This window comes from Saccoglossus kowalevskii, chromosome 20 (genome assembly GCF_978046115.1).
Source record: "Saccoglossus kowalevskii chromosome 20, keSacKowa6.1, whole genome shotgun sequence".
NCBI lineage: Eukaryota > Metazoa > Hemichordata > Enteropneusta > Harrimaniidae > Saccoglossus > Saccoglossus kowalevskii.
In genome coordinates this window covers 30075258-30219436 of record NC_140660.1, presented here as the reverse complement: position 1 = coordinate 30219436, position 144179 = coordinate 30075258, and the positions used below count along the sequence as shown (strand labels likewise).

At 36.5% G+C, this 144179-nt stretch overlaps 2 long non-coding RNA genes across 2 annotated transcripts; both read left to right on the top strand.

Moving 5' to 3' along the window:
* The first annotated feature begins 12227 nt into the window (after nucleotides 1-12227).
* On the top strand, nucleotides 12228-42344 carry LOC146730205 (uncharacterized). Its single transcript, XR_014927910.1, has 3 exons — nucleotides 12228-12403; nucleotides 13219-13314; nucleotides 42318-42344. It is a non-coding gene; the product is annotated as an uncharacterized LOC146730205 (long non-coding RNA).
* Nucleotides 42345-58683: 16339 nt separating this feature from the next.
* Nucleotides 58684-121457, top strand: LOC146730204 (uncharacterized). Its single transcript, XR_014927929.1, has 3 exons — nucleotides 58684-58803; nucleotides 116349-116516; nucleotides 121332-121457. It is a non-coding gene; the product is annotated as an uncharacterized LOC146730204 (long non-coding RNA).
* Nucleotides 121458-144179: the final 22722 nt, after the last annotated feature.

Below are 144179 nucleotides of genomic sequence, written 5' to 3'. Positions count from 1 at the left end.
AGTTTATAGAATAGACTCTGTGTTTTAGTTTATGTTTGGGGATTTCATGGTGTTTTACCCACTGTATTGTTCTGATTCACAGTTTATAGAATAGACGCTGTGTTTTAGTTTATGTTTGGGGATTTCATGGTGTTTTACCCACTGTATTGTTCTGATTCACAGTTTATAGAATAGACGCTGTGTTTTAGTTTATGTTTGGGGATTTCATGGTGTTTTACCCACTGTATTGTTCTGATTCACAGTTTATAGAATAGACTCTGTGTTTTAGTTTATGTTTGGGGATTTCATGGTGTTTTACCCACTGTATTGTTCTGAATCACAGTTTATAGAATAGACTCTGTGTTTTAGTTTATGTTTGGGGATTTCATGGTGTTTTACCCACTGTATTGTTCTGATTCACAGTTTATAGAATAGACTCTGTGTTTTAGTTTATGTTTGGGGATTTCATGGTGTTTTACCCACTGTATTGTTCTGAATCACAGTTTATAGAATAGACTCTGTGTTTTAGTTTATGTTTGGGGATTTCATGGTGTTTTTTTTGACAGAAATAACAATGTTTGTATACTGTGTTATGTCATTTTATCTATTTCTAGTTTTAAAAAGTCAACAAAATGTTTTATACTGTTAATCCAATGAAGAGTTTAATATACATTACTATGTAAGCAAATACAATGCAAATACAATGTTGTAACACATTATTTTATATTTCAGTCAATTTAACATGTCAACCACATTACATCAACCAAGATTAAATGTTACCTTGTATTTAACTTTAGTGTCAAGTCTTATTTTAAATTACAAAGTATGAAAGTCTCCATTCATATTATTATACATCTGTCACCGTAACGCCATAAGTTACAGCATGCCATAATTTTGCATTTTCCTACCATATTACGAAATGGGAATTCCAAATACAGCAGAATGATTACGCTCATAAGCGTCCTCCAATAATAAAAACAAATATGGCTGCCACCAGGGATTGATCACACTCCACACAAAGAAGTTCGCTGATTCTGTTCTAAACTGTTTTTATTTTGGCATCGATTTTGATGTATCCTTGGAAGGAAAGATGTATAATAATAATGTAATTATGAGGATACCTCAAAGTATGCACTCAGACAGTACTGTAAAAGCATTTATTTTCACTGGGTTTTAATTTCACAAACTTGGTAGAAAAACAATGAGTTTATTGTTATTCTACATTTTTAAGTAGATTTAATTTAGAAAATTTCACTTAACAGCAGAAATAGCAAAATTAAAAACCAGTGAAAAATGAATTCATTCACAGTAACTTATGCTTAAAGTCAAAAATGTCTTTTAAAAATGTTTGAAACCCATTCGTTCATACAGATAAGACCCCTATGGAGTTACCAGACTACCACCAAATAAGACCCCCTATCTGGTAACCAGACTACAACCAAATGAGACCCCCTATCTGGCACCCAGACTACAATCAAATAAGACCCCCTATCTGGTAACCAGAACACAACCAAATAAGACCCCATATCTGGTAACCAGACTACAACCAAAATACGACCCCCTATCTGACAACCAAATAAGACCCCCTATCTGACAACCAGCCTTCAACCAAATAAGAACCTCTAGCTGGTAACCAGACTACAACTAAATGAGACCCCCTATTTGACAACCAAATAAGACCCCCTATCTGACAACCAGACTACCATCAAATAAGACCCCTTATCTGGCAACCAGACTACAACCAAATATGACCCCCTATCTGACAATCTGGCTACATCCAAATGAGACCCCCCCTATCTGACATTCTGGCTACAACCAAAATAGACCCACTGTCTGACAACCAGACTACAACCAAAGAAGATCCCTTATATAACAACCAGACTACAACCAAATAAGACCCTTTAGCTGGTAACCAGACTACGACCAAATAAGACCCTTTAGCTGGTAACCAGACTACGACCAAATAAGACCCCCTATCTGACATTCTGGCTACAACCAAAATAGACCCACTGTCTGACAACCAGACTACAACCAAAGAAGATCCCTTATATAACAACCGGACTACAACCAAATAAGACCCCTTCTATGACAACCAGACAACAACCAAATAAGACCCAGTATCTGGCAACCAAACTACAATCAAATAAGACCCCCTATCTGGCAACCAGACTACAATCAAATAAGACCCTACATCTGACAACCAGACTACAACCAAATAAGACCCTCTATCTGGCAACCAGACTGCAACCAAATAAGAACCTATATCTGGCAACCAGACTACAACCAAATAAGATCCCATATCTGGCAAGCAGACTGCAACCAAATAAGACCCTCTATCTGGCAACCAGACTGCAACCAAATAAGACCCCTTGTCTGGCAACCAGACTACAAGACCCCCTATCTGACAACCAGACTACAACCAAGTAAGACCCCCTATCTGGCAGCCAGGCTGCAACCAAATAAGAGCTCGTATCTGGCAACCAAACTGCAACCAAATGAGACCCCATATCTGGCAACCAGACTGCAACCAAATAAGACCCCCTATCTGGCAACCAGACTACAACCAAATAAGACCCCTATTCGGCAACCAGACTACAACCAAATAAGACCCCCTATCTGGCAACCAGTCTACAACCAAATAAGACCCCTTGTCTGACAACCGGACTACAACCAAATAAGACCCCCTATCTGGCAACCAGACTACAACCAAATAAGACCCCCTATTCGGCAACCAGACTACAACCAAATAAGACCCCCTATCTGGCAACCAGTCTACAACCAAATGAGACCCCGTATCTTGCAACCAGAATGCAATGAATTAACACCCGCTTTCTGGTAATTAAGACAATAATCTAAATAGACCTCCTGGTAATCAAACTGAAACGAAATAAGACTCCAATTGCAGTGGGTCTATGTACCATGTAACTTAAAACATTATTTTAAAGTTATCAATGTTTTTACGATTTTATGATGTATTTAACTTTGTCCTAATTTACGATGTTGTGTTGGTTGTAAATTGGCAGCATTTCTGTTCTACCCCAACCACCCTGGTATGGGGGACAATGTGCTATTTTTATAACGTGATAACAACACTGTAGATAAGAAATGTATTCATGGATGTCAATCATTAACCAAATAACAATGTTATCAGTTAAACGTAAATCAGAATATTCTGTGCATGTAGTCATTCCGTTGATTCGGTTACACTGAGCAACACCCATCGTCACACAATCGTCGTTCATTTGTACACAGCTGATCTGATCACATCTAGGTATTCATCGTAACTCGGTAAGTTAAAATATAATATTTTGTTGTATAATTTGTACACAGCTGATCTGATCACATCTAGGTATTCATCGTAACTTGGTAAGTTAAAATATAATATTTTGTTGTATACTTTGTACACAGCTGATCTGATCACATCTAGGTATTCATCGTAACTCGGTAAGTTAAAATATAATATTTTGTTGTATACTTTGTACACAGCTGATCTGATCACATCTAGGTATTCATCGTAACTCGGTAAGTTAAAATATAATATTTTGTTGTATACTTTGTACACAGCTGATCTGATCACATCTAGGTATTCATCGTAACTCGGTAAGTTAAAATATAATATTTTGTTGTATAATTTGTACACAGCTGATCTGATCACATCTAGGTATTCATCGTAACTCGGTAAGTTAAAATTGTATTGTTGTATAATTTGTAATATAAAGCAGGACTCAAATCGGAGCTTGTTTTAACATCGTATAAACGTTTTTACGGTCGGTATTTGGTGACATTGTTGATTTCAGAGGTTATGTGATTGACGTGAAATATTCGTGTTACCAGTATTTCACAGCGTAGTTACCATAGTTACAGTATATTAGTTTTTGTTGTTGACACGATAAATTTGTCACGTGATATATTAGTATAAACAAAATACACGAATTGTAAAAAATACGGAAGTGTTCTTTTGTTCAGACAACCCAATAGTCAGACAAAACGTTGTTTTAGATAGGTAATAATATATCATTTGATTTAAAGAGGCAAGGGGGATATCGTTTAAACACTCGTTTGTTTACTATGTTCTACATTTATCGTGACATTTGCACGTATTTCAATGGCAAACACAACTGAAACCATTCAAGTCATTTCTGCCGTATATGTGAACCTGAGAGAAGATGCTTTCAACCTTGATACAATGTCAAGTATACAAACTGTTGACCAATGATCGCTTAGTGCGAGTTATTTTGTCAAGTACACGTGAATCTTACTAATTGTTATCACGTTGCTTGCTATTAATTTGCCATTCCAGTCTGTGTTTCGTTGTTACAATACGTCATTGCTATACTCAACCGAGTTTTACTATTTTGTTTAGTCTGACACGACATACCCTCTGTCATCATCCCAATATTCCAAACCTCTCTACACTTTTCCCACATCAGTGGTAGAGTTATTGTTATTGCAAAAAGTGATCTTGAGTTATTCAAAGGTAGACGTATGACCACCCGTTCCTAGCTCGTGAGAGCACCAAACAAGATTGGAACAGCCATCGGGAAATTCAGCGCTGCAAGAAGTCAAAAAATAGAAGCATACGACGCAATTCACGCAATGTTACCGATCACCGAAAACCGCCTGAAAGAGTTGACTATCATCGACGATAACATTGCCAAATTTATCTCGAAGACACCGACATTACTGAAATGAGTGATTACGAATTCAGTGGCTCCGTCCGAGTTCCGAAAGCCTCCAATTTCTACGTTAAAACAGCCCCGAGTACAAGCGTAAACTAGCTAGGGAAGACATACAAACAAGTAATGTTATCCTGTCGCCGCCGCGACGACTCCGACTGCACGGTTCAAATCCATGCAGTTATCAAAGCTCGAAATACTGACTGTCCACGGCAACACGCTGAAATGGTCACAGTTCAACGACAACTTCACTGCTGTTTGTCAAATGTACAAAAATTGACATATTTAGGAAGTTTCCTTGAAGACAAAGTCAGTCGCGTTATAGATGGACTATTACACTATCTGCCCAAACTACGACTTGCTCACCCTGTTTCCTACGATGATTCGTTGAATATTGACATTCTAATCGGAGCGGATCGGTACTGGGATTTCATTGATAACATTAATTTAAAGGGATCAGACCCGTTGCCGTGAACTCTCCATTAGGATATTTGCTGTCTGAACCTCTACACCGTAATAAACAACGCACGAACACACCGCGGACTTGTCTGTTACTACCGACGCCATTAGCGACGCCATGCTTGACAACCATGTTATTTCATGCTGGGATCTCGAATATATAAGGGATAAAAGACGAGATAAACCAGACCCGCTAAAAGGCTACGCCTAACGAACAACTAAAGCAATACACTCAAACTTGTTTGAAAAAAAGAAGATGAAAGATTTACTGCCAAATTGCCTTGGAAAGGCAACAATGAACCGCTTCAAACGAACTTGAACGCAATCCTAAACCGCACTCGACACATGGTTAGTCGCCTGCCACGTGGCATTGTTGATATGTACAACTTTATTGACATTATTCATTTTGAATAGAACATAGTCCAATCTATAACTAAATAACAATTTATTCCGGACAGAAACTCGATCTGTGGAGACTTTTTTTTTGTAAATTTATTTGTTGAATAATAAAAAAAAAAAGAGAAAAAAAAAGTCGGTGTGGCCTTATCTGCGAACAATTGCGTAGCGGTTATTTTGAGCGAGTCATCGATGACAACAACTCCGAGGGACACTACTTGCCTCACCACGCTGTTAAACGAGTAAACAGCACTACTCCAATTCGCGTGGTTTATGACTGCAGTGCGAAAGATAACTCTGGTCAGCCCAGTCTGAAAGACTATCTCGATACTGGACCACCACTACTATATTGCTTAGATTTCGTGCCAACCCCATCGCCTCCCAGTCAACCAGTGACATTGAGAGGGTATTTTTACAAATACGCCTGGACCATACCGATCACAATTTACTAAGTTTCTCTGGTTATCCGATATTAACGACCCGGAAAACGATTTCATCACATATTTTATTCGGTGTTACGTCGAGTCTATTCATACTCAACGCCGCTGTAAAACATTGAAGCCAATGAGGATATAACCGCTGTACGCAATCTCCATAGAAATGTTTATGTCAATGATGTTGTATCTGACTGTACCAATACTGAGAAAGCCATAGAATACTATAAAGATTCCATCAAACTCATGTCAACACGAGATTTTAACCTAAGCCCTCGGAAATTTAACGATAACATGTAAAGCCCCTTTTACAATTGGTGCCAAACAGACTATTATTATTAATAATAATCCTAATATTACACTGGACATATGATATGCATCCATGCGATTTAATAATTGTGTCCGATGTTACAGCGGCCGTCACCGCAATAATTGGACTGGGTATCACACAGGACAACCATATGTTAGCATTTGTTTCACTAAATGATCCGAAGTGATCTGAGTCATCGTATTTATAGGCCAACACCTCGCGCGACAGGTGGTGCGGTGTGTCGCACAATGGGTCGTAGCCTTGTACGATCGGTTGTAGTAGTCGTACAACGGGTCGCTAGGTCGCGCGACATATGGCGCTACAAAACGCATATGTCGTGCGACTTGGTCGCATCATCGTTCAACCGTTGTACGACTGTTGCACCCGGAAACATGAAAATAATCGCACGATTACGTCTCACGACTGTTGTATCCCGGTGCAGTGGTCGTTCACCTCTCGTACGATTTTATATATTGCTTGCGACTCAAAGACAACACTTCTACAACAGGACGAAAACATATTTTCGAAAAAAAAAATTATCGCACGAGTGAGGCGCCAATTGTGAAAGGCGCTTAAGGTAGCAGGATAGTTTTTTTGCAAAAAAAATGTAAACACCTATAATCGGAATAAATTTTACAAGAAACCATACAATCTATATATGTTTAGAAAGCTCTTGACTTGTATTTTCCTACTATTAATATTTTGTGAACATTGTGTTTGTTTTAGCGTCACGTGATTCTGAAAATCAGCGGGGCTGATAATTTAACTAACGTGAATAAAATTTTAATTGTCATCTCTACAGTCTCATTCATGCGATCAAAAACTTTACACTGTTTTGAAGCAAAGGTCATGAAGTTTAAATCCGTATTTCTATTTTTTGCATTAAGTTTTTTTTTTTTTATTTCCGAAAATCACAAATTTCAAGCACGTTTTTTGATGTTAAAGTTAGAGTATACCGGTGGTTTGCACGAGGTTTGTGAAAAAACGCAATAGAATTTTGCAAATATGCAAATACGGATATGAAGCCAACATATCCAAGAGTAAGAAAAGTTAAACGGCGACATCGTAGCGCTATTCACTGAAACGCCATTTAAAATTAGGTCAACGGTAATTGCCAAAAACCGAACACCGAGAAATAGGCACTTTTATGATTTCAAACTTCAATCAACGTTAACTCAAAATTTACATGGGCTAATTGTAAATGAAATGCTTTGAAAGTTGTTTTGGGGGAAAATCATGAACCGACATTTATATCTGTGAAAAACTTTGTTTTTTGGCCGTTTTCTTTCACGCTATGGAGTTTTTTGACGGTCTGTGCTGATAACGAACGGTGACGTCATTCATTAAAGCTTGGATTATGCAAAGTGGGCGGTTCTGTTTGCGAGTAACAAACAATACAGACACTACACTTGGCAGTTGAAGTGTTTGCAAATACAGTGTATTTATTTTTGGGCCGTTGTGTTTGTAAACTTATTAGTTCAAGCATGATGCCACGAGTTTCGAAGTCTCCTGGAGGCAGCTCGTACATACTGGCGAAAGGGTGTACCCGTTACTGGTTGAGGTAACCCCTAATAGCTTGACAGTTTCACCAGAGCGCGCCGCCGACGGTCCCTTTCCAGTCGCTCGCATTCCAATGGCAGCCTTTCTATTTATTTCGAAAACTGCCCCCTTCTTTCGGGATGACGGGAAGCTAGGCTGGCTCAGTTGCGATCGAATACAATCTCCTTGCGTGCAAAGAAATTCAAACTGACTGCCTAGACCGTGACGCCTGCGCTCCACTATTGAGATATTGCCTACTTTGCAAAATTGGCAAATCTCTTTTTCTAGGGCGCCATTCAACAGTGACATGTCAACGAGTCGAATCTCGCCGTCTTCAAACGATCGGCCGTGACATTCACACTCACTTTCTTCTTCTACGTCGGAAGGTATCAATATTTTCCTGCGAGATACAGACATCTCTCGAACGTTTTGAACAGGAGTATCACCCACTATATCGAAGTTTGATTCATCGGACTCTCAGTGTCACGGTAAAACTTTCTTCGCCCACTTCATGGCTGACACTGGTTTCGACGGGGAAATCCGTTCTGTACGAACCCAGCATCGTCTCTTTCAACATCTTTTTTGACAGGAGTGATCATTCTTTTGACGTTTTTCTTCTTTCTTCCTCGCTTTCTTTTTCTTGGAAATTTTCGCGTGCTTACTATCTCGTCCATAATTAGTGAATGACAACTAAACTAAAGAATTACTGACAACCCTCTCCTTCTTTGCATATTTTGCACATTAATGAAGGAAGCTGCCCTGTTTTTTAATTGGTGTGAATAGAATAATTGTAAAATGTGACCCAGTGATGTATGCCGGCATGTAGCATTTCCTGTGCTATTAAAAATCAAATCCCGCAAAACAGGGTTTTACCGTCGCAGTAACCTCCGGTCTTATACTTGTAGATGAATCTCTTCAAAATTTAATTGTAACCGGACTCACTGTTATCATCTATAAAAACTACCTAGATTTTAGATGATACTTTTATTTTTTACCGAAGTCGTACGAAAAAGTCAACCCTTGCCTTGCGTGAAACACTGGCCCACTATCCGATGTCAAGACGTCGGCCGGGGGGTGGGGGGTGGGGTGGGGGTGGCACGCTACTATTTCGTTGCCGTGCATTTTGTTCGCATGAGCACATTAGATAAAACAACCAAGTATTTATCAGACAGATTTATTACATGTAACATAATTTACGAATTTAGAAAAACCTAAGCATGCAAGTATGCCTACTTGGTGAAAACTCCTGTAACAGACTCATATTTTAAACTGTTGAGGGTAGTGGTGATACAATCAGGATATTTATTCGTAAAGACATCAGATACAGTGATAATACAGTGAAGTGTAAACTTGGTTTCCAGGCGATGGCTTTACAGCCACGCCTAGAGACAGACCTCCCGTATAACCTCCGCTCCCGTATAACCTCCGCTCCCTCTTTCTCATCAGTCCCCCTATTTATAAGTGAAACCACGTGATATCGTGACGTCACTACGACGCCTAGCACAAGTCAACGTGATTGGTTAGAACTTACTAACATGCCAAATAAGGAGTGCTAGACAGTCATGGTGACGTTTGACACGGCGTGTATAAAAGTGTTAATATGGTTTAGGCTTTAAACAATACATTAGATATTACATATAGGTGTAGGAATGTGAACATTAAAGTAATAAGCATGGGAAAGTTAACACGTATTGACATAGACAATTGAATGCAATTGTCATGTCATACGTGTATGCGGGTACCACATCAGATTGGTGACACTGTCCCTTCCAACGAAAAATGAAAATGTCTCCATTTTCGTAATATCAAATCATACGCTAGGAAAAAAAATAACAGAAATATTGATAGAAAAATATTTACAAATACAAATAAACAAATCGAACCTTATTCAAATACAATGTAGAAACGAAGAAGCCATGGCAGTATACGCACAACAATAGAACAATCAAATCATGGTCAGTACAATAGAAGGTGTCTTTCTTTCTAATTCTTATTTTGCTAATTCCCTTTGTTCAGGTAGATTAATTCTTACATCGTTAATCATGTCTTAACTATATTTCTTTCTGCTCCGTATGCTTAGTTTGTGTTATCTTAGAGAAAATTAAAAAACATGCCTCAGTGGTACAATAAAAAAAAGAAAAAAAAGCGAGTTAGGTTATCCAGGTAACCGAATGTGACTCACTTCCGTAGCAAACAAACAGTAGTTACAAATCTCTGAGATATGCCTCTGAGCAGCGATGGCCTAGTCTGAATTCGACGTGGCATTTGTATTATTCAGTGTTTGTTGCCATAAAATAAAATTTAAAATAACGATATTTCTCAAATTTTAAACAAATTTAGCCTAGGATTTAAAATTCACTTCATTCGGTTCGTGTTTTCTATTGGTTGTAAAATACCATGGCAACTGGTTTTTGCATGTTCAAAACAAGAATCCTTAAAGTACATATGTGGCTAACAATTACGTAAAGAAAAAAATCACAAATAAAATAGTAAAGTAATATAAAAACATAAAAACTCGACTTATTGACAATAAAATAACCAGAAAATGGATGTGTCGGTGCCAAACATAAATACACACACAATGAACATCATATAATGTGCTCAACGTGTTATTCCTCTCCGAAAAAAACAACAAGACGGAGCATGTCAAATTAAGTGTGTCACAATTGTGGGCATAATACGTGGACTAACGAGATCAAACTTGTGCTCAGTATAATATTGCGTGAATCGAAATCCTGAATAAGTTGGTGCCAACATTATTTAAACACACAATGAACACAATGAAATGTGCTCAACGAGATGTTCACCGCAAAACAAAACGGAGCATGTCAAATTAAATTTTGTTACAATCGGGTGCATAATTATACAGAAATCACTGTGCTCAACAAGAACAATTCGCAAAATCTTGGAGCATTCACAATAATTAATGTTTTATGGCTGACCTATATAGCAGAATGAGTCAGTGATATAAAAGACAGTGAATGCGAGTAGAAGACAAAAATAGATACCCAAAACCATACCTTGTGCAAATGATCTGAAAAGTGTAGTTGTGCTAGAATAGGAAAGTTGCGTCTAAAAAGAGTTTATATACAAAAGTTCATATGAGTCATTGAATGCGTTGTCAAAGTCTTCAGTTGAACTCACATCTGCGCGTTTCTGTACTTCTCAGTGGTTGAGCTTTTCTTGTGACATCGGCAGGATCGTTGTCATCAAGTTGTTTGGTTGGTTGGTTGCCTCCCGTGCAGTCACATATGGTTAGCTTTGGTTGCAGTATTTTACGGGTTGGCTTCGCTGAAGTTGTGTCGCTCTGGTCGTGGGTAGTTCGATGATGTCTGTTTTCCTGTCTTGTCGTTCCACCTCAAGTTTAGCGATGTCATTTATGTCGTTGCTTCGCTGTTACCGTCTTTGATCACGCGAAGTACAAAGTAGCTTTCCACCAACTGCATTGCGCGTCTTGTCTTGTAGGGAATAACTCGCTAGCTTCTGTGAAGGCACCGTCAGCCGCACCGATTTCAGCTGATTTCGGACCGTTTGATTCCATATAGCTGTGGCTGCAGACCTGCTACGAGACAGCGGGTCCACGAGAGAGAGGTCCACCACAGCGCGATCAGTCAATCTTGCACGCATAGTTGTCTGATTGGTTGTTTGATATACAACGACGCGCCCACATATCCTCGCGTCATAAGTATTTGCCGTATGATGGCGTCGTAATGCAGCTGTCTGACATGGCGTTACCAAAGGAAGTGAATCACGCTGGAAATGTGCGCGGTGAGTATATGAAAACTGAAACTGTTTCAATTCGTGTATTAGCTATTACACAACATTTTTATAATATGCACAGGGACTAGAAACTTGTAAAACGTAGCTCTCGCTTCTGATATTTACCGTGACCTCCATTGCACGTTGTCTGAGTTAGCGCCAATGAATAGACTGGACTTTTAGCAAGTTAAATTAATTTAATAACTTCTTTCCATAAATGTAGATGCCAGTGTACCAAGTGTTGTCACAAGCCTGGATGATCTACTGACAAAATTACATCGATGCAATGATGATGAACATTGCTCATGTAAAAAATGGCACTGTGTGGTCATAAAACTGAAAAAACATTTGAACAGTGTGTACTGTTCAAGACTCGAGTTTCAAGGCAAGTGTAACTTTTATTCGCTTCAGACTAATAATTAGTTATGCTACTTCAGTAAGGGGTTGCATATGGTGCAAATTGCTATGTATTTTCTTAGTTTAAGAGATCTTTTTAAATCGTTTGTAAATTGACTTTGTTGCTTCTCGTGTGTGGGATATTTATAGAAAAAAAATTCATTAATTGAAGGAGTATCTTGAAAGTTTGAATTTAATCTGGCGTCTGCACCCATGTTTGAAAATAAATTATCTTAGTTGTGTTAATTCTGTAGGTATTGCTTGTGTTTTGTGCATTGCAAAAATGAAGACTCCTCGTCATTGGCATTGTCCATTGTGCTGACAAACATTTTCATAATGTTCCAAGTTGAGTGTACATCTTGATGGTTGTAGTTGTGGTGATTTAAATGTACAGAGCAGTGAAATTGAAAGATTTCAAATTGGAAAGAAAGTGAGAACATCAGATGATGCTGACGGTAATTAAAATGATCTTCTATTTCTTCACCAGTGGTATGCCTTGACTATGCAATAGGAGATTGTCTGGCACTTTCAAGAATGAATTTGTGCTTATCCATTTTGTTGATTTTTATATTTTACTTCACTCAATTAATAATTAACAATAGTTACAGAAATTTAAATTGGCATGCCACTACACACATGAAATACACATTTTTACTGATGTTAAAATTAGTGTGTACACATAAATTATCTGTTGTCTAAATAGTACTATTTTGTATAAAGTTAATACATCTATTTAAACAGCAATGGAATGAGTCATTGTTGCAAAGACCTTGTAGGTAGGCCATCTGTTCTGGCACCCCACTGTGTCCACAGATATGTGATGCTCATAAAGTAGAATTTGTATGTGACATGGGTAATTCTATGTCATCCTTGATTCTTAATCCTTTATGTTGTAATTAAATCTCTGAATATTTTTAGCCGTATTGAGTGTAGAATATTATATTCACTTTTAAAATCTAGAGTTGTCAATTTTGATCTATTTTATAAAAATTCTTAATTATTGACAAAATCATAGAGATCATATTCATAACTTCAATGATAACAAATGTAAAGAAGGTTAACATGATAGCTATTATTTACAGAATGTTTAGGATATTTGAAAACTACAGTATTCTGACAAATGTAAATGTTGCTGCAAATAATTTTGTAATGGTGAGGCAGGGTCGGGATGTTCCTATTATTGAATGTTCGGTATGTCTGTCACGTAATTTGTATTATTTATTAAATTAAACAAAATAAACTCTGAGGCAACCTTATTCTTTTTTTGCAGGTTCTATTAGAAACTCGAAAAAGAAAGTTGCCCATTGCAAAAAAAATAAAGTATCAAAGATGTTGTCACCTCCACAGACTGAATGTCCCACTTAAGGTATGGTAATATTGAGAAAGAACTTGAACACAAACATTACCAGGAAACATTCCAAAGACAACATGTTAGCTCTTCCAACCTTTACTGTCTTCACAGTTGATAAAGCTAAAGGTGTTTTTAGCCTTTTGAGTGGGCCACATTACTTTGTAGACATGTAGTGGTGATAGGCCTTCATTATAATGGCAATAGTGGTACCATTACTATGTCTGCAGACTAGGTCCAGAAGAGCGTGATTATTGTCTGCGAACACACTATACTAGTGGTTATGAAATTATTACAGGTCTATCACATCCAGGTAGGTGTAGTAATTACTTTGTAGACATGTAGTGATGATAGGCCTTCATTATAATGGCAATAATAGTACCATTACTATGTCTGCAGACTAGGTCCACGAGAGCGTGATTATTGTCTGCGAACACATTATACTAGTGGTTATGAAATTATTACAGGTCTATCATATGCAGGTAGGTGTAGTAATTATTTTGTGGACATGTAGTGGTGGTAGGCCTTCATTGTAATAGGAATAGTGGTACAATACTAAGTCTGCAGACTAGGTCCACGAGAGCGTGATTATTGTCTGCGAACACATTATACTAGTGGTTATGAAATTATTACAGGTCTATCACATCCAGGTAGGTGTAGTAATTACTTTGTAGACATGTAGTGGTGGTAAGCCTTCATTATAATGGCAATAGTAGTGCCATTACTATGTCTGCAGACTAGGTCCACGAGAGCGTGATTATTGTCTGCAAACACATTATACCAGTGATAATGAAATTATTACAGGTCTATCACATCCAGGTAGGTGTAGTAATTACTTTGTAGACATGTAGTGATGATAGGCCTTCATTATAATGGCATTAGTAGTACCATTACTATGTCTGCAGACTAGGTCCACGAGAGCGTGATTATTGTCTGCGAACACATTATACTAGTGGTTATGAAATTATTACAGGTCTATCATATGCAGGTAGGTGTAGTAATTATTTTGTAGACATGTAGTGGTGGTAGGCCGTCATTATAATAGGAATAGTGGTACAATACTATGTCTGTAGACTAGGTCCACGAGAGCGTGATTATTGTCTGCGAACACATTATACTAGTGGTTATGAAATTATTACAGGTCTATCATATGCAGGTAGGTGTAGTAATTATTTTGTAGACATGTAGTGGTGGTAGGCCTTCATTGTAATAGGAATAGTGGTACAATACTAAGTCTGCAGACTAGGTCCACGAGAGCGTGATTATTGTCTGCGAACACATTATACTAGTGGTTATGAAATTATTACAGGTCTATCACATCCAGGTAGGTGTAGTAATTACTTTGTAGACATGTAGTGGTGGTAAGCCTTCATTATAATGGCAATAGTAGTGCCATTACTATGTCTGCAGACTAGGTCCACGAGAGCGTGATTATTGTCTGCAAACACATTATACCAGTGATAATGAAATTATTACAGGTCTATCACATCCAGGTAGGTGTAGTAATTACTTTGTAGACATGTAGTGATGATAGGCCTTCATTATAATGGCATTAGTAGTACCATTACTATGTCTGCAGACTAGGTCCACGAGAGCGTGATTATTGTCTGCGAACACATTATACTAGTGGTTATGAAATTATTACAGGTCTATCATATGCAGGTAGGTGTAGTAATTATTTTGTAGGCATGTAGTGATGATAGGCCTTCATTATAATGGGAATAGTGGTACCATTACTATGTCTGCAGACTAAGTCCACGAGAGCGTGATTATTGTCTGCGAACACATTATACTAGTGGTTATGAAATTATTACAGGTCTATCACATCCAGGTAGGTGTAGTAATTACTTTGTAGACATGTAGTGATGATAGGCCTTCATTATAATGGGAATAGTGGTACCATTACTATGTCTGCAGACTAGGTCCACGAGAGCATGATTATTGTCTGCGAACACATTATACCAGTGATAATGAAATTATTACTGTAACAGGTCTATCATATGCAGGTAGGTGCAGTAATTATTTTGTAGACATGTAGTGGTGGTAGGCCTTCATTATAATAGGAATAGTGGTACAATACTATGTCTGTAGACTAGGTCCACGAGAGCGTGATTATTGTCTGCGAACACATTATACTAGTGGTTATGAAATTATTACAGGTCTATCACATCCAGGTAGGTGTAGTAATTATTTTGTAGACATGTAGTGGTGGTAAGCTTTCATTATAATAGGAATAGTGGTACAATACTATGTCTGCAGACTGGTCCACGAGAGCGTGATTATTGTCTGCGAACACATTATACTAGTGGTTATGAAATTATTACAGGTCTATCATATGCAGGTAGGTGTAGTAATTACTTTGTAGACATTTAGTGGTGGTAGGCCTTCATTATAATGGCAATAGTAGTGCCATTACTATGTCTGCAGACTAGGTCCACGAGAGCGTGATTATTGTCTGCGAACACATTATACCAGTGATAATGAAATTATTACAGGTCTATCACATCCAGGTAGGTGTAGTAATTACTTTGTAGACATGTAGTGATGATAGGCCTTCATTATAATGGCATTAGTAGTACCATTACTATGTCTGCAGACTAGGTCCACAAGAGCGTGATTATTGTCTGCGAACACATTATACTAGTGGTTATGAAATTATTACAGGTCTATCACATCCAGGTAGGTGTAGTAATTACTTTGTAGACATGTAGTGATGATAGGCCTTCATTATAATGGGAATAGTGGTACCATTACTATGTCTGCAGACTAGGTCCACGAGAGCGTGATTATTGTCTGCGAACACATTATACTAGTGGTTATGAAATTATTACAGGTCTATCACATCCAGGTAGGTGTAGTAATTATTTTGTAGACATGTAGTGGTGATAGGCCTTCATTATAATGGCATTAGTAGTACCATTACTATGTCTGCAGACTAGGTCCACGAGAGCGTGATTATTGTCTGCGAACACATTATACTAGTGGTTATGAAATTATTACAGGTCTATCACATCCAGGTAGGTGTAGTAATTATTTTGTAGACATGTAGTGGTGATAGGCCTTCATTATAATGGCATTAGTAGTACCATTACTATGTCTGCAGACTAGGTCCACGAGAGCGTGATTATTGTCTGCGAACACATTATACTAGTGGTTATGAAATTATTACAGGTCTATCATATGCAGGTAGGTGTAGTAATTACTTTGTAGACATGTAGTGATGATAGGCCTTCATTATAATGGGAATAGTGGTACCATTACTATGTCTGCAGACTAGGTCCACGAGAGCGTGATTATTGTCTGCGAACACATTATACTAGTGGTTATGAAATTATTACAGGTCTATCACATCCAAGTAGGTGTAGTAATTACTTTGTAGACATGTAGTGATGATAGGCCTTCATTATAATGGGAATAGTGGTACCATTACTATGTCTGCAGACTAGGTCCACGAGAGCGTGATTATTGTCTGCGAACACATTATACCAGTGATAATGAAATTATTACAGGTCTATCACATCCAGGTAGGTGTAGTAATTATTTTGTAGACATGTAGTGATGATAGACCTTCATTATAATGGGAATAGTGGTACCATTACTATGTCTGCAGACTAGGTCCACGAGAGCGTGATTATTGTCTGCGAACACATTATACTAGTGGTTATGAAATTATTACAGGTCTATCACATCCAGGTAGGTGTAGTAATTACTTTGTAGACATGTAGTGATGATAGGCCTTCATTATAATGGGAATAGTGGTACCATTACTATGTCTGCAGACTAGGTCCACGAGAGCGTGATTATTGTCTGCGAACACATTATACTAGTGATAATGAAATTATTACAGGTCTATCACATCCAAGTAGGTGTAGTAATTATTTTGTAGACATGTAGTGGTGGTAGGCCTTCATTATAATAGGAATAGTGGTACAATACTATGTCTGTAGACTAGGTCCACGAGAGCGTGATTATTGTCTGCGAACACATTATACTAGTGGTTATGAAATTATTACAGGTCTATCACATCCAGGTAGGTGTAGTAATTATTTTGTAGACATGTAGTGGTGGTAAGCTTTCATTATAATAGGAATAGTGGTACAATACTATGTCTGCAGACTGGTCCACGAGAGTGTGATTATTGTCTGCGAACACATTATACTAGTGGTTATGAAATTATTACAGGTCTATCATATGCAGGTAGGTGTAGTAATTACTTTGTAGACATGTAGTGGTGGTAGGCCTTCATTATAATGGCAATAGTAGTGCCATTACTATGTCTGCAGACTAGGTCCACGAGAGCGAGATTATTGTCTGCGAACACATTATACCAGTGATAATGAAATTATTACAGGTCTATCACATCCAGGTAGGTGTAGTAATTACTTTGTAGACATGTAGTGATGATAGGCCTTCATTATAATGGCATTAGTAGTACCATTACTATGTCTGCAGACTAGGTCCACGAGAGCGTGATTATTGTCTGCGAACACATTATACCAGTGATAATGAAATTATTACTGTAACAGGTCTATCATATGCAGGTAGGTGTAGTAATTATTTTGTAGACATGTAGTGGTGATAGGCCTTCATTATAATGGCATTAGTAGTACCATTACTATGTCTGGAGACTAGGTCCACGAGAGCGTGATTATTGTCTGCGAACACATTATACTAGTGGTTATGAAATTATTACAGGTCTATCACATCCAGGTAGGTGTAGTAATTATTTTGTAGACATGTAGTGATGATAGGCCTTCATTATAATGGCATTAGTAGTACCATTACTATGTCTGCAGACTAGGTCCACGAGAGCATGATTATTGTCTGCGAACACATTATACTAGTGGTTATGAAATTATTACAGGTCTATCACATCCAGGTAGGTGTAGTAATTATTTTGTAGACATGTAGTGGTGGTAAGCTTTCATTATAATAGGAATAGTGGTACAATACTATGTCTGCAGACTAGGTCCACAAGAGCATGATTATTGTCTGCGAACACATTATACTAGTGGTTATGAAATTATTACAGGTCTATCACATCCAGGTAGGTGTAGTAATTACTTTGTAGACATGTAGTGGTGATAGGCCTTCATTATAATGGCATTAGTAGTACCATTACTATGTCTGGAGACTAGGTCCACGAGAGCGTGATTATTGTCTGCGAACACATTATACTAGTGGTTATGAAATTATTACAGGTCTATCACATCCAGGTAGGTGTAGTAATTATTTTGTAGACATGTAGTGGTGATAGGCCTTCATTATAATGGCATTAGTAGTACCATTACTATGTCTGCAGACTAGGTCCACGAGAGCGTGATTATTGTCTGCGAACACATTATACTAGTGGTTATGAAATTATTACAGGTCTATCATATGCAGGTAGGTGTAGTAATTACTTTGTAGACATGTAGTGATGATAGGCCTTCATTATAATGGGAATAGTGGTACCATTACTATGTCTGCAGACTAGGTCCACGAGAGCGTGATTATTGTCTGCGAACACATTATACTAGTGGTTATGAAATTATTACAGGTCTATCACATCCAAGTAGGTGTAGTAATTACTTTGTAGACATGTAGTGATGATAGGCCTTCATTATAATGGGAATAGTGGTACCATTACTATGTCTGCAGACTAGGTCCACGAGAGCGTGATTATTGTCTGCGAACACATTATACCAGTGATAATGAAATTATTACAGGTCTATCACATCCAGGTAGGTGTAGTAATTATTTTGTAGACATGTAGTGATGATAGACCTTCATTATAATGGGAATAGTGGTACCATTACTATGTCTGCAGACTAGGTCCACGAGAGCGTGATTATTGTCTGCGAACACATTATACTAGTGGTTATGAAATTATTACAGGTCTATCACATCCAGGTAGGTGTAGTAATTACTTTGTAGACATGTAGTGATGATAGGCCTTCATTATAATGGGAATAGTGGTACCATTACTATGTCTGCAGACTAAGTCCACGAGAGCGTGATTATTGTCTGCGAACACATTATACTAGTGGTTATGAAATTATTACAGGTCTATCATATGCAGGTAGGTGTAGTAATTATTTTGTAGACATGTAGTGGTGGTAGGCCTTCATTATAATAGGAATAGTGGTACAATACTATGTCTGTAGACTAGGTCCACGAGAGCGTGATTATTGTCTGCGAACACATTATACTAGTGGTTATGAAATTATTACAGGTCTATCACATCCAGGTAGGTGTAGTAATTATTTTGTAGACATGTAGTGGTGGTAAGCTTTCATTATAATAGGAATAGTGGTACAATACTATGTCTGCAGACTGGTCCACGAGAGCGTGATTATTGTCTGCGAACACATTATACTAGTGGTTATGAAATTATTACAGGTCTATCATATGCAGGTAGGTGTAGTAATTACTTTGTAGACATGTAGTGGTGGTAGGCCTTCATTATAATGGCAATAGTAGTGCCATTACTATGTCTGCAGACTAGGTCCACGAGAGCGTGATTATTGTCTGCGAACACATTATACCAGTGATAATGAAATTATTACAGGTCTATCACATCCAGGTAGGTGTAGTAATTACTTTGTAGACATGTAGTGATGATAGGCCTTCATTATAATGGCATTAGTAGTACCATTACTATGTCTGGAGACTAGGTCCACGAGAGCGTGATTATTGTCTGCAAACACATTATACCAATGATAATGAAATTATTACTGTAACAGGTCTATCATATGCAGGTAGGTGTAGTAATTATTTTGTAGACATGTAGTGGTGATAGGCCTTCATTATAATGGCATTAGTAGTACCATTACTATGTCTGGAGACTAGGTCCACGAGAGCGTGATTATTGTCTGCGAACACATTATACTAGTGGTTATGAAATTATTACAGGTCTATCACATCCAGGTAGGTGTAGTAATTATTTTGTAGACATGTAGTGATGATAGGCCTTCATTATAATGGCATTAGTAGTACCATTACTATGTCTGCAGACTAGGTCCACGAGAGCATGATTATTGTCTGCGAACACATTATACTAGTGGTTATGAAATTATTACAGGTCTATCACATCCAGGTAGGTGTAGTAATTATTTTGTAGACATGTAGTGGTGGTAAGCTTTCATTATAATAGGAATAGTGGTACAATACTATGTCTGCAGACTAGGTCCACGAGAGCATGATTATTGTCTGCGAACACATTATACTAGTGGTTATGAAATTATTACAGGTCTATCACATCCAGGTAGGTGTAGTAATTACTTTGTAGACATGTTGTGGTGATAGGCCTTCATTATAATGGCATTAGTAGTACCATTACTATGTCTGGAGACTAGGTCCACGAGAGCGTGATTATTGTCTGCGAACACATTATACTAGTGGTTATGAAATTATTACAGGTCTATCACATCCAGGTAGGTGTAGTAATTATTTTGTAGACATGTAGTGATGATAGGCCTTCATTATAATGGCATTAGTAGTACCATTACTATGTCTGCAGACTAGGTCCACGAGAGCATGATTATTGTCTGCGAACACATTATACTAGTGGTTATGAAATTATTACAGGTCTATCACATCCAGGTAGGTGTAGTAATTATTTTGTAGACATGTAGTGGTGGTAGGCCTTCTTTATAATAGGAATAGTGGTACAATACTATGTCTGTAGACTAGGTCCACGAGAGCGTGATTATTGTCTGCGAACACATTATACCAGTGATAATGAAATTATTACTGTAACAGGTCTATCATATGCAGGTAGGTGTAGTAATTATTTTGTAGACATGTAGTGGTGGTAGGCCTTCATTATAATAGGAATAGTGGTACAATACTATGTCTGCAGACTGGTCCACGAGAGCGTGATTATTGTCTGCGAACACATTATACTAGTGGTTATGAAATTATTACAGGTCTATCATATGCAGGTAGGTGTAGTAATTACTTTGTAGACATTTAGTGGTGGTAGGCCTTCATTATAATGGCAATAGTAGTGCCATTACTATGTCTGCAGACTAGGTCCACGAGAGCGTAATTATTGTCTGCGAACACATTATACCAGTGATAATAAAATTATTACAGGTCTATCACATCCAGGTAGGTGTAGTAATTACTTTGTAGACATGTAGTGATGATAGGCCTTCATTATAATGGCATTAGTAGTACCATTACTATGTCTGCAGACTAGGTCCACGAGAGCGTGATTATTGTCTGCGAACACATTATACTAGTGGTTATGAAATTCTTACAGGTCTATCACATCCAGGTAGGTGTAGTAATTACTTTGTAGACATGTAGTGATGATAGGCCTTCATTATAATGGGAATAGTGGTACCATTACTATGTCTGCAGACTAGGTCCACGAGAGCGTGATTATTGTCTGCGAACACATTATACCAGTGATAATGAAATTATTACAGGTCTATCACATCCAGGTAGGTGTAGTAATTATTTTGTAGACATGTAGTGATGATAGGCCTTCATTATAATGGGAATAGTGGTACCATTACTATGTCTGCAGACTAGGTCCACGAGAGCGTGATTATTGTCTGCGAACACATTATACTAGTGGTTATGAAATTATTACAGGTCTATCACATCCAGGTAGGTGTAGTAATTACTTTGTAGACATGTAGTGATGATAGGCCTTCATTATAATGGGAATAGTGGTACCATTACTATGTCTGCAGACTAGGTCCACGAGAGCGTGATTATTGTCTGCGAACACATTATACTAGTGGTTATGAAATTATTACAGGTATATCATATGCAGGTAGGTGTAGTAATTATTTTGTAGACATGTAGTGGTGGTAGGCCGTCATTATAATAGGAATAGTGGTACAATACTATGTCTGTAGACTAGGTCCACGAGAGCGTGATTATTGTCTGCGAACACATTATACTAGTGGTTATGAAATTATTACAGGTCTATCATATGCAGGTAGGTGTAGTAATTACTTTGTAGACATGTAGTGGTGGTAGGCCTTCATTATAATGGCAATAGTAGTGCCATTACTATGTCTGCAGACTAGGTCCACGAGAGCGTGATTATTGTCTGCGAACACATTATACCAGTGATAATGAAATTATTACAGGTCTATCACATCCAGGTAGGTGTAGTAATTACTTTGTAGACATGTAGTGATGATAGGCCTTCATTATAATGGCATTAGTAGTACCATTACTATGTCTGGAGACTAGGTCCACGAGAGCGTGATTATTGTCTGCAAACACATTATACCAATGATAATGAAATTATTACTGTAACAGGTCTATCATATGCAGGTAGGTGTAGTAATTATTTTGTAGACATGTAGTGGTGATAGGCCTTCATTATAATGGCATTAGTAGTACCATTACTATGTCTGGAGACTAGGTCCACGAGAGCGTGATTATTGTCTGCGAACACATTATACTAGTGGTTATGAAATTATTACAGGTCTATCACATCCAGGTAGGTGTAGTAATTATTTTGTAGACATGTAGTGATGATAGGCCTTCATTATAATGGCATTAGTAGTACCATTACTATGTCTGCAGACTAGGTCCACGAGAGCATGATTATTGTCTGCGAACACATTATACTAGTGGTTATGAAATTATTACAGGTCTATCACATCCAGGTAGGTGTAGTAATTATTTTGTAGACATGTAGTGGTGGTAAGCTTTCATTATAATAGGAATAGTGGTACAATACTATGTCTGCAGACTAGGTCCACGAGAGCATGATTATTGTCTGCGAACACATTATACTAGTGGTTATGAAATTATTACAGGTCTATCACATCCAGGTAGGTGTAGTAATTACTTTGTAGACATGTTGTGGTGATAGGCCTTCATTATAATGGCATTAGTAGTACCATTACTATGTCTGGAGACTAGGTCCACGAGAGCGTGATTATTGTCTGCGAACACATTATACTAGTGGTTATGAAATTATTACAGGTCTATCACATCCAGGTAGGTGTAGTAATTATTTTGTAGACATGTAGTGATGATAGGCCTTCATTATAATGGCATTAGTAGTACCATTACTATGTCTGCAGACTAGGTCCACGAGAGCATGATTATTGTCTGCGAACACATTATACTAGTGGTTATGAAATTATTACAGGTCTATCACATCCAGGTAGGTGTAGTAATTATTTTGTAGACATGTAGTGGTGGTAGGCCTTCTTTATAATAGGAATAGTGGTACAATACTATGTCTGTAGACTAGGTCCACGAGAGCGTGATTATTGTCTGCGAACACATTATACCAGTGATAATGAAATTATTACTGTAACAGGTCTATCATATGCAGGTAGGTGTAGTAATTATTTTGTAGACATGTAGTGGTGGTAGGCCTTCATTATAATAGGAATAGTGGTACAATACTATGTCTGCAGACTGGTCCACGAGAGCGTGATTATTGTCTGCGAACACATTATACTAGTGGTTATGAAATTATTACAGGTCTATCATATGCAGGTAGGTGTAGTAATTACTTTGTAGACATTTAGTGGTGGTAGGCCTTCATTATAATGGCAATAGTAGTGCCATTACTATGTCTGCAGACTAGGTCCACGAGAGCGTAATTATTGTCTGCGAACACATTATACCAGTGATAATAAAATTATTACAGGTCTATCACATCCAGGTAGGTGTAGTAATTACTTTGTAGACATGTAGTGATGATAGGCCTTCATTATAATGGCATTAGTAGTACCATTACTATGTCTGCAGACTAGGTCCACGAGAGCGTGATTATTGTCTGCGAACACATTATACTAGTGGTTATGAAATTATTACAGGTCTATCACATCCAGGTAGGTGTAGTAATTACTTTGTAGACATGTAGTGATGATAGGCCTTCATTATAATGGGAATAGTGGTACCATTACTATGTCTGCAGACTAGGTCCACGAGAGCGTGATTATTGTCTGCGAACACATTATACCAGTGATAATGAAATTATTACAGGTCTATCACATCCAGGTAGGTGTAGTAATTATTTTGTAGACATGTAGTGATGATAGGCCTTCATTATAATGGGAATAGTGGTACCATTACTATGTCTGCAGACTAGGTCCACGAGAGCGTGATTATTGTCTGCGAACACATTATACTAGTGGTTATGAAATTATTACAGGTCTATCACATCCAGGTAGGTGTAGTAATTACTTTGTAGACATGTAGTGATGATAGGCCTTCATTATAATGGGAATAGTGGTACCATTACTATGTCTGCAGACTAGGTCCACGAGAGCCTGATTATTGTCTGCGAACACATTATACTAGTGGTTATGAAATTATTACAGGTATATCATATGCAGGTAGGTGTAGTAATTATTTTGTAGACATGTAGTGGTGGTAGGCCGTCATTATAATAGGAATAGTGGTACAATACTATGTCTGTAGACTAGGTCCACGAGAGCGTGATTATTGTCTGCGAACACATTATACTAGTGGTTATGAAATTATTACAGGTCTATCACATCCAGGTAGGTGTAGTAATTATTTTGTAGACATGTAGTGGTGATAGGCCTTCATTATAATGGCATTAGTAGTACCATTACTATGTCTGCAGACTAGGTCCACGAGAGCGTGATTATTGTCTGCGAACACATTATACTAGTGGTTATGAAATTATTACAGGTCTATCACATCCAGGTAGGTGTAGTAATTATTTTGTAGACATGTAGTGATGATAGGCCTTCATTATAATAGGAATAGTGGTACAATACTATGTCTGCAGACTAGGTCCACGAGAGCATGATTATTGTCTGCGAACACATTATACTAGTGGTTATGAAATTATTACAGGTCTATCACATCCAGGTAGGTGTAGTAATTATTTTGTAGACATGTAGTGGTGGTAAGCTTTCATTATAATAGGAATAGTGGTACAATACTATGTCTGCAGACTAGGTCCACGAGAGCATGATTATTGTCTGCGAACACATTATACTAGTGGTTATGAAATTATTACAGGTCTATCACATCCAGGTAGGTGTAGTAATTACTTTGTAGACATGTTGTGGTGATAGGCCTTCATTATAATGGCATTAGTAGTACCATTACTATGTCTGGAGACTAGGTCCACGAGAGCGTGATTATTGTCTGCGAACACATTATACTAGTGGTTATGAAATTATTACAGGTCTATCACATCCAGGTAGGTGTAGTAATTATTTTGTAGACATGTAGTGATGATAGGCCTTCATTATAATGGCATTAGTAGTACCATTACTATGTCTGCAGACTAGGTCCACGAGAGCATGATTATTGTCTGCGAACACATTATACTAGTGGTTATGAAATTATTACAGGTCTATCACATCCAGGTAGGTGTAGTAATTATTTTGTAGACATGTAGTGGTGGTAGGCCTTCTTTATAATAGGAATAGTGGTACAATACTATGTCTGTAGACTAGGTCCACGAGAGCGTGATTATTGTCTGCGAACACATTATACCAGTGATAATGAAATTATTACTGTAACAGGTCTATCATATGCAGGTAGGTGTAGTAATTATTTTGTAGACATGTAGTGGTGGTAGGCCTTCATTATAATAGGAATAGTGGTACAATACTATGTCTGCAGACTGGTCCACGAGAGCGTGATTATTGTCTGCGAACACATTATACTAGTGGTTATGAAATTATTACAGGTCTATCATATGCAGGTAGGTGTAGTAATTACTTTGTAGACATTTAGTGGTGGTAGGCCTTCATTATAATGGCAATAGTAGTGCCATTACTATGTCTGCAGACTAGGTCCACGAGAGCGTAATTATTGTCTGCGAACACATTATACCAGTGATAATAAAATTATTACAGGTCTATCACATCCAGGTAGGTGTAGTAATTACTTTGTAGACATGTAGTGATGATAGGCCTTCATTATAATGGCATTAGTAGTACCATTACTATGTCTGCAGACTAGGTCCACGAGAGCGTGATTATTGTCTGCGAACACATTATACTAGTGGTTATGAAATTATTACAGGTCTATCACATCCAGGTAGGTGTAGTAATTACTTTGTAGACATGTAGTGATGATAGGCCTTCATTATAATGGGAATAGTGGTACCATTACTATGTCTGCAGACTAGGTCCACGAGAGCGTGATTATTGTCTGCGAACACATTATACCAGTGATAATGAAATTATTACAGGTCTATCACATCCAGGTAGGTGTAGTAATTATTTTGTAGACATGTAGTGATGATAGGCCTTCATTATAATGGGAATAGTGGTACCATTACTATGTCTGCAGACTAGGTCCACGAGAGCGTGATTATTGTCTGCGAACACATTATACTAGTGGTTATGAAATTATTACAGGTCTATCACATCCAGGTAGGTGTAGTAATTACTTTGTAGACATGTAGTGATGATAGGCCTTCATTATAATGGGAATAGTGGTACCATTACTATGTCTGCAGACTAGGTCCACGAGAGCCTGATTATTGTCTGCGAACACATTATACTAGTGGTTATGAAATTATTACAGGTATATCATATGCAGGTAGGTGTAGTAATTATTTTGTAGACATGTAGTGGTGGTAGGCCGTCATTATAATAGGAATAGTGGTACAATACTATGTCTGTAGACTAGGTCCACGAGAGCGTGATTATTGTCTGCGAACACATTATACTAGTGGTTATGAAATTATTACAGGTCTATCACATCCAGGTAGGTGTAGTAATTATTTTGTAGACATGTAGTGGTGATAGGCCTTCATTATAATGGCATTAGTAGTACCATTACTATGTCTGCAGACTAGGTCCACGAGAGCGTGATTATTGTCTGCGAACACATTATACTAGTGGTTATGAAATTATTACAGGTCTATCACATCCAGGTAGGTGTAGTAATTATTTTGTAGACATGTAGTGGTGGTAAGCTTTCATTATAATAGGAATAGTGGTACAATACTATGTCTGCAGACTGGTCCACGAGAGCGTGATTATTGTCTGCGAACACATTATACTAGTCGTTATGAAATTATTACAGGTCTATCATATGCAGGTAGGTGTAGTAATTACTTTGTAGACATGTAGTGGTGGTAGGCCTTCATTATAATGGCAATAGTAGTGCCATTACTATGTCTGCAGACTAGGTCCACGAGAGCGTGATTATTGTCTGCGAACACATTATACCAGTGATAATGAAATTATTACAGGTCTATCACATCCAGGTAGGTGTAGTAATTACTTTGTAGACATGTAGTGGTGATAGGCCTTCATTATAATGGCATTAGTAGTACCATTACTATGTCTGGAGACTAGGTCCACGAGAGCGTGATTATTGTCTGCGAACACATTATACTAGTGGTTATGAAATTATTACTGTAACAGGTCTATCATATGCAGGTAGGTGTAGTAATTATTTTGTAGACATGTAGTGGTGATAGGCCTTCATTATAATGGCATTAGTAGTACCATTACTATGTCTGCAGACTAGGTCCACGAGAGCATGATTATTGTCTGCGAACACATTATACTAGTGGTTATGAAATTATTACAGGTCTATCACATCCAGGTAGGTGTAGTAATTATTTTGTAGACATGTAGTGGTGGTAGGCCTTCTTTATAATAGGAATAGTGGTACAATACTATGTCTGTAGACTAGGTCCACGAGAGCGTGATTATTGTCTGCGAACACATTATACCAGTGATAATGAAATTATTACTGTAACAGGTCTATCATATGCAGGTAGGTGTAGTAATTATTTTGTAGACATGTAGTGGTGGTAGGCCTTCATTATAATAGGAATAGTGGTACAATACTATGTCTGTAGACTAGGTCCACGAGAGCGTGATTATTGTCTGCGAACACATTATACTAGTGGTTATGAAATTATTACAGGTCTATCACATCCAGGTAGGTGTAGTAATTATTTTGTAGACATGTAGTGGTGGTAAGCTTTCATTATAATAGGAATAGTGGTACAATACTATGTCTGCAGACTGGTCCATGAGAGCGTGATTATTGTCTGCGAACACATTATACTAGTGGTTATGAAATTATTACAGGTCTATCATATGCAGGTAGGTGTAGTAATTACTTTGTAGACATTTAGTGGTGGTAGGCCTTCATTATAATGGCAATAGTAGTGCCATTACTATGTCTGCAGACTAGGTCCACGAGAGCGTGATTATTGTCTGCGAACACATTATACCAGTGATAATGAAATTATTACAGGTCTATCACATCCAGGTAGGTGTAGTAATTACTTTGTAGACATGTAGTGATGATAGGCCTTCATTATAATGGCATTAGTAGTACCATTACTATGTCTGCAGACTAGGTCCACGAGAGCGTGATTATTGTCTGCGAACACATTATACTAGTGGTTATGAAATTATTACAGGTCTATCACATCCAGGTAGGTGTAGTAATTACTTTGTAGACATGTAGCGATGATAGGCCTTCATTATAATGGGAATAGTGGTACCATTACTATGTCTGCAGACTAGGTCCACGAGAGCATGATTATTGTCTGCGAACACATTATACCAGTGATAATGAAATTATTACAGGTCTATCACATCCAGGTAGGTGTAGTAATTATTTTGTAGACATGTAGTGATGATAGGCCTTCATTATAATGGGAATAGTGGTACCATTACTATGTCTGCAGACTAGGTCCACGAGAGCGTGATTATTGTCTGCGAACACATTATACTAGTGGTTATGAAATTATTACAGGTCTATCACATCCAGGTAGGTGTAGTAATTACTTTGTAGACATGTAGTGATGATAGGCCTTCATTATAATGGGAATAGTGGTACAATACTATGTCTGTAGACTAGGTCCACGAGAGCGTGATTATTGTCTGCGAACACATTATACTAGTGGTTATGAAATTATTACAGGTCTATCATATGCAGGTAGGTGTAGTAATTATTTTGTAGACATGTAGTGGTGGTAGGCCTTCATTATAATAGGAATAGTGGTACAATACTATGTCTGTAGACTAGGTCCACGAGAGCGTGATTATTGTCTGCGAACACATTATACTAGTGGTTATGAAATTATTACAGGTCTATCACATCCAGGTAGGTGTAGTAATTATTTTGTAGACATGTAGTGGTGATAGGCCTTCATTATAATGGCATTAGTAGTACCATTACTATGTCTGCAGACTAGGTCCACGAGAGCGTGATTATTGTCTGCGAACACATTATACTAGTGGTTATGAAATTATTACAGGTCTATCACATCCAGGTAGGTGTAGTAATTATTTTGTAGACATGTAGTGGTGATAGGCCTTCATTATAATGGCATTAGTAGTACCATTACTATGTCTGCAGACTAGGTCCACAAGAGCATGATTATTGTCTGCGAACACATTATACTAGTGGTTATGAAATTATTACAGGTCTATCACATCCAGGTAGGTGTAGTAATTATTTTGTAGACATGTAGTGGTGATAGGCCTTCATTATAATGGCATTAGTAGTACCATTACTATGTCTGCAGACTAGGTCCACAAGAGCATGATTATTGTCTGCGAACACATTATACCAGTGATAATGAAATTATTACAGGTCTATCACATCCAGGTAGGTGTAGTAATTATTTTGTAGACATGTAGTGATGATAGGCCTTCATTATAATGGGAATAGTGGTACCATTACTATGTCTGCAGACTAGGTCCACGAGAGCGTGATTATTGTCTGCGAACACATTATACCAGTGATAATGAAATTATTACAGGTCTATCACATCCAGGTAGGTGTAGTAATTACTTTGTAGACATGTAGTGGTGATAGGCCTTCATTATAATGGCATTAGTAGTACCATTACTATGTCTGCAGACTAGGTCCACGAGAGCGTGATTATTGTCTGCGAACACATTATACTAGTGGTTATGAAATTATTACAGGTCTATCATATGCAGGTAGGTGTAGTAATTACTTTGTAGACATGTAGTGATGATAGGCCTTCATTATAATGGGAATAGTGGTACCATTACTATGTCTGCAGACTAGGTCCACGAGAGCGTGATTATTGTCTGCGAACACATTATACTAGTGGTTATGAAATTATTACAGGTCTATCATATGCAGGTAGGTGTAGTAATTACTTTGTAGACATGTAGTGATGATAGGCCTTCATTATAATGGGAATAGTGGTACCATTACTATGTCTGCAGACTAGGTCCACGAGAGCGTGATTATTGTCTGCGAACACATTATACTAGTGGTTATGAAATTATTACAGGTCTATCATATGCAGGTAGGTGTAGTAATTACTTTGTAGACATGTAGTGATGATAGGCCTTCATTATAATGGGAATAGTGGTACCATTACTATGTCTGCAGACTAGGTCCACGAGAGCGTGATTATTGTCTGCGAACACATTATACTAGTGGTTATGAAATTATTACAGGTCTATCACATCCAGGTAGGTGTAGTAATTATTTTGTAGACATGTAGTGGTGATAGGCCTTCATTATAAATGCATTAGTAGTACCATTACTATGTCTGCAGACTAGGTTCACGAGAGCGTGATTATTGTCTGCGAACACATTATACTAGTGGTTATGAAATTATTACAGGTCTATCATATGCAGGTAGGTGTAGTAATTACTTTGTAGACATGTAGTGATGATAGGCCTTCATTATAATGGGAATAGTGGTACCATTACTATGTCTGCAGACTAGGTCCACGAGAGCGTGATTATTGTCTGCGAACACATTATACTAGTGGTTATGAAATTATTACAGGTCTATCATATGCAGGTAGGTGTAGTAATTACTTTGTAGACATGTAGTGATGATAGGCCTTCATTATAATGGGAATAGTGGTACCATTACTATGTCTGCAGACTAGGTCCACGAGAGCGTGATTATTGTCTGCGAACACATTATACTAGTGGTTATGAAATTATTACAGGTCTATCATATGCAGGTAGGTGTAGTAATTACTTTGTAGACATGTAGTGATGATAGGCCTTCATTATAATGGGAATAGTGGTACCATTACTATGTCTGCAGACTAGGTCCACGAGAGCGTGATTATTGTCTGCGAACACATTATACTAGTGGTTATGAAATTATTACAGGTCTATCACATCCAGGTAGGTGTAGTAATTACTTTGTAGACATGTAGTGATGATAGGCCTTCATTATAATGGGAATAGTGGTACCATTACTATGTCTGCAGACTAGGTCCACGAGAGCGTGATTATTGTCTGCGAACATATTATACTAGTGGTTATGAAATTATTACGGGTCTATCATATGCAGGTAGGTGTAGTAATTATTTTGTAGACATGTAGTGGTGGTAGGCCTTCATTATAATAGGAATAGTGGTACAATACTATGTCTGTAGACTAGGTCCACGAGAGCGTGATTATTGTCTGCGAACACATTATACTAGTGATAATGAAATTATTACAGGTCTATCATATGCAGGTAGGTGTAGTAATTATTTTGTAGACATGTAGTGGTGGTAGGCCTTCGTTATAATAGGAATAGTGGTACAATACTATGTCTGTAGACTAGGTCCACGAGAGCGTGATTATTGTCTGCGAACACATTATACCAGTGATAATGAAATTATTACAGGTCTATTACATTCAGGTAGGTGTAGTAATTACTTTGTAGACATGTAGTGATGATAGGCCTTCATTATAATGGCATTAGTAGTACCATTACTATGTCTGCAGACTAGGTCCACGAGAGCGTGATTATTGTCTGCGAACACATTATACTAGTGGTTATGAAATTATTACAGGTCTATCACATCCAGGTAGGTGTAGTAATTATTTTGTAGACATGTAGTGGTGATAGGCCTTCATTATAATGGCATTAGTAGTACCATTACTATGTCTGCAGACTAGGTCCACGAGAGCGTGATTATTGTCTGCGAACACATTATACTAGTGGTTATGAAATTATTACAGGTCTATCATATGCAGGTAGGTGTAGTAATTACTTTGTAGACATGTAGTGATGATAGGCCTTCATTATAATGGGAATAGTGGTACCATTACTATGTCTGCAGACTAGGTCCACGAGAGCGTGATTATTGTCTGCGAACACATTATACTAGTGGTTATGAAATTATTACAGGTCTATCATATGCAGGTAGGTGTAGTAATTACTTTGTAGACATGTAGTGATGATAGGCCTTCATTATAATGGGAATAGTGGTACCATTACTATGTCTGCAGACTAGGTCCACGAGAGCGTGATTATTGTCTGCGAACACATTATACTAGTGGTTATGAAATTATTACAGGTCTATCATATGCAGGTAGGTGTAGTAATTACTTTGTAGACATGTAGTGATGATAGGCCTTCATTATAATGGGAATAGTGGTACCATTACTATGTCTGCAGACTAGGTCCACGAGAGCGTGATTATTGTCTGCGAACACATTATACTAGTGGTTATGAAATTATTACAGGTCTATCACATCCAGGTAGGTGTAGTAATTACTTTGTAGACATGTAGTGATGATAGGCCTTCATTATAATGGGAATAGTGGTACCATTACTATGTCTGCAGACTAGGTCCACGAGAGCGTGATTATTGTCTGCGAACATATTATACTAGTGGTTATGAAATTATTACGGGTCTATCATATGCAGGTAGGTGTAGTAATTATTTTGTAGACATGTAGTGGTGGTAGGCCTTCATTATAATAGGAATAGTGGTACAATACTATGTCTGTAGACTAGGTCCACGAGAGCGTGATTATTGTCTGCGAACACATTATACTAGTGATAATGAAATTATTACTGGTCTATCATATGCAGGTAGGTGTAGTAATTATTTTGTAGACATGTAGTGGTGGTAGGCCTTCATTATAATAGGAATAGTGGTACAATACTATGTCTGTAGACTAGGTCCACGAGAGCGTGATTATTGTCTGCGAACACATTATACCAGTGATAATGAAATTATTACTGTAACAGGTCTATCATATGCAGGTAGGTGTAGTAATTATTTTGTAGACATGTAGTGGTGATAGGCCTTTATTATAATGGCATTAGTAGTACCATTACTATGTCTGGAGACTAGGTCCACGAGAGCGTGATTATTGTCTGCGAACACATTATACTAGTGGTTATGTAATTATTACAGGTCTATCACATCCAGGTAGGTGTAGTAATTATTTTGTAGACATGTAGTGATGATAGGCCTTCATTATAATGGCATTAGTAGTACCATTACTATGTCTGCAGACTAGGTCCACGAGAGCATGATTATTGTCTGCGAACACATTATACTAGTGGTTATGAAATTATTACAGGTCTATCACATCCAGGTAGGTGTAGTAATTATTTTGTAGACATGTAGTGGTGATAGGCCTTCATTATAATGGCATTAGTAGTACCATTACTATGTCTGCAGACTAGGTCCACGAGAGCATGATTATTGTCTGCGAACACATTATACTAGTGGTTATGAAATTATTACAGGTCTATCACATCCAGGTAGGTGTAGTAATTATTTTGTAGACATGTAGTGGTGATAGGCCTTCATTATAATGGCATTAGTAGTACCATTACTATGTCTGGAGACTAGGTCCACGAGAGCGTGATTATTGTCTGCGAACACATTATACTAGTGGTTATGAAATTATTACAGGTCTATCATATGCAGGTAGGTGTAGTAATTACTTTGTAGACATGTAGTGATGATAGGCCTTCATTATAATGGGAATAGTGGTACCATTACTATGTCTGCAGACTAGGTCCACGAGAGCGTGATTATTGTCTGCGAACACATTATACTAGTGGTTATGAAATTATTACAGGTGTATCACATCCAAGTAGGTGTAGTAATTACTTTGTAGACATGTAGTGATGATAGGCCTTCATTATAATGGGAATAGTGGTACCATTACTATGTCTGCAGACTAGGTCCACGAGAGTGTGATTATTGTCTGCGAACACATTATACCAGTGATAATGAAATTATTACAGGTCTATCACATCCAGGTAGGTGTAGTAATTATTTTGTAGACATGTAGTAATGATAGGCCTTCATTATAATGGGAATAGTGGTACCATTACTATGTCTGCAGACTAGGTCCACGAGAGCGTGATTATTGTCTGCGAACACATTATACTAGTGGTTATGAAATTATTACAGGTCTATCACATCCAGGTAGGTGTATTAATTACTTTGTAGACATGTAGTGATGATAGGCCTTCATTATAATGGGAATAGTGGTACCATTACTATGTCTGCAGACTAGGTCCACGAGAGCGTGATTATTGTCTGCGAACACATTATACTAGTGGTTATGAAATTATTACAGGTCTATCATATGCAGGTAGGTGTAGTAATTATTTTGTAGACATGTAGTGGTGGTAGGCCTTCATTATAATAGGAATAGTGGTACAATACTATGACTGTAGACTAGGTCCACGAGAGCGTGATTATTGTCTGCGAACACATTATACTAGTGGTTATGAAATTATTACAGGTCTATCACATCCAGGTAGGTGTAGTAATTACTTTGTAGACATGTAGTGATGATAGGCCTTTATTATAATGGCATTAGTAGTACCATTACTATGTTTGCAGACTAGGTCCACGAGAGCGTGATTATTGTGTGCGAACACATTATACTAGTGGTTATGAAATTATTACAGGTCTATCACATCCAGGTAGGTGTAGTTATTACTTTGTAGACATGTAGTGATGATAGGCCTTCATTATAATGGGAATAGTGGTACCATTACTATGTCTGCAGACTAGGTCCACGAGAGCGTGATTATTGTCTGCGAACACATTATACTAGTGGTTATGAAATTATTACAGGTCTATCACATCCAGGTAGGTGTAGTAATTACTTTGTAGACATGTAGTGATGATAGGCCTTCATTATAATGGGAATAGTGGTACCATTACTATGTCTGCAGACTAGGTCCACGAGAGCGTGATTATTGTCTGCGAACACATTATACCAGTGATAATGAAATTATTACAGGTCTATCACATCCAGGTAGGTGTAGTAATTACTTTGTAGACATGTAGTGATGATAGGCCTTCATTATAATGGGAATAGTGGTACCATTACTATGTCTGCAGACTAGGTCCACGAGAGCGTGATTATTGTCTGCGAACACATTATACTAGTGGTTATGAAATTATTACAGGTCTATCATATGCAGGTAGGTGTAGTAATTATTTTGTAGACATGTAGTGGTGGTAGGCCTTCATTATAATAGGAATAGTGGTACAATACTATGTCTGTAGACTAGGTCCACGAGAGCGTGATTATTGTCTGCGAACACATTATACTAGTGATAATGAAATTATTACAGGTCTATCATATGCAGGTAGGTGTAGTAATTATTTTGTAGACATGTAGTGGTGGTAGGCCTTCATTATAATAGGAATAGTGGTACAATACTATGTCTGTAGACTAGGTCCACGAGAGCGTGATTATTGTCTGCGAACACATTATACCAGTGATAATGAAATTATTACTGTAACAGGTCTATCATATGCAGGTAGGTGTAGTAATTACTTTGTAGACATGTAGTGATGATAGGCCTTCATTATAATGGCATTAGTAGTACCATTACTATGTCTGCAGACTAGGTCCACGAGAGCATGATTATTGTCTGCGAACACATTATACTAGTGGTTATGAAATTGTTACAGGTCTATCACATCCAGGTAGGTGTAGTAATTATTTTGTAGACATGTGGTGATAGGCCTTCATTATAATGGCATTAGTAGTACCATTACTATGTCTGCAGACTAGGTCCACGAGAGCATGATTATTGTCTGCGAACACATTATACTAGTGGTTATGAAATTATTACAGGTCTATCACATCCAGGTAGGTGTAGTAATTACTTTGTAGACATGTAGTGGTGATAGGCCTTCATTATAATGGCATTAGTAGTACCATTACTATGTCTGCAGACTAGGTCCACGAGAGCGTGATTATTGTCTGCGAACACATTATACTAGTGGTTATGAAATTATTACAGGTCTATCATATGCAGGTAGGTGTAGTAATTATTTTGTAGACATGTAGTGGTGGTAGGCCTTCATTATAATAGGAATAGTGGTACAATACTATGTCTGTAGACTAGGTCCACGAGAGCGTGATTATTGTCTGCGAACACATTATACCAGTGATAATGAAATTATTACAGGTCTATCACATCCAGGTAGGTGTAGTAATTATTTTGTAGACATGTAGTGATGATAGGCCTTCATTATAATGGGAATAGTGGTACCATTACTATGTCTGCAGACTAGGTCCACGAGAGCGTGATTATTGTCTGCGAACACATTATACTAGTGGTTATGAAATTATTACAGGTCTATCACATCCAGGTAGGTGTAGTAATTACTTTGTAGACATGTAGTGATGATAGGCCTTCATTATAATGGGAATAGTGGTACCATTACTATGTCTGCAGACTAGGTCCAGGAGAGCGTGATTATTGTCTGCGAACACATTATACTAGTGGTTATGAAATTATTACAGGTCTATCATATGCAGGTAGGTGTAGTAATTATTTTGTAGACATGTAGTGGTGGTAGGCCTTCATTATAATAGGAATAGTGGTACAATACTATGTCTGTAGACTAGGTCCACGAGAGCGTGATTATTGTCTGCGAACACATTATACTAGTGGTTATGAAATTATTACAGGTCTATCACATCCAGGTAGGTGTAGTAATTTGTAGACATGTAGTGATGATAGGCCTTCATTATAATGGCATTAGTAGTACCATTACTATGTCTGCAGACTAGGTCCACGAGAGCGTGATTATTGTCTGCGAACACATTATACTAGTGGTTATGAAATTATTACAGGTCTATCACATCCAGGTAGGTGTAGTAATTACTTTGTAGACATGTAGTGGTGATAGGCCTTCATTATAATGGCATTAGTAGTACCATTACTATGTCTGTAGACTAGGTCCACGAGAGCGTGATTATTGTCTGCGAACACATTATACCAGTGATAATGAAATTATTACAGGTCTATCACATCCAGGTAGGTGTAGTAATTATTTTGTAGACATGTAGTGGTGATAGGCCTTCATTATAATGGCATTAGTAGTACCATTACTATGTCTGCAGACTAGGTCCACAAGAGCGTGATTATTGTCTGCGAACACATTATACTAGTGGTTATGAAATTATTACAGGTCTATCATATGCAGGTAGGTGTAGTAATTACTTTGTAGACATGTAGTGATGATAGGCCTTCATTATAATGGGAATAGTGGTACCATTACTATGTCTGCAGACTAGGTCCACGAGAGCGTGATTATTGTCTGCGAACACAATATACTAGTGATAATGAAATTATTACAGGTCTATCACATCCAAGTAGGTGTAGTAATTACTTTGTAGACATGTAGTGGTGGTAAGCTTTCATTATAATAGGAATAGTGGTACAATACTATGTCTGCATACTAGGTCCACGAGAGCGTGATTATTGTCTGCGAACACATTATACCAATGATAATGAAATTATTACAGGTCTATCACATCCAGGTAGGTGTAGTAATTATTTTGTAGACATGTAGTGATGATAGGCCTTCATTATAATGGCATTAGTAGTACCATTACTATGTCTGCAGACTAGGTCCACGAGAGCGTGATTATTGTCTGCGAACACATTATACTAGTGGTTATGAAATTATTACAGGTCTATCACATCCAGGTAGGTGTAGTAATTACTTTGTAGACATGTAGTGATGATAGGCCTTCATTATAATGGGAATAGTGGTACCATTACTATGTCTGCAGACTAGGTCCACGAGAGCGTGATTATTGTCTGCGAACACATTATACTAGTGGTTATGAAATTATTACAGGTCTATCATATGCAGGTAGGTGTAGTAATTATTTTGTAGACATGTAATGGTGGTAGGCCTTCATTATAATAGGAATAGTGGTACAATACTATGTCTGTAGACTAGGTCCACGAGAGCGTGATTATTGTCTGCGAACACATTATACTAGTGGTTATGAAATTATTACAGGTCTATCACATCCAGGTAGGTGTAGTAATTACTTTGTAGACATGTAGTGATGATAGGCCTTCATTATAATGGCATTAGTAGTACCATTACTATGTCTGCAGACTAGGTCCACGAGAGCGTGATTATTGTCTGCGAACACATTATACTAGTGGTTATGAAATTATTACAGGTCTATCACATCCAGGTAGGTGTAGTAATTACTTTGTAGACATGTAGTGGTGATAGGCCTTCATTATAATGGCATTAGTAGTACCATTACTATGTCTGTAGACTAGGTCCACGAGAGCGTGATTATTGTCTGCGAACACATTATACCAGTGATAATGAAATTATTACAGGTCTATCACATCCAGGTAGGTGTAGTAATTATTTTGTAGACATGTAGTGGTGATATGCCTTCATTATAATGGCATTAGTAGTACCATTACTATGTCTGCAGACTAGGTCCACGAGAGCGTGATTATTGTCTGCGAACACATTATACTAGTGGTTATGAAATTATTACAGGTCTATCATATGCAGGTAGGTGTAGTAATTACTTTGTAGACATGTAGTGATGATAGTCCTTCATTATAATGGGAATAGTGGTACCATTACTATGTCTGCAGACTAGGTCCATGAGTGCGTGATTATTGTCTGCGAACACACTATACTAGTGATAATGAAATTATTACAGGTCTATCACATCCAAGTAGGTGTAGTAATTACTTTGTAGACATGTAGTGGTGGTAAGCTTTCATTATAATAGGAATAGTGGTACAATACTATGTCTGCAGACTAGGTCCACGAGAGTGTGATTATTGTCTGTGAACACATTATACTAGTTATAATGAAATTATTACAGGTCTATCACATCCAGGTAGGTGTAGTAATTACTTTGTAGACATGTAGTGGTGGTAGGACTTCATTATAATGGCAATAGTAGTGGCATTACTATGTCTGCAGACTAGGTCCACGAGAGCGTGATTATTGTCTGCGAAGACATTATACCAGTGATAATGAAATTATTACAGGTCTATCACATCCAAGTAGGTGTAGTAATTACTTTGTAGACATGTAGTGATGATAGGCCTTTATTATAATGGGAATAGTGGTACCATTACTATGTCTGCAGACTAGGTCCACGAGAGCGTGATTAATGTCTGCGAACACATTTTACTAGTGGTTATGAAATTATTACAGGTCTATCATATGCAGGTAGGTGTAGTAATTATTTTGTAGACATGTAGTGGTGGTAGGCCTTCATTATAATGGCAATAGTAGTGCCATTACTATGTCTGCAGACTAGGTCCTCGAGAGCGTGATTATTGTCTGCGAACACATTATACTAGTGGTTATGAAATTATTACAGGTCTATCATATGCAGGTAGGTGTAGTAATTACTTTGTAGACATGTAGTGATGATAGGCCTTCATTATAATGGGAATAGTGGTACAATACTATGTCTGTAGACTAGGTCCACGAGAGCGTGATTATTGTCTGCGAACACATTATACTAGTGGTTATGAAATTATTACAGGTCTATCATATGCAGGTAGGTGTAGTAATTATTTTGTAGACATGTAGTGGTGGTAGGCCTTCATTATAATAGGAATAGTGGTACAATACTATGTCTGTAGACTAGGTCCACGAGAGCGTGATTATTGTCTGCGAACACATTATACTAGTGGTTATGAAATTATTACAGGTCTATCAGGTAGGTGTAGTACCGGTAATTACTTTGTAGACATGTAGTGGTGATACATGTAGGCCTTCATTATAATGGCAATAATAGTATCATTACTATGTCTGCAGACTAGGTCCACGAGAGCGTGATTATTGTCTGCGAACACATTATACATGTACTAGTGATAATGAAATTATTACAGGTCTATCACATCCAGGTGGGTGTAGTAATTACTTTGTAGATGTGTAGTGGTGGTACATGTAGGCCTTCATTATAATGGGAATAGTGGTACACACGCTCTTAAGCCGAAGCTTGTATAGGATGTATATCGAGTGTACAAAATGGCCAACTGGAAGCCATTTTTTAGCTCCACTGTTGACTTTCTCGAGCGGAGCTTATCATATGAGTGATTGTCCGTCTCCGTCCTCCGTGTCAATGTTTTACTTTTTCGACTTCTTCTTGAAAAGTATAAGCCTGAATGCTTTTATACTTGGTGTATATCTACCCTGGGTAGACCTCTCTTAGATTTAAAAGTCCAATTGCTTTGATATTACATATATAGGTACTGCATGTGGATCTCTCTCAGATTTGTTCATTTCGTGATGATATATTTAATTCTCTAATTTTGATAAATATTTTTGTCATTTTTGGTAAAAAGTGATATTTTCAACTTCTTGTTGAAAACCACAAGTCTGGTTGCTTTGATATTTTATATATACATAGGTACTACATGCGGACCGCTCTCAGATTTGTTCATTTCGTGATGATATATTTAATTCTCTAATTTTGATAAATATTTTTGTCATTTTTTGTAAAGTGATATTTTCGACTTGTTGAAAACTTCTCGATTGCTTTGATACTATACATATTGTTCATTTTCTAATGATATATTCAGTTCATTAATTGAAATGTCATTGCTAACAGCGGAGCTATCTCAGCCGACAGGCTGCTTGTTCATTGACCTGATAATAGAACTATAGCATGCACTGTTTTATTGACTCCCGTGTGCGAAACACAAAAGGGAGTCTTTGCAGTTACCCTGTCTGTATGTCTGTATGTATGTATGTCACTTTTTTTGTTCCACCGTTATCTCAAGAACCACTAATCAAATTTTTGTGAAACTTGGTACATAGATGCTCTGAAATGATGCGCAGAGTTGATTAGGTTTTGGTAAAAATCTATGAATATTAATTACCTAATTTGCATGATAATTAGCTGATTTTTAGCTGTTCCAAGACTGTTCCACTGATATCTGAAGAACCACTCATTGGATTTTGATGAAACTTGGCACATGGATGCTCTGAACTAATGCGCAGATTTGATTATTTTTGGGTAAAAATCTGTTATTTACATAATGATTAATCAATTTTCGGCTTTTCCACTGATATCTCAAGTACTAATCATAACATGTCAATAAAACTTGGTACATATATGTCATATGACACTGCACAGACCTGATAGTTTTTAGGGTAATATCAGTACATATTAATTACCTAATTTGCATAATTAATTAATTTTCAGCATTTGATATTTCAAGTAGTAATGATCATGTTTCAATGAAACTTGGTACATAGTTACTTGAGGACTGTGCAGAGACCTAATTAGTTTTTGGGTAAATATTTGTGCATATTAATCACCTTACTAGCATAATTAGTTAATTTTCAGCTTTTCACCTGATATCTCAAGTACTAATCATCACATTTCAATGAGACTTGCGACATAGATATTCTAGGACTGCAGAGGCCTGATTAATTTTGGGATAAATAATTGTGCCTATTAATTACCTAATTTGCATAATTAGTTAATTTTTTGCTGTTTTATGGCTGTTGCACTGATGTCTAAAAGCCACTCATTGGATTTCAATGAAACTTTTAAAGAGTACCCATCACATTTCAATGAACCTATGACTATACACCATATTAGTTTTTGGTAAATATTTATGCTTCTTAATCGCCTAATTAATATAATTAGTTAATACTGATATCTCAAGTATTGATCATCACATTTGAATAAAACTTGGTACATAAGTGCTCTAGGACAATAGACAGCCTGATTAATTTTGGGTTAAAATCTGTTCATATTAATTCTCTAATTAGCATAATAATTAATATTATTTTGGTTCTAATCACATTTCAATGAAACTTGGTACATTGTGCAGACCTTATTAGTTTTACACTTAAATCTGTTCATATTAGTTACCTAATTTGCATAATTAGTTTTCTGTGTTTCCATCAACATCTCAAGTTCAAGTAATTTTGAATTAATTTTTAATGTGTCTCCAATACTCTCAGCACACGGGAGTTCTTTCTAAGCTTTCTTTGATTTTCTATATTATTAAGTCACTTACACGATTTCTTCCAACTTAATTTCAGGTTTGCGACAAGATTTGTCATGGATGTATTATTGAAAGAGTCAATAGCTTTACTGGTATCTCTGAAGAAAAATATAACCATCAAAGAGGCGGATCTAATGTGTGCCAAAAGTGAAGTCAAATTGACATCTATGGTGTTACAGTAGTAATTTTCAATGAAACTTGCTACTACTACATTGAATGAAATCTATGGTGATTCAAGTTACTGTAGAGGAAGTATTCACTGGGTTTTAATTTCAGCATATTTGATGTTGCAAGGATATTCACTAGGTTTTGAATTCACTGGATTGTGAAAGTTTACTGAGTTTTAATTTAGCACATTTAGCTGGGAAAATAAAACCCACCAAATAATTAAGCCCTATGCAGTAATAACTAATCATGTATGCAAATTGTGCCCATTGGAGGCCATTTTGTCTGTCTCTCAGCACAGTTTTTGCATGAGCATGTTGTGTACTGAATGATTTTTACTCTTACGAATATTATTATGTGCATTCCAATTAGTATAAAAAATTATATAATTAACGATGATAATATCTTTTTTTATATTTGTTGTGCAAAAACGTCTTTGTTCATGGGATTCATACCAAGATTCCCCCTTACCAATAAATTCAGATGAAATTTTGTGTTATGATTCTCAGACCTGATTAGTTTGGCGTTAAAATCAGTGTATATGAATTTGCCAAATATGCACAAATTTCTGAGTTCATATATACCACTTAACAGATTTAAATAAAACTTGGGTCATATGTGATCTGGGTTATTTAAATGACAACATGTAATATAATCAGATAAAGGTGGCCAACCAAGCCTTGTTGTAGACAAAATATCATGAAGGGACCCGACACGGAGCCAATGTCACATAAAATGGAATGCGAATACTAAGGGTCGAGTAGTCACAATTTTTATTCCCCGTTCGATTGAAGTCTGAAAACAGGGACTTATAATTCGTCTGGAGTCTGGAGTCGTATTTCAGAATCCTTTGGACAGATTTCGCTTATTCTCTGCATATGTCTAGTGCTTTATATGGGACATGTGCACATACAGTGGTTTAGCGATTTGATTCAAAATGGCTGACTGGCATCCATCTTGTTTTTTTGAAAATTTGGACATGCTTTGTCAGTTGTCATTCAAACTTGGTACATAGATTTTACATGTTAGGATACATGTCCAAGACAATTTCTTTCACAATTGGATCAAAGATGGTCGACTGGCAGGCATCTTGTTTGTTTTTTAAAATGTATCTTGGACATGCTTTGTCAGTTTTCAAATTTGGCACATACTTTATAAATGTTAGGATACATGTTCATGACAATTTGTTTAAAAATTGGATCAAGGATGGCCTTACTACTATATTTCCAAGATTTATGTACCATTTTCATTCCTATTTGGCACATACATCATGCATGTCAGTTTGTTTCATAATCAGATCAAAGATGGCTGAATAGCAGTCGTTTTTATTTTTGGCTATATTACTTTCACTTGTGATCTATGTTTTCTTTGCTATGTCTTAAACCGGAGGGGTTGTCACGCAACAGCTGTTCGAATTTGATGTAAATATACAATCTGTTGTATTTGCCACTTGGGACTCAAGTTTCGAGGACGCATTCACGACAACCCCTCTGCTTTAATATGACGAGCACAAAGAGAACTTTGAAAAATTTTATGAGGACTGTCATTTTCAATGACTTGTGTTGAACTGAAACACGTAACTGGAACTGTGGGAAAATTATGGCACATGTGGCAAACTACTGTGCAAAATGTACAATGTCGGAATACTGTTTATTGGCTGTGCTTTCAGTGTTCACATTTTGGCTGTTGAGGTTGACCACACCTGTGCTCGTCCATCATGTGTCATACTTAGTTCGTCAACTTTTTTCCTTCAAACGACTTCTTCTCCAAAACTGTCAGCTTTGCTATTCATACCAATTCTACCTGGAATGCTTCTCTGTCAGAATTGTTCATTTCATGACATCACACGTAAACCTCTAGTTTTAGTCCCCGTTCGGATGAAGTCTGAAAACGAGGTCTGTTAATTTGGGTTCGTTCTGTACGTACGTACGTACGTCCGTCCGAAGCTATATTTTGGACAGCCATTGACGGATTTCATTCAAACTCAACATGAAGACAATACATAATGTCTTACATATACGCGTCAAGTTACTTTATGATTGCAGAAAAAATGGCCGACTGGCAGCCATTTTGGATGTAAGATTTGCTATTTCTGATACCTAAACATGTCCACAGCAAATATGGTCGACTAGCGATCATCTAGTTTTTCATGTTACCCATGCTACTTTTTCTTGAATGCTATGAATGTTTGTTTAAATTTTGTACAAAGATAGTATACCAAGAGATACAACTACACCATCATTATTTTTGTGATTTGATTCAATATGGCTGACTGACACCCAAATTTCGTGTAAAAGTGCTAAATCGTCATTTTTACATTTCCAGAGCTGTTTCCAAGAGATGACTAGGCCGATTTGGATCAAAGTTGGTATGGTGATCATACATATTGGGTTATAGGTGCACGTCATATTTTTTCCATGATTCAAACAAATATGGCATGTTTGTCTGTTATGGGCGGGGCAAACAGAGCCACCCTGCTTCGAATATCACCATTTCGCGGTGGATTGTTGATACGGTCGTGGAAGTGTATAGGTTAACTGCTTCTTCATCGGTCCATTTGGAACGCCACCAGGTGAAGGTGCGCAGGGTAGCTAACTCATTGGCTTTGATGTCTGGGGCCTCGCTCGAGCAGGTGCTTCGAGCAGGGTTCTGAAGATCTCAGAATGTCTTCATTAACTATTACCTGAGAGACCTCCAAGCACTGCAGGAGGGCCTCTACAGATTGGTTGTGACATGTCAGACTGTGTTCGCTGACCCAGCCCGCACCACCAAGGGGCCCTATGCGCGAAAGCATTAGTGCGATAGTGCCTTCAGTCGAAACCAGCCTCCTTTGCTTGACGCTACCGTTTTTCGTTCAGCGCTATTGAACCCGAGCAATATACTGTTTCAATGCATTAAAATTGTTGGGGGCCCTATTTATTGTTCAGTGGACCGGCTTTAGTAGCCTCCCTGAATTGGGTGGGGGGTCTACCTTTGGGCACCTGGTCCCTGAAAAGTCACCTAATTAGTTTTATTCTGGGACTAGACTCCTTGTCTGTGAGTAGCTTTAGATTTCTCAGGGTTTTTTTGGACCTTCCTTTTTGGGGTCGAAAAAAATACATTTCAGCCGCCGGAGCTTCCCCACCTCCGGTGAGCGTGCTACTCTGCCTACGAGTAATAAATGGAATTTATTATTTCCACAGACTTTCTGGTAGGTGATGTAGTAAACTATTAGGGTTGTACAAACCTGTTTGTTTACCTAATCATACCTACCAGAAAGTCTGTGGAACCCGCCCACCTCTCCACAAGCTTACGGGGGCCCGTTGTGGCAGCGGAAACGTTTGTAGGAATATCGGATCACACCTCGTATGCATGACCACCCCGCGCGCGGCATGGTCCCTTAGAAGAGGTCTTTTTTTCTATAGGGAGTGCTACCCTAAGGTGTTCTTTGTGGGTATATTCCCTAATAGTTTCCGATTGGGGCTGTAATCTGTACTTAAGCCTACGAGTAATAAATGGAATTTATTATTTCCACTGACTTTCTGGTAGGTATGATTAGGTAAACAAACGGGTTTGTACAACCCTAATATTTTGTCATTTTTGGTAAAAAGTAATATTTGATATTACATATATAGGTACTACATTGTACATGTGGACCTCTTTCAGATTTGTTCATTTTGTGATGATATCTTCAATTATCTAATTTTGATAATTAATTTTGTCATTTTTGGTGAAAAGTGATATTTTTGAATTCTTGTTGAAAACAGCAAGTCCTGTTGCTTTGATACTATACATATTGTTCATGTTCTAATGATATCTTCTGTTATGTGCATTGCTAACAGCGGAGCTATCGCCTCGACCGACAGGCTGCTTGTTTTGTTATTAATTTTGTTTTCTCACTTTCCTCGTACATTATATTGGCTATATATAATGCATGGACTCCAGTAGACAACTGTATCAGTTGGAAGCTGAGCTTTCTTAATACATATTGGCCCATCCAGTTAATTTTCCAAGACTATGTTTTCCAGAAATGTTCAGGTCAAGGTCTTTTCAAGGTTTACGTGTTTGCTGCTTTTATATGGGTGATACTGAATGGTGAGGGTGGGAGGGACTAAAACATCTTCCCAAAAGGCCAGGTCAGGGTCATCACAAGGCCTCTGGTCAGGATCATCTCAAAGTTCACATGTTGATTGCATGTGTGTTGAGTGTCAGGAGGTCACCTCTCTTTCCAGATCTTTCAAAGAAAGTTCAAGGTCATCTCAAGATGACATGCGACTTTGTCATATTGTCTAACTTTGTCATTCTCAATTCAGTCACATGTATATATTCTGGTAATTGTGACAACTCATGTTTCAGCTTCAATTTCCTGTACACCCACATCAATTATACATATCCATGCACTATATACACAAATACAAACATGGGACAATTGCCACAACTACTAAACTGTCATAGATTCCTATCTACCTAGTAAATGCCACTGCCCTTCAGCATGTGTCAATTACAGCAAAGCTCTACTAACCACAGGATCGCTTGTATTAAATATATTATATATAACACTGTCGCCTCGTTATAACAAACTCTTTGGGGGACATACAATTAGTTTGTTATAGTGAAATCTTCACTATAATGAAGCACATTGGGTTTGTTGTGAGCGGGAGACCTGCTACGTGTTCATTATATCAGGAAGTTCATTATAACGGTGTTCATTATATTGAGGTTACAGTATGTCTGTCTCATCATTTCCATTCTTCTGTTTCTTTGGTTAAAAATAAGAATTTTCAACTGATTGTTTTCAAAAAAATGGATGCTGTATTAGTGATTCTAAAATCTTAATTGATATTAGTGAAAATGCTTATTGTAGTTAAAATAACTCAAACCATTTTGGAAATCTTTATCACTGAAATAAGTCAACAAAGTTGAATTCTGTTTTGAAAATGAAGTGAGTTTACAAATTTATTACAATTTGGCCAAATGAACTTGTTGGACACAGCAATACGTGTACAGAATGAAGAAGTTTATACTGCTGATGTTAGTTAAAGGCACTCAAAAGATATTTTAATTAAGATAGTGTTAACCATTGTTTTAATTGTGTAGTATGAATCATTTTTTGACAGCAAAATGTAAAAGTAGTGTACTTTTCTTGACAGAACATTTGCTACTATTTTTAGCTCCAGTATACTGTTATTTAATAATTACTGTTTATTTATTGTGTTATTCTATTGTATTAGGAACGTTGAGATTGATAATATACATGTAGCATTAATTGAGAATTGTGCATTTTTTTTTAATTTTATTAATACATTTTTCATGTAATATAATTTTTGGTCATTGTTTACTCTTTAATTTTATCAAATATTTTCCCTGCAAAATTGTATTTGGCTGTATTTGAGGACTGTTTATTTGCCATTCAAAGAAAATCATACAAGGCCACGAGTTGCATGGTCATTTGCATCTTGCCTAAATTTGTATTCATTATATATTACATGTAACTATGTTGTAGATTTTAGATATCTAACTTGATATGTTTATTTTAACACCTTTATTACATTTTATAAACCAAAATAGATATGTAATTCATTCTATCGGGTTGTAATAAAGAAATATCTTATCATATATAGTCTCATCGGCTTTACTCATCAGGTATCAAAACTTCTTGCATTTGTGGTCTTGGCTAATCCACAGTCATAATTTCTTCAGAATTAATTCCATGCATAGTAACCGTCCTACATTTGTTGATAAACTGCACAGTATCTGTTGGTATTGTGCATCTGAAAAGAAGGCTTTATAATTTTCTAAACTTTGTAATTGGGTAAAACAATTTAAAAACAAAATCACTTGTAAACACTTGCATTGACTGTAGCCCTTTACTTTCACAATAAAACATTGAATGTATATTCCTTAGAGTCCAAATAGAGTAAATGGCTCTTTTTGTTTGTTTTGTGGATCCAAATCAAAGTTTAGAAAATGAATGTGGTAGAATTATTTATTTATTGTTAAATAACGATCATGTATCTTGTAACGTTTCATCATTAATAAAAAAAAAAAAAAAAATTGGAGGCCTTTATCATTACTAGCTCCCGGTTGTAGTTTCAAGCAATTGCACGCCCTGGTCTAGACTGGCGCAGTCGGGGCGATTACTTTGTTTTTGTAATTTGAATAAAATAAAATAAATCGCGAAATGAAAATAAAAAAAATCGCGAAATGAAGGTGTTAGCGCGAAATCGCAGTTACAGGGGAACACCTCCATTTCGCGATTTTTTTTATTTTAGTTAAACTACAAAAACAAATCAATCGCCTCGACTGTGCCAGTCTAGCTCTGGTCGTACTACTAGCTCGACTGCTCGCGTTGGTCCTGCTGTGTCGATTTTTCAGTAAAGAACGACCCGTAATTCAGTTTTTAAAACGTAGTTACAAACGCAGTGTATAAGTATTTTCCCAACAAAAACACGAGTAGAACCTTGAATTCAACACTACAGCAACGTCATGTTAAGTCAGGTGAAAACCACGTGATGATCACGCCATCAATCGCTCTCTCGTGGACCGCGCTGTCGTGGACCCTTTCTCTCGTGGCCTGTCTGCAGCCACACCTCCCTCTTTGATTCTGACACCATGTAACCACGTGATATCGTGACGTCACTACGACGCCCAGCACAAGTCAACGTGATTGGTTAGAACTTACTAACATGCCAAATAAGGAGTGCTAGACAGTCATGGTGACGTTTGACACGGCGTGTATAAAAGTGTTAATATGGTTTAGGCTTTAAACAATACATTATATATTACATATAGGTATAGGAATGTGAACATTAAAGTAATAAGCATGGGAAAGTTAACACGTATTGACATAGACAATTGAATGCAATTGTCATGTCATACGTGTATGCGGGTACCACATCAGATTGGTGACAGATGTCAAGACGTCGGCCCGGGGGGGGGGACGCTACTATTTCGTTGCCGTACGTTTTGTTCGCATGAGCACATTAGATAAAACAACCAAGTATTTGTCAGACAGATTTATTACATGTAACATAATTTACGAATTTAAAAAAACCTAAGCATGCAAGTATGCCTACTTGGTGAAAACTCCTCTGAAAAATGGATTATATCACGGTTACTAAAAAATAAACCAGGTCCAAGCATATTCTTATCATTGATCAACCTTTACATGTAGTTTGTGGCCTGTTACCAGAATTTTCATGCAATGCATAGCCACCACAGATGACCGTATTTTATTGTTTGCAACCATATTTTGTAAAAGGGAGCCCCCTGCCAATGTAACTGCATTACTTCTGGACTAGGAAAGTAACCCCGTGGTCAGACACCTTTCAATGACAAAGCCAAGAAAAAATATTACAGAAATTTATTGTAAGTTTTTATTCTGTTAACATATAATTACATTGAAGTGGTACATTCATGTACTTTTTTGTTTATTCAAAATTTGTCGTTCAAAAGCGATTGTTTTGTCTTTGCTGCACTTCCTGTCTAGAAAGGCAGCAGTGCACACATCTTATCAGCTGTGTGTAAACTACAAACAGATATCTTATCAGTTGTTTGTAAATAGCAAATAAAGAAAGTGGCTCAACTTAAAACTATTTACCCTCAGTTCAGTTATGTTTGTAAACCATGCATATTAATGAGATGCACTAGTTTGGTGTACACTGGATAAACAAAAACTTGGCCATTTGTTTGCACACAAGAAAAAAAATCAGTTTACTTGTACAAAATATATTTTTTTTTTCAATAAAATAAAAACACCAATGTATGTAGCATGCCTTAGGGAGCTATTCGTGTGATTTTCAAAAAAAAAATGTGAAAAGTGCACAAAAAAACTATTCTGCTACCTTAAGGGAACTCGTCGTCAAAGATGACAAGTCTACCACTTCAAGCACAGTTGGGGTTCTCTCAATTCTGTGGGATTCTGAAAAAGACATTCTCGGTCACAAAGAACTTGACACCCCATCCGTCTATGCCTTGTCTACAAAACGAGACATTGTAAGTTACTCATCTGTTCTCTACGATCCCCTTGGATTATTGTCACCCGTACAAGTTCGTGCTAAAACACTGATCCAATCACCGTGGAAACTAAATTATCATTGGTACGACCCCATTTCTCACGAACTGCAAAATTCATGGATTAATATTGCAGCGGACTTAAATTAATCTATCGGTATAGTTGTCAATCGTCAGTACTTTCCCGGCAACAATACGAACATTGAAATCCACGCATTCACCAACGCCTTGGAAAAGGCATATAGAAGCGCTGTGTACATTAAATCTGGAAATCAGACTTCACTTGTGATAGCAAAAACTAGTGTCACTCCAGTTAGTAAACAAACTTTGACTCTACACCGAACGGCTGTCGTAATAGCAACGCGTATTTCTAAATTCACTGACAACGCGCTACGCTCCAACTATAATATTGCTTGACAGGTGCTTTGGTCTGATTCGCAAATTGCTCTTCATTGGATACATTTACGCGGCAAACCAGACGTGTTTACCACTAACCGTGTTCAAGAAATTAACAACAAACATGTAAATATGAACCCACGGATTATAATCCTGCTGACCTACTTACTTGTAGAATTACACACCGAGAATTGAAAGAATTTACACTTCGATGGGAAGGACCCACCTGGCTCAAATCACAGAATTCGTGGCAAGACGTACAACACACCGATTATGCCGACGTGTTAACGTCACTCAAACACAACAAACATAAACTGGGTCAACTGTGCAAATAACTTTATTTATCGATGATCGTGACCTAATACGTGCTGGAGGTAGACTTCTATTCGCCGTGTCGTGAACTCTGTCTTATATAAATGTGTTAAGTGCAAGAAATTCGATGGTCGCGCTAATAAAAGACCTATAACCACCACACTTCCTGAATATCGGGTTAATATGATTCCTCACTTCTGTGTTACAAGCGTGTACTACTCCGGTACGTTGTTTGTTCAAAATAACCATACCGTCTCTAAAGCGTGCGTGTGTTCATTTTATTTACGTGCGCTGTGACACGTGCCAGACATTTGGAACTCGTGTCAGATTTAAACACAGCTTCTCATCTCTGCTTATAGAGTGAACTCAATGCGTTCATGTTTGACCCGGAAGTTCAGACCACGCTAGCCAAACTACGCACTACGTGAAAATTCATAGTCCTGAAGAAAATACTCGGACAATCTTGTGTTTTCTTTATTGAACTCAAGACTATCCCGGTGCTAATGAAATAATGTGATCCGTGGAAATCAAAACAAAGACTGGTAACACTAACCGACCAATCACCAAACTTTACCCTATTGAAGTCAATAATACGGCTACTCCACTGGAAACTACGCCAGTTGGATTAAATAATCAGTCCGATACATCCGAAAATATACAGGATATTGTACCGCCGAGATGCGAGCCCGAGATTATTGAGTCAAGACCCAACAGGAGAGCGTTTGTACATGCTTACCAAAGAATTGGAAACTGTATTCATTAACAACTTTTATTGACTTTGAGTTGTTCGCCTTAATGTAAAGTATTTTATACCTTATCTGACCTAGGCCAATGAACTCTTGCTATTATGAACAATATCGTTTTCAAGCAATGATTCTGATTCTAATTAAAGATTCAATTCTGTGTTTTCTATCAAAGTCACGGCTGATCTGCACTGGCTCGGAAGATGAATTCTGATTGGCTAAAAAAACAAAAAAACTTGTGGCATTGAATGCACGTTCATTGTCAGTATTGTTATGCAAATTCAAACTAGCTAATCAAGTCAAATAACTTTTCGACTCGATATTCTACTGATATTCCATGATAATGTTTCACTATTTTGTTTAGTCTGACACGACACCTTCTCATCCCAATATCCCGAACACCCCTCTACTCCCTGGGAGCATGGAAGTCTATTTTTACCTCCATGCTGGGAGTAAGTATATTGTAAGGGAATACCATTTAACTGGCTGCGGAAAACAGCGCGTTGTCATTAGCACATGTCACGAGGTAGGCCCTCATCCCACCGGGCGGATCCAGAAATTCGGTAAGGGGGCGCGTTCCTATTGACGTAGCCGAAGGCCACGTCCGCGCACCTCCGGTAGGCTGGGCTTCATTGTCTTTTTGCGGGCGCGCCTGGCGTGCATTCCCCTAAACCCGCGCGTGCATCCAAGAGGACGCCTTCGCCCCGTGTTGTGGGTTCTTTAACACCCTTCCGATTATAAAATCAAAATAAGCCAGCTGATTTGTTGGTTTTCCCATGCATAAATTATTAACGTACCAGACCAGCTTGCACACAATAAAATACACAGTAATGTCGTAAATGATGTTTTAATTGTACAACCGTTTTACGATATCAATAGTACACAGGAAAACACGAATTCATTGTACCATAGAAAAATTAACACACGTGTCAGAGCAGAATAACGTAGATAACGAAATAATTCAGAATGGACAAAGTCATCTTTACATATAGAACGACGTCACTACTAACTGCACGGACAGGCGAGCGAAACTTTGAAGCAGAAAACAGGCTGTTATGAAATACAATAAAACGAATGCTATTACAATTTCAGAGCTCCCGTAAATAGGAATACAATAATTTCGTCAATAAATTAAACAAATAATTACCAATAATAATATTCAAAACACATCCAATAAACCCTAGCCTAACGTGTGTGTAACGAGCGTGATAATTACCGGCTTCTGTCGGGCTATAGTAGAAACGTCGCTACACGTAGATTCAATTCGATACCCAGGCCTGGTTTCCCATAGAATAATTCGTATAACTTGTACCGAACACAGAATGTCCGTAGAATTGCACGTAGTAAACAAATCTTTCGTTGTCTCTACACAATGTCCGTCGACCAGGCAAGTAACCTGAACACCACGGGCTGCGTCTACCTTGACCTTTTATAACGTCCCCTGCCTGGCATCATTGTCATGACAACTAAGCATACTTGAATTCCGCTTGCAAAATTCACTCGGTCCCATCATTCCAACCGTACGATGCATAACACTTGACCATTAGTATCATTTCGTACAATGAATATCTGACACGTGTATGACACGTGTCTTTTGTGAATGGAGTAAAGTAAGTGTGTCAACATCTTACTTAATCGGTTGTGAAACAATCCTACAGAAACGGTGGCACGACATTAAGCATGAGGGGACGAGATCTGCTGACCATCCCCCGCGCGGCCTTACTATGGGTCAGGGGGCATGCTCCTCTTAACAATTTTGAAATCCAGACACTCTGAAACGCTATTTTCTGCACTTTGAGGGGCAATTTTTGCAAACACAAAAGGTTTCAAATTGAGTTGGGGGAGGGGGGGGGACAACGCCCCCAACATTTATCCGAGGGGGCGACTGCTCCCTCTGCCCCCCACGTGCCGCCGCCACTGTCCTACCCTTGGCTGTATTCTAATAGAGTACATTTTCCCCAAACACTAAAATTAACACGTCTATATTACGATGAATTTTGTGACAGCTTATGACCTTTCAACTTTTCAAAACAATAACATGGCTGCAATCGATACCGTTTCATTGCTCGACTCGAAGTGTATTCACAAGACGATCTACTGATTGTGATATACTGACAGTCTGAAAATAAAAATAGTAGCACTCCGAGAAGTTTAACGATTGGCGTAAACTAAGTTTCCAATCGTAACATCAAACTACAGTTATTGTATTGAACAGCTGTCCAGTGGTAATATAGCCGTGTACTCGGTACCGAGACTTGACGTCTGCCGGTCACCAAGTTTTAGTGATAAAATCATCAACAATAATAACGTGTTATTCTTGTATTAGTATATATTCACGTAATTGTTACGTATAGCCTCCCAATAAATTAAAAACCAAAGCAGTGTAACTTTTATGTTACGGGAAAATAAATGCAGACGTTGTTTTCACTCACACTGTAGCAGTCGTGTTTGACATTCAAACCGTGAGTATTTACGTGGACCGTACGCGTTGGCGCTGCTAAACCTCTGTACACACGCACATACAGAAATACACAGACATCGAACTTTAAGAGTAGATTTCTTATCTATCGATTTCTGGAGAGTTCACAAATAAACTACTGGATGTAGCAACATCAAGAATTATGTTCATGTTTTGATATGATTTTACTAGTAAGCACGACGGGTAAATGTTATCACCCTTATCGGGAGACAGCGGTAATTACAAGGAAGTACATGTACCAGATGACTGGCCAATATTCAGACATCGTGATTAGTAAAAATATTAGTTTATCGTTTGTTCGGATAAGCCAAGAGTCTGAATACACGATAATAGGCATCTTGTCTAAAACACGGGGCACCCCAATTCGTTTTTATTTCCGAAGAATACGTAAAAATAAATAATTATCGCAACATTCAGTCAACGACGGGCGTCGAGTGTCTAGTCCGAAAATAGAAGTGATATGATAAATTCCGAGGTAGATAAATCGTGTAACAAAGTCATTGTCATTGCCATAATTATATAAATTTTGAATAGGACCCGAATTATTTGATGTGTAAGTACAGTTTATGCTTTGAAGACACATCCCACAACGTAGTGGAAACTCACAATAATTTATGTTAGATTAGTCGCTGATAACATTTATGCTGGACCTATCGACATGTTAAAACGAATATTTAGAGATCAATATGTTTTGCGTACAAATCAGATGTACGCGGTTTGAACGAATCGGAATGCGCTGCGTCGTACCCCGTCTATTTATAGAATGTTGAATACACGCGACCAAAAGCGTGAACGCTCGCCGTGTTTTGGAACGTTCCACACAAAGCCGAGCGTGACACGTTTTACTACGAGTGGTATGATCTAACTGTGTAACAAAAGAAAACTCGCTGGTGGTGATATTCACTAAAAATTACACGATAATTACATTGCCAGTAATTAGTGGTGTGTACGACCCATTGTTGTGTATACTGTCTAAAAATTACAATAATTACCAAAGATTTGCGGCTCTAAATGTATTTATTTATTATTTCAATCATATACTGAATTGAATACTCTTATTCAACAGTTGTTGTCCACTACTCTTGATCAGTTTTATGGCTTTGCACCATAAATGTCGTATTTTTACCTCATACCGTAATTTTACCTCATACCCAGAATATTTGTCATTGTGTTGTCGCTATCATCCACACGTAATATCGAGACAGTCTGACGTATCGTATTTTCAGATAAATTTGAAAGCTGTGCAAAGCGACTCTGTTTGGATTTGCGACACAACACCTTACCATCACTACCCGGTTAGATAATAACACTGGTAACTACATGGACAGTGTGTACTTGTATAACAATGTTGTCTTAGTGACAGGGAATCTCCACGCAAACATTTCCGGCAATCTTCAAAGAACCGAAACACGTCAGTCCGTGCTAAGATGTGCGTGAATGTTCGGGCTTATTTGTGGTGACGTGATTTAAAATTTAAAATCCCGAAAATCAGCGCGTTCAGTCGATTTTTTGAGAGTGTGTCTTTCTGTGCGACCTGACCTCAAATACCGAAACCCCATGGCAACAAGACGCCATAAACCAAGAACGGGGTAACCTCACTATGACCAAATTATGATAATATTTGTGAATTACCTAAAATTATTTATACTACAAAGTTGATATGAAAAATAATCTGTTTATTAACAGCTTTTAATTTATCGTTTTATCTCTTCTCCACATTTACTGCACTTCCCATTGAAACTCCGGTTTGAAGCGTTTTTCACGACTTTGACTTTTGACGCGGACTGATTCAGGTCACATCAAAACCAATTCGCTGGAAACCAACCAGACCGGTCAGTGAGTTTATTTAGGGGCTGGTTTAGGTCGCATCAACCTGACCAGTCAGGTCGCCCACCGATCACAGTATTGAACATCGATCTTAGGTACCAGGAATGCTAGATTTCCACCTTTCTGTATTTCTCTCAACTATGAGTGTTTTATCATAAATAAATTACTGACGGACCAGTGATAGTTCAGTTAAAAATAAATTCTCGTGTGCCAAATATGCCGCCAATTTAAGAGAGTCAGACTATGACCGCCATGGAGCGATTTTGAAGACTTGTACTATGTTCGTTTTATTTCTCCACACGGAAATCTTGGATATCCCTGTCGACATTTTAATGATAACTTTAATAATTTTTCAAGGAATTATTTTAAGGAATATCACAATTAATTTGTAAACCGTTTTAAAACGTAAACAATAGTTGTAATTCGTGGTTTCATGTCGTCCTCTGAGTAGAAACAGAGTTATGTTTACAATATGGCCATTTCCGTTGTTGCAGTGTTCTCTGTAAGCATACTTATTTCAAATTACAATACCTAGACTGATCCAGTCGTGACAATTTTATTGTTTTATATGACAATTCTTCGAAGACTGAGTTTGTAGAATCCCCTGCGTTCACGCGAAATTTCCATCAGACCAAGATTGAAGAAAGATAAAATTATCATGGCTCAGCGAATCTGTTAAAATTATATAAATACCAAAACATGAACACATTCAGATAAAAACAGGTTGAATTCAGTTTTCTATTTAATGTATACAATATAAAATAAGATACAAATTTGTGTGGAAAGTCAAAAACAGTTGAATAATAAAATTAATTTCTCAAAAAATTACCATTCAGTTGTTTCAGAAATTGCTCAGATTTATGTAAAAAAAATACATCACACACCAACAAAATTCAATGACTTGATCCCTGCATATGTGAAAAATTATTGAAAATTATTTTCAGTGACTGAAAAATGTAACAACCATAGAAAATAAAATTAAATCTCAGCTCATTGATTTGTCCGTACAACTTGATAAAAATCAGTAAATTTGGACTTTACATCTCGACTGTAGAATCTGTATTCTCTGTGAAAAAAATATTACACAAAATGATTAATTTATAGTTGAAAATAAACTTAATAATTTAAATAACACGACCAAAAATACAAGAATAAAAAGAAATGTGCGCCAAAATATACTGAGCATATTTAACACATATCGGAAACATGAAGACTAGAGGTCACGGCAATATAAACAGCAAAATACAAAACAGATTCAGTAAAAATGAAAGTATATTTTATACGTAGTGTTAGCAGAGATAGTTATCTGTTCATGTGTTACAAAATTGAACCCAATAATCTTGAGAATTTCGTCAAAATTTGAAAATTACCGAAAATTGTGTTGAAACCAGCGAACAACGACCCTACTGCGCATGCGCGAAACATTCAAAATTTTAGCGTGGAATTTGAATACAGAAAAACCCGTTTTTTAGAATTGTGTGTTTTATTAAAATGAAGTGAAAGTTTGAAATGAAATCAGAATTACTTTACCTCATAATTAGTGAATATTTAACATCTGATATCAACTTGTATACGCCATTTTTTAGAGTATTTCGGAGACAGAATTGACAGATTGTGATATCGTCTGACGGACGGCATTCAGGCTTTGATCATGTGATCTCAATGACGTCATTATGTTCTATTTTTAGGTGAAATACGTCAATACAGTGATTAATGTTGTTATTGCAGTGTTGGCATAGCGACGTGTTTATCCAATGGCTGGGAGTGAACCACGGTGGGATCCTGAAGACAAGAGTTACGATGCTGCTGCCTGTGGTCTAAGTCAAATACCTGATGAGATTTTAAGAGAGCCATTACGTCATCAAGTTAGAGTGATAGACCTGAATGGAAATCAAATAGAAGATTTACCTCCAAATATCGGGACTTTATGGCCAGAATTGAGAGAACTGTGGTTGTGGAACAACAAACTGAGATATATTCCGGAGTCAGTCGGTGATCTAAAAAAGTTAGAAGTACTGTACGTGTATGGCAACCCATTAGAACGTCTTCCTGCATCGCTGACAAGACTTACAAATTTGAAGTCGTTTGGCTGTGACCGAATTGAAGGAGTGTTATCAGAACATGTGGGGATTGGGAACAACCCAACGGAAATCAGGAAACTATGGGATGAATTATTTCCACAGAAAACTGGTATGTAAACAATAACAACAACAGAACAACATTATCGAATATGATATATTTTTGAAAAAAAAAAAAAAAAAAAAAAAAAAAAATATATATATATTTATATCTTGACTTAGAACTTTTAAACCGGGTCACGTGACACTGAAAATAGCGATTTTTCTAAAAGCTAATTCAGTCGCTTTTAATTATCGCTGTTATAATAATATCGAATTAAATATTGTATAATTAATTTCGGTAATTTTGGAATTTAATTTGATTCCCGGGAAAGTAAATATGTGTCGAAATTTGTGCTACAAATCAAACGATTTCGATTTCACGTTTGACCGGGGTGTTTGACTTAGTTTATTGGAAAATTACTTACTTGTCAGCCAATTCGCGGAATCGCCGATCTTACCGTGACTGGATATGGTATAACTAATCACCAGGTCAGTGATTGTTTGATTAGAAATTTATTATTTATTGTTTGGGTGCCATATACACAGATAAAACCAGTCAAACGGAGATTACAGTGTCAGCTGTCTCTGTATTTTACTGACCTTCAAAGTTAGTCAGCTGATCCGTGCAACTTGTACAAGTTCACAGACACTGTCACCACATAAGGTCTTATGTCACCAATTATCTTATCAGAGATTTTTGTTTTATTTTTATGTTATGGCAGATATGCATTACAATTTCTAGTGCGGTCATTACTAATTTACCATATTCAATGTTTAATGAGGTCAAATTCCAAAATAAACAAATCGCTTCTCAAAATTGTATTGTATAATTTGTCACTGACAAGAGTGTTGTATACTGTCAGGATATTGTCCAAGTAATACAACTCTTTCCATCCTATTATTGCTATTTTCTCTGTCTGTCTGTCTGTCTGTCTGTCTGTCTGTTTGTAATTATTTTGCTAATTAGTCATAACATGACTTTACTTTTGAACAGTGATTGCAACTCCCCTTCCACCATTAATCAGAAATATGTAATAGGGGTATATTATATTTAGACCTATTTCTGCTTGGTATATTTTTATTTTTTTCTAAATTATAAAACTGTTTTCTTCACATAATATTTGACTATGCTTTTTATGTATAGTAAATTTCATGTGCAGTCATGGTTAGTCAAACTGTTGTGTTTGGGTACTAGTATATCCAAGGTTGCATGTCACAGGTCTCTGGCCTGAGCTCAGATCCTGTTTAATTTTGTATTAATTGGAGAAATAATGAGCTGATGAATTGAGAAGTTTGATTAAATAAAATGTTGTTTTTTTCATAATTTTAGTGATAAACTATGACTTTAATAATAATAATTCTATGTATTGTTTTAGAAATTAATTGAAATTACTAATCATGCCAAAAATATTGGTCTGTACTTGTATGTGGTAAATGAGGACATTATACTTTACAATACTTCATCTAGGAATCAAGTCTATAAAATCTACTAGTAATTCAGTGTCACTTTGAGTGTTTATGCCCACTTATCTATTTTAAACATGCTATTTCAGCTAAATATAATTATGTTTAATTCAACTGATAGACAAACTCACATTCTTCAAATATTCATGGATGTGCTTGAATAATAAAGTACCCCGTGTTTTCTGATTATCGAAAATATTAATTTTGTGGAGCACGCCAACCTTGTACATGGCCACGGAGTGTAATTTGCATACTCCATCTTTACTTTTATACATGTACACCTGCAGCTGTGTTTTTAAAAATATGATTTAACACTGTAAATTGTGAATCTACACTTGTTTATTGGAAAACTTTTCAATAATTTTCAACTTTGGGAGACTGATGTAACGGTAAATACTGCAAACCATGTCACATTTTAAACTTATATTACTTTAATCGCTTTCACAAATTTATTGGTAATAAAAACAACTTTCATATCAGTTGAATTGTAAGTACAAAACACCAATAAAATAAAAATAATAATAAAAACTATTCTCCCTAGAACAAATAAATAATGTTAAATAATTAGATTATTTTTATAACCAAGGAAGGCGTATAAATATCCCACACCTACACATCATTGGGCTAAGATGAAGTAAGAATTGAAATAAAAAGTAAAAATACAATTCATGCAGAGATTTTCATATTAAAATAAAAAAAAATTGACAAGGGATTTTTATCTCCCATTGATAGTTAACGGTTGCTTATTTTGTGGTGTTGTTGTTTCCTTTGTCTGTGCAGCAAATTTGTGAACATAATATAACAAGAATCAGTGATCAGAATCAGATGATTCTGAGCAGTCATATGCAGTCAAATTTGCAAGGTCTGGTTTGGTTTTGGTTAAAATCCTTTAACAATTAATAAGAAAAATTGTGAATGTAATTCTTGTTCCATTGACTTGACTAAAACCAGTGCTCATATTCACTGTTTTTGCTATGTTTTACATTCAACTCATAAATCAGTGAAATTAAACTCCATATAAAACAACCACAATTCACAATGTCTTTTCAGTGAAGATTAATTCCAGCTAAAATAAAGTATTTCACAGTAAATAATTGGAACAATTCCAAGATTTTATTAATGCTGTTGATAATATGTGCATAATTAATTAGCTTAATTAATTAGTATTTGAATTGAATTATTGTATGTTTTTGAGAGTATCAGAAATACCGGTAATGTTTCCTTCTTTTGTTTTTGGAATTTGGAAAATTCTTGAATATTACCGATTGCTTTAATACATGTATTTGATGTTGTACATGATTTTTGTTTGATGAATTAAGTTAAGTTGACATGTTCTCAAACTACTTTTTGGGGTTAACCACATTTTGTCTTATGGGTGTGCATAGCATGACTTGGCTACCAAAGAACTGTAGAGCTATTTTGACCATCAGGTCGCTTGTTTGCCTTTGTCCTATACTTTATTTGGGACATATTCACATACAGTGGTTTAGCGATTCAATCAACTGACAGCCATCAACTGCTGCTGTCCACTAAGTTGAGCAGAGGTATTCATTTTCAACTTTTTCCTAAAAAACTGTCAATTATATGTGCTTCACTCACAACAAATGTACTTTGGGTAGTTCTCTCTTAAATATGTTTAAATTTAAATTTTAATGAATAGTTTTGTCATTTTTGTATCCAATGCAATTTTTGGCTTCTTGAAAACAGCTTGCCTATTTGCTTTGGTATTTTACATGTACACTTTGAGAGGGATCTTTAATAGTCAGATTTGTTCATTTTGTGATGCTAACTTCAATTCTTAAATTTTAGTGAATATTTTTACCTATCTATCTACAATGTTTCCAGCAGAGCAATATCAGCTGATAAGATATTAGTTTGCAGTAAAACCTTACTTTTACCACAGGGTGCCTAATAACTATAATAAACTATATACCTAGCATTTGTGGCGGGGGGGGGGGGTCAGCTGGTACATTGTGTATCAAATATACAAACAATGAAGGTTCCAGCAATTCCACATTGTTAAACTGAAAACAAATAAATGAAAGAGAAGTCAAATTTAATTCATAAAAAATATAGTTTGAAAAGTTTTTCACCAATCCTTTATTTTCACCATAAATAGTAGAATAAATCAAGAAAGCTAAACAGATTTATTTACGCATTCTGAGAGGTGTATACGGTTTTACTAGCACAATTAGAATGTGACCATTTTAGAATTTGTCATGTACCAATCACAGTGTGTGAGTGTGAGATTAATTCATTTCTGACCCAGCTACAATGTACTTCATAATAGTCTTGTTTTTATTTAAAATGTGACTGAACAAGTTAGCAAACATCATAGTTTTCGTCACCGACATATTTTTATTTCATCATTGACGGAAGACCATTGTATACATTAGTATGGAACACAAATAATGGCCAAACTTGTCAGATCTGTTGTGCAGCAAATTTTTTTTAGCTCACAGATGTAAAACACAAATCTGAATTTCCCATACATATAGCCCTCTAGTGTTTTGTTTTTATGCCAGATGGAACCTATGTCGTCATCTTCCATTGCTTGCTTTTGTTTCATGTATCAAAAATCTTGACAGTTTATTGAATATGGAAGTATAATGTATAATAAATTTACAATTTTTAAAAGCCTGGTTTCCATAGCAACAGGCTAGGGTACAGCAATGAATTCCCCATTCAAACTTTACATATAGCTAATACACAATACTGTAAAATACTTTATTTTGGCTAGAATTAATTTTTGCTGAATATACTTTTTGGGCATTTTGTATGGAATTTATTTTCACTGATTTTTGAAGAGTTGAATGTAAAATATAGGGAAAAAGGTATATTCGCTGGATTTTATTTTCACTGAATCATGTCTTCAGCTAAAATAAATTCCAAGCGAAAATCAGGTATTCTACAGTTCATTACGTATATTGATACATATAGACACTATTCCACAATTAAAGCGTGCTGAAGTGTCTTTTTGGTCAAAAAATAATGTTTTTTTCAACATTTATGCTTTGCACGTTTCAGGTGTATTGTTCAACCTGTTACTGTAACAGAATCAAATGATGATTGTCTTTGAGTCGTACACATGCAAGTTTTTCTGTGAAATCATGGTTTTTATTAGAAATTTAAGGAATTTTATTGACATCAGGATTCAATTCATTGACATTTGACATCCCTAATTGGTTGTAATTATATCAAAATTATATATGAATTTGAGAGCTCACATTTTATTGAATGTTTAATTGATTAATTTATTTTTTCTGATTAAATTAAAGGAAGAACATAAATTAAATAATTGAAACTGTAAATTCAATGGTAAGGACATATATACTCTGTATTCTTAGCAAAATACTCAAATTGATGGTGTGAACTGAAGGATACTATGACCTTCAGATCCAGTTCATGATGACCTGTCACAATATAATGTACACATGACAACTGGAAATAAGGAGTACAATGTAAGTTACATTACACATGACTAAGGAATTTTAAAATTAAATTTGACAGAAAAATAATACTTCATATAATTTTTATTTTTTTGTTTTTTGGACTAACTGTCTAATGAACTATATGGCATCACATTTTGTAGGCATTTTGCCACAGAAGTCATATTCATGTATAGGACTACATGACAGGGCTGTGTGGCCATCTCTCTATCAAAGGCTAACCTGGCGTCAACCAGGCTCGGTAGAACACAAGGACCTGCGGATCTTAACCAAGGTTCCCCCAAAGTCACATTCGTTAGTGAATAAATCTCAGCTAGTGGAATTGGCCATCCCATTGGGTCTGTGGCACACTCACCCAGGGGAGGGGTCGACCCATTTGATGTTCAGCCTAAGGTGGGATTTGAAATTGGGTCTACCAATCATAAGTCTGATGCAACAACCACTAGACATTTCTTAACAACTAAACAAAGTTAACATGGAATGCGTTACATACCATATCTATTTGCCTTCCTGATGATGACTAGTAATATATGCATGCATGCTTTGGTTGTTGCCATGTTCGGGCACTTATAATTCGGTCTCCATCTGTGCATCTGGAGTCGTATTTCAGAACCCTCTTGACCAAATCTGATCATTCTTTGCATGTGCCTAGTACTTTATCTGGGACATATACACATGCAGTGGTTTACTGAATGAATCAAAAATGGCTGACTGGCAGCCATTTTGTTTTTTGAAAATGGGGTATATTATGCATGCTTGTTGGTTTGTGTTCAAATTTGGTACATACATAATACATGTTAGGATACATGCCTGATGATTCGATTCATGTTTTCGGATCAAAGATGGCTGACTGGCAGCCATTTTGTTTTTTGAAAATGGGGTATATTATGCATGCTTGTTGGTTTGTATTCAAATTTGGTACATGCATAATACATGCTAGGATACATGTCTGGCGATTCGATTCATGTTTTCGGATCAAAGATGGCTGACTGGCAGCCATTTTGCTTTTCGAAAATGTGGTACATTATATTATGCATGCTTGTTGGTTTGTGTTCAAATTTGGTACATACATAATACATGTTAGGATACATGTCAGGCAATTCGATTCAAGTTTTTGGATCAAAGATGGCTGACTGGCGGCCATTTTGCTTTTCGAAAATTTGATATATTATGCATGCTTGTTGGTTTGTGTTCAAATTTGGTACACACATAATACATGTTAGGATACATGCCTGACGATTTGATTCATGTTTTCAGATCAACGATGGCGGACTGGCAGCCATTTTGCTTTTCGAAAATGTGGTATATTATGCATGCTTGTTGGGTTGTGTTCAAATTTGGTACATACATAATACGTGTTAGGATACATGTCAGGCGATTTGATTCATGTTTTCAAATCAAAGATGGCTGACTGGCAGCCATTTTGCTTTTCGAAAATGTGGTATATTATGCATGCTTGTCAGTTTGTGTTCAAATTTGGTACATTGTACATGTACATACATAATACATGTAAGGATACATGTCAGACGATTTGATTCATGTTTTCGGATCAAAGATGGCTGACTGGCAGCTATTTTGCTTTTCGAAAATTTGATATATTATGCATGCTTGTTGGTTTGTGTTCAAATTTGGTACATTGTACATACATAATACATGTTAGGATACATGCCTGGTGATTTGATTCATGTTTTCGGATCAAAGATGGCTGACTGGCAGCCATTTTGCTTTTCGAAAATATGGTATATTATGCATGCTTGTTGATTTGTGTTCAAATTTGGTACATTATACATACATAATACATGACTGACGATTCGATTCATATTTTCGGATCAAAGATGGCTGACTGGCAGCCATTTTGCTTTTCGAAAATGTGGTATATTATGCATGCTTATTGGTTTGTGTTCAAATTTGGTACATTGTACATACATAATACATGTTAGGATACATGTCTGGCGATTCCATTCATGTTCGGATCAAAAATGGCTGACTGGCAGCCATTTTGCTTTTTTGAAAATATATATTATGCATGCTTGTCAGTTTGTGTTTAAATTTGGTACATGCATAATACATGTTAGGATACATGTACATGTCTGACGATTTGATACATGTTTTTGGATCAAAGATGGCTTACTGGCAGCCATTTTGCTTTTCGAAAATGTGGTACATTGTATATTATGCATGCTTGTTGGTTTGTGTTCAAATTTGGTACATACATAATACATGTTAGGATACATGTCTATTGCGATATGATTCATGACCGGAGAAAAGATGGCTGACTGGCAGCCATTTTGTTTTTTGAAAATGTGGTATCTTATGCGTGCTTGAATGTTTGTGTTCAGTTGATACTGGGCCAGCCACTCTAAATTATTCACTATGCTTTTGGTGCATATTACTTTATTTTATTAGTTTTATATATATATATATATTGTTCGACAATATTTCACAATCAACGTTTATCAAGAGGTTCTTTTTGGGTCAAAATATGTCATCTTTATTCAAATAGTAAAGTTAACAAAGATGTTTTATTCTCAGCAATGCAATGACTAATTTCATTGAAACATACTTGATTGATAAATTTACACCACATAGGGCCAATCAAATGTCATCATAACAATTGCCGTTTGTGTAGAGTATATAGTGATTTGTCATAATGGTCTGTCAAGTTTGTTGGTGTGTGTAGACAAGGTATTCATTGTTTATATTATTTTTTTTAATTTGCCCAGAGTAGTTTCAAATAAAATCATTGTTTTGATTTATTTGTATGTGGGCAACTCTTTTTATGGGAAAAATTGCTTTTTTTTCATGTATAAAAAATCTTGACAGTTTATTAAAAATGCAAGTATAATAATGTATAATAAATTTACAATTTTTAAAAGCCTGGTTTCCATAGCAACAGGCTCGGGTACAGCAATGATATCCTCATTTAAACTTTACATATAGCTAATACACAATACTGTAAAATACCTTATTTTGACTGGAATTTATTTTCGCTGATTTTTGACGAGTTGAATATAAAATATAGGGAAAAAGGTTTATTCGCTGGATTTTATTTTAACTGAATCATTCCTTCAGCGGAAAATATTGAAAATAAATTTCAAGCGAAAATCAGGTATTCTACAGTACATTACGTATATTGATACATATAGACTCAATTCCACAATTGAAGTGTACTGAAGTGTGTCTTTGTTCAAAAATAATGTTTTTTCAACATTTATGCTTTGCATACACCAAATTTATTCAACTTTGGAATATATATTAAGTGTTATGAAACACAGCTTCAGGGAACACATAGTTTTGTGGTTCAAGAACATCTCAGGAGTGTTTTTGTTAAAAATAAATGTGTTCTTCATTCACAAAGTAGGCCAGAAATTATTTTGTTTTCATTATTTAAGCTTCACATACTCAGTGGTATCATAGTTTTGTGGTTCAAGCACATTTCAGGTGTATTGTTCAACCTGTTACTGTAACAGAATCAAATGATGATGGTCTTTGAGTAATACACATGCAAGTTTTTCTGTGAAATCATTGTTTTTATTAGAAATTTAAGGAATTTTATTGACATCAGGATTCATTTCATTGACATTTAATTTAACATCCCTAATTGGTTGTAATTATATCAAAATTATATATGAATTTGAGAGCTCACATTTTATTGACATCCATTTATTTTTTCTGATTAATCTAAAGGAAGGACATAAATTAAATAATTGAAATTGTAAATTCAATGGTGAGGACATATATTTTAATATATACATGTACTCTGTATTCTTAGCAAAATACTCAAATTGATGGTGTGAACTGAAGGTTACTATGACCTTTAGATCCAGTTCATGATGACCTGTCACAATATAATGTACACATGACAACTGGAAATAAGGAGTACAATGTATGTTACATTACACATGACTGAGGAATTTTAAAATTAAATTTGACAGAAAAATAATACTTCATATAATTTTTAGCTCCGCTGTCGACAAGGTCAACACAGCGGAGCTGTTCATATTACTGATTTCCCGTCGCTGTCGTCTGTTGGCATCGTCAACTTTACAATTTCACTTTCTTCTTCGAAACCGCAAGTCAGAATTTTTTCAAATTTGATATCCAAGTACCTTGGATGGTTCTTTCTCAGATTTGTTCATTTCATCTCAAATTCTCTAATTTTGATGAATATTTTTGTTATTTTTGGTGAAAAGTGATATTTTCAACTTCTTGTTAAAAACAAGATCAAAATTTTATATTTGATAATGAAAATCCAAACAAGACCTGATTCACGGTGTTGATGAGCTCATTCGTGCCATCATCCTTATCTAATTTCAGTAATAACTATTTGATACTGGCCCAATTTTTTACTATATACAGTCAGAAATCCAAATATTTTTAGTCATACTATTGGAAATCCAACCTCATCAACTGGTATGTGGCGAAATAAACTAGGCCATATTTAATTTTCGTAGCCATAACTGCCTGGATTTCCAGGAATTTTTTTTCCATAATCGTCTGGATTTCCAGATTCTGTTTCTCCATATACAGTTGGAATTCCGGGGTATTTTTCCCATCATACAGTGCTGGAAATCCGACCACATCAACGGGGGTGGGGGGGGGGGTGCAGATATAAACTGGAATGGCCCATTTGTTCATTTTGTGATGATATCATTAATTCTCTAATTTTGGTGAATATTTTTGGTAAAAAGTGATATTTTCGACTTCTTGTTAAAAACAGCAAGTCTGATTACTTTGATATTACATATATAGGTACTACAGGTAGACCTGTAGTTTTTTGGACTAACTGTCTAATGAACTATATGGCATCACATTTTGTAGGCTCTATTAGAAGCACATCACCAATAGAAGCTTACACTTGTGTAACTCAACAATAACAATTGCATTAAGAGTCCTACTATCTACTACAGACAGTAATTTTATGGTTGTAAAACAAAAAGAGAAATAATACTTCACACAACTAATATCACAAATAGCACATTAAATACATAAAATTAAAGAAAGAGGAAAAAACATGTTAATGTTTAGGACAAAGCAAAACCAAAGGTACAGTTCACTTCAAAAAAGTCACGAATAAAACATTGAATTAATGTAACTAAGTATGAAAGAAAAAAAGTACATGAAAATTATTATAACAATAAAACTACTAAGCTACTAAATATGCCATTGCATTAAAACTACCTGCAGACTAATTTGATGGAGTGGCTATGTTTCATCTCTTAAGTTCATACTTGTATGTATGAATTGTGCAGTTTCTATTCCTGCAACGCCTGTCATAATTAATCAAAATTTTTTGACTAAATTCATTTTCAAGAAGTCAGATTTTTTGCCCTGTATATATTTAAATAATTTATTACGAGGTATGTCATATTTACTGCATCCTATTAGAAAATGGTACTCGTCTTCAATTTTATCATCTGTGCAGAGTTTACATATTCCTTTATTTCTATGAATTTTCTTTTGTCTGCCAGTCTCAATGAGTAGTTTATGATCATAAATTCTAAATTTGCAAAATAATCGCCTTAATTTAAATTTTTTTATATCATTTAAATAATCCTCTATATTGAAGGTAGTTTTAAATTTTCCGTTAGTTTGTTTGTTGCTCCATTCATTCATTCTGCTGTCATTAAATAATTCCCTTCTCCATGTTTTTACATAATTTTCTCTGAGTACCTCCCCTATCTTCTTTTCATGTTGTTTTGATAATTCCGAAAAATTGTTGTTTTTAGTTTTCTCTTCTATTCTTTCTACCCATCCTGTTTTTCAAGTTTTTATTTCCATAAAGGCAGTTGCTACAATGTTGGGAATTTCTGCGTATTTTAGTCTCAACCAATATTTTAACATCTGTGTTTTAATTTTGACGTTCAATGGATATCTACCCAGATCTCCAAGAATAGCATTTTTTGTCGAATTTTTGCTGACACCTAAGAAAAATCTACAGAATGCAAACTGTACACTTTCTAGAATGTTACTATGTTTTGTTGATTCTTCTCCCCATACTTCACACCCATAATTAATAATTGGTACAACAATTAATTTATAAAATAAATTCAATGCTGTGCTAATTTTATAATGTGATAATGTTATTAAAGACTGCTTTCATACTACTGATTGCCCGTCATCGTCAGTTGGCATCTTCAACTTTACAATTTCACTTTCTTCTTTGAAATCGCTAGTCAGAATTTTTTCAAATTTGATATGCAAGTACCTTGGATGGTTCTTTCTCAGATTTGTTTCTTTCATCTCAAATTCTCTAATTTTGATGAATATTTTTGTTATTATAATCTGCGTTTCGGGGGAATTCCCGAATAGAAAGGTGAAAATTGTGAGGAGATAATAAAAGAAATAATCAGAAATATATTTAAATTATCGGACGTTCTACTCGACAATGTTAAACTGCACTTCTATACTGGACGTATCCAAGATTGCTCTCCGTTCCAATCCACGCCATATCATTGTGAAGTTCCCTATTAGATTGCCGAGACGACAAATTTTATTACTAAGGCATAAATCCCTTTGAGACACTGGAATGTTTGTGCAGGTAGACTTGTGTGCATCCGATTACCAAGTATAACAGAGCTTGAGGGGTGTTCAGGAGCAAGCATATAAAGATGGAAGACATGTTCGTTTTGTAAACGGGAAGTTATTTATTGATAATAAGCCATATACCGTAAATTGAGTAGTTATTGTTACAGTCATATGGATATTAACTTGATTTGTCTCACAATGATGACCATGAAAGTTTCTTAGGTGAATCATATCAATAGTTTATGAATGTTTGACAAGTTCATTCAGGCCCTGGCTGGTTGGTGGTGGTGGGGTTATTATGTAGTTAATTAAAATATGACGAATTAAATATTTTTTGTAACATAGTTATCTGAAAGCTAGTGAGTCTTGCACAATTCGTCTTGCCATGTACCAACCATCCAGGGTCTGTTATTAGTTGTACTGTGACGGCGTTACATTGTGCACTATTGTTTTTTGTTTTGTTGTGAGAGTGCGTGTCTGTGAATCTCGCATTACCCTGATCTTTTTGTGCCTTTTTGGCTATACTTTGGTTCTTAAACGTTTCCATGAATATTAGAGGTTTGGGAGATGGGAAGAAGAGAGGGAAGGTTTCTCGGCAGCTAAAAAAAGGTCATTATAACATTGCTATGCTCCAAGAAACACACTCTGTTCCACGAGTAGAATTGGAGTGGCAGGATTTAACACCTGGTCACTTCATCTTCTCGCATGGTACCTCATCCAGTAGAGGCGTCTGTGTTATTATTAATATTCCGGATTATGTTATTCACAAATTGAAAACTGATACTGAAGGCAGGATTATTATTATATCAATTGATATCTCTAATAAACCTTTTTTTACTTATCAACACCTATGCCCTAAATTATGAAGCCGCCCATTGTACCTTCTTGAAACAAGTTTCAGAATTGCTAAATGAATTTAAGGCAGAGCCAGATAGAGAAATTGTATGGGGTGGAGATCACAATTATACCCTCAACCCATTATTAGACAGTTCCCGTGGAAACCTGTCAACATGGAAAAATTCAAAGCAATTATTTGAAAATATAATTTGCAATTTTGAACTGATAGATGTTTGGAGAATTAGAAATCCAGAAATGAAACGCTTTACATGGCGAAGGCTACATCCAGTGCTTATTCAGAGTCGTCTTGACTATGTCTTAGTAAGCAACTCCCTTCAGATATCAGTGGGTACTTGTGATATAATTTCAAATATATTTTCTGACCATTCATCTATTATCATCACTATTGGGGATAAAAGAGGCAAATTAGGTAAATTAGGTAATTCATACTGGAAATTCAACAATAGTCTAGTATATGCAGCTTATCAAGAATAATTTAGATAGATGGAAATCAGAATATAACACTTTTGGTAATCCACAGGGTTTATGGGATTTTCTTAAATTTAACATTAAGTCTGTTACAATCTTATTTAGTAAGCAAAAAGCACGGGAACGGCACCAGCAAATTTCTTCACTAGAGTCCAAGTTAAAATTATTAGATATAAAATTAAGTGTTTGTGAGTCTGAGAAACTAAAAACATCTATGGAAAATATCCGAAGAGAACTACAGGTGCAAAATGACCATCTATTGGATGGTGCAGCCGTTCGTGCTCGTGCTGATTGGTATGAAATGGGGGAAAAACACAAAATATTTGTTATGCCTTGAAAAACAAAATGCCAAAAAATCTCAAATCACTCAGCTATTTTGTTCATCTGGAGAAATTGTGACTGATGTAAAAGCAATTCAATTGGAAATATTTGATTTTTTTTCTAGTCTTTATTACTCAATGGGTCCCTGTAACGATTCAAGTATTGCTGAAAGTTTTTTGGACAATAATGATATTCCAATGCTTAATCAGAAACTCAAAAAAATTGTGAAGGGGAAATTACAGTTCAAGAGGGGCTTAATGCATTAAATAGCATGAACAAAAATAAAATTCCAAGCAATGATGGTCTGACTGCAGAATTTTATCTAGCTTTCTGGCCCTTATTAGAACCCTATTTAATTAAATCACTAAATTTTGCAACAATTAAAGGGCATTAACTCTGTAACTCTGGATAATTTAATCAATGAAGGTCAAACAGCATTTATTAAGAATAGGTCAATTGGTGACTGTGTTCGTGTCATTGAGGGAATTATGGAATACACAAAAAGATTATGGAAAAAATGGGGTGCTCTTAGCTATTGATTTCCAAAAAGCCTTTGATAGTCTTGAATGGGATTTCATGTTCCTACATAAATTCAACTTTGGCCCCTCTTTGTTAGGTTGGGTACAGGTCTTTTATTCAAATCCATCTAGTTGTGTTATGAATAGAGGGCAGTCAACATCGTATTTTTCCCTCTCTAGGGGAGTCAGACAGGGGGATCCCCTATCACCAATTTTATTCATTCTGTCTTTAGAAACACTTTTGATAAAGCTGCAATATGACAATGGAATCAGGGGATTAATATTGGTGGTTTTGAAATAAAACATTCTGCATATGCTGATGACCTCACCTGTTTTATGTCAGACCTTCGAGCTGTTGAGAACCTCTTTACTCTTTTTCACCAATTCTCACTTTTGTCAGGTTTAAAAATTAATTTTAATAAGACTGAAGCAATGTGGCTAGGAAATTGGAGGCAACGGAAAGATACCCCGCTTGGGGTAAAATGGCCTATGTCACCTATCAAGATTGTGGGTGTATACTTTTCTTACAACTCTATAGCTGCATATCAGAAAAACTTAATTGCTCCTACTAAAAGTCTTGAAAAAGTTTTAAACTTCTGGAATCTGCAAAACCTCACACTAATTGGTAAAATACAAATCATTAAATCTGTTGTTATACCGAAATTTCTTTATATGTTAAATCTGATTAATATTAATCAATCTGATGTCAAAAAAATTAACTCAAAAATATTCTCCTTTATTTGGGGGGGGGGGGGGTCGAGATAGAGTTGCGCGTAATACTATGATAGGTGAAATCTGTTGTTATACTCAAATTAACTCAAAAATATTCTCCTTTATTTGGGGGGGAGGTGGTGACATAGGCCATGGTGGGTTAGGGATGTTGGATATTTGTGCTATGCAGAAAGCTTGTAAAATTAACTGGGTTAAAAGGTATTTGTCATCATATTGTCATCTATGGAAACGGTTCCTAGATCTTTATTTAAAACCACTTGGGGGAAAATTAATTTTTAGATGCAACCTCTCAATAAACGCACTACATATTAAATTACCACCGTTTTATTGGGAAATGCTAAATGTGTGGAGTAATGTTATACAGTATGAGTTTATTTCCCCTGCATATGAGATTATATGGAATAATAAAAACATTCTTATTCAAACTAAAAGTATATTTTATTCAGATTTAAAGGATCTAGGAATTGTTTATATAGCTGACATCTTTAATGAGGAGGGTACGGTTAAAAATTGGAATGACTTAAATACATTGGGTTTAAACCGCATTCAGTTTCTACGATGGCAGGGTCTCATTGCGGCTATCCCTAAAGACTGGAAAATAAGTAGATCAGTTGTTGTGCGGCCAGATCCTCCAATCAGTGTATATGGTCCAAAGCAAATGATTAATCTCTCTAAATGTACCCCAAAATTCAGCCGTAAACTTATCTCTGCTGATTTTTTTATTATTCCATCTAGTCAGTCTTTCTGTAGTGACTTGTTGGGGGTAGAAACATTTCTTGTTACAATTTGCAGTACTCTTCGTGAATTTCAATGGAAATTAAACCATAACATCCTGTACACAAATGCTATGCTATATCACTTTCAATCACCTTTAGTTATTTCTGACATGTGTACATTTCGCCATAACTTTAGTGAAACTCTGATTCATCTCTTTCGTGACTGTCATGTGGTGTAAGATATTTGGACAAGGTTTTATGATCACTGGGGTCAACTTTTGCAGTGCCCCCAGCCACTTTCAGCAAATCAGATTTTCCTAGGTGATGAAAGTTTTTTGCACCTTTTGAACCATTTAATTATAATCTTTAAAAAATGCATCTATACAAGCAAAATGAAGAAAGAATTACCATCCTTTGTTGCCATTAAAGCTGAAATTAGTTATATAAGAAAGATAGAGAATATGATTTCAATAAGAAGAAACACCACCTTTCTGTTTCTAGAAAAATGGGTCAATTTTGCACCATAAGACAACGTCACTTCTGATGGTGAACTGGTTAGTGTGTACGGCTTTTCTTCTTTTTGAGCCTTTGAGGGATTATGTACAGAAAGTGACATCTAGTATGTCAATTGTTTCATGCAAATTGTACAGCAAAGCTTATAATGTTTATGATTGTGTATATTTGAATACAAATAAAGGTTTGTTTTTGACTCCCATGTGCGAAGCACAAAATGGAAGTCTTTGCAGTTAGTGTGTCTGTATGTGTGCGTGTGTGTATGTGTGTGTGTATGTGTGTATGTGTGTATGTGTGTCCGACTGTTCCACCGCTATCTCAAGAACCATACATCGGTTTTTGATGAAACTTGGTGCATAGATGCTCTGGGCCAATGCGCAGATTTGATTAGGTTTTGGTAAAAATCCATGCCCGTTAATTACCTAATTTGCATGATAATTAGCTAATTTTTAGCTGTTCTATGACTGTTCCACTGATATCTAAAGAACCACTCATTGGATTTTGATGAAACTTGGTACATAGATTTTCTGAACTAATGCTAGGTTTTGATTAGTTTTTGGTAATAATCCGTGGATACTAATTACCTAATTTGCATAATGATTAGTCAGTTTTCGGTTTTCCCACTGATATCTCAAGTACTAATCATCACATTTCAATGAAACTTGGTACATAGATGTCATAGGACACTGCACAGACCTGATAGTTTTTATGGTAATATCAGTACATGTAATTACCTAATTTGCATAATTAATTAATTTTCAGCTTTTGATACATGTATAAGTAGTGAGCATTACATTTCAATGAAACTTGGTACTTACATACTCAAGGACTATGCAGAGATTGATTGTTTCGGATAAATATTTGTGCATATTAATCACCTAATTTGCATAATTAGTTAATTTTCAGCTTTTCCACAGGTATCTCAAGTACTAATCATCACATTTCAATGAAATGTAACGCAGAAAATATGACACCAGGCAGATGTGAAGTCACCATGCGTTCTTTTAATTTCCAATATGAGCAACTATAAAAGTTAACTGAAACCTACATAAATACAATAAATAGTCAAGATTAATACAATGTCATTGGAGGTATGGAGATCATAATTCCAAGTAGAAACCATGATATGTAAATGGAATAGTTTAGCTAATATGTAAGTACTGAATGTACGAAATACACAATAAACTGAATCATGTCTCTCAATAGACTTAAGTCGACGCATAGAGACTTCCTTTTTTCCATGAATATAAATAAATAACATAATGCGAGTCAAAGAAATAATATTGCACTCGAGTAGCGTATATAAACTCACCCCAACCAGTACAATTCAGTGACGCCCTATATGATTACATAGTTTCTTTTTACACGCAAACACACCTACAATAATTTATAACAAATAAACGAGTCGTGATAACTGCTAAACTTAAATCCTAACAATTCGCACATTTAAACAGTGCCACAAACTCGGACAGTTCTCATTTAGAAAAAAACTACAATTCCACAAATATATACATAAATATTACATAAATATTACATAAATGTTACGCAAATACAATAAGAAAAATGAACAATTCATAATGAGTTTATGTATCCCGAATAACTAATTACCACTATGAACAAATGTAATGGGCTTTCAACGTTGTTCCGTACAAGAAATGGGTACAAGCAATGGGTACACGTGGCGTACACGCTCCTACTCGTGTTTTACAAGTTAGCGAAATATACAATGTTTACACTAAATTTGCTCCAAAATACGTTTGAAATAATAGCTATCCTCTTACCGAAAGTGAATTCATAAACGTGGAAAGTAGATGGAGAAGTACTGCACGGGTTGTCGTCCCTCAGTGGTTTCAAAGCGATGTTCACGCCGCAAATCTCAGTGACCAACTGACTGGATGTCAAGTTGAGCACCACTGCGCATGCGCAAAGTGAATTACAAGGGTAATTAGAATGTGAATACATTTGACCTGTCACAGAAACTTGGTACATAGATCCTTTAGGACTATGCAGAGACCTGATTAGTTTCAGGGTAAATAATTGTGCATATTAATTACCTAATTTGCATAATTAATTTTCAGCTTTTCTACTGATATCTAAAGTACTAATCATCACATTTCAATGAATCTAAAATTATGCAGAGACCCAATTAGTTTTTGGTAAATATTTGTGCATATTAATCACCTAATTTGCATATTTAACCAATTTCCAACTTTCACACTGATATCTCAGGTACTACCGTAATCATCATATATCAATGAATGTTTATACATGGATGCTGTAGGACAATAGACAGACCTGGATAATTGTGGGTTAAAATCTGTACATATTAATTACCCAATTTGCATAATTAATCACTTTTAAGCTTTCACACTGATACATGTATCTAAAGTACTAATTTCCATTTTAATGAAACTTAGTACAAAGATGCTCTAGAACAATGTACAAACCTACATGTAATTAGTTTGGGGTAAAACTCTGTTCATATTATTTCCCCAATTAGCATAATAAATCATAATATTTTTGGTTCTAATCACATTTCAATTAAACTTGGTACATAGAGTTTTTGTTACATTGCGCAGACCTCATTAGTTTTACAATCAAATCTGTTCATGTTAATTTTCTGATTTGCATAATTAGTTTTCAGCTAAGTAATTTCAAATTATATTTAATGTGTCTCCAATACTCTCAGCACATGGGAGTTCTTTCTAAGCTTTCTTTGATTTTTTTTTATTCTTCTTCTTTTCTGTGTATTTGTTATTTTGAAAAGAAATAAAATTAACTTAAATATAAAAAAAAGACTGCTTTAGTGGAAACACTGCTATCATAACTTTCTCTTTTAAAGTATTGAACGCAGTTTTGAATTTTCCATTCGGTGTGAAAACTATACCCAGATAATTAAAACTATCTACTGTGGCAATTTCATTTCCCTCATAAAACACTGAATTCCTATTTAATGTATGATTTCTTTTATTGAATACCATTAATTTAGTTTTATTGAGACTTACTGATAGTTTCCAAGAATTGCTGTATTTTGCCAGTGCATCTATGCTGCACTGCATACCTTCCTGGGTCTGTGATAAGATTAGGACGTCATCAGCAAATAAAATGCAGTTTAGTTTTTGGCTGTTCAGGGGGGGGGGGTGCCAGTTGCAGATTTTATTTTTTCTGGCAAGTCATTAATGAATAAACTAAATAAAGTTGGACTTATATTACAGCCTTGTTTTACCCCCATAAATGAATCAAATTCATTTGTGAGCCCTTTACTAGTTTTTACCTTGTAGGATACCCCACTATACATATTTTTTATGAGGTTGTAAATATTTCCGGTGATACCATATTTTTGCAATTTCCAATATAATCCATCATGCCACATGCTATCAAATGCCTTCTTATAGTCTACGAAGCATGCATACAATTTTTTACTTTTTGAATTGTTTGAGTATTCTGAGTGAATATACTTATCTACTATAGATTTTAGGATAAATAAACAATCTGTCGCCCATCTATTTCTACGGAAACCTAATCTATAAGGAGAGTATAAATTATTTTTCTCTAAATATTTTATTAATCTATTATTTAGTGTGGCATTGAATAGCTTACCCAAGCAACTGGACAAAGCCACTCACTCCCCTGAAATTGTCTGGGTCTGATCCCTTTTTGTGTATTGGTACAATAATGCTACCCTTCCATCCCTTAGGAAATGTTCCTGATTTTAAAACATTAATAACAGCAGTAATTGGTTCCGTAAGATAGTTCTGGCCCTACTTGATTAGTTCATTAATTATTTTGTCTTCGCCAGAAGATTTGTTTAATTTTAATTTCTTGACTGCAGCTTTTACTTCACCTATAGTAATTGGTTCATTTAGTTCCTTATTAATCTCTTTATTAGTTTCCATCTCCCTAGTTTCATTAATTATTTTATTTTCAAAATCACTGTCATATTTACAGGTTTTACTATTTTTTAAGTTATTTAGATTTTTAAAGTGGTTGTATCACTCATCTGCTTGGATTATGTCATTGTTAGCACTGATATCATTCTTTGAAAAGATTTTGAAATTTTTCCAATACTGTTTTGGGTTACTTTCTTGCAATGTAACTGAATCCGATAAATTTTGCTTATATAGATTTTATTGTATTTCATTCTTAGTACCATAAATTGGCCACGTATATGGCAGTCTTTTGGGTATTTCTCCACTACAATGTAATTTGGCAGCATCTCTAAATTTCTTTCTTAAATTCCAACAATCATCATCAAACCACTTCTGTCTTTTTGTGTTTTTCATTTTATTGCTACTCGATATCTTGTGTTTAATTTTTTTCAGTGAATTATCAGCAGCATTACAAATATTGTTTGTAAGTTCAGTTACTGAATTATGGATGTTATTGTTTTCATAATTAAATGACACCAGCTTATTAATGATTTCTGTGCTGTGGAGTGCATCCTGATATCTATTAATTGACTTAGTATCCAATCTGGTAAAGGTGTACATTTAATTTCATTGTCATCTGATGACAGTAAATCCCTTGTAGTTATTGCTAGTGAAATGGCACAATGATCAGATAAATTATTAATCTCATTTACTTTAAAACATTGGATATTTGAAAGGAAAGATTTGGATACTAAGGCATAGTCTACTGTACTGACACCCCCAGCAAAATTATAGCATGTAAATTTACCTAATAAGTCGCCTGGTGTTCGACCATTCAGGATTAATAGATTGTTATTTTTATTTAATTTTAACAATTTTTAGCGCTGCTGTCAACTTTGTCAAGCGGAGCTTATCATATGAGTCATTGTCTGACGTCACCCGTCGTCGTCCATCGACCGTGTCAATGTTTTACGTTTTCGACTTCTTCTTGAAAACTGCAAGCCTGAATGCTTTGATACTTCGTGTATATGTACCTTGGGTAGACCTCTCGTCTTCTTGTTGAAAACCGCAAGTCCAATTGCTTTGATATTACATATATAGGTACTACATGTGGACCTCTCTCAGATTTGTTCATTTTGTAATGATATCTTTAATTCTCTAATTTTGGTGAATATTTGTGTAATGTTTGGTAAAAAGTGATATTTTCGACTTCTTGTTAAAAACCGCACGTCCTAATGCTTTGATATTACATATATTGATACTACATGTGCACTTCTCTCAGATTTTTTCATTTTGTAATGATATCTTTAATCCACTAATTTTGGTGAATATTTTTGTAATTTTTGGTAAAAAGTGATATTTTTGACTTCTTGTTAAAAACCGCACGTCCAATTGCTTTGATATAACATATATAGGTACTACATGTGGACCTCTCTCAGATTTGTTCATTTCATTATGATATCTTTAATCCACTAATTTTGGTGAATATTTTTGTAATTTTTGGTGAAAAGTGATATTTTCGAGTTCTTGTTAAAAACCGCAAGTCCAATTGCTTTGATATTACATATATAGGTACTACATGTGGACCTCTCTCAGATTTGTTCATTTTGTATTGATATCTTCAATTCTCTAATTTTGGTGAATATTTTTGTAATTTTTGGTAAAAAGTGATATTTTCAACTTCTTGTTGAAAACCGCAAGTCCAATTGCTTTGATATTACATATATAGGTACTACATGTGGACCTCTCTCAGATTTGTTCATTTTGTAATGATATCTTCAATTCTCTAATTTTGGTGAATATTTTTGTAATTTTTGGTAAAAAGTGATATTTTCGACTTCTTGTTGAAAACCGCAAGTCCAATTGCTTTGATATTACATATATAGGTACTACATGTGGACCTCTCTCAGATTTGTTCGTTTTGTAATGATATCTTTAATTCTCTAATTTCGGTGAATATTTTTGTAATTTTTGGTAAAAAGTGATATTTTCGACTTCTTATTGAAAACCGCAAGTCCAATTGCTTTGATATTACATATATAGGTACTACATGTGGACCTCTCTCAGATTTGTTCATTTCATGGTGATATCTTTAATTCTCTAATTTTGATGAATATTTTTGTAATTTTTGATAAAAAGTGATATTTTCAACTTCTTGTTGAAAACCGCAAGTCCAATTGCTTTGATATTACATATATAGGTACTACATGTGGACCTCTCTCAGATTTGTTCATTTTGTAATATCTTCAATTCTCTAATTTTGGTGAATATTTTTGTAATTTTTGGTAAAAAGTGATATTTTCGACTTCTTATTGAAAACCGCAAGTCCAATTGCTTTGATATTACATATATAGGTACTACATGTGGACCTCTCTCAGATTTGTTCATTTTGTATTGATATCTTTAATTCTCTAATTTTGGTGAATATTTTTGTAATTTTTGGTAAAAAGTGATATTTTCGACTTCTTGTTGAAAACCGCAAGTCCAATTGCTTTGATATTACATATATAGGTACTACATGTGGACCTCTCTCAGATTTGTTCATTTTGTAATGATATCTTTAATTCTCTAATTTCGGTGAATATTTTTGTAATTTTTGGTAAAAAGTGATATTTTCGACTTCTTATTGAAAACCGCAAGTCCAATTGATTTGATATTACATATGTAGGTACTACATGTGGACCTCTCTCAGATTTGTTCATTTCATGGTGATATCTTTAATTCTCTAATTTTGATGAATATTTTTGTAATTTTTGATAAAAAGTGATATTTTCAACTTCTTGTTGAAAACCGCAAGTCCAATTGCTTTGATATTACATATATAGGTACTACATGTGGACCTCTCTCAGATTTGTTCATTTTGTAATGATATCTTCAATTCTCTAATTTTGGTGAATATTTTTGTAATTTTTGGTAAAAAGTGATATTTTCGACTTCTTGTTGAAAACCGCAAGTCCAATTGCTTTGATATTACATATATAGGTACTACATGTGGACCTCTCTCAGATTTGTTCGTTTTGTAATGATATCTTTAATTCTCTAATTTCGGTGAATATTTTTGTAATTTTTGGTAAAAAGTGATATTTTCGACTTCTTATTGAAAACCGCAAGTCCAATTGCTTTGATATTACATATATAGGTACTACATGTGGACCTCTCTCAGATTTGTTCATTTCATGGTGATATCTTTAATTCTCTAATTTTGATGAATATTTTTGTAATTTTTGATAAAAAGTGATATTTTCAACTTCTTGTTGAAAACCGCAAGTCCAATTGCTTTGATATTACATATATAGGTACTACATGTGGACCTCTCTCAGATTTGTTCATTTTGTAATATCTTCAATTCTCTAATTTTGGTGAATATTTTTGTAATTTTTGGTAAAAAGTGATATTTTCGACTTCTTATTGAAAACCGCAAGTCCAATTGCTTTGATATTACATATATAGGTACTACATGTGGACCTCTCTCAGATTTGTTCATTTTGTATTGATATCTTTAATTCTCTAATTTTGGTGAATATTTTTGTAATTTTTGGTAAAAAGTGATATTTTCGACTTCTTGTTGAAAACCGCAAGTCCAATTGCTTTGATATTACATATATAGGTACTACATGTGGACCTCTCTCAGATTTGTTCATTTTGTAATGATATCTTTAATTCTCTAATTTCGGTGAATATTTTTGTAATTTTTGGTAAAAAGTGATATTTTCGACTTCTTATTGAAAACCGCAAGTCCAATTGATTTGATATTACATATGTAGGTACTACATGTGGACCTCTCTCAGATTTGTTCATTTCATGGTGATATCTTTAATTCTCTAATTTTGATGAATATTTTTGTAATTTTTGATAAAAAGTGATATTTTCAACTTCTTGTTGAAAACCGCAAGTCCAATTGCTTTGATATTACATATATAGGTACTACATGTGGACCTCTCTCAGATTTGTTCATTTTGTAATGATATCTTTAATTCTCTAATTTCGGTGAATATTTTTGTAATTTTTGGTAAAAAGTGATATTTTCGACTTCTTATTGAAAACCGCAAGTCCAATTGATTTGATATTACATATGTAGGTACTACATGTGGACCTCTCTCAGATTTGTTCATTTCATGGTGATATCTTTAATTCTCTAATTTTGATGAATATTTTTGTAATTTTTGATAAAAAGTGATATTTTCAACTTCTTGTTGAAAACCGCAAGTCCAATTGCTTTGATATTACATATATAGGTACTACATGTGGACCTCTCTCAGATTTGTTCATTTTGTAATATCTTCAATTCTCTAATTTTGGTGAATATTTTTGTAATTTTTGGTAAAAAGTGATATTTTCGACTTCTTATTGAAAACCGCAAGTCCAATTGCTTTGATATTACATATATAGGTACTACATGTGGACCTCTCTCAGATTTGTTCATTTCATGATGATATCTTTAATTCTCTAATTTTGATGAATATTTTTGTAATTTTTGGTAAAAAGTGATATTTTCGACTTCTTGTTGAAAACCGCAAGTCCAATTGCTTTGATATTACATATATAGGTACTACATGTGGACCTCTCTCAGATTTGTTCATTTCATGATGATATCTTTAATTCTCTAATTTTGATGAATATTTTTGTAATTTTTGGTAAAAAGTGATATTTTCGACTTCTTGTTGAAAACCGCAAGTCCAATTGCTTTGATATTACATATATAGGTACTACATGTGGACCTCTCTCAGATTTGTTCATTTTGTAATGATATCTTTAATTCTCTAATTTCGGTGAATATTTTTGTAATTTTTGGTAAAAAGTGATATTTTCGACTTCTTGTTAAAAACCGCACGTCCAAATGCTTTGATATTACATATATTGATACTACATGTGCACCTCTCTCAGATTTTTTCATTTTGTAATGATATCTTTAATCCACTAATTTTGGTGAATATTTTTGTAATTTTTGGTAAAAAGTGATATTTTCGACTTCTTGTTGAAAACCGCAAGTCCAATTGCTTTGATATATTATACATATAGGTACTACATGTGGACCTCTCTCAGATTTGTTCATTTTGTATTGATATCTTCAATTCTCTAATTTTGGTGAATATTTTTGTAATTTTTGGTAAAAAGTGATATTTTCGACTTCTTGTTGAAAACCGCAAGTCCAATTGCTTTGATATTACATATATAGGTACTACATGTGGACCTCTCTCAGATTTGTTCATTTTGTAATGATATCTTCAATTCTCTAATTTTGGTGAATATTTTTGTAATTTTTGGTAAAAAGTGATATTTTCGACTTCTTGTTGAAAACCGCAAGTCCAATTGCTTTGATATTACATATATAGGTACTACATGTGGACCTCTCTCAGATTTGTTCGTTTTGTAATGATATCTTTAATTCTCTAATTTCGGTGAATATTTTTGTAATTTTTGGTAAAAAGTGATATTTTCGACTTCTTATTGAAAACCGCAAGTCCAATTGCTTTGATATTACATATATAGGTACTACATGTGGACCTCTCTCAGATTTGTTCATTTTGTAATATCTTCAATTCTCTAATTTTGGTGAATATTTTTGTAATTTTTGGTAAAAAGTGATATTTTCGACTTCTTATTGAAAACCGCAAGTCCAATTGCTTTGATATTACATATATAGGTACTACATGTGGACCTCTCTCAGATTTGTTCATTTCATGATGATATCTTTAATTCTCTAATTTTGATGAATATTTTTGTAATTTTTGGTAAAAAGTGATATTTTCAACTTCTTGTTGAAAACCGCAAGTCCAATTGCTTTGATATTACATATATAGGTACTACATGTGGACCTCTCTCAGATTTGTTCATTTTGTAATATCTTCAATTCTCTAATTTTGGTGAATATTTTTGTAATTTTTGGTAAAAAGTGATATTTTCGACTTCTTATTGAAAACCGCAAGTCCAATTGCTTTGATATTACATATATAGGTACTACATGTGGACCTCTCTCAGATTTGTTCATTTCATGATGATATCTTTAATTCTCTAATTTTGATGAATATTTTTGTAATTTTTGGTAAAAAGTGATATTTTCGACTTCTTGTTGAAAACCGCAAGTCCAATTGCTTTGATATTACATATATAGGTACTACATGTGGACCTCTCTCAGATTTGTTCATTTCATGATGATATCTTTAATTCTCTAATTTTGATGAATATTTTTGTAATTTTTGGTAAAAAGTGATATTTTCGACTTCTTGTTGAAAACCGCAAGTCCAATTGCTTTGATATTACATATATAGGTACTACATGTGGACCTCTCTCAGATTTGTTCATTTTGTAATATCTTCAATTCTCTAATTTTGGTGAATATTTTTGTAATTTTTGGTAAAAAGTGATATTTTCGACTTCTTATTGAAAACCGCAAGTCCAATTGCTTTGATATTACATATATAGGTACTACATGTGGACCTCTCTCAGATTTGTTCATTTCATGATGATATCTTTAATTCTCTAATTTTGATGAATATTTTTGTAATTTTTGGTAAAAAGTGATATTTTCGACTTCTTGTTGAAAACCGCAAGTCCAATTGCTTTGATATTACATATATAGGTACTACATGTGGACCTCTCTCAGATTTGTTCATTTCATGATGATATCTTTAATTCTCTAATTTTGATGAATATTTTTGTAATTTTTGGTAAAAAGTGATATTTTCGACTTCTTGTTGAAAACCGCAAGTCCAATTGCTTTGATATTACATATATAGGTACTACATGTGGATCTCTCTCAGATTTGTTCATTTCATGATGATATCTTCAATTCTCTAATTTTGGTGAATATTTTTGTAATTTTTGGTAAAAAGTGATATTTTCGACTTCTTGTTAAAAACCGCAAGTCCAAATGCTTTGATATTACATATATAGGTACTACATGTGGACCTCTCTCAGATTTGTTCATTTCATGATGATATCTTTAATTCTCTAATTTCGGTGAATATTTTTGTAATTTTTGGTAAAAAGTGATATTTTCGACTTCTTGTTGAAAACCGCAAGTCCAATTGCTTTGATATATTATACATATAGGTACTACATGTGGACCTCTCTCAGATTTGTTCATTTTGTATTGATATCTTCAATTCTCTAATTTTGGTGAATATTTTTGTAATTTTTGGTAAAAAGTGATATTTTCAACTTCTTGTTGAAAACCGCAAGTCCAATTGCTTTGATATTACATATATAGGTACTACATGTGGACCTCTCTCAGATTTGTTCGTTTTGTAATGATATCTTTAATTCTCTAATTTCGGTGAATATTTTTGTAATTTTTGGTAAAAAGTGATATTTTCGACTTCTTATTGAAAACCGCAAGTCCAATTGCTTTGATATTACATATATAGGTACTACATGTGGACCTCTCTCAGATTTGTTCATTTTGTAATATCTTCAATTCTCTAATTTTGGTGAATATTTTTGTAATTTTTGGTAAAAAGTGATATTTTCGACTTCTTATTGAAAACCGCAAGTCCAATTGCTTTGATATTACATATATAGGTACTACATGTGGACCTCTCTCAGATTTGTTCATTTCATGATGATATCTTTAATTCTCTAATTTTGATGAATATTTTTGTAATTTTTGGTAAAAAGTGATATTTTCGACTTCTTGTTGAAAACCGCAAGTCCAATTGCTTTGATATTACATATATAGGTACTACATGTGGACCTCTCTCAGATTTGTTCATTTCATGATGATATCTTTAATTCTCTAATTTTGATGAATATTTTTGTAATTTTTGGTAAAAAGTGATATTTTCGACTTCTTGTTGAAAACCGCAAGTCCAATTGCTTTGATATTACATATATAGGTACTACATGTGGACCTCTCTCAGATTTGTTCATTTCATGATGATATCTTTAATTCTCTAATTTTGATGAATATTTTTGTAATTTTTGGTAAAAAGTGATATTTTCGACTTCTTGTTGAAAACCGCAAGTCCAATTGCTTTGATATTACATATATAGGTACTACATGTGGACCTCTCTCAGATTTGTTCATTTTGTAATGATATCTTTAATTCTCTAATTTCGGTGAATATTTTTGTAATTTTTGGTAAAAAGTGATATTTTCGACTTCTTATTGAAAACCGCAAGTCCAATTGCTTTGATATTACATATATAGGTACTACATGTGGACCTCTCTCAGATTTGTTCATTTCATGATGATATCTTTAATTCTCTAATTTTGATGAATATTTTTGTAATTTTTGGTAAAAAGTGATATTTTCGACTTCTTGTTGAAAACCGCAAGTCCAATTGCTTTGATATATTATACATATAGGTACTACATGTGGACCTCTCTCAGATTTGTTCATTTTGTATTGATATCTTCAATTCTCTAATTTTGGTGAATATTTTTGTAATTTTTGGTAAAAAGTGATATTTTCAACTTCTTGTTGAAAACCGCAAGTCCAATTGCTTTGATATTACATATATAGGTACTACATGTGGACCTCTCTCAGATTTGTTCATTTTGTAATGATATCTTTAATTCTCTAATTTCGGTGAATATTTTTGTAATTTTTGGTAAAAAGTGATATTTTCGACTTCTTATTGAAAACCGCAATTCCAATTGCTTTGATATTACATATATAGGTACTACATGTGGACCTCTCTCAGATTTGGTCATTTCATGATGATATCTTTAATTCTCTAATTTTGATGAATATTTTTGTAATTTTTGGTAAAAAGTGATATTTTCGACTTCTTGTTGAAAACCGCAAGTCCAATTGCTTTGATATATTATACATATAGGTACTACATGTGGACCTCTCTCAGATTTGTTCATTTTCTAATGATATCTTCTGTTCTTTAATTGCCATGTGCATTGCTAACAGCGGAGCTATCTCAGCAGACAGGCTGCTTGTTTATAGAATGGGATGACTCGGGCCTTTTTAAGACAGTCTGGAAACTGTCCTGTGAAAATTGATAAGTTTGTAATGTAACATAATGGCTGCAAAATTTCGCTCATAGCATGCCTTACCAGTTTTGCACTGATTCCTTCCCAACCTGCCGCTTTGTGAAGATCTAACCTGATAATTTCAGTTTGGATATCATGAACAGTTACTGGGCGTAGGAAAATTGATTGGGTAGCTTGTTCCCCTAGAAAGTTGTAGAAAATGTTATTATTGTTTGAAGTTATTTTATTGGCCAACTTTTCGCCAATTGTAACGAAAAACTCATTAAAGTCATTCGCAATATTTTCTAAATCTGTGTGTATAATTGGTGCGCCATTATAATCCAGCTTGACTTCTTTTGATATAACTAATTTTGGTTTGGTTTTGCCAATGAGTTCATTGATTACTTCCCAGTTCTTGTTCAGAGTTCCTTTATTAGAGTTGAATAAATATGTGTAATATTGTTGTTGGGCTTTCCGTAGTAACTTTGTCAGAATGTTTCTGTATTTTTTTTATAAGTTTGCACTTTTTGTTCTTCGTAATTACTTTTAACCATATTGCCAAATAAACGATGTTTTGTTCTAATCGATTTCCTAATCGCCGATGTTATCCAAGGTTTATCTTTGCTCCGTCTTTTGCTGACTTTTTTTAATTTCATAGGTGCATGCTCATGGCATATTTTTAAAAAAAATTCGTTGAATTTAGCGGTTGCCACATTAACATCCTGACAATCCAATACTTCAACCCATGTTTCTGCTCTCAAATCAGATCTAAATGAGTTCACTTGAAATTTGGAGAAATCCCGGGAATACATATAATTTATATCTTTGTGAATTGGCAGTAGAGGGAAAACTGCAAAAACCGGCAGGTGATCAGAAAGATCTGAGATGATAGTACCTGAAAAAATATCTGTTTTGCATATATCAGTATATATGTGATCAATTATTGTTTGGCTTGTTTTTGTTATTCTTGTTGGGGTTTTGATTAACTGTTCTAAGTGAAAACATGACAGTGTATTGAGAAGGAAATTTACTTTGGGGTTAGAATTGTTATTCAGGTCAATATTGAAATCTCCAACTAAAATACAGCCATTGTATTGTGTTTTGATCTCATTCAGTGTAATCTCAATATTACTGATAAAACTGTCAATTTGTGTAGCTGGGGGTCTATACAATACTCCAACGATGTATTTGTGTTTGCCAATAGAGATTTCTAAAAACAAAGACTCTGCATTATTGACACAAACTGAGTTCAAAACAGAATACCGTAGATTATTTTGAATGTAAATGCCTACCCCTCCACCTCTTCTACCATCATCTCTGCAATTTGTTTCAAAAGAATAATTTGTTAAACTGTAAATATTTTTGCTATCAATTTGCCAAATTTCAGTAAGTGCAATGATACTGAATTGATGTTTTATATAATTTTCATAAAATAAATTAAAATTGTCATAGTTAATTTTAAGGAATCGAATATTAATATGAGATATAGAGAATGTGTCGAGTGCATTGGAAATTCAGTATTGAACTTGGAAATGGTATATGACGAACAGTGAATATTGAATAATTGGTGATCATTGTCATCTTCCATGGTTAGTTATGTGTATAAACAGTATAGGATATATTTACAAGTAATTTAAACTATTTTTGAAATGTCAAACTCACTCTTGATTATAATATGTGGTGTACCTTCTGCCTTTCTAACATAGACTTGACCATTTCTTGTCCACATAAATCTGTAATTGGTAGCTTTGCGTTTAGCATTGGCTAATTTCAGTAAATTTCGACCAGTTGGTGTCAGATTTTCATTGATATATATTTTACTCTTTTCTCTATACCGTAGATTGTCTGTGTTTATCTGATTTATTTTCTTTCGGTCCTGGTACACTTCATCTCTTTTTCTTCGTCCAGCGAATTTAACAATTATAGGTCTTGGCCGAGGTCTTGTATTTGTTGCGCCATTTCTTTCTGGTGGGATGATCTTTCCTATTCTGTGGGTGATTTCAATATCCCTTGATGTCACATTTGGAACAATCTTCTGTAGAACTTTAAGTGATATTTCATCGGTACTTTCAGTTGTGACTTCTGGTATGCCATGTATCTCGATGTTGTCTCTTCTACTATACTGATTTTGCTCTTCACTGGCCTTTTCTAAGACAGTAATACGCTGAACAAGATTAGCGTTACAATCTTCCAATTTCTTATTTCTTTCTACTAGTGTGATGATTAATTCTTTTTGATTTTCCACAATATCATTAAGAAAGTCCAATGAGGCCTTAATTTCTCTCATACTGAGTGTAAGTTCATTCATACAGCTTAGTTGACGGCTGATGTCATCCAAACGATCTTCAATTGTTGTTTGGAGTACAAGAGTTTCTTTGCCAGGGAACATACGCTTCTTATTACACTTTTTACAAAGAAATGTGTCATCCTCCACTTGACTAACGCCCCGAGTAGTACCACAATCTTGGCACGTTTTTGGCATTGTTCTATCAATCGACCTTTGAATAGAATATGGTAATGACCTCCGTGGAACAAAGAGCCGTACTTGATCACAGTGACAACTAAGCCGGTGCAAGTAAAACTTGCTTTACGTGGAAATTGTCAATAAATATAGCACTAAAAGTTGGTTATATAGACTCACCAGACTTTATAAAAGATAAACATGTGATTGTCCGAGGTATAGATGCTATAATAGAAAGCAAAATTACGTGTTTACCGGAGACGATCGTGTTGCCTTCATGTACCGCGGACAGCGCCCTCAATCTCCTGCTCAATGTTCATATCATTGAGGGAATTATGGAATACACAAAAGATTATGGAAAAAATGGGGTGCTCTTAGCTATTGATTTCCAAAAAGCCTTTGATAGTCTTGAATGGGATTTCATGTTCAGTTGTCTACGTAAATTCAACTTTGGCTTGTCTTTGTTAGGTTGGATACAGGCCTTTTATTCAAATCCATCTAGTTGTGTTATGAATAGAGGGCAGTCAACAGGGTATTTTTCCCTCTCTACGGGAGTCAGACAGGGGGATCCCCTATCACCAATTTTGTTCATTCTGTCTTTAGAAACACTTTTGATAAAGCTGCAATATGACAATGGAATCAGGGGGATTAATCCTGAACCTCCCAAATGTGCTTCAATTGTCATGTCAGAAAAAAAATTATGTGTTACCCTTTTTTAGCCAACTGTGTTTCAGTGCTCTTTTCTATGCTAGGGTATAAGCCCCAGATGTTTTTCACTGTGTCTGAAAAATGTGAAACTTGATCTGGCCTGGTATCACATATCAGGTCGGCCTTGAGTACTACTGCTAGTGGTGTGAAGAGCTATAAATAGGCAGTTAAATCTACAGTGGCATACTTCACATCGTCTTCAAAAAGTGGGAAAATCGGCAGAATTTTTGCAGTCCTTTACATGGTTTTCAGTAATTTTGCAGGCACAATAGGACTCAATTGCACTATGGATAAGAACAGTAAGTAACAGTTGGCTATATCAGTGGAAATACTAGGAAATAATTGGCCAGTGTTTTGAACACATTAGAACACAATTGGCCTGCCTTGCATGCACATTGAGAAACAACTGCACTATGGATACGGATGGAAGGCAACACATTAGAACACAATTGGCAGTATATGTATACACACAAGTATACAACTGGCCTGATTTGAAGGTACATTGAAACACAATTGGCACTATGGATAAAAACAGTGAGTAGCAACTAGACATTGTACTGGGCCCACTGAGGTACAATTGGGTAGTGTTTTAAACAAATGTAGATGTAACTGGCAATGCTTCTAACTATTCATGACATAGTTAGCCTGGGCTAATAGGAACATTTAGTCACAATTGGCTGTGTTTCTGATGCATGGGGAAATAACTGGCATGTAGTTAAAGTATATTGAATCCCATATGGTTGATGTATTTTTGATACACAAAATTGACCTTGGGCTAAATACTTTATACTTACAAGTTTTTCTCTTTTTTTGCATAAGTGTGTGAGGAGCTGGAAATGTCACTTAGAGAGGTGGCTGCCTTGCAACTCAGCAATGAGGAGTCACGTATAATGAATTCTGGTGGCAGGACAAGGAGAGGCAGCAGGTTACAATTTACAGATAGAACCACCCCTTCTAGTGGTGAATCTACACCTAGTGAACCACCAGAAGAAATGCCAGTGGTTCGCAATCCTGAACATGCCAGTGAACCCCCGCAGGACATGGCAATGGATGTCAGTGACAGTGACCCACTGCAAGACAGGGTACATTTAAGATATACAGATAGTGGTAGAGCCACTCCTTTTAGTGGTACATCTACACCACAGGAAATTGAACCATTGCAGGACATGGCAGTAGTTGGCAGTGAACCACCACAGGACATGGCAGTAGTTGGCAATGAACCACTACAGGACATGGCAGTAGTTGGCACTAGTGAAGGTGGCAGTGAACCACCCCAGGACATGGCAGTAGTTGACACGAGTGAAGGTGGCAGTGAACCACCTCAGGACATGGCAGTAATTGGCATTAGTGAAGGTGGCACTGGCAGTGAACCACCCCAGGACATGGCAGTAGTTGGCAATGAACCACCGCAAGACATGGCAGTAGTTGACACGAGTGAAGGTAACAGTGAACCACCCCAGTACGTGGCAGTAGTTGGCACTAGTGAAGGTGGCAATGAACCACCACAGGACATGGCAGTAATTGGCAATGAACCACCACAGGACATAGCAGTAGTTAGCAATGAACCACCACAGGACATGGCAGTAGTTGGCAATGAACCACTACAGGACATGGCAGTAGTTGGCAATGAACCACCACAGGACATGGCCAGTATTGGGGGAGATGAGAGAAGCAATGAACAGACCAATGATGAGAGACATGATAGGGTGATTGCCGTCAGTGAAGAAAATGACCTGTCAGATGATTGCCTGGAGTCAGGGGAAGATATGGAAGTCAGTAGTGACCATTGTTTCCCCTCATCTTCTGGGGAAGATGTAGTGTCAGATGAAGACCCGCATGAAGGGCTTACCTTGAGATCACGTAGGAGAATAAGACAAAATGTAAATGTCAGAAGAATTGAAGACACATGGAAAAGAGGCCACAGGTATGAGGAGCCAACTGAATACATGCACCTTGGTTCTGATGACAGTTCTGAAAGTGAGGATGATGAAGGGTGGTCATCACACCTGAAACGTCACACTGGTTCAATGGAATTTACAGGTGACCCACCTGGCCCCAATGTTCCTTTGGATGAGAATGCAAGTGTCCTGGAAGCATTTCATACCATTTTTCCTACATATCTGATTAAAAAACTGCGCCGTGAGACAAACAAATATGCTCAATGGAGCCAGCTCAGAAAACGCAAGAGAGATAAATTTTGGCATGAAGTCAAAGATGATGAAATTAGAGCATTTCTTGGAATCCTTATCTTGATGGGTGTTGATCCAAAGATGGAAATTGGGGACTACTGGTCTAACCAGACTGCTCTTAGGAATGAATTTATAGCAGGAACAATGAGTAGAAATCGATTTCAAAAAATACTTCAGTATTTTCACTGCAATGATGCTGACAAAGATCCAGCAAATATTAGTGATCCTGAGAGACGTAGAATTGAGAAAAGTCGGGAACCAATGTATAAAGTACTTCCAGTCCTAAACAAAATTATGGAGTCTTCCCAAAATTCTTATAATCTCCACCAAGAGATAGTAATAGATGAAGCTATCATAGGTTATAAGGGGAGTAAAGCAGGTATCCCAACCGTATTTATTCATAGCAAACCAAGATCCAAGGGATTTAAAGTTTATGTACTTGCAGATGCAGTCTCTAATTACATAAGCTGTATCAGATTCATGACAGTATCTGCCATTACTGATAGAAAAGGGGATAGAAAAACCCATGATCTGTGTGTTGATATGATCAGCCATGTACAAGGGTTCAATCATATTTTATATACAGACAGTTTTTACACTAGTCCTGACTTGGCAATGACTCTGCTAAACAATCATCACACATTCCTTATTGGCAGTACTCGGCCAACCAGGAAGGGAATGCCAACTTGTCTAAAGGCAAGTGATAAGAATCCCGACAGTAAAAGGATAAAACGGCTTGAGAGGGGTCAATTTGTCTCAAGACAGAAAGGAGACTTGGTTGTAGTCGTATGGAAAGACTCAAAATTATTCACTGCTCTGACAACATGCAAGGAAGGTTTCAGGACCAGGGGAGAGAGACTTGTAAGATATGTAAAAAACAAAGAATCGCATAAAAGAGTGACCTACACAGTGCCAGCACCTGAGGTTATAGAAAATTATAACCAGTTTATGGGTGGTGTAGACAGAGCAAACCAGTTGAGGGCATATTACACCTCACAACGCCAAACCCACAAGTGGTGGAAATATGTATTTTTCTATTTGTTGGACACTGCCTTGACCAACAGTTGGATAATTTTTCAAACCATAACCAATGCCAATCTGACACACAAATCTTATCAATTAAAGATTGGTATAGCTCTGGTTGGTGGTTTCTCTTCACGTAAGAAAGAGCTTGTCACTGCACAGCCATCAATTGACAGCTACAAGGGGCACACACTGGTGCGTGAGGCAGGACGTGGACATTGTTGTAGGCTGTGTATCAAACTAAATAGAAAGACAAGGAGTGGAGGCTACCACCTGAGCAGCTACAAGTGCAACCGATGCAGTATTCACCTTTGCAGGGACTGCTTCCTGCCCTATCACCATATTTCTACAGGGAAGTCAACTGTGTACAAAGAGACCCAGTATAATGAAGAGGATCAGGCAGAAGCCAGACTAAGGTGGGATGGCAGAGATCCTAGAAATCAAGAAAGACCAAGAGTGGGAAGACCAAGAAGAAGACAGCTTAGAAATTAGTGCTGGAACTTTTTGTTAGGATGGGCCCAAGGGTGGTGGGTGGTGTTGGGTAGGGTGATATTTATGCAATTGTAAACTGATCATGTATGCTTTATTTTGCAGGACTAATGAATCAGTGCAGTGTGAATATTATATATATATACCTACTAATCAGTGTATTTTTAGGTAATTAGATATTTCTGAAAACCAGACCAAATAGGACTCAATAAATAATACTCCATGCCAGTTTTTTTAAATGCACAGAACAACGCCTCAGTTGTCAATAACTGTGTGTGTGTGCTGTCCAATTGTTCATGAATGTGCTCAGCAAGACACACCATAGATTACTATGTGTGCCTACAAGCCTATCCAATTGTTCATGACTGTGCCTCTGTACTATGTAATTGTACTTAGGTTGTCAGCAAGCCACTCCATATCAGTTGTTATCTGTTGTGTACTTGGCCCAGTTATATTTGAGTAGGCAAGTGTAACCTGATCCAGTTGTGTATGAGTTTGTCAGTTAAAGTGGAAGTTAACGCAAAGTATCAGGGCTCTACCAAAACTATACACAATTGGCCAGAAAGGTCATACTCCCTTTGGGAGATAGAGAATTAATATTGGTGGTTTTGAAATAAAACATTCTGCGTATGCTGATGACCTCACCTGTTTTATGTCAGACCTTCGAGCTGTTGAGAACCTCTTTACTCTTCTTCACCAATTCTCACTTTTGTCAGGTTTAAAAATTAATGTTAATAAGACAGAAGCAATGTGGCTAGGAAATTGGAGGCAACGGAAAGATACCCCGCTTGGGGTAAAATGGCCTATGTCACCTATCAAGATTGTGGGTGTATACTTTTCTTACAACTCTACAGCTGCATATCAGAAAAACTTAATTGCTCCTACTAAAAGTCTTGAAAAAGTTTTAAACTTCTGGAATCTGCAAAACCTCACACTAATTGGTAAAATACAAATCATTAAATCTGTTATACCCAAATTTCTTTATATGTTAAATCTGATTAATATTAATCAGTCTGATGTCAAAAAGATTAACTCAAAAATATTCTCCTTTATTTGGGGAGGGGGTCGAGATAGAGTTGCGTGTAATACTATGATAGGTGACATAGGCCATGGTGGGTTAGGGATGTTGGATATTTGTGCTTTGCAGAAAGCTTTTAAAATTAACTGGGTTAAAAGGTATTTGTCATCATATTGTCATCCATGGAAATGGTTCCTAGATCTTTATTCAAAACCACTTGGGGGAAAATTAATTTTTAGATGCAATCTCTCAATAAACGCACTACATATTAAATTATCACCGTTTTATTGGGAAATGCTAAATGTATGGAGTAATGTTATACAGCATGAGTTTATTTCCCCTGCATACGAGATTATATGGAATAATAAAAACATTCTTATTCAAACTAAAGTATATTTTATTCAGATTTAAAGGATCTAGGACTTGTTTATATAGCTGACATCTTTAATGAGAAGGGTACGGTTAAAAATTGGAATGACTTAAATACATTGGGTTTAAACCGCATTCAGTTTCTTATGATGGCAGGGTCTCATTGCGGCTATCTCTAAAGACTGGAAAATAAGTAGATCAGTTGTTGTGCGGCCAGATCCTCCAATCAGTGTATATGGTCGAAAGCAAATGATTAATCTCTTTAAATGTACCCCAAAATTCAGCCGTAAACTCATCTTATCTGATTTTTTTATTATTCCATCTAGTCAGTCCTTCTTTAGAGACTTGTTGGGGGTAGAAACATTTCTTGTTACAATTTGCAGTACTCTTCGTGAATTTCATTGATAATTAAACCATAACATCCTGTACACAAATGATATGCTATATCACTTTCAATCACCTTTAGTTATTTCTGACATGTGTATATTTTGCCATAACTTTAGTGAAACTCTGATTCATCTCTTTCGTGACTGTCATGTGGTGCAAGATATTTGGACATGGTTTTATGATCACTGGGGTCAACTTTTGCAGTGCCCCCAGCCACTTTCAGCAAAACAGATTCTCCATGGTGATGAAAGTTTTTTGCACCTTTTGAACCATTTAATTATAATCTTTAAAAAATGCATCTATACAAGCAAAATGAAGAAAGAATTACCATCCTTTGTTGCCATTAAAGCTGACATTAGTTATATAAGAAAGATAGAGAATATGATTTCCATAAGAAGAAACACCACCTTTCTGTTTCTAGAAAAATGGGCCAATTTTGCACCATAAGACAACGTCACTTGATGTTCTGATGGTGAACTGGTTAGTGTGTACGGCTTTTCTTTTTTTGAGCCTTTGAGGGATTATGTACAGAAAGTGACATCTAGTATGTCAATTGTTTCATGCAAATTTAATGATAAAAGAATTATCAAATTTTTCTTTTGTACAGCAAAGCTTATAATGTTTATGATTGTGTATATTTAAATACAAATAAAGCAGTAATTTTTTTATTTTTTTTTATTTTTATTTTTCTTCTTTTCTCGTCTGTGTATTTGTTATTTTGAAAAGAAATAAAATTAACTTAAATATAAAAAAAAAGACTGCTTTAGTGAAAACACTGCTATCATAACTTTCTCTTTTAAAGTATTGAACGCAGTTTTGAATTTTCCATTCGGTGTGAAAACTATACCCAGATAATTAAAACTATATACTGTGGCAATTTCATTTCCCTCATAAAACACTGACTTCCTATTTAATGTATGATTTCTTTTATTGAATACCATTAATTTAATTTTATTTAGGCTTACTGATAGTTTCCAAGAATTGCTGTATTTTGCCAGTGCATCTATGCTGCACTGCATACCTTCCTGGGTCTGTGATAAGATTAGGGGGGGTGTGTCATTTGCAGATTTTATTTTTTCTGGCAAGTCATTAATGAATAAACTAAATAATGTTGGACTTATAATACAGCCTTGTTTTACCCCCATAAATGAATCAATATCATTTGTGACCCCCTTATTAGTCCCTGTTCGGATGAAGTTCGAAAACGTGGACTTATAATTCGGTCTCCGCCGTGCACCCGTGCGTCCGTCCGGAGTAATATCTCAGAATCCTTCGGACCGATTCCGTTCATTCTTTGCATATGCCTAGTACTTTATGTGGGACATATGCACATGCAGTGGTTTAGCGATTCAATTCAAAATGGCCTACTGGCAGCCATCTTGTTTTTTGAAAATGTTGTATTTTGGACATGCTTTGTCAGTTTTTATTCAAACTTGGTACATAGATTATACTTGTTAGGATACATGTCCATGACGAAGTATTTCACAATTGGATCAAAGATGGCCAACTGGCAGCCATCTTGTTTTTTGAAAATGTTGTATTTTGGACATGCTTTGTCAGTTTTCATTCAAATTTAGTACATAGATCATACATGTTAGGATACATGTCCCCGACCGTCCGTGAGTTCCTGAGTCTGTCTGTCTGCCCGTCCGTGTGTTCGTCCGTCCGTGTGTCAGTCTGTCCAGAGTCATATTTCAGAATCCTGACAACCCCTCCGCTTTAATATGACGAGCACAAAGAGAACTTTCAAAAATTTTATATTTTTTCTCGATTCGAACAAATATGGCGGACTGGTGGCCATCTTGTTTTTCATGGTACCCATGTTACTTTATCTTGAATGCAATGAACGTTTCTGTTTAAATTTTGTACAAAGATAATATACCAAGAGATACATCTGCACCAACATTATTTTTGTGATTCGATTCAATATGGCTGGCCAACGCCTAATTTTCATGTAAAAGCGCTAAATCGTCAATTTTTACTGTTTCTCAGAGATGACTAGGCCAATTTTGATCAAAGTTGTTATGATGATCATATATATTGGGTTATAGTTGCATGTCATATTTTTTCTGTGATTCAAACTAATATGGCTGACTGGTGTTTTTCATGATACCCATGCCTACTTTCCCATGAATACAATGAACATTTCAGTTTAAATTGTGTACAAAGACACTAGACAGTATACCAATAAATACATCAACATGAACATTTTTTTTGTAATTTGATTTAATATGACTGCCCAATGTCTAATTCTCGTGTAAAAGCACTAATCATAATTTTTTACAAATCCATCTCCTATTAATGGTTTCAATCTAATCTCAATGACTTCATCAGCATCAAATTGATATGTCAGATCACAAAATTTTGGACGGGGACTGTTCATTAACAATGACTTGTTTGTTTTTACCTTGTAGGATACCCCACTATACATATTTTTTATGAGGTTGTAAATATTTCTGATGATACCATATTTTTGCAATTTCCAATATAATCCATAACGCCACATGCTATCAAATGCCTTCTTATAGTCTACGAAGCATGCACACAATTTCTTACTTTTTAAATTGTTTGAGTATTCTGAGTGAATATACTTATCTACTATAGATTTTAGGATAAATAAACAATCTGTCGTCCGTCTATTTCTACAGAAACCTAATTGATAAGGAGAGTATAAATAATTTTTCACTAAATATTTTATTAATCTATTATTTAGTGTGGCAGTGAATTGCTTACCCAAGCAACTGGACAAAGCCACTCAATCCCCTGAAATTTTCTGGGTCTGATTCCTTTTTGTGTATTGGTACAATAATGCTACCCTTCCATCCCTTAGCAAATGTTCCTGATTTTAAAACATTAATTACAGCAGTAATTGATTCCATAAGATAGTTCTGGCCATACTTGATTAGTTCATTAATTATTTTGTCTTCGCCAGAAGATTTGTTTAATTTTAATTTCTTGACTGCAGCTTTTACTTCACCTATGGTAATTGGTTCATTTAGTTCCTTATTAATCTCTTTATTAGTTTCCATCTCCCTAGTTTCATTAATTATTTTATTTTCAAAATCACTGTCATATTTACAGGTTTTACTATATTTTAAGTTATTTAGATTTTTAAAGTGGTTGTATCACTCATCTGCTTGGATTATGTCATTGTTAGCACTGATATCGTTCTTTGAAAAGATTTTGAAATTTTTCCAATACTGTTTTGGGTTACTTTCTTGCAATGTAACTGAATTCCATAAATTTTGCTTATATAGATTTTATTGTATTTCTTTCTTAGTACCATAAATTGGCCACGTATATGGCAGTCTTTTGGGTATTTCTCCACTACAATGTAATTTGGCAGCTTCTCTAAATTTCTTTCTTAAATTCCAACAATCATCATCAAACCACTTCTGTCTTTTTGTGTTTTTCATTTTATTGCTACTCGATATCTTGTGTTTAATTTTTTTCAGTGAATTATCAGCAGCATTACAAATAATGTTTGTAAGTTCAGTTACTGAATTTTGGATGTTATTGTTTTCATAATTAAATGACACCAGCTTATTAATGATTTCTGTGCTGTGGAGTGCATCCTGATATCTATTAATTGACTTAGTATTCTATCTGCTAAAGATGTACATTTAATTTCATTGTTTTCTGATGACAGTAAATCCCTTGTAGTTATTGCTAGTGAAATGGCCCAATGATCAGATAATTATTAATCTCATTCACTCTGAAATATTGGATATTTGAAAGGAAAGATTCTGATACTAAGGCATAGTCTACTGTACTGGCATCCCCAGCCAAATTATACCTAATAAGTTTTCCGGTGTTCAACCATTCAGGATTAATAGATTGACGCAGTCCGAAAACAGGGACTTATGTTTTGACCTCTGTGTGTGCGTGCGTGCATGCGTGAGTGCGTCCGGACCTGTATCTTAGAAATTCCTGGACCAATCACAATCAAACTTCACACATACATCATACATGATATTATACATATGCACGTCAATTTTATGTTTTATGATCTGATTCAAGAGGGCTGAATGGCAGCCATTTTTGTGCTAAAATCATCAAAATCAAGCATTTCTTTGCTGTTTACAGATGGATTTTGTTCAAACTTTGTATATACATTAGACATTATGAGACATTGATGCAAATAATTTTGCCAGTTGGCCATTTTGTTTTAATGAATGTGGTTCTCGTGCCATATCTCTGACTTACTTTCACTGATTATGTTCTATTTTTAAATATTCATTATACATCATGTCATAGATAGACAGATATATTGGTTTGACGATTCTATTCAAAATGGCCAACTGATGGTAATTTTTGTACTAAAAAATCATCAAATATCAAGCATTTCTGGCATTTATGGATGGATTTCGTCCATACTTGGTACATACATTAGACATTACAGGTTCCTGATGCACGTCATTTTATTTTTTCAGATTGGATTCAAAATAGCTGACTGGTGGCCATTTTGTTTTAATGATTGGGCTTCTAGAGCCATATCTCTAAAAAGCTTTGACTTTTATATTCAAATTTTATATAATAGTTATACATCATGTTATATATATATACATGTATTCAAACTGGCTGATTTTGAATGCTGTTCCAGAGCAATATCTCTCAATATGGACAAGTACAATTTTAGCTCTGCTGTCGACTTTGTTGAGCAGAGCTTATCATATGAGTGATTGTCTGTCGTCGTCCGTCTGTCATCCGTGTCAATGTTTTACTTTTTCAACTTCTTCTTGAAAACTACAACCTTGAATGCTTTGATACTTGGTGTGTATGTACCTGGGGTAGACCTCTCTTAGATTTGTTCATTTCATGATGATATCTTCAATTCTCTACTTTTGATGAATATTTTTGTAATTTTTTGGTAAGAAGTGATATTTTCCACTTTTTGTTGAAAACTGATTGCTTTGATACTATACATATTGTTCATTTTCTAATGATATTTTCTGTTCTTTAATTAAAATGCGCATTGCTAACAGCGGAGCTATCTCAGCGTACAGGCTGCTTGTTTACCAAAACTTTTGACTTTCTGATCTTTTTTTAGCTCCGCTGTCGACTTTGTCGAGCGAAGCTTATCATATGAGTGATTGTCCGTCGTCGTCGTCTGTCGTTCGTGTCAATGTTTTACTTTTTCGACTTCTTCTTGAAAACTACAAGCCTGAATGCTTTGATACTTGGTGTATACCTTGGGTAGACCTCTCTCAGATTTGTTCATTTCATGATGATATCTTCAATTCTCTAATTTTGGTGAATATTTTTGTCATTTTTAGTAAAAAGTGATATTTTCAACTTCTTGTTAAAAACCGCAAGTCCAATTGCTTTGATATTACATATATAGGTACTACATGTGGACCTCTCTCATATTTGTTCATTTTGTAATGATATCTTTAATTCTCTAATTTTGGTGAATATTTTTGTAATTTTTGGTAAAAAGTGATATTTTCGACTTCTTGTTGAAAACCGCAAGTCCAATTGCTTTGATATATTATACATATAGGTACTACATGTGGACCTCTCTCAGATTTGTTCATTTTCTAATGATATCTTCTGTTCTTTAATTGCCATGTGCATTGCTAACAGCGGAGCTATCTCAGCCGACAGGCTGCTTGTGTTCCTATTTTTATACTCATCATCAACATAATTATCTGGTATTGGCATATAGGTACTATTATCATTAATTATATGATCTGCTAAGGTCCCAGTACGTGCGTTAAAATCACCCATTAGAAGAACTTCCCCTATATTGTTATACCTAATGACATCCTGGGATAGTTTTTCAAAAATCTCAATGTCTTGTCTGTTATGAATGACTGAGTTTCCAGGAGGAATATAAACAGAACATATATAAAGATCTAAATCACTATCAAATACTCTTCCATCAATTTTACAACATAAGTACTTACTAGATATAACTTCTATTTTTGAAATATATTTTTGTAGTTGACTTTTGAAGAGGATAGCAAGTCCACCAAATTTATTGTTCTTTTTTCTGTCACTCCTCAAATAACGATAGCCATCTAAAGTAATTTTACTCTGAATGTGTAGATATGCTAATGAGTGTTGTTAATCACTTGCACAGCTTACTCATATGTTTACAAAAAGCCTTGTACATGTAGTTTATTTACAAGCTAATTTCACTAACCCCTGAAACATCAATATGTTTAGTGGTCCAATCAGGCTTACTTCCATAGAGCATTGACATAAGCACATACTAGTAGACATTTATTTTCTTTTTAATTTGTTTTTAATTGTTTTTGTGCACCAGTTCTGGACATTGAGTGTCACTGTTGTCTCTCCTTACTTTTTTTTGTAATTGTGCAAATTGCAAGTGCTGACACATTGTGCATTTTACCACAGAAGTCATATTCATGTTTAGGACTACATGACAGGGCTGTGTGGCCATCTCTCTATTAAATGGCAAGTTTAATGCTAACCTGGCATCACCCAGGCTCGGTCGAACACAAGCACTTGCGGATCTTAACCTAGGTTCCCCCAAAGTCACATTTGTTAGTGAATAAGTTTCAGCCAGTGGATTTGGCCATCCCACTGGGTCTGTGGCACACTCACCCAGGGGAGGGGTTGATCCTTTTGATGTTCAGCCTAAGGTGGGATTTGAACTTGAGTCTACCGATCATGAGTCTGATGCAACAACCACTAGATATTTCTTAACAACTAAACAAAGTTAACATGGAATGCGTTACATACCATATCCATTTGCCTTCCTGACGATGACGAGTAATATATGCATGCATGCTTTGGTTGTTGCCATGTTTGGGGACTTATAATTCGGTCTCCATCTGTTCGTCTGTGCATCTGGAGTCATATTTCAGAACCATGTGGACCAAATCTGTTCATTCTTTGCATGTGCCTAATACTTTATCTGGGACATATGCACATGCAGTGGTTTACTGATTCAATCCATGATCGGATCAAAGATGGCTGACTGGCAGCCATTTTGTTTTTTGAAAATGTGGTATGTTATGCATGCTTGTCGGTTTGTGTTCAAATTTAGTACATACATAATACATATAAGAATACAGGTCTTGCGATTCAATTCATTTCGGATCAAAGATGGCTGACTGGCAGCCATTTTGCTTTTCGAAAATGTGGTATATTATGCATGCTTGTCGGTTTGTGTTCACATTTTGTACAAATGTACATACATAATACATGTTAGGATACATGTCTGGCGATTTGATTCATGTTCGAATCAAAGATGGCTGACTGGCAGCCATTTTGCTTTTTGAAAATGTGGTATATTATGCATGCTTGTCGGTTTGTGTTCAAATTTGGTACATACATAATACATGTTAGGATACATGTCTATTGCGATTCGATTCATTATCGGAGCAAAGATGGCTGACTGGCAGCCATTTTGTTTTTTAGCTGGGAAAGGCAAAGCTTTGACCAGCTTTGTTATTAGTCCAAGAAAATTGTTCAGCTTGGAATGTGTCTGAATCCCTCATTAGTATGCAAGAATGTGGGAATGTACCAAGAAAATTGTTTTTCTGGAGTAAATTGTAGTGTATTTTACTTATGAAAGGTCAAAATGTTCATGGAGATTTTATGAAAATGTGTGGATGTTAACAGAATGATGTCGTGTGGTCACAGTTGTGCAATAAATGATGGACTTATTTGGGCGTAGCGATAAAATGTGTGACCGAAGTACTCACACATGTGCATGATTCCAATAGTTTGTGCTGTGAAGAAACTTCATTAGAAAATAAGTATTGTGTAAATTGTATTGAGAATGTATTCAAAATGTATGTGAAATCATGGTACTGTTTTGACATTATACAACTTGCAGTTCCCTTTTGATGGATTTTATGTGACTGGCCGTGTTATCAAACTGTATTATTATGTAAATCTGCCCAGGAAAATCTGCAAGCAAAGTTTTAATTGCCATTTTCACGTGGAGTCTGCACAATTGTTCGTCTCGTGTTCCCCGGTGCATTTAAACATCCCTTTTTGGGGACTTCGTGTGACTGACCATGGTGTTTGTAAACTTTAGTTGAACTGTAGTAGTGTGTATTAAATCTGCCACAATGTGGAGTTGCCATTGTCTCTTGTTTACCAACTCATTTAAATACGTTTGTGCCTCAACGAGGACTGAAAAGTGATTTTCATTTACTTCGTCTGTTATAAATCAACTGTAGATTCCTTCGAACTTCCTATTGCCATCGGGATTGTGTCTGCTACACTCGAAGGTGTAGTTCGTATCGATCTTCTTGTATGAAATGCACCTGAACCTGGAAATCGATGGCAAATTGTGATGTCACGTAATGTCTTATCTTGTTCTTGATCGAAATACGCTTGGCTATGAACTTCCACATACCCACGCTTATGGGAAAAGTGCATCGTTGGTAATACTGTATTGATCGAGGTGAAACAAACATGGCTGCCGTAATGCCTGTTGTTTGACTACATCGCTCGTGTTTCTCTTCCTGTCTTAGAGTTCTCTGCTTTCTTTTATTTTTTTTATTTCAATTAAACAGCGATTTGGTTGTGACCATGCATTTAGTCATTGTTGACTGTTTTTCTCAAATTGGTTGATTGTCATAGTAACATACACTAAGTACAATTAAACGTCCGGAGTTGAACAGTAGTCATTTCTAACATGATTATTTAATTTAGTTTAATTCCTTCAGTTAAAAATTGAGTTTCCAAAATAAATAAATAATAATATGTACCCTCATGTATACTTCAAGTTTTCATTAAAACAAAGACAAAGTCTTTGAAATTGCTTTTCTGCCTGTTCGCCAATCCATTGCTTCAAAACACACCTTTAAATACTCTTATTTTCCCAGCATCGAGATGGCTCTGCCAACTCTTGTTGAAAATGTGATATCTTATGCATGCTTTACAGTTTGTGTTCAGTTGGTACTGGGCCAGCCACTCTAAATTATTCACTATGCTTTTGGTGCATATTACTTTATTTCTGGCATGAATAATATTTCTTCTAATTCCAATGGGGACTATGTCATTATCAATGACTTGTTTTTTCATCGTTTGTTTATGTGTTACATCCTGTGATTGATCTTTTTAAGATAGATTGTAGTTGTTGGGTGTCTACTAACTATATACTTCAAGTTTCTGAGACGAAACATATGGGAATATGCGCATACACTGACACAAACCGAGAGGGGAAACATTGAAGCTATCTTTGGAATTGTTCCTTTTCCCCTCAATCATTTAGAAGGAAAGAACCAGGCTAGCTCTCACAGTCACCACACTACATTCGGTATCTAGTAAGACCCTTACTGATTGCCTATTCACCAAGCATTTAAACTATCTACATTGCCAACTCCATAGATACATAGTCAATACCAATATTTGTCATTGTTTCCATAGAAATGGAACTACCCTTTTATTGTTTTTGATATATCACCCGAATAAATATCATCATTCTTTGGATCAAAAAGTTGATTACCTGTACCAGTGGCATTGCTATATATACCTGTAGATGCCATGGACATGTTTTGTTGCATAACATGTTACTTTCTGATGCTCAATTTTACCACAGCAGAAATGCTGAACTTTACTGGTGGTGTCATTTTGAGTTTTATCAGAGATATTCTGCACTTGTGTTGACTTTACAGGCTGGGTTGCAGTTTTCTGTGGTTTGGAACAGAGATAAACAAATATCCTGGATGTGTTTAATAAATTATAACACATCCCACTTCTGACACCAAATGTCACAGGGTTGAATGATATTCTGCACAAACAATCCTGTTCGTGAAGGACACCACTCATTACTCGTGATTGTGAGTTTTTTTTACCTGTCAAAAACAGGGCCACATTACACCTGTGAATAAATAACCTGATTTTGTAAATACGGGGTGTAACTTCACTCGCATAAATTGAAAACACAATATTGGGAAAATAATATTGGGAATATACTTATAAACACAATAGAACATACAATAAATAATTACATATAACTCCCAAACATTACAATCAATAATAACAATAAATACAACTACAGCCTCTGAAATTCCCTACACTAATGTGCGTGTGTGTATGAAATAATGTTACCAGTAACAAATGCAGTAGTCTTTATGCTAAGCCAGCAGTGTTTTCTATCAAGATGAAATTGATGATTTCCTTGTCTTCAATCAGCACGCTATTTAGTGGCTTGGGATGTTCGCATCACAGTTAGATTAGTAGAGCTTCCTTGGTCAATATGCAGTGCACATTCAGTGGTTTACTGATTCAATCCATGATGAATCAAAGATGGCTGACTGGCAGCCATTTTGTTTTTTGAAAATGTGGTATCTTATGAATGTTTGTGTTCAAATTTGGTACATACATAATACATGTTAGAATACATGTCCATGTTCGGTTCAAAGATGGCTGACTGGCAGCCATTTTGTTTTTTGAAAATGTGGTATGTTATGCATGCTTGTCGGTTTGTGTTCAAATTTGGTACAATAGAAAATACATACATAATATATGTAAGGATACATGTCTGGCGATTCTATTCATGTTTTAGGATCAAAGAAGGCTGACTGGCAGCCATTTTGCTTTTCGAAAATGTGGTATATTATGCATGCTTGTCAGTTTGTGTTCAAATTTGGTACATACATAATACATGTTAGAATACATGTCTATTGTGATTTGATTCATGATCGGAGCAAAGATGGCTGACTGGCAGCCATTTTGTTTTTTGAAAATTTGGTATTTTATGCATGCTTGTCAGTTTGTGTTCAAATTTGGTACATACATAATACATGTTAGGATACATGTCTATTGCGAATTGATTCATGATCGGAGAAAAGATGGCTGACTGGTAGCCATTTTGTTTTTTGAAAATGTGGTATCTTATGCGTGCTTGACGGTTTGTGTTCAGTTGATACTGGGCCAGCCACTCTAAATTATTCACTATGATTTTGATACATATTACTTTATTTCTGGCATGAATAATATTTCTTCTAATTCCACCGGGGACTATTTCATCAATGACTTGTTTTTTCATCGTTTGTTTTATGTTTTACATCCTGTGAATGATCTTTTTAAGAGAGATTGTAGTTGTTGGGTGTCTACTAACTATATACTTCTAAGTTTCTGAGACGAAACATATGGGAATATGCGCATACACAGACACAAAACGGGAGAGGAAAAATTGAAGCTATCTTGGAATTGTTCCTTTCCCCTCAATAATTTGGGAGGAAAGAACCAGGTTAGCTCCCACAGTCACCACACTACATTCGGTATCTAGTAAGACCCTTACTGATTGCTTATTCACCAGGCCTTAAACTATCGCCATCTCCATAGATGCATAGTCAATACCAATATTTGTTATTGTTTCCATAGAAATGGAACTACCCTTTTTTGTTTTTGATATATCACCCGAATAAATATCACCAGCTCATTCTTTGGATCAAAAAGTTGATTACCTGTACCAGTGGCATTGCTATATATACCTGTGGATGCCATGGACATCTTTTATTGCATAACATGTTACTTTCTTTACTGGTGGTGTCATTTTGGGTTTTATCAGAGGTACTCTGCACTTGTGTTGACTTTGCAGGCTGGGTTGCAGTTTTCTGTGGTTTGGAACAGAGATAAACAAATATCCTGGATGTGTTTAATAAATTGTTATGCAATAAAAGATGTCACATGGCAAATTTTGAACTGCATCCACAGGTATATATTGCAATGCCACTGGTACAGGTAATCAACTTTTTTGATCCAAAGAATGAGCTGGTGATATTTATCCGAGTGATATATCAAAAACATTTCTATGGAAACAATGACAAATATTGGTATTGACAATGCATCTATGGAGTTGGTAATGTTGATAGTTTAAATGCCTGGTGAATAGGCAATAAGGGGAAAACAAGCACAAAGGGCGCTGTTTATGTCAAATCGTTGATACATGTATCTAGCTTAATTCACTAATAATTTGACTGGCCTGGTCCCTTCTGATTTTAACTTTGCCTGTATCATCTAAAGAGGGCAGTGTTTATATGAAATCACTAATATCTAGTGTTACACATGAAATTGTCTATAGTAACAAGTTTTGATAATTTGCACTAGTACTTTAATGATTGCATCAAGATTTTTTTTTGTATGATTTGTTTTATTTTTCACACAACATAAAAATATACAGTAACAAAAGCATACATACACACAAAAAAAACTGAAACGAAAACAAGAATGAGATGTGGGCTAATATGTGGTGTTTTCTATTTTGTACCCTTCAAAGCCAGCTGTCATGTTTTGTTTGTGCTATTCCAATGGCCAAAAAGAAATTATTTACAATTACCAAATAACATTTTAACAAGTTTGCTTCCTTGGTATTAATAAAATAGAGCAAAGTTGACTGCATCAAGATAGGGACATTTGTTTCTGACTGTTTGATGCGAATGTAGACAGGAATTTTGATTTAATCACATTCGTTAGTAACAACCAATCATAAGACAGGCCATGAACCACACCAAGGTTACAACTAAATTAGCCTCACTCAACTGGTCTGTAACCTGTCTTGTGATTGGTTCTTGACAAATTGTGAATAGGCCACGCCTCCAACTGTGGCATGCAGTCGGGCCAACCATTAATTATTCATAAATGGAGTCAATTTGTGTAGTTTTCATGATTTATTCTGTAGATATAGGTAAAATATAGGTAATGCTTTGGCAAAATTTGAAAGTACAACTAATATTCTTCAACCAAATTTTTTTTTTTATAGATTTTATTTTTCATTCTGTTCGTCTGTTTTTTTCTAGTTGAAAAAATGTGAGCTGGCTGGAGCCTTCATCCCTTGTCTATTTCTTACACAAGATACCAGCCGACACCCCCCCCCCCCTGCACATAGGGAGTGCGTACAGTTTGTTATAGTTCTTGGGCTCCCTGTGGTTTGACTTAGATTTTGTGAACTACGACAGCAAAAGCTTATTCTGTTTTTGTATACATTTATACTGCTTTTCCATGAATATATGTCAGGATTCTTCATAGTTTATTTTATGTGTTGACTTTCTATCCACATGTGTGGATTGAGTGATTTAATAGATGACCTTTGACCCATAGAGGGTGTGTTTACAGTTTTATGCAATTGTGAGATATTGACGATTGTTCATGGATATTTTTATTTTAGTTATTGTCGGAAAATTGTTGGCTGTCACAAGGACTATTTAAAACCAGTACCATTTATTCATGACTGTTTTATTGTGAATTTGCCAGGCTATTGATTCTGTGTTGGTGGGTCAGTCTGTCAATTTTCTTGATTTCATCAGCACGGATTCTTGATAAATATTATATTGCATATGAATATTCTGGCAAGTACCGTATTCACTGCGTTGGATACGTGAGGAGTTAGTAATGTTTTATACATTTACCCAACTTGTAGGAAGCCGCCTCAATTTGACTGGTATCTTTGCATGTCGTCTTGTGTTTCAGTTCTGTCAAGCTGCACCAATCCAAATAGAGATGCTGACGAAATGAATGTTTTATCTGTTATTATCTTACCCACATGGTTTCCAACAAATGAATAAATTTAAAAGTTAAATTTAATTTCTCTCTTTTATGTCACAAATTTCAGGTGTGACGCTAACTTGGTTCATTAATAATTTGACTGGCTTTCTGATTTAACGTGGTTCATATATAAAGTGCATGATAGACAAGGAGGATATGTCTTTATTGTTGTCTGGTGTAAAATGCAGGGCTTGAACTTTTTAAATCCCAAACATGTCTTGAGCATATAGAAATAAAGTAGTGGATATCAAAGTAAAAAGAAAAATTCTATTTTTTTCTGGCCTGTATATTTTCTTTAAAATAGTTGCTTAGTTTATATATAATTGTCTACATTTTGGACACTTTTTATGCAATTAATATTACATATGTGCCATTCCAATTGGGCATGGTATTATTATAAATCTTTTCCAAGGATACATCATGGGAATGCTGAAATGCTCTGAAATAATGCTCAGACCTTATTGTTCTTTTTGTTGAAATCTGTGCACATTTATTACCTAATTTGCATATTAATTAGCACATTTTAAACATTTTCATTAGTTTCTCAAGTACTAGTTTGCATATTTCAATGAAAACTTGGTACATGGATTCCATGTGATATTGTGCAGACCTGATTGGTTTTAGTTGAAATCCTTTGAATATTAATTACTTAATTTGCCTATTAATTAACTAATTTTAAGCATTTTTATTTGTTTCTCATGTACTTTCGAACAGATTTTAATGCAACTTGGTACATAGATTCCATGTGATATTGCGTAGACCTGATTAGTTTTAGTTGAAATCTTTTGCATATTAATTACTTAATTTGACTATTAATTAGCTAATTTTAAGCATTTTTACTCGTTTCTCATGTACTTTTGAAGAGATTTCAATGCAACTTGGTACATAGATCCTATGTGATATTGTACATAGATTCTATGTGATATTGCGTAGACCTGTTTGGTTTTTGTTAAAATCCTTTACATATTAATTACCTAATTTGCATATTAATTAGCACATTTTAAACATTTTCATTAGTTTCTCAAGTACTAGTTTGCAGATTTCAATGAAAACTTGGTACATGGATTCCATGTGATATTGCACAGACCTGATTGGTTTTAGTTGAAATCTTTTGCATATTAATTACTTAATTTGTCTATTAATTAACTAATTTTAAGCAATTTTACATGTTTATCATGTACTTTCAAAGAGATTTCAATGCAACTTGGTACATAGATCCCATGTAATAATGCGCAGACCTGATTGGTTAATGCTCAGACCTGATTGTTCTTTTTATTGAAATCTGCGTACATTTATTACCTAATTTGCATATTAATTAGCACATTTTAAACATTTTCATTAGTTTCTCAAGTACTAGCTTGCAGATTTCAATGAAAACTTGGTACATAGATTCCATGTGATATTGTGCAGACCTGATTGGTTTTAGTTGAAATCCTTTGCATATTAATTACCTAATTTTGCCTATTAATTACCTACATGTAATTTTAAACATTTTTCACTAGTTTCTCGTGTACTATTTTACAGATTTCAATGAAACTTGGTACATGGATTTCATGTGATATTGCGTAGACCTGATTAGTTTCTTGTTGAAATTTGTTGCATATTAATTACCTAATTTGCATATCAATTACCTAATTTGCATATCAATTAACTCATTTTAGGCATTTTCACTAGTTTCTCATGTACTGTTTTACATATTTCAATGAAACTTGCTACATAGATCCAATGTGATATTGTGCAGACCTGATTGGTTTTTGTTAAAATCCTTTGCATATTAATTACCTAATTTGACTATTAATTAGCTAATTTTAAACATTTTTTACTAGTTTCTCGTGTACTATTTTACAGATTTCAATGAAACTTGGTACATCGATTCCATGTGATATTGCGTAGACCTGATTAGTTTTTTGTTGAAATCCTTTGCATATTAATTACCTATTTTGCATATCAATTAACTCATTTTAAGCATTTTCACTAGTTTCTCATGTACTGTTTTACAGATTTCAATGAAACTTGGTACATAGATTCCATGTGATATTGGGCAGATCTGATTGGTTTTTTGTTGAAATCCTATTTATATAAATTAACTAATTTGCCTATTAATTAGCTAATTTTAAACATTTTCACTAGTTTCTCATGTACTATTGAACAGATTTCAATGAAACTTGGTACATAGATATTTAAATTGGACGTGGTTTCTCTGGTGTTGCTATTGTGAACTAGTTATGGCACTTATGGGACATTGTAATATTATATATGATTAGTAAATTCCTGACACATGTGGTCAATCAGATGTCATCTTTAAATTGCCTGCCGACACAATTTCTCCTATTTATATTGGCTATCTGTGAAGGTTTTCAGCAGTCGTTATGTTAACTGTCAAGTTTGTAGGCATGTGTTTGGGTGGTATTCATTTTTATTTTCAAAATATATGATCATCATTGTTTTTTTAGGAAAATCAAGTCCCAGCATAGTTTTTTCGTGAATTATTTCATAATATATTACAACAACCTTTATCATGTCAGTAGTTGTATTATTGTTGTAATTAATGGTGGTAAGTTTGGTGGGTGATCATTTCAGCACATTATATACATGTACATGTATATGAGGTTATTACGAGGATACTGCAAAATATGGATGAAGACAGTACAGCGGGAGTATCGACCAACGCGCAGTAGAGGTCGATTGCAACCAACATTTTTTCCTCCCATGGGAATTACGAAATCTAAAACATTGAGAACTTTTCTTATTATTAGAGAATGCGTATGCACATAATCATTCCATATTTGGAATTCATGTTTCCTAATATGGTAGGATGAAAATACCCAATACCCAGTGCAATACCACAAAATTATGGCCCCCTGTAATATATGGTGTTACAGTGACAAACGTATTATATGAGGTTATTACGAGGATACCTCAAAGTATACACGAAGATAGTACAGCGGGAGTACCAATGCGCAGCATACTGTCTGAGTGCATACTTTGAAGTATTCCTGTAATAACCTTATTATTATACATTTTTCCTTCCAAGAACACATCATGGGAATGCTGAAATCCAAAAAGTTTAAAACAAATTCGGTGAACGTCTTTGTGTGGAGTCCGGTCAAACTCTGATGGCAATCATGTTTGTTAGCTCCGCTGTCGACTTTGTCGAGCGGAGCTTATCATATTAGTGATTGTCCGTCGTCGTCGTCCGTCGTTGTCCGTGTCAATGTTTTACTTTTTCGACTTCTTCTTGAAAACTACAAGCCTGAATGCTTTGATACTTGGTGTATATGTACCTTGGGTAGACCTCTCTTAGGTTTGTTCATTTCATGTTGATATCTTCAATTCTCTAATTTTGGTGAATATTTTTGTCTTTTTTGGTAAAAAGTGATATTTTCGACTTCTTGTTAAAAACCGCAAGTGCAATTGCTTTGATATTACATATATAGGTACTACATGTGGACCTCTCTCAGATTTGTTCATTTTGTAATGATATCTTTAATTCTCCAATTTTGGTTAATATTTTTGTCATTTTTGGTAAAAAGTGATATTTTCGACTTCTTGTTAAAAAACGCAAGTCCGATTGCTTTGATATTACATAATAATAACAACCTTTATTGATATCGTATCCCTTCTGGGATCTAGATTAGAATACAATAAGGATATAAGGAACAATAAAATACATAAGTAATAATAATAATAAAAAAGAAATAAATAGTAATACTGTGAAAATATTATTATATAAATATTTTTTTGGTGTTATTTTGAGGCAGCTGGTAAATTGCTTTTCATGAAATTCTCTCTTTTATTGAAACAGTCGCTGATAAACTTGGCAATTGCTTGGACGGTTTCAGAATTTTTGTTATTGAGAAGTGCTTTCAGATTACCGGATAAGTTTACGTTTTCAAACAAAGCATCTCTTTCAAATTTGTACTGGTTACAATTGAAGAGGAAGTGTTCTTCATCTTCAATTTCATTGGAGTTACAGACAGGGCATGTTCTATTTAAGACATCTATGTTGTGATATCGCCCAACTTCAATCTGAAGTATGTGGGCACTTATCCTCAGTTTAGTCATAGATGATCTGTGGATGGGGTTTTTAATAATTTCAAGGTATTTTTCAAGTGCAAAATCAGTTTTCAGCTGTCTGTAGGTACGAAGTTTATTTTTGTGATTAGTGCCTTTATTGTCATTAGGCATTGTTTCTGTGCAGTGTTTCTCAAACATATTTTTTAGTTTTTTTGTAGCTAATGGGATAATACTGGTTTTTTCGCAAACATCACTAATTTCCAAAAGGTTCAGTAATTTTTTTATGCCTGTGGTCCAATTACTGACGTTTTCTTTGTCCAAATTGGTGCCAAGTTTGTAGGCCTCAGAGATCAGAGTGGTTTCATCCATATGTTTTATTTTCAGCCAGTAGTTAATCATACGTTTGATGCTTGAGATGATAAGTGGATATCTTCCCAGTTCAAGTAAACATGCCAAGTTTGTGGCTTTACAGTTTACTTGTAGTAGGTACTTGCACATTTTGTGATGTAATTTTTCCATAGGCAAGGATTGTTTAAACAAGTCTGTTGAGTGCATATTAATAATATCGCTTGCCCAGATTTCGCTACAGTAGAGTAAAATTGGTTTAACCATAGCATCAAACAATTTCAGATGTGTTTTGATTGGAATATTTGGGTCTGCATAGAGTAATTGTTTTAGTTTAAAAAGTGCCTTCATTGCTCTGTGACTAAGGTCTTCTTGAGCTCTGTTCAGTTTACCAGTAGCATTGATTTTAACACCAAGGTAGGAGTATGATGAGACGTTTTCCAATTTTTGGCTATTGATTTGAAATCGGAACTTACTTAATATTTTACCTTGCTTGTTGAAAATGATAATTTTTGATTTTGACACATTGATATCTAGTTTCCATTGTTTGCAGTATGTTTCCACTGTGCGTATTGCATTTTGCAGACCATTTTTAGATTGTGATAGGAGGAGGAGGTCATCCGCATACATCAAACATGACAAATGATTGTTTACAAGTAAAGGGGGTTCATTATTGGATGATTCTATCTGGCATTTATAAATATATATCTATACATATATAGGTACTACATGTGGACCTCTCTCAGATTTGTTCATTTTGTGATGATATCTTCAATTCTCCAATTTTGGTGAATATTTTTGTCATTTTTGGTAAAAAGTGATATTTTCGACTTCTTGTTAAAACCAATAGTTCAATTGCTTTGATATTACATATATAGATACTACATTTAGACCTTTCTCAGATTTGTTCATTTCGTGATGATATCTTCAATTCTCCAATTGCATGTATGTATGTGTGTCTTTTCCACTAATATCTCAAAAAACCAATTATCAGATATTAATGAAACTTGGTACATAGATGCTCTGAGTTAACGCTCAGACATGGTTAGTTTTTGGTTGATATTCATGTGTATTAATTACCGAATTTGCATATTAATTAGCACACTTTCGCTTGGTACATAGACGCCTTGGCATATTAAGCAGACCCCATTAGTTTATGTTGAAATTCTTTGCATATTAATGACCTAATCTATATAATTATTAGCCAATTTTAAGCACTTTCATTTGTTTCTCATGTACCATTCAACTGATTTTAATGGAGTTTGGTACATGGATGTCTTGAGAGAATGTGTAGACCTGATTGGTTTTTGGTTGAAATCTGTGCATATTTATTACCTATTTTGCATATTAATTAGTCATTTTTAAGCATTTTCATTTGTTTCTCATGTACCATTCAACAGATTTTAATGGACCTTGGTACATAGATGTCTGAAATAATGTGTAGACCTGATTAGTTTTTGGCTGAAATCTGTGCATATTTATTACCTAATCTGCATCTTAATTAGCTAATTTTAAGCATTTTTACTTGTTTCTCATATACTATTCAACAAATTTCAATGAAACTTGGTACATAGATCCCCTGGGATATTGCGCAGCCCTGATTAGTTTTTTGGTTAAAATTCTTTGCATTTTAATTGCTTAATTTGCATATTAATTAGCCAATTTCAATGAAACCTAATACACAGATGTTTTGGGATAATTCTCAGACCTGGTTAGTTTTTGGTTGAAATCTGTGCACATTAATTAACTAATTTGCATATTATAATTGAATCTTTGGAACCACCCTAATCATCGCTTGCAGTTATATTTTGTTAAATGCCACAATTGCTCTAATAGAAGCACATGTGCTAACTGTATATATATATAGGAAATACTACCGGTATTCTTTATTTGTACTTCATGCCACCAATACTTTCAACAATACCTAAGCTTTCTTTGATTTTCTTCTGATATTTGTCTTAGTTGGTTCATACTGCCCTCTGGTGTTCATACTTGGATTTTGCTTTTGTTTTTTATTCCAAAGAATGCTAATATCAATGTTCTCCACTGGTGTGTGTTCAGGTTATGTGATTATTTACAGATGACAAATTTATGTACAGCATCACATAATTTCCATGATTTGTTTTTAATAATCATTTACTGTGTGGTTCATATTTTGATAGGTTTTTGGATTGGTCTAATATAAGTGTTGTGATACAGATTTGTGTTTCTGTGTAGGATTGTGTGGTTTTATAAACTCCACTGTCACCATGGTTATTAGTGTTCATATCAGTGGCTGTCCGTCGTCTTCTGTCCATTATCTGTTGTCCATTCACTAAGAAATACAATGTACATTTTCATCTTCTTCTTGAAGACTACCAGCTCAATTGTTACGTAACTTGGGAGGACAACTCTGTAAAATTTGTTTATTTCATGACAATATCATTAATTCTATATTTATAGCGAGTATTTGTGTCTTCTTGAACACTACTAGCTTGAACCAGAATGTGTAATCTTTTGAATACGGTTTCAGCCCTAAATATTTGCCCATTTTCTTCAGCTAGTTGTGTTAATGTGACCAATGTTTTATAAAGGCAAGTCCCACAACATAACGGTAAGAATCTGCATTGTGAAGATCAGTACAGATGAGCTATAAATCAATCTCCTTCACTTAGTTCCTTGCAGTTAGAACACAGAAAGTAACTCTGCCACTATACACCTTTTACTATGTGTATTCTTGGTATGTTTTTGTTGTTAGAGTGTATCAATAGCAACCACACCTCATCAAATTATTAATCATAATGGTCTATGTATGATATTGTGTACAATTTTGTAACTATTGGCAACTTCACATGCGCCACTTGTCATCTTACCATCAGTTGCAAGATGATCTGTTTAATGAAGGCCAAGAATACAAAATAAATGACTAGCAATATATTAAAACAGCTAACAAGTACACTAGCAATACACTACACTACATAGTCAAATCATTTAGAGAAAGATTTACAGATTCCATTGTAGTGTGAGCACATTTCGTGTATCATGTGTGTCACCCCATCATATATCATATAATCAGACAAATGACATTGATGTCATCTGCGATCAAGTGTTATTGTATTTAACCACAAGCCAATTATAAATATGTTGTAAATATGTAAATATGTTGTTAATATTTTATTATATTTTGCTTTTACTTTCATTAATGAAGTTGGTCGTGGTTGTTACGTTACATGTGGTCCTGGAGGAAGTGGCAAAACATCTTTGTTACGACAAATCTGTGGTCTGAAATTTGAGAGAAAACATAAGATAACTGACGGGGCAGATATTTCAAAGATTCGCACTAGTAAATCAGGACCCTGGAAATTAATACATGAAGGTAAGACATTTACAATGCACGATTCATTATATAGAAATGACCCTCTTCTACAACTGGTAATATAAGCATTGCTATGTTCCTTAAAATATGTAAATGAAAACATTAAATAAGTTGTCTAAAATTGTCTAAAATCGGTAGCACGCTTCATTTTCACCAGCAGATTATATTGTCACACTTGATAAGTGAGAATAGATTTGTTACCAATACATTCTAACAAAGTATTAGAAAATAAATAAACAAGTAATACAAAAAGGGAAAAAAAAAAAAAAGTATTAGAAAATGGTCTAATTCACTACCTTCAATTACCCACCATAGACTCCGGTCAGTCAAAATGACTATTTTGGACTGTAGGCATTAATCAGCAATTCTGCCAATGATGGTGAGATAGAATCTAGGTCAGGGGAAGCCCCATGACCCCAAAATTCTTTTCTCTTATGTCATAAACCACGTGATCGAGCCCATATGGCGGCGCCATCAGGGCTGAATATCCACTCTGCTTCTTCTCCGCATCTAGTGGAGATCAAGTCTAGTGTCTCTGCCAGGATCACCTGCTTTTTTTCCTGTCTCGGTTTCTGCTTGGGTCGTTGTCGCTGCACAGCATCCGACATTGTAGCTGGTAGGATAAGTTGTCCTTGTCATTTTTACCCTCGTGTCATTTTTCCTTTTTGTGTGTAGTATTTTTCACAACAAAGAAATAAAACCCGGGTGATGTAGCTTAATCACTTGTTGGTTTTGTTACGTCTCCTTTTCCTACTGTAATTCGCTTCCCTCATGCATGTCGTCTTCATATTATGCTTGATCTATGTATTTAGAAATGAATAGATGTAATGACAGCACCAGGGTTCCCCGGTTTCGAGTCAACTGTGCAGTGGTTATATTTATCGGTTAAAAAGTGAGTTGCGTGTTTGGCATGAGTGGAAAGTTCTCATACTCGGCTACCGGTACTTCATGTACCGGGACGTCAAGTAGGAGGCCCGATGGTGAAGGTACCAATATTTGTTCTCGGTTTCCCTCCTCTGATCGGAGGGCTTCCTCACAGTCTGTTTTTTCAGGTGGTGGTTTACCCGATTTTACCGGCTGCAGCGAGGCTGTGCCCCTGGAGGCTTTCCACCTATGGGGCCCGTTCCGGGTCCCTTTGTGTACCCTTCCTCGCACAGCACTGGGTTTGCCTCCGAGTTGAGGGCTTTGGTCGAAGGACTGTCGGAAATTGCATCCCTGCAGGCCGGGTAGATCAGATGCAGTCTGAGCAAGCTGTCTCTACTGCGGCCCCTCGGTGGCAAGCAGGAAGAAACCTGAAAGCATGTTTGTATTTAAACACGTCTCTTCCGGGGAACCCCCATTCCCAGCCGTGGCTCTCCCACTAATATGTGGTGAGGCCGAGAGTCAGGCTAATTGCATCAGGCCTCATATGGAGCCTTGGGCACTTAATGCCAGCAGGGTGCTGGCAGCCTCCGATCTTGGGGCAGAGCTTTCGGGGCAGGGCACACTTGCCCCCCCTACTTTCAGCCAACCAGGGTTCCTCACGTGGTAATGGTACAACGGTAACAAATTTATTCTTGTGTCCGGTCTCCGCTGTGTGAAGGGGGACAGCTACGTTCCATGGGCGTTCTCGCCAGCTCAATCTGAGACGACCTATCCCACGCTGAGGGCAGAGTTGCTTGAACGCATTATTGTGCGCGCCCAGGACTCGGAGGCAGAACGCAACAGCCTCCTAGACCAGGCAACACATTTACAGGTAGGCCACCGCACATCTACGTGCGACATTCCCTAGTGTCACCTGGCTCTCTTGGCTGGGACCACTACTGTACTCTGAGGTGCAGCCTTAAACGCATGTGTTTTTCGCAGACAAACTGAGTCAGTATGTTCCAACCTCAGTGACACAGACAGGACATCTTCCACCCTCTTTGTTCGGGGAATGGCGGGTACAGTCTTGGAGCTTCGGAGTGCTATGAACCAGAGGGTTCAGATCGAATCCGCTAGCCAGTTGGCCCTGCCAAGGGTAAGCGAAGGGCACCCCAAGCACAGAAAACACAATGCCCTAGGGCGTCTTCCGTTAGCCAGAGTCAGCCAGGAGGCAAGCACTCTTACCCTTCCACGGGAGGGAAGAGTAGCGGCGCGCCCCCAGGGAGGAAAGGGCCAGGTGGTGGCTCCCCACCCTCCTCGGGTGGTTGTCCACCCCAGCAGCGGGGGAAACATGTTTTGACACTTACCTCTAACAGGTATGTGTTTGGTGAGTGGCCAGGTCACAACATAGTGACTACTTCAGGCCTTGGGAAAACTCATCTCATGGGAAAAGAGAGCACCCCCTTCACAACTGCCAAACCCATGGCCACATATCCTTGTCGTACACAGATTGTGCCGGTGTAGTTTGGGAGACAGCGGGTGACTGATCCCTGGACCTTTTCCAGGTGTTGGCATCCTGTTACGGGATACCGCTGAAATCTCCATCTCCCTCGTCAGTGTCTCCCCTATTGGCGGGCGTCTAGTTCTTGACCTAGGCATACTGAATCAGTACATGCTCCTCGATCATTTCCACATGGAGATGCCATTCAGGGTTCTTCTCTCCACCCACCGTTTCGACTGGCTAGTCCCACTAGATTTAAGCGGGGCCTACCTGCACATACATATGCACCCAGCGAGTTGCCATCTCCTTCGAATCGCCCAGCTGGGCCAAGTATTCGAATTTCGGGTGCCCCCTGCTCAGGTTATGCACAGCGCCCTACGTGTTCACCAGAGTGATAAAACAGGTAGTGCTGCTGCTTCACCAATGTCGGTACACCTCAATCCATACCTAGACAACTGGTTACTACACAACCCAGACAAGGGGTTAATAGCCAAACATGTCAGGCTAACACAGGAATTACTTCACCAGTTGGGCCTCCCCAACTCCCATTACCAGGTTGTTTAACTGCGACTGTATGAGAGGTCAATAGTACTTTAACTGCCTCGACACAGAGCTTGCAGAGATACCAAGTACGAGTGCATGAGGTCTGTGCGATTGCTAACTCACTAGTGCTAGCGTCAGGCGCCCCCCCTCGAGCACACATGGCAGGCTGGTTTCTGGAGAACGCAGAATTTCTTTATCAACTACCACCTAAGAGACACCGAATCCATTGAGAAGGGTCTCTTTACTACACAACCCAGACAAGGGGTTAATAGCCAAACGCGTCAGGCTAACACAGGATTTACTTCACCAGTAAATCGACATGTCCCTGGGCATGGAGTTTGACACAGAGGTAAGCTTGGTAAGCTATTTCAAGCGTGTTACTTAGTGCTAAGCAGCCTAGCCAAACACCTAGTCAGCGTTCCCTCAGTGTCCTTCCAAGAACTAATGTGGATCATTGGAATGATGATCTGGTTTGAAGGGTGGTTACCCAGGCCGCACTACGCAGCCACTCGATATAACGCTTGTTGTCATAATGCAGAGCTCTCCTACGGGAACTAGATAGGCGGGTTTCGATCTTGGACCAAGTGAAGGAAGTCCTGCCCTATCTACATCTTTTATTTTTTACATTGGCAATCACTTAAATTGTTTTCCATGGTCACACAGTTTGCACTTTAATGTATAAAGAGTCATAGCTTAATAACTGACTTCTCTATGCTGTAATTCTATTCAGTGTGTTTTCACTGTGTCACCTTTCTACAGTTCTCACTCTTCCCAACCTTCTGCTTACCTTTCCTTTTCAGTTGCTTTATTTTCCACTCGTTTTTGTGACTACTTGTTGAAATTAACTGGATAATTTCTACTTTATTTCTGACTGTGCAAACCAGCAAGTGTTGCATGCCACTCACCCTCTTGCCATTGATCATTACTTTATGTTGAAGTCAAAATTTACCAGACCCCATAAATGTTGTCCTTACTGTCAAAACAGAACTCCTTTCATGTGACTGTCTCAATAATCATTATTGAAAGGAACAGCCATAAATAAATTCCAACAGAGTCGAATGCATGTTGTGGAACACTGTTAATACACATTTCACATGCACATTTCACATGCATGCATTAATTCACATAGACGCATGTTTTCATGAAACTACATTTATTTCACTCACTTTGTCCACAGTCACACTTGAATTACATTTCCATTACATAGAATAAATATAATATTACATTTATTTAACTAAAATCAGAACAAGCATCTGAGTATCCAAATTATGTAACAATAGGTCACAGTTCAAGTTACGTTTGTGAACAATACGCGTCATACGATTTGAAGTTTCATTCGGAATATAATTAGCGTCACCTAATTTTCCACAAATATTCTTTATTGTATCCACAAACTTTACCATTAAAACCACTATTTTGACCATTTATGTACGAGTGAAAGGTGTTTTCAATAAGCAAGCAAGCGGGAAATAAAGTGATCATGCAAATTACTATGTAGATTAAAATTAAGTAACACACCTCTGTGAATGATAACATGAACTGTAAAACAGTTCACCAGCAATATACCGGTATATGTATTTTATAAAAATGTGCTGAGAAAAAAGAAATTGTGACAAATGTTATCACTAAAAATACTTAATTTGTACTATGTACAATGTAATCAACTAACATTGGGTTGTTACATTCAAAAATGATAATAATTACTAATTATAACAGTTTTCCCTCAATTAATAATCTGTGTTCAACTCAAATTAGAATTTGTATTAAAAGTTTTCACTAGTATATGTAAGATTATTTTGCAGGAAAAAAACACAGATGTGGTAACCACTATACCTTGCCTTTATCTCAAATCATTAGAGGCAATATAAAATGTTATCACTGTATACTGTACATTTTTGTGTAACATGTTTTATATATTTTCAACATAGTTCGTGAAGACCTAAAGAAAAGACAAGATGAACTATCTCGCACAGATGAGTCAAGAAGTGATGAAAAACTTGGTGACATCCCATCGGTCAGCAATGCAGAAACAGCACTTAAACAGCCTGAGAAAACATCCAACGAAGATGAGCTGCAACGTTTGGAAGAACGATTAAAACTAGCAGGAGATGTTGGTGTAACAGACCATGAGGTCACTTTCTATGACCTTGCAGGTCAACTTGTATATAACTTAACTCACCAGGTTTGTTTACTTTCTTTACACATAATTAATGAATAACACAGACATGTTTAGGTATTCTAGTTCTACTTGAACAGTTCTGTGTTTACATCACACCGGCTGCCTGCCCATCTAGATGAATCTGACAACTGGTTGGCTTGTTCTACTTGCTTGAAGTTCACTACAATATCTTCCCTTAAAAAGGGGCTAATAATAATATCGTTTTTGCTGGTACCATTCGGAAATTTTGATTGATTGAATAATTTGGCAGCCATCTTGGATTTAAGTTGAACCGGAAGTGACCATTTTGAACCCATTCGTGAGGATATTCTGATTTTTTGTAGTAACAATATTGATAATGTGGGATGCATAGTTCATGGTTAAAAAGCATTATCAATCACATGACTCTTTCTGTCATGTTTTTTTTTTCTGGGCTGATTTCATTCAAAATACGCACACACACACACAAGATAAGGTCATGTACATAGCAATAGTAATCTAAACATTCACCAACACAAATGTGGAAAACAATCCAATTTACTTTACCATTATTTTTTATACTTTTATTTGCTAGTTTTTTTTTTATTTATTTATTTTTTTATTTTCCTGTGTGTATTTTTATTCTCAATTTAATTGTTTGTTTGTCTTTATTCACATCTGTATTGCATTTTAGTCAAAATCCTATTAGGGATACAAACGCAATAAAGATAATTATTATTATTATTACACATCATAACATACTTATGTGCATGTTTCATAATCCAATTCAGGGTGAACAAACAACAACCATTTTAGAGATAAAAATTCATCAAAATCGTGCATTTTTGCAATTCTACATCTGGATGTCAGTTAAGCATAGACATATTTCATTCAAACTTTGTATGTCTTTGATTTAGATTATGTTTTCAGATTGGATTGAAAATGGTTGACTGGCAGTCATTTTGGTTTAACAGTTAATATTAATAACTTGAGGGCTTTCTAAACCATTTTGATTCTGAACACAACTGTGCATTAAACTAACATTATAGGTTTAACCCTCTTTTAGCCAATATATATTTTGTGTTATCCTACTGAAGAAAATAACCAACACAACTGTGCATTAAACTTCCATTACTATGTTTAAAGTTACAAAATATTACATATATGCAATGTCTAAGATTCCAGCATACTGTCTGTGTAGAGGGTAAAAATTATGCCTTATAATGGATCACAACTAATCCTTTACATAATTGCAACTATATTTTCTGTTGATTGTATTTTCTAGATATTTATGCCAAGTAATGGGGTCTACACTTATGTGACTGATTTATCAAAAGATCTTGATGATGTATGTGTTGATGAAGATGGAAAACATACAATGGAAGGAAAGACATCAAGAGGTATTTTTTGTCAAGTTTTCAGACAATGTTGACTGCTTACTGATTCTTATCTATTGTTACAATGTTGCCAATGACTATTTCACAGTGTGAGGCCTGCTTATATATAGGTACATTACGTTCAGTCAATTTGTAAAATACCTCTGAAAATAATTACAAGAAAAAAAGCACAGAAAATACAATGAATAAAGTCACTAAAATAGGGGATTGCTTAGGGAAGTGTGCATTGGTGATTACTCACATGTATTATTGGATGATAGTCAATGGCTTCTGCAACACAACAACGAAGAAATACAGGAGTCTTGCTTGCAGAGGAATGCTGGTATTCTGGAGGGCACCGCTGGAAGCAGTAGATCGCAGAGCAGTTCATGCAAGTCTCACAGAATGATGGTTGTAGCCTGTATCACACGTAGCAGAACACGCAGGAAAGCAAGTTGAAGTGACGGACACCAAGATGAAATGATCGATCTAAACTGTTTTAAGTCTGTCCAATTTATAGGCAGTGACACCACCTGGGTTTCCACATGAGCCAATCAGAATGTAATCTTGCTAGCAGCTGTGTCACGTAGGCAACTCCGTAGATCATAAACATCCTTTGTTATTCAAATAACAGCACACCTGGTAGATTCCAATTCTCCTTCCAAAGTTGTAAACACCCTTTGTTATGTAAATTACAAGCACACCTGGTAGAACCCACTGTCCTTCCAGAGTTGAAAACAAGTATGACCTGTCAATCACCTCTATGACAGTTATCACAATACACACCGTTTCTTCCCATGATTCCATGCACACTTCCATTTGTAGGGTTTGAGGTAATATGACAAAACATGAAATAAAGGATGCTGACAGACTACTTACAGATAAGTCTGAAATTGTTTTAAAAATACACAATCTTAGCATGTATTTTTTTATTTCAGAAAGTATTTGCAGTTGGATTAATTCAATCCACACCCGTGTATCCACAAAGACAGACTCAGAACATACATTCAAACCAAGTATTGTTATTGCAGGAACAAAGATAGACAAGATCACAGAGGTAATTTTACATTATCAAAACCAAAGTTTCCATGCCATCATACAGTTAATTTCATAAAGGCATTAATGTGTTTATGGAAATTCATAAAACCTGGAAGACATTTACGCTTCATTCAGATTGAAATACTGTGCTTTCGATGGTTATGGGAGACATTTGAAACACCAATTAATTATGTGTTATTGTGGGTTTTCTTCAGTTTACTTCCACGAGTAAATATGAAAGGCTATTTCGTTTTCAAATTTATTTCAAATTTCTACTTTTATGAATATTTTGTGTACAATACATTTATGCCTTCATATTAGTATGAGTCAACAACTCTCTTCAAGATAATCTCTTAACATATTCTATCTAATCCTACTGCATTGATTGCATCAAAACCAACAGGGAGTATAGCAATGCTAGGCAACTCAGGATCATCCCATCCTTTACTGCACTGCTTGCATCAACTCTATCAGTGAGTCTATAGCCTTGCTAGGCAACTCAGAATTATCCCATCTTTTAGTGTACTTCTTGTATTAACTCAATCAGGGAGTCTAGCATTGCTAGGCAACTCAGGATCATCATATCCTTTACTGCATTGATTACATCAATTCCATCAGGAAGTCTATAGTATTACTAGGCAACACAGGATCATCCCATCTTTTAGTGTACTTCTTGTATTAACTCAATCAGGGAGTCTAGCATTGCTAGGCAACTCAGGATCATCATATCCTTTACTGCATTGATTACATCAATTCCATCAGGAAGTCTATAGTATTACTAGGCAACACAGGATCATCCCATCTTTTAGTGTACTTCTTGTATTAACTCAATCAGGGAGTCTAGCATTGCTAGGCAACTCAGGATCATCATATCCTTTACTGCATTGATTACATCAATTCCATCAGGAAGTCTATAGTATTACTAGGCAACACAGGATCATCCCATCTTTTAGTGTACTTCTTGTATTAACTCAATCAGGGAGTCTAGCATTGCTAGGCAACTCAGGATCATCCTATCCTTTACTGCACTGATTACATCAATTCCATCAGGAAGTCTATAGTATTACTAGGCTACTCAGGATCATCCCATCATTTACTATGTGCACTGCTTGTATCAACACCATCTGGGAATCTGTAGTATTGCTGAGTAACTCAGTATCATCCCATCCTTTACTGCACTGATTGCATCAACTCCACCAGGAAGTCTATAGTATTGCTCGGCAACACAGGATCATCCCATCATTTACTGCACTGCTTGCATCAACACCACCAGTGAGTCTATAGTATTGCTCGGCAACACAGGATCATCCCATCATTTACTGCACTGCTTGCATCAACACCACCAGTGAGTCTATAGTATTGCTCGGCAACACAGGATCATCCCATCCTTTGATATACTGCTTGTATCAACTCCATGAGGAAGTCTAACATTGCTGGGTAACTCAGTATCATCCCATCCTTTACTGCACTGCTTGCATCAATTCTATCAGCGAGTCTATAGTATTGCTAAGCAACTCAGGATCATCCCATCATTTACTGCACTGCTTGCATCAACACTAACAGTGAGTCTATAGTATTGCGAGACAACACAGGACCATCCCATCCTTTACTGCACTGATTGCATCAATTCCATCAGGGAGTCTAGCATTGCTAGGCAACTCAGGATCATCCCATCATTTACTGCACTGCTTGCATCAACACCACCAGTGAGTCTATAGTATTGCTAGGCAACACAGGATCATCCCATCCTTTGATGTACTGCTTGTATCAACTCCACGAGGAAGTCTAGCATTGCTGGGTAACTCAGTTCTACCCCATCCTTTACTGCACTGATTGCATCAATTCCATCAGGAAGTCTATCGCATTGCTAGGCAACTCAGGACCATCCCATCCTTTACTGCACTGATTGCATCAATTCCATCAGGGAGTCTAGCATTGCTAGGCAACTCGGGATCATCCCATCATTTACTGCACTGCTTGCATCAACTCCACCAGTGAGTCTATAGTATTGCTAGGCAACACAGGATCATCCCATCCTTTGATGTACTGCTTGTATCAACTCCACGAGGAAGTCTAGCATTGCTGGGTAACTCAGTTCTACCCCATCCTTTACTGCACTGATTGCATCAATTCCATCAGGAAGTCTATCGCATTGCTAGGCAACTCAGGACCATCCCATCCTTTACTGCACTGATTGCATCAATTCCATCAGGGAGTCTAGCATTGCTAGGCAACTCAGGATCATCCCATCATTTACTGCACTGCTTGCATCAACACCACCAGTGAGTCTATAGTATTGCTCGGCAACACAGGATCATCCCATCCTTTGATATACTGCTTGTATCAACTCCATGAGGAAGTCTAACATTGCTGGGTAACTCAGTATCATCCCATCCTTTACTGCACTGCTTGCATCAATTCTATCAGCGAGTCTATAGTATTGCTAAGCAACTCAGGATCATCCCATCATTTACTGCACTGCTTGCATCAACACTAACAGTGAGTCTATAGTATTGCTAGGCAACACAGGACCATCCCATCCTTTACTGCACTGATTGCATCAATTCCATCAGGGAGTCTAGCATTGCTAGGCAACTCGGGATCATCCCATCCTTTGATGTACTGCTTGCATCAACTCCACCAGTGAGTCTATAGTATTGCTAGGCAACACAGGATCATCCCATCCTTTGATGTACTGCTTGTATCAACTCCACGAGGAAGTCTAGCATTGCTGGGTAACTCAGTTCTACCCCATCCTTTACTGCACTGATTGCATCAATTCCATCAGGGAGTCTAGCATTGTTACGAAACTCAGGATCATCCCTTATTTACTGTACTGCTTGCATCAACACCATCGGGGAATCTCTAGTATTGCTAATCAACTCAGGATCATCCCATCCTTTACTGCACTGCTTACATCAACTTCATCATGGAGTCTAGCATTGTTACGAAACTCAGGATCATCCCTTATTTACTGTACTGCTTGCATCAACACCATCGGGGAGTCTCTAGTATTGCTAAGCAACTCAGGATCATCCCATCCTTTACTGCACTGATTACATCAATTCCATCAGGGAGTCAGCATTGCTAGGCAACTCAGGATCATCCCATCATTTACTGCACTGCTTGCGTCAACACCACCAGTGAGTCTATAGTATTACTAGGTAACTCAAGACCATCCCATCCTTAAGCTACACTACTTGCATCAACAATTACAAAGTCCGTCATCTATGCGCCGACAGGACACACCGCCATCTGATCACCAAGTCTCAGGCATTTCACTAGCAGCAATGTGTGAAATGACAAATCTTCACTCACAAGTTGATCATGAATTGTCATCATACTTCAACACCATTGGAGCGAACAAAGAACATGATTCTGAGAACAAGTTGCTTGATTTGAAATCCCCAGAACAGTTTGTTCCATCATTCTTTTCTTCACACAAACTGAAATATGACGACTTATCACTCAAGCAATTTCTACAGGGCTATACTCTCCTATAACAGGACCCATTCATGTCCAAAGTAGATCAAAAGAGCCGATTATGACGATTACGAATTGTTTGTTAAACTACCATTGTACAAATGGCCCATTGTTCGGACCTATCACACGGCAGTGGCTCGTTTAATCAATGATAACAGACGTACATGGAACAGCGATTACTCAGACATGAAAGAATTGTTTTTTTATTTCTCAGTCGACAAGTTGAAATCAGTCACCCAGAAACAGACGACAGACAACGGCAACAAAAATACCTCCAACCCGGACGGATCGCCTGTGTTAGTGTGTACATCTTTCAATGAGAAAGGCTCTTGATCTTTCGATCCATGCAAATTCAAACACATTTGCAATTATTGCTATGTTACCCGAAATCGTTTAAGTAATCACAGTGAAAAGAACTGTAAACATAAATCAGCCTCATTCATGTCACCACTACACTGCGATAAGCCCAATAAGCATGACTTCAGGTGCAGCCTTCAGACACCATGATATTGATTTGTGAAATCCCCGATTGATCAACGTCTATACATGTATCTCTGGGCACTAGATTTATCCCACTTGATTCGGTTAGCAACAACATCAACGGGTCAGACCTAACACTTGCAGTCATCACAAGTGTGTCGGGGGTTCCACTCCTATGTCGAGCACGCCACCTGCAGCTACATGTATATCACTGTTGTCACTTACGGACACAGGATTACCCAAGCTCAGCACCACGGCATTCATCAAAAATAACAAGTTCGTTTTAGTTGGTCAGTCAAAAGCCACAACTACATCAAGCATGAATGCTGTGCCACAATTGCAGGCAGTCTGCAGCGACCTCACCATTGACCCACACTTTATCACAACACAAGTGTGTTTAGGGCTACACACTCAACAACATCTCCATCATCAGCTGATCATTCATCATCAACACCCAGTTTGATCACTGTGCCACCAGACCATTCATTACCTCGCCATTAATGACCATGGCTAAGAAGGGCTCATCTTCCTGTTGTTTGGTCGTGGATTTAAGTTTCCCGGAAGGCTACTTGATCAATGACTGCATCCCAGGGAACAGTTTACATTGGGGACAATTACAAGCAGAGATATCCTACCGTCGACTCCATGTTGGATCGCACCTGTACACTCGATTCTGGTTGCCTCTTTTACAATCTCAACCTCAGCAGGGCATACCATCAACTTTGCATGGACCCGAGAGACTACCACCTGCTTGGCTATTCATGGAAATGGAATTTTTTTCTCCACCTTTCGGGTTATGCACAGCTGCCTTAATGTGTCATCGGTCAACCAAAGCAGTGTGTTACATCCTTTGCAAAGGGCATGCAGTGATCAATTACATTAATGATCATCACTACTGCTGCTTTTGAGAGTCTAGGAAATCTGCTAAACGAACTTGGCCTTCAAGAATCTGTGGCTAAAAAGCATGTGCTCCTGCTACCAGTATGACTTTACTTGGTTCTGATTTCCGTACTCGTCGTCAAATTCATGAAGAGCTACCCAACTGGGACAATTGGTCCTTTTGTTCCTGCACAGAACTACAAAGTCTCATTAGTCTCTTGTCTTACGTCTCGAATTGGGTTCACCCAGGTTGCTTATTTATTCACCGCAGGCTGTCCATGCTTTGCACATTCACTGCCAAACATTCCCCTCACCTGTATTGATGCAGAAGACACTTTTACAGGACTATAATGGCATTTCTATCATAGACACCCAACCTTGGTCTCCGCCAGACACTGTTGTGTGTAAAAACGCATGCCTTTCAGGCTGCGGCGGCATCTCCGTTACCCAGTTTTTCTGCTCACCTTTCCCACAGCACATTATCAACATGGGTTTGTCTATCAACGCATTGAAATTGTTCGCAGGAATGGATGAACTTAACCTCTGGGGTCATACTTGGAGAGGGCTTCGCATAGATCAACTCTCATCATACCCATTCAGATTTTGAACTCAGCTGCTTGCGGGAGATTGCATCCTTCCAAGCACGTTCCAAATTCAATCTCTGGGCCATACACATCTCTGGTCGGAGCAATGTCATGAATGCGCCAAGCCGTTCGCATTTATCCGGCATTTACAAGTATCGTGTGAAGAGTTACAGTTAAATTTTGGCATCTCAGAAGTCGTTGTATGTGAGGAAACGCTCCAGTTGATTCATTCTTACATTTACAGTTACATCTTCTTTTTCGCACCTGCAGGTAGTAATTCTAAAGTTGTAATTCTATTTTCGACTTTTTCTTGAAGCCCAATTGCTGACAACAAACTGCTGATTTCAAAAAGCAGAATTAGCTGCCTTTTGTACAAATCTCTTCTTCATCGGAAAAGCTCAGAGACCCAAGTCCTGGTCTACACAGTAGTGTTATCATGCTTGCAGGAGGTTAACATCATACATCCTCTAGTTGCATCTCAAGACAAACAACATGTAGATATATCTTCATACATATTAGCCATGTAACAATTTTAATTCCCAGGTTACAGGTTAGAACTTACTGTCACAAACACACAGACAATACTGGCCACCAACATAGACTATCCCCTGGTTAGAACTTCCTGTCTCAAATCAAGTTTTTCAGAGTTTGTGTAACCTTGATAAAAACAAGTACTACAAATTTTGAACATATACCCATGCAACACACAAAATTCAAAATGACAATCAAGGCAAAGCTTTATAATCACAAAGACTGTAAATAATTAAAACAAACATAATGTAACTAGCTGTGTGGACTTAGATGCAGTACTGTGTGCAGATCAAGAACAGCCTCTGGTTTATTGATTCTGTTGTATCAACAACCAATATCAAAGTTGTTTATTAGTCAACATAATACCATAATTCTAGAAAGCCAAAAGTAAATGATGTAGATTAGAAATCATCAAATAGAAGATTCCTTACAAATTATAGTAAAATTAATTCGAGCGCAACATTTATTTACAAATGTAGGATAGAGCTGAGGTTATCAAGAAACGTAAGCAGGCTATCTATGATTTGTTGACAAAAGAAACCGAAAAAGCACTTGCATATCTCCCCACGAAAGGTAAAAAGGTGTATGCTATCAGCAACAATCCTGTAGAAGAAGTACAGCAATTCAATGAAATTGAAGAGCTTAAAGAGATGCTACTGAAACTCGCGCAAAGCAGGACATATAAAGTACCAGATAAATGGGTGACGTTGGAGCTTACCATAAAGCGTAATACACTGAAGAAGGATGAACTGAAAATGAATCTGAACGAGGTCTATCGTGTTGGTGAAGATATTGGTTTATCTGCAAAAGATGTTGATGAGGCGTTGGCATTTTTTCACAGTATTCGTGACATCATACATTTTTCAGATGACAAAGAGTTATATGATGCTGTTATTACTCATCCACAGCGATTGGTCGACCTGTTAAGACTTGTAATCACAACGATTCCCAAACAAGGTGAAGAGGATGAAAATCCAGTTCTCGCCAAGTTGTGGAATAGGTTGAATGAACATGGAGTACTTGATGTAAAGTTGGTGGAAGAAATACTGAAGCAGGAAGACCAATTTAAAGATAAGAAGATTGTCTTAGAAACATTCAAAATGTTTGACATCATAATTCCAAAGCCTGGTACCAATACTGAGTACTACATGATGTGTCTCCTCAAGAAAGCCGGGGAAGCAAAGGTACTATCTCCTAAAGGCAGTAAATCCAGTTCCTCCCTCTACTATCACTTCAAGCGAGGATTTTTACCAGATGGTTTCTTTCACCAGTTAGTCATAAGATGTCTAAAGAAATGGCCACATGCTAAGCTGTACCAAAATGATGCAAGGTTTCCTCTTGAAAATCACCATTATCTCATCATGTCCAAGAAGGCCTCTGACATCAAACTGTCAGTGATGACAACCAAACCAGGAGCTGTAGATCCATCACATTGTCTTGAAGTAAGAAAGCATGTCGAGAAGCAAGCAGTCGTTCTTGTGAATAGATACAACCCTGGCTTATCATACGCAGAGTGCTTGAGATGTGACTGCGGTGATCATAACTCCAGTGAAACTGCACCTGATCCTAATGTCCTTGATGGTATGGATGATGGATGTGTTGAAGTCAAAAGTGGTGAGACTTTAATCTGCCAAAGAGGAACTGAAATGAGTGATAATGGTCGCTCTTTCTGGTTTCCTAAATGTAAGTATATTGTTTTAAAATCTTGTTTTATATGCCTGCTGAAATTCTCTATTTTATAGAGCCAAATATCTCTTGTATAAGGTTTTTACTTGAACAATGTTTATGACATTTCCCATGAACATGAATTATGACAACATAATATGTATAACTTGGCAATTATCCAGATTCACTTTAATGCACACAGGAACATGAGTAATGGCAACTTATTGTGTATAACTTGGCAATTATTCAGATTCACATTCATGCACGCAGGAACATGAATTATGCCAACATATAATGTATAACTTGGCAGTTATCCAGATTCACATTCATGCACACAGTAACATGAATTATGGCAACATATTATGAATAAATTGGCAGTTATCTAGATTCACATTCTCGCACACAGGAACATGAACGATACAGCAGCAATTTCTAGAGAAACTCAGTTCAATGACACACACACACATTAACATCTACTTCATTTATATTATAAAGCAACCACCTCATCAATTGATACAACAGTTACTAAAGAGAGGTTCAATGACATGCTTGTAAACACTTAATTTATAACTAGCATCTACTTCATTTTTATTATACAGCTACCACCTCATCCAAGGATACAATTACTAAACAGAGGTTCAATGACATGTTTGTAACACTTGATTTATAACTAACATCTACTTCATTTATATTATACAGCTACCACCTCATCCAAGGATACAACAGTTACTAAAGAGAGGTTCAATGACATGTTTGTAACACTTAATTCATAACTAACATCTACTTCATTTATATTATACAGCTACCACCATATCCAAGGATACAACAGTTACTAAAGAGAGGTTCAATGACATGTTTGTAACACTTAATTTATAACTAACATCTACTTCATTTATATTATACAGCTACCACCTCATCTAAGGATACACAGTTACTAAAGAGAGGTTCAATGACATGCTTGTAACACTTAATTTATAACTAACATCTACTTCATTTATATTATACAGCTACCATCTCATCCAAGGATACAACAGTTACTAAAGAGAGGTTCAATGACATGATTGTAGCACTTAATTTATAACTAACATCTACTTCATTTATATTATACAGCTACCACCTCATCCAAGGATACAACAGTTACTAAAGAGAGGTTCAATGACATGCTTATAACACTTAATTTATAACTAACATCTACTTCATTTATATTATACAGCTACCACCTCATCCAAGGATACAACAGTTACTAAAGTGAGGGTCAATGACATGTTTGTAACACTTAATTCATAACTAACATCTGCTTCATTTCTATATTATACAGCTACCATCTCATCCAAGGATACAACAGTTACTAAAGAGAGGTTCAATGACATGCTTGTAACACTTAATTTATAACTAATATCTACTTCATTTATATTATACAGCTACCACCTCATACAAGGATACAACAGTTACTAAAGAAGAGAGGTTCAATGACATGCTTGTAACACTTAATTTATAACTAACATCTACTTCATTTATATTATACAGCTACCACCTCATCCAAGGATACAACAGTTACTAAAGAGATGTTCCATGACATGCTTGTAACACTAAATTTATAACTAACATCTACTTCATTTATATTATACAGCTACCACCTCATCCAAGGATACAACAGTTACTAAAGAAGAGAGGTTCAATGACATGCTTGTAACACTTAATTTATAACTAACATCTACTTCATTTATATTATACAGCTACCACCTCATCCAAGGATACAACAGTTACTAAAGAGATGTTCCATGACATGCTTGTAACACTAAATTTATAACTAACATCTACTTCATTTATATTATACAGCTACCACCTCATCCAAGGATACAACAGTTACTAAAGAAGAGCGGTTCAATGACATGCTTGTAACACTAAATTTATAACTAACATCTACTTCATTTATATATTATACAGCTACCACCTCATCCAAGGATACAACAGTTACTAAAGAAGAGCAGTTCAATGACATGCTTGTAACATTCCATCAGAAAATGGGAAAAGGTAGTGTAACAAACATGCTTGTTTACAATTACGTGATTTGCCTATTTCTTGTAAGGTTGATGTTAATTAATTTACTGAACATTATTTGTTATAAACTTCTGCATTTTTAGTGTGCGTGTGTTGATGCAATATGAATATTTTTTTTACTTTGACCTTTTACAGAAGAATTAACATTATTGCAGCAATATTGTCGTGATGTTCATATACCAAAAGGAACATTAGAGGCAAAGAAAAATGCATATGAAATATTTGTATGTTTGAAAGAGCATGGTAAAATCACAATTGAGGACACCAAATTGTTGGAAGACCTGTTGACGAAAATTGGTAGAACAGATCTAGTAACAAAAGTGGAAGAGTATCGCCGAATAGAAGGAGGTAAATATAGTTGTGATTAAAATTAGTTCATACATCATACTGCTATAATTGTTTTAGCTGATGATTACACTAAATATTAACACCGCTGAAATGTAGCTAAACTTAGCAGACTTTGCATACAAGGCTAGATTTTCGGGCTACCTCTATCCTTTATCTGTAGCTAAACTGGCTACCTCTATCCTTTATCTGGAGCTGAACTGGCTACCACTATCCTTTATCTGTAGCTAAACGGGCTACCTCTATTTTTTATCTAGAGCTAAACGGGCTACTACTATCCTTTATCTGTAGCTAAACGGGCTACCTATATTTTTTATCTAGAGCTAAACGGGCTACCACTATCCTTTATCTGGAGCTGAATGGGCTACCTCTATTTTTTATCTAGAGCTAAATGGGCTACCACTATCCTTTATATGTAGCTAAACTGGCTACCTCTATCATTTATCTGGAGCTAAACTGGCTACCTCTATCCTTTATCTGGAGCTAAACTGGCTACCTCTATCCTTTATCTGTAGCTAAACGGGCTACCTCTATCCTTTATCTGTAGCTAAACGGGCTACCTCTATCCTTTATCTGGAGCTGAACTGGCTACCTCTATCCTTTATCTGGAGCTAAACTGGCTAAATCTATCCTTTATCTGTAGCTAGACGGGCTACCTCTATCCTTTATCTGGAGCTGAACTGGCTACCACTATCCTTTATCTGTAGCTAAACTGGCTACCTCTACCCTTTATCTGTAGCTGAACTGGCTACCTCTACCCTTTATCTGCAGCTGAACGGGTTACCTCTACCCTTTATCTGTAGCTAAACAGGCTACCACTATCCTTTATCTGTAGCTAAACTAGCTACCACTATCCTTTATCTGTAGCTAAACTGGCTACCTCTATCCTTTATCTGGAGCTGAACTGGCTACCTCTATCCTTTATCTGTAGCTAAACGGGCTACCTCTATCCTTTATCTGGAGCTGAACTGGCTACCACTATCCTTTATCTGTAGCTGAACGGGCTACCTCTATCCTTTATCTGGAGCTAAACGGGCTAACACTATCCTTTATCTCGAGCTGAACTGGCTACCTCTACCCTTTATCTGTAGCTAAACGGGCTACCTCTACCCTTTATCTGTAGCTAAACTGGCTACAACTATCCTTTATCTGGAGCTAAACGGGCTACCTCTACCCTTTATCTGTAGCTGAACGGGCTACCTCTATCCTTTATCTGGAGCTAAACGGGCTACCTCTATCCTTTATCTGAAGCTGAACTGGCTACCTCTACCCTTTATCTGTAACTAAACGGGCTACCTCTACCCTTTATCTGTAGCTGAACGGGCTACCTCTATCCTTTATCTGGAGCTAAACGGGCTACCTCTATCCTTTATCTGGAGCTGAACTGGCTACCACTATCCTTTATCTGTAGCTAAACGGGCTACCTCTACCCTTTATCTGTAGCTGAACGGGCTACCTTTACCCTTTATCTGGAGCTAAACGGGCTACCTCTATCCTTTATCTGGAGCTAAACAGGCTACCACTATCCTTTATCTGTAGCTAAACGGGCTACCTCTACCCTTTATCTGTAGCTGAACGGGCTACCTCTACCCTTTATCTGAAGCTAAACAGGCTACCTCTATCCTTTATCTGGAGCTAAACAGGCTACCTCTATCCTTTATCTGGAGCTAAACGGGCTACCTCTATCCTTTATCTGGAGCTAAACGGGCTACATCTACCCTTTATCTGTAGCTAAACAGGCTACTTCTACCCTTTATCTGTAGCTAAACGGGCTACCTCTATCCTTTATCTGGAGCTAAACGGGCTACCTCTACCCTTTATCTGTAGCTGAACGGGCTACCTCTATCCTTTATCTGGAGCTGAACTGGCTACCTCTACCCTTTATCTGTAGCTAAACGGGCTACTACTATCCTTTATCTGGAGCTAAACGGGCTACCTCTATCCTTTATCTGGAGCTAAACTGGCTACCTCTATCCTTTATCTGGAGCTGAACTGGCTACTTCTACCCTTTATCTGTAGCTAAACGGGCTACTACTATCCTTTATCTGGAGCTAAATGGGCTACCACTACCCTTTATCTGTAGCTGAATGGGCTACCTCTACCCTTTATCTGAAGCTGAACGGGCTACCTCTACCCTTTATCTGTAGCTGAACGGGCTACCTCTATCCTTTATCTGGAGCTAAACGGGCTACCTCTATCCTTTATCTGGAGCTGAACGAGCTACTACTATCCTTTATCTGGAGCTAAACGGGCTACCACTACCCTTTATCTGTAGCTAAACTGGCTACCTCTATCCTTTATCTGGAGTTGAACTGGCTACCTCTACCCTTTATCTGTAGCTGAACGGGCTACATCTATCCTTTATCTGGAGCTAAACGGGCTACCTCTATCCTTTATCTGGAGCTGAACTGGCTACCACTATCCTTTATCTTTAGCTAAACGGGCTACCTCTACCCTTTACCCGTAGCTGAACGGGCTACCTCTATCCTTTATTTGGAGCTAAACGGGCTGCCTCTATCCTTTATCTGGAGCTAAACTGGCTACCTCTACCCTTTATCTGGAGCTAAACGGGCTACCTCTATCCTTTTTCTGGAGCTGAACTGGCTACCTCTACCCTTTATCTGTAGCTAAACGGGCTACTACTATCCTTTATCTGGAGCTAAACTGGCTACCTATATCCTTTATCTGGAGCTAAACTGGCTACCTCTATCCTTTATCTGTAGCTAAACGGGCTACCTCTATCCTTTATCAGTAGCTAAACGGGCTACCTCTATCCTTTATCTGGAGCTGAACTGGCTACCTCTATCCTTTATCTGGAGCTAAACTGGCTAAATCTATCCTTTATCTGTAGCTAGACGGGCTACCTCTATCCTTTATCTGGAGCTGAACTGGCTACCACTATCCTTTATCTGTAGCTAAACTGGCTACCTCTACCCTTTATCTGTAGCTGAACTGGCTACCTCTACCCTTTATCTGCAGCTGAACGGGTTACCTCTACCCTTTATCTGTAGCTAAACAGGCTACCACTATCCTTTATCTGTAGCTAAACTAGCTACCACTATCCTTTATCTGTAGCTAAACTGGCTACCTCTATCCTTTATCTGGAGCTGAACTGGCTACCTCTATCCTTTATCTGTAGCTAAACGGGCTACCTCTATCCTTTATCTGGAGCTGAACTGGCTACCACTATCCTTTATCTGTAGCTGAACGGGCTACCTCTATCCTTTATCTGGAGCTAAACGGGCTAACACTATCCTTTATCTCGAGCTGAACTGGCTACCTCTACCCTTTATCTGTAGCTAAACGGGCTACCTCTACCCTTTATCTGTAGCTAAACTGGCTACAACTATCCTTTATCTGGAGCTAAACGGGCTACCTCTACCCTTTATCTGTAGCTGAACGGGCTACCTCTATCCTTTATCTGGAGCTAAACGGGCTACCTCTATCCTTTATCTGGAGCTGAACTGGCTACCTCTACCCTTTATCTGTAACTAAACGGGCTACCTCTACCCTTTATCTGTAGCTGAACGGGCTACCTCTATCTTTTATCTGGAGCTAAACGGGCTACCTCTATCCTTTATCTGGAGCTGAACTGGCTACCACTATCCTTTATCTGTAGCTAAACGGGCTACCTCTACCCTTTATCTGTAGCTGAACGGGCTACCTTTACCCTTTATCTGGAGCTAAACGGGCTACCTCTATCCTTTATCTGGAGCTAAACAGGCTACCACTATCCTTTATCTGTAGCTAAACGGGCTACCTCTACCCTTTATCTGTAGCTGAACGGGCTACCTCTACCCTTTATCTGTAGCTGAACAGGCTACCTCTATCCTTTATCTGAAGCTAAACAGGCTACCTCTATCCTTTATCTGGAGCTAAACAGGCTACCTCTATCCTTTATCTGGAGCTAAACGGGCTACCTCTATCCTTTATCTGGAGCTAAACGGGCTACATCTACCCTTTATCTGTAGCTAAACAGGCTACTTCTACCCTTTATCTGTAGCTAAACGGGCTACCTCTATCCTTTATCTGGAGCTAAACGGGCTACCACTACCCTTTATCTGTAGCTGAACGGGCTACCTCTATCCTTTATCTGGAGCTGAACTGGCTACCTCTACCCTTTATCTGTAGCTAAACGGGCTACTACTATCCTTTATCTGGAGCTAAACGGGCTACCTCTATCCTTTATCTGGAGCTAAACTGGCTACCTCTATCCTTTATCTGGAGCTGAACTGGCTACTTCTACCCTTTATCTGTAGCTAAACGGGCTACTACTATCCTTTATCTGGAGCTAAACGGGCTACCTCTACCCTTTATCTGTAGCTGAATGGGCTACCTCTACCCTTTATCTGAAGCTGAACGGGCTACCTCTACCCTTTATCTGTAGCTGAACGGGCTACCTCTATCCTTTATCTGGAGCTAAACGGGCTACCTCTATCCTTTATCTGGAGCTGAACGAGCTACTACTATCCTTTATCTGGAGCTGAACGAGCTACTACTATCCTTTATCTGGAGCTAAACGGGCTACCACTACCCTTTATCTGTAGCTAAACTGGCTACCTCTATCCTTTATCTGGAGTTGAACTGGCTACCTCTACCCTTTATCTGTAGCTGAACGGGCTACATCTATCCTTTATCTGGAGCTAAACGGGCTACCTCTATCCTTTATCTGGAGCTGAACTGGCTACCACTATCCTTTATCTTTAGCTAAACGGGCTACCTCTACCCTTTACCCGTAGCTGAACGGGCTACCTCTATCCTTTATTTGGAGCTAAACGGGCTGCCTCTATCCTTTATCTGTAGCTAAACTGGCTACCTCTACCCTTTATCTGGAGCTAAACGGGCTACCTCTATCCTTTTTCTGGAGCTGAACTGGCTACCTCTACCCTTTATCTGTAGCTAAACGGGCTACTACTATCCTTTATCTGGAGCTAAACTGGCTACCTATATCCTTTATCTGGAGCTAAACGGGCTACCTATATCCTTTATCTGGAGCTAAACGGGGTACCTCTACCCTTTATCTGTAGCTAAATTGGCTACCACTGTACTTTATCTGTAGCTAAACTGGCTACCTCTATCTTTTATCTGTAGCTAAACTGACTACCTCTATCCTTTATCTGGAGCTGAACTGGCTACCACTGTACTTTATCTGGAGCTAAACTGGCTACCACTATCCTTTATCTGGAGCTAAATGGGCTACTTCTACCCTTTATCTGTAGCTAAACGGGCTACTACTATCCTTTATCTGGAGCGAAACTGGCTACCTCTATCCTTTATCTTGAGCGAAACTGGCTACCACTATCCTTTATCTGTAGCGAAACTGGCTACCACTATCCTTTATCCTGAGCTAAACGGGCTACTACTATCCTTTGTCTGGAGCTAAACTGGCTACATCTATCCTTTATCTGGAGCTGAACTGGCTACAACTATCCTTTATCTGGAGCTAAACTGGCTACCACTATCCTTTATCTGGAGCTAAACTGGCTACCTCTACCCTTTATCTGTAGCTAAACGGGCTACTACTATCCTTTATCTGGAGCTAAACGGGCTACCTATATGCTTTATCTGGAGCTAAACGGGCTACCTCTATCCTTTATCTGAAGCTGAACTGGCTACCTCTACCCTTTATCTGTAGCTAAACGGGCTACTACTATCCTTTATCTGGAGCTAAACGGGATAGCTATATCCTTTATCTGGAGCTAAACGGGGTACCTCTATCCTTTATCTGGAGCTAAACGGGCTACCTCTATCCTTTATCTAGAGCTAAACGGGCTACCTCTATCCTTTATCTGGAGCTAAACGGGCTACCTCTATCCTTTATCTGGAGCTAAACGGGCTACCTCTATCCTTTATCTGGAGCTAAACTGGCTACAACTATCCTTTATCTGTAGCTAAACGGGCTACCACTATCCTTTATCTGGAGCTAAACAGGCTACCTCTACCCTTTATCTGTAGCTAAACGGGCTACTACTATCCTTTATCTGGAGCTAAACGGGCTACCTATATGCTTTATCTGGAGCTAAACGGGCTACCTCTATCCTTTATCTGGAGCTAAACGGGGTACCTCTATCCTTTATCTGTAGCTGAACGGGCTACCTCTATCCTTTATCTGTAGCTAAACGGGCTACTACTATCCTTTATCTGGAGCTAAAAGGGCTACCTCTATCCTTTATCTGGAGCTAAACGGGCTACCTTTATCCTTTATCTGGAGCTAAACGGGCTACCTCTATCCTTTATCTGTAGCTAAACGGGCTACCTCTATCCTTTATCTGGAGTTAAACGGGCTACCTATATCCTTTATCTGTAGCTAAACAGGCTACTTCTATCCTTTATCTGGAGCTAAAAGGGCTACCTCTATCCTTTATCTGGAGCTAAACGGGCTACCTCTATCCTTTATCTGTAGCTAAACGGGCTACCTCTACCCTTTGTCTGTAGCTGAACGGGCTACCACTATCATTTATCTGTTGCTAAACTGGCTACAACTATCCTTTATCTGTAGCTAAACGGGCTACCACTATCCTTTATCTGGAGCTAAACAGGCTACCTCTACCCTTTATCTGTAGCTAAACGGGCTACTACTATCCTTTATCTGGAGCTAAACGGGCTACCTATATGCTTTATCTGGAGCTAAACGGGCTACCTCTATCCTTTATCTGGAGCTAAACGGGGTACCTCTATCCTTTATCTGTAGCTGAACGGGCTACCTCTATCCTTTATCTGTAGCTAAACGGGCTACTACTATCCTTTATCTGGAGCTAAAAGGGCTACCTCTATCCATTATCTGGAGCTAAACGGGCTACCTTTATCCTTTATCTGGAGCTAAACGGGCTTCCTCTATCCTTTATCTGTAGCTAAACGGGCTACCTCTATCCTTTATCTGGAGTTAAACGGGCTACCTATATCCTTTATCTGTAGCTAAACAGGCTACTTCTATCCTTTATCTGGAGCTAAAAGGGCTACCTCTATCCTTTATCTGGAGCTAAACGGGCTACCTCTATCCTTTATCTGGAGCTAAACGGGCTACCTCTATCCTTTATCTGTAGCTAAACGGGCTACCTCTACCCTTTGTCTGTAGCTGAACGGGCTACCACTATCATTTATCTGTTGCTAAACGGGCTACTACTATCCTTTATCTGGAGCTAAACAGGCTACCTCTATCCTTTATCTGGAGCTGAACGGGCTACCTCTACCCTTTATCTGTAGCTGAACGGGCTACCTCTATCCTTTATCTGGAGTTAAACGGGCTACCTCTATCCTTTATCTGGAGCTGAACTGGCTACCACTATCCTTTATCTGTAGCTAAACGGGCTACTACTATCCTTTATCTGGAGCTAAAAGGGCTACCTCTATCCTTTATCTGGAGCTAAACTGGCTACCTCTACCCTTTATCTGTAGCTGAACGGGCTACCACTATCCTTTATCTGTTGCTAAACGGGCTACTACTATCCTTTATCTGGAGCAAAACGGGCTACCTATATCATTTCCTGGAGCTGAACTGGCTACCTCTATCCTTTATCTGTAGCTAAACGGGCTACCTCTACCCTTTATCTGGAGCTAAACTGGCTACCACTATCCTTTATCTGTAGCTAAACTGGCTACCTCTATCCTTTATCTGGAGCTAAACGGACTACCTCTATCCTTTATCTGGAGCAGAACTGGCTACCTCTATCCTTTATCTGTAGCTAAACTGGCTACCTCTATCCTTTATCTGGAGCTAAACTGGCTACCACTATCCTTTATCTGTAGCTAAACGGGCTACCACTATCCTTTATCTGGAGCTAAACTGGCTACCACTATCCTTTATCTGTAGCTAAACTGGTTACCTCTATCCTTTATCTGGAGCTAAACTGGTTACCACTATCCGTTATCTGTAGCTAAACGGGCTACCTCTATCCTTTACCTGTAGCTAAACTGGCTACCTCTATCCTTTATCTGGAGCTGAACTGGCTACTTCTATCCTTTATCTGGAGCTAAACTGGCTACCTCTATCCTTTATCTGTAGCTAAACTGGCTACCTATATCATTTATCTGGAGCTAAACTGGCTACCTCTATCCTTTATCTGTAGCTAAACGGGCTACCTCTATCCTTTATCTGTAGCTAAACTGGCTACCTCTATCCTTTATCTGGAGCTAAACGGGCTACCTCTATCCTTTATCTGGAGCTAAACTGGATACCTCTATCTTTTATCTGTAGCTAAACTGGCTACCTCTATCCTTTATCTGGAGCTAAACTGGCTACCTCTATCCTTTATCGGTAGCTAAACGGGCTACCACTATCCTTTATCTGTAGCTAAACGGGCTACCACTATCCTTTATCTGTAGCTAAACTGGCTACCTCTATCCTTTATCTGGAGCTAAACTGGCTACCACTATCCTTTATCTGTAACTAAACGGGCTACCACTATCCTTTAGCTGGAGCTAAACTGGTTACCACTATCCTTTATCTGGAACTAAACTGGTTAAATCTATCCTTTATCTGGAGCTAAACTGGCTACCTCTATCCTTTATCTGGAGCTAAACTGGTTACCACTATCCTTTATCTGTAGCTAAACGGGCTACCACTATCCTTTATCTGGAGCTAAACCGGCTACCTCTATCCTTTATCTGGAGCGAAACTGGCAACCTCTATCCTTTATCTGGAGCTAAACTGGCTACCACTATCCTTTATCTGTAGCTAAACTGGCTACCTCTTTCCTTTATCTGGAGCTAAACGGGCTACCTATATCATTTATCTGGAGCTGAACTGGCTACCTCTATCCTTTATCTGTAGCTAAACGGGCTACCTCTACCCTTTATCTGGAGCTAAACTGGCTACCACTATCCTTTATCTGTAGCTAAACTGCTACCTCTATCTTTTATCTGGAGCTAAACGGACTACCTCTATCCTTTATCTGGAGCAGAACTGGCTACCTCTATCCTTTATCTGTAGCTAAACTGGCTACCTCTATCCTTTATCTGGAGCTAAACTGGCTACCACTATCCTTTATCTGTAGCTAAACGGGCTACCACTATCCTTTATCTGGAGCTAAACTGGCTACCACTATCCTTTATCTGTAGCTAAACTGGTTACCTCTATCCTTTATCTGGAGCTAAACTGGTTACCACTATCCTTTATCTGTAGCTAAACGGGCTACCTCTATCCTTTACCTGTAGCTAAACTGGCTACCTCTATCCTTTATCTGGAGCTGAACTGGCTACTTCTATCCTTTATCTGGAGCTAAACTGGCTACCTCTATCCTTTATCTGTAGCTAAACTGGCTACCTATATCCTTTATCTGGAGCTAAACTGGCTACCTCTATCCTTTATCTGTAGCTAAACGGGCTACCTCTATCCTTTATCTGTAGCTAAACTGGCTACCTCTATCCTTTATCTGGAGCTAAACGGGCTACCTCTATCCTTTATCTGGAGCTAAACTGGATACCTCTATCCTTTATCTGTATCTAAACTGGCTACCTCTATCCTTTATCTGGAGCTAAACTGGCTACCTCTATCCTTTATCGGTAGCTAAACGGGCTACCACTATCCTTTATCTGTAGCTAAACGGGCTACCACTATCCTTTATCTGTAGCTAAACTGGCTACCTCTATCCTTTATCTGGAGCTAAACTGGCTACCACTATCCTTTATCTGTAGCTAAACTGGCTACCTCTATCCTTTATCTGGAGCTAAACGGACTACCTCTATCCTTTATCTGGAGCAGAACTGGCTACCTCTATCCTTTATCTGTAGCTAAACTGGCTACCTCTATCCTTTATCTGGAGCTAAACTGGCTACCACTATCCTTTATCTGTAGCTAAACGGGCTACCACTATCCTTTATCTGGAGCTAAACTGGCTACCACTATCCTTTATCTGTAGCTAAACTGGTTACCTCTATCCTTTATCTGGAGCTAAACTGGTTACCACTATCCTTTATCTGTAGCTAAACGGGCTACCTCTATCCTTTACCTGTAGCTAAACTGGCTACCTCTATCCTTTATCTGGAGCTGAACTGGCTACTTCTATCCTTTATCTGGAGCTAAACTGGCTACCTCTATCCTTTATCTGTAGCTAAACTGGCTACCTATATCATTTATCTGGAGCTAAACTGGCTACCTCTATCCTTTATCTGGAGCTAAACGGGCTACCTCTATCCTTTATCTGGAGCTAAACTGGATACCTCTATCTGTTATCTGTAGCTAAACTGGCTACCTCTATC